Source organism: Hemiscyllium ocellatum, chromosome 28 (assembly GCF_020745735.1).
Source record: "Hemiscyllium ocellatum isolate sHemOce1 chromosome 28, sHemOce1.pat.X.cur, whole genome shotgun sequence".
NCBI lineage: Eukaryota > Metazoa > Chordata > Chondrichthyes > Orectolobiformes > Hemiscylliidae > Hemiscyllium > Hemiscyllium ocellatum.
The window spans coordinates 21,956,596-22,100,774 of record NC_083428.1 but is presented as its reverse complement, the minus strand read 5'-3'; the positions used below and the strand labels follow the sequence as shown (position 1 = coordinate 22,100,774).

The 144,179-nt window shown below is 39.9% G+C and overlaps 1 protein-coding gene across 1 annotated transcript; it reads left to right on the top strand.

Moving 5' to 3' along the window:
• Positions 1–43,956: 43,956 nt before the first annotated feature.
• On the top strand, positions 43,957–143,902 carry onecut3b (one cut homeobox 3b). Its single transcript, XM_060846278.1, has 3 exons — positions 43,957–43,994; positions 45,032–46,071; positions 143,610–143,902. The coding sequence occupies exons 2-3, from the start codon at positions 45,036–45,038 to the stop codon at positions 143,900–143,902; spliced, it is 1,329 nt and encodes a 442-aa protein (XP_060702261.1). The 5' UTR covers positions 43,957–43,994; positions 45,032–45,035.
• The last annotated feature ends 277 nt before the right edge of the window (positions 143,903–144,179 follow it).

The window sequence follows — 144,179 nt, the reverse complement described above, 5'->3', positions numbered from 1 at the left end:
CTTGGCTTTTGTGCTGCTGAATAAATGTCTCAATATCTGTCTTATTGTATGCCTAATAGCTTCAGTTGATCCTACCTTCAATTATCTACACTTTATATACCCTACTGACCATCAGGGGAAAGCATCAGTCAGTGAGAGAGTGAAATAATATCGTACAGTGCTTAGATTAGATAGCTCTTAAGGTTTCAATCAGCTTATCATGTCCAAGTATTGTGCAGTATGTCATAAGTGATAGTCAGGATGTTGAGAGGAATCCTGAGGAATCCACTTGTTCAAGGTGAGAGGAAAAATGTTTAAGGGGGATACACACGGAAAATACTTTACACAGAGGGTGGTAGGTGCCTGGAATGCATTGCCAGCAGAGGTAGTAGAGGCATTTAAGGTGCATCTGGACAGATGCATGAGTAGGTGGTGAACAGAGGGATACAGATCTTTAGGAATTGGGCGATAGGTTTAAACAGTGGATTTGGATCGGCACAGGCTTGGAAGGCCGAAGGGCTTGTTCCTGGGCTGTAAATTTTCTTTGTTCTTAATCTCCTATTGACTCTTTCATCACTGGTCAGCCTTCAGCATTCCTGATTGCATATAGACTGCTAAGTTGCCTTGAAATGCTTAAGAATCATCTAGGTCAGCATTGAATCTCTGAGAGGCAATATTTTTGCAGCTATTCTCAACAAACCAATGCATGATGAAAAAGAGTGGACATCTGACCTGTCTGCTGTGCACCTCCGAGGCTTGAAAAACTGATGGATCAACTGAAGCTTTCTCTCCAGAGATGTGTGGAATCATCATTGACTCCTCACTCATTCCCAAGGTGGGTGTATTTGTGGAATGATATAATCTGTCAGGACCTAAGCACAATCACTGGGTATTGCATTTAACCTTAGTGTTTTGCGTAATAAGTTGCAGCACCTTGGTTACAGTCCTCAATATTTTGGTTCAAAGCTGCCTGATGTTCACTGCTATCTGCAGTCAAGGAGTTGGTTACTTGAGAGAGATAAAGAACACTGAGCCATTACAACTTCTTAAATCCTTGCGATATCTGAAGAGACTGCTCATGGGCGAAAATTAACCAAGTACGAAAGTGAAAATTACTCTTTAGCAAATATTTTAACAGTGTAAGTGAAAATATGTTTACAAAAGTGAAAGGTTATTTACATTGATATTTCACCCATACCACCTAAATGCCCTTAATACATTTGTTCTTTCCTCTGCCTCCCATTACATCCAAGTGTAGTCCCAGCTTCTGTATTGGATTAGAGTTGTGCTCTGTGATTGGTGCTATTATTCTGGAAAATTGGTCAGTCATCCCCTGGTGCATTTGTGCCCACTAAGGGTCTTCTGCTCAAATGCCCAGCTCACCCTCATTGGCTTGACCATCTGCAGGCTTTGCGGTCAGACAGGGGGAGGTGGAGGAATTAGGTACCGCTGGATTATCCTGAGAAAAACTTCTGGGGCGTCCAGTGGCTCATCCTCCACATGAGTATTTCTGGTACAACCCTGTCTCCCTGAGTGGAAGGAGCATCTGGATTGAGATGAAGGTCCCTTCATCCTCTTTTGCTTTGCATTGATGCATCTATATCCAAAGTAATGGGAGTGCACATCCAGGCAGAGATCTGGCAGATACTGAGAATGCTGAACTTGACTCTCTAGGCAGTCATCAACTTGTCCATGGAGATGGGCATATACCAGACCTTGGTACTGATAACATTGGTGATCTGCTCCATCCTTCAATCCAATTTACCAAGTGCCTCTGAGGAGCATGTCTGTTGGTGCTATGCCTGTCTGTGAATTTTAAAAATTCACCAATGACTAACTCCATGGAATTGTCTTCTGCCTGGGGCTGAACAGGTGCCTGAACTCCAGCAACCCTCTGAGTGCCAGAGAGCTGGGACATTTCTTCCTTAACTATCTGCAAAGATATGTCAGTAATGGTTTTAACCAGATTGTGCTCCTGAATCTAATCTGGACAGAGTACCAACCAAGGTGACTATTTTTGAGCTGGTGGAGGGTGCAGCTATAAGTCTGGCTGATCCCTCTTCTGAGAGTGCAGTGGTTTTCTCCTCAGAGGTAGAATTGGAGCTGAGATTTGCCATCACTAGCCTCTTAGTGGGTGTTAGCTGGGTACTACTGGGTTTTGCTGAAGAGAGAGAATTAGTCATCTAAGAAGGATAAGATTTTGTGCTGATTAAGAATGTGCATCTACTGGTTTAATGGGAGATCAGCAGAATACAGCAAATGAATCTTTATTGAGCTGGTTGGTCACTGGGGTCTCTTTATCCCACGTGGACCATCATAATCTTGTTTAGCAAATTCAAAAATCTTTCCCTTATCCAGAGTGAGGAGCCTGAGGCCCAACAACTGCTGCCAGACCTGATTCTACTCGTTTGGCTGTGCAATATTTGTATCTGCAATGAGGTAAGGAAGGGGTTGAGTCTAATGGAACTGGATGGAAGAGTGATGCATGACCAGGGGAAGTGGGAGGAGCTGCAGTGAGTGAACAGGAAGCACAGAGGGCAGGAAAAGAATAGCAGTATGGGAGGATGAGATGAATGAGAGCCAATGAGTGGCCATGATAATTGAAATACTGCAATTTCAGTCCATGAGCCTTGGTGCGAGGAGGACTGGCAAAGTTAAGGTGAGTGGTGGCCCAGTGATTTCTAGCTGGCAGAGAAAATATGCTGGCACTTACCCTGATTACACCAGAAGATCTCAGAGTTTCTTTCTACACTGGCAGGGCATCCCATTTCACTGAGGACACAGCATTGATCCATTTTGCAATTTGTGTCCAAACTGGCTTAATTTAGTGGCTTAGTTGCCGTGGTTATGGGTATGTTCGCCAAGCTGGAAGTGGATTTGCAGACGTTTTGTCCCCTGTCTAAGTGACATCTTCAGTCCTTTCGAGCCTCCTGTGATGTGCTGCTGTACTGTGTCTTCTGGAATTTATTTGGTTCCATTCCTGCAGCTTCCGGTTGCTTGTTGTAGTGGCCGGTATTTTGGGTCTAGGTCTATGTGTTTGTTGATGGAATCTGTGGATGAGTCCCATGTTTTCTAGAAATTTTCTGGCTGTCCTCTGTTTGGCTTGTCTTATGATCGTTGTGTTGTCTCCGTCGAATTTGTGGTGTTTGTCATTTGTGTACACACAACAGCAACCACCCGAGTACACACAAAAGAAGTTGCAATAGTACTGTTCAAAAGGAATACAACTCACTGCAGCATTCCAGACCTATGAAAAGAAGAAGAACACCTCTACAGAGTCTTCGCCAAGAGTGGATATTCCTACAACTTCTTCTGCAGATGCCTAACAGACAAACAACGCGACAACCTAACTCACTCATCAGCTACCTGTCATAAAAACATCTCGGAACTGACAGCCAGACTTCTCCGACCACTGGGATTCATGCCAGCACATAAACCAACAGCTATGCTCAGTCAACAACTCACCAGGACAAAAAACCCTAAACCCATCATGTGCAAAACTAATAATTTACAAGATTCCATGCAGAGACTGCACAAAACACTATATAGGACAAACAGGTAGATAACTAACAATCCACATCCACGAACATCAACTAGCCACTAAATGCCACGACCAGCTATCCCTAGTAGCCACACACACAAATGACGAGGACCACAAATTTGACTGGGACAACACAATGATCATAGGACAAGCTAAACAGAGGTCAGCCAGAGAATTTATAGAAGCAAGGCACTCATCCAGGGACTCCATCAACAAACACATTGACCTAGACCCAATATACCGGCCACTCCAACAAACAACTGGAACCGGCAACCGGAAGCTGCAGGAATGGAACCAAATAAATTCCAGAAGACATAGTACAGCAGCGCTTCCCAGGAGGCTCCAAAGCGCTGAAGATGTCACCTAGACAGGGGACAAAATGTCTGCAAATCAAACTTTCTCGCTCAGCGAACATATCCACAACTATGGCAACTGGAACCCAAGCTACAGATCTTTATGCAAACCTTGAATGGCTTGGTCTCCTGTGGCAGGCAGCTGGAGAAAGATGGCTCACTGTTCCACCATCCCATTCACCAGCATCTTAGGGTCTGTGTTCTTGAAGCCGAGAGTGAGCTTTCCTTTCTTCTGGGCTATAAAGATCAAGCAGCAGTGTGACAGGCAGCTCATGGCTTGTAGCATCCAAAGTGCTGTGCAGCAGGAACCCAGTTACAGAATGACTGAGGTGAAGAGGGAAGATTGTGTGAGAAAAGTTGCTCTGAGCATGACAGACGAGGCACGATGAACCTCATACGAACAAATACTTTAACTGCAGCTGGGAAAATTCCATTCTTAGATGTAAATAGAAAACTCAATGTGCTGAGCCACAGATTTTGTTTAATGGTGCTGCTTACCTTTTTAAGTGCTCTGCAGTAACAGGACTGTCCAGGTGTGTGGTGTAATTAGCTTATGAGATCCATGCAGAAAACTATCAGTTCAAACAAAATATACTTCGTCCAATGCTACTGGCTCCCAGTGAAAAGTGCCTACATCTAAACAGCATTCTCTGATAATTTTATCCAAAACAAAACAACATAGACAGGCATGAAGCACACAGACCAGTTAAATTTTACTTTCAGCTGATCATACAAAACATACGAAATATTGCTTCCATTTATGAATTCACCAAACAACTCTATTTGCAGGGGTGTTCCGGTCATTGAGAGGGTATATCCTATTTAATTCCTGCAGTCTATTTTTACTCTTCTAAAATATCATTTTCATTATCCGTAGTTATCAATGCCCGTTAAATTAATATGTTTTATGCAGTCACTCAGCTCTCAGTCAGAGCAACAGGTAGGATAAATGCAGGCCTATGCACATGAAAGGGTTAAACTTAAATGGAAGGCAAACGAGTGTATGAAACCATATGGAACCTGTATCCCCCAAGAGTACAGCTAGCATGCAATAGGAGAAAATAGGGCTCTTATTGACAAATAGCCAATGCCTGTAGTGTGCAAGCAATCAGAATTCTCGTTAGGTGGGGCTCTTCACCCAATCACATCTACAATTACGAAATGTATCAATAAATGTGATAGTTCTTTTTAAAACAAGCTTCGCTGCAGTTTAGCAGAGATACACTGGGTTGATGTTTGACTGTTTGGCTATTAGTAAAACCTTGGTCCTGTTTACTTGAAGCTTATTAGGCCTCATTGAATGCCTATAAAAGCACTTGATCAATACCACAGGGAGTAATGGAGATTTGGCTGGTCAGTTTCACCCATGTAGCAGAATTGATCAGAGGTAACTGCAATCTAAAAATCATCTCTGCAGCCTGCTGGTTGCCTGGCAACTGTGGCTCTATGGGCAGTGATAGTTTCTGTATAGAGTTTCCTCTGTGCCTCTGTGGTCAATTGGTCAGTCTCCACATGCGCAGAACCACACACCCCTCCCTCCATCAAAAAAAATCAATACAATAATCCATTGTGTTTTTTTTAAACTTCAGGACTTTGTCACAGTTCGCTGTTTGCATGAGACCAAGTGGAATTGTGATTCTGTAACATAAGTTTTATGAAGATAAAATAAAACTAAAGATTGACAACATTCTAGAGCTGTGGAAGCAATACACAGATTTTTTCTTTAATCATATGTCCCAATTTCCTCCCCTTTCCAGTTTTTGGCCATTTATGTAGCTGTTTTACGTTGAGTGGGGTGGAGAACTTGACAAAATCATTTTCATTTCAATGTTTTTTTTCCTCTGGGCTTGCACACTTACTTTTAAAACAATATCTTGTGTCCTCATTCTTACAGTATTCCTCTTTCTCCATCAAGGTGACAGACGCAAGACATCCTACATAACAGAAAAACTCAGTATCTCTGATTTTTTGTGGGATAGTGGGGGAAGGGGAGAGGTTTGATAGTAATCTGCCACCTTTGTTATTATTAGCCCTCGGACGGTGATCACAATTTCAGAAATTAACACGTGAGCTGATTAGTGTGGAAATCTTGAAGTTCTGCCCTGTCTTCTTTTAATTTCAAAATATACTTTATTCATAAAAAAAATGCACATAATCACAAACACAGCTGGGTTCTATACAGTAGCCCATCAAGGAAAGAACTGAAAATGTGTTGCTGAAAAACCAGCATCTGCAGTCCTCACTTTCTCCTATCAAGGAACGAAACAAACATTGTAGTTTGACTATTTAAATAAGCCAAAGGGGTCTCCTATTTGAACCAGACTATATTTACACTGGGGGTGAGGCAATAGCCTGTTAATCCAGAGACCCTGATAATGTTCTGGGGATCTGAGTTCAAATCCCATCATGTCAAATGGTGGAATTTGCATCCATTAAAAAATCTGGAACTAAGAGTCTACTGATGACCATGAATCTATTGTTGACTGTTGGAAAAACTCTTCTGGTTCACTAATGTCCTTTAGGGAAGGAAATTGCCATCTTTACCTGGTCTGGCCTACATGTGACTCCAGACCCACAGCAATGCGGTTGATGCTTACCTACCCTCTGAACAATTAGGGACGGGTAATAAATGTTGACCCAACCAGTGACACCCTCATTCCATGAATTAATTTTAAAAAAATTGAGGCACCCGATAACTGAATGGACCCCCATTAACTCCAGTAGGAAGACCTCATACAGTGGCCTTTCACCACTGCACCTTGGCAGTATCTGCGTCAAGCATTAGTTCATCCCTCAGCATGTAGTCCTGGACCTTGGAATGTTCCAGTCTGTAACACAAGGACAGGATCAACTCCTTGCTCTGGATACCAATAGGTTTCAGGCAGACCAAAGAGAGTCTTTCACTGAGTTGATGGTCCTCTATGTGCAGTTGATGTTTGCCTTGTGTGTGTCTTGGGAAACTGACTGTAAAAGATGAGAGTCCTGTGTAAGAGAGTTGTTCAGGATGAACCTTGACAAAAACCATTGCATCTCTCTCCAGATTTTCCTTGCAAAGGCACATTCAGTAGGAGACGTGTGACACCCCCACAACCATTTTGAAGGCAGCGTCAAGTGTTGCGTACTGCACCATATCACTCACTGCTCCAACACAATCTATGTGTGCACTTCCTGCCACAATACCAACCCTCCCACCTCAAAACTTCCAGTCACTGTGGTGATCCACTCTCGCATCACAGTTAGAAATCCCCATTTAAAATGTTCGCATTTTTCATTCAGGTATTAGTGAGTTTTTAATGGCAATTTGTATAAAAGCTATTGTGGAACAACAAAATTGGTGCTTATGAAATAATTCTAAATTTGTGTAGAATTGTGAAATGGTTCCATCCATATTAATTGCCAGATTTCCACACCCAACATTTTAAAAGAATGTTTACAAGTTTTTTTTTTCAGAATTTTTCATCTTCTCCATTCGCATTAACATATATGTAGCATTCTTTATTTCTCCTGAAGTATTTTTTTAAGTGATTTGACTTTAGCGATTCCAATAACCTTGTTGGCTATCAATGGGAATTCACTAATTTGATTTACTGATATGACGAGCATGATTGGTGCAGTTCCAAGCTGAGAATTCCAATAAACAGAGTTGCATGTCACCTCAACAACCACTGTCTGGTTTGACATGGGACACAAGATGAGTACCTACTATCAGGATAAAGCGCATTCACCTGGCCGTGCACCAACTGCACAATGCCAAAAAGGTAACATTTGTAGTTCCAGTGACTCTCAGCATTGTGAAATGGCACCCACAAAGCCACATGGACCTAATCAATGACACCCTGAACCATGCTACATTGACAAAGTCACATTCACGCTATGACTGTTTCTCTCTTCAGACAAACTAAGAAGTCTCTGACATCTCTCTGATACAGCAGTAGGTATTAAACTGGGAGCAAGTAGCTATATTAACTATTTCAGTGTGGAAAGAGACTGATGGGTAAAGGTTGAAGGCCCAACTCACATTCACTGCCTCTTGCAGTGCCAATTTGTTCTTGTATGAGGTTGCAAGTCCAGGTTCAAATTGTCAAAGTTCCATGAGCACCATCATAGTGAACCATAATGCAAGCCAACCTTCCATCCATTGGCTCCATCTGTGCTTCTTGATGCCTCAGGAAGACAGCCAACATCAAAGAACTCTCCCACCTTGGTAATAATCTCTTTCAACCTCTCCCATCAGGCAGACAATACAAAAGCTTAAACACACGTACCAACGGGTTCAAGAACAGCTTCTTCTCCTTTGTTATTAGACTTCTGAATGGACCTTTCAACTTTCAAATCTAATGCCATAGATCACAGAATCCCTACAGTGTGGAAACAGGCTCTTCAGCCCAACAAGTCCACACCGACTCTCCGAAGAGTATCCCACCCAAACCCATTTCTCTACATTTGTCCCTGACTAATGTGCCTAACCTACACATCCCTGAACACAATGGGCAATTTAGCATGTCCAATTCACCTGACCTGCATATCTGTGGATTGTGGGAGGAAATCGAAGCACCTGGAAGAAACTCACATAGACACGGGGAGAATGTGCAAACTCCACAGTTGTTCAAGGCTGGAATCGAGCCCAGGTCCCTGGCATTTGAGGCAACAGTGCTAACCACTGAGACAGTGTGTCGATCTTGCTTTTTGAGTACAAAGTTAAAAATCACACAACACCAGATTATAGTCCAACAGGTTTAATTAGAAGCACTAGCTTTCAGAGCACTGCTCCTTCATCAGGTGGCTGTCGACCTTCTTTTCAGACATAACTTTGTAATTCTCGCTCTGTTCAATCACCCTATAATTGTACGGTCTGATCTGCTTGTGCTGCATGCGAAACAAAGTTTTTCACTGTACTTAGGTACATTTGACAATAATAAACCAGTTGAAATCCAAATACACTATTCCTGGTTTAAGAGGAAGTAATAAAAGCCCTCCCACAGAAGCCCTGGGAGGACAAGGCCTCTGACTGAGAGCCCTTTACCTCTTCCTCCCTCTGAATGCAGTTTCTCTTCTTTGCTGTCTTTGTGCCATCTCCTTCTCAGGCTGCTGCCCAAGACAGACTGCCAGCATGCCACCCATCACTGGGTGCAATTGATGTGCCCAGAGGCCTTCCAGTAGCAACCAATGTGCAGAACCATTGCCTCCAGTATTTGCCATCTACAAGCAGCTCCTCCAAACAGAACCAGTAGGAAGTAATGGGCAGGTGAGCTTCAAGTCGATGACAATCCTCGAAATAGGTTTGAAGCTGAGCAGATGTTCAGCTGCATGTGCTGAAGAGAAGGTGTTCATTAGAGCAGCGAGGTGGAAAATAGTTCAGCTTGTGTCAAATCAGCAGTAGATACTGAATGGCATCCCAATCGACCCATTCCATAACACCCACAATAATACCCTCACCAACTTTGTGTTCAGAGTTGCCTGTGCTGGAAGTGGGCAGAAATGGCATGGATACAACCAGCAGCAAAGCTGTCAGTGCTGCAGAGCTGAACTTTGCAGGTAGTCGGTACACATAAGAGGGGCTACTTTGCAAAGCATCCATAGATAAGATGAGGATACAGTGAGGAATTGCTAGCATGGCAACAGAAAGTTTTCAAACCAGATCCTGACACGTTTTGTGAGTTTTCAAAATATTGCATTGCCAAATTTCTGAAAGGGCAAGTTTTTGCCAAATGCAGCATCATTGGCAGAGTTAAAGAAGGAGAAAGTGCAGACTGCAGAGCTGGAGATCAGAGTCAAGAGGTATGGTGCTGGAAAAGTCAGGCAGCATCTAAGGAGCAGGAGAGTCAACATTTCGAGCATTAGCTCTTCTGGGTGATTATTGTTCTGCAAATTTGCTTGATCTCATTGAGTCATCAGTTTATACTATAAGACCATAAGACATAGGAGTGGAAGTAAGGCCATTCGGCCCATCGAGTCCACTCCGCCATTCAATCATGGCTGATGGGCATTTCAACTCCACTTACCCGCATTCTCCCCGTAGCCCTTAATTCCTCGTGACAGCAAGAATTTATCAATATCTGCCTTGAAGACATTTAGCGTCCTGGTCTCCACTGAACTCTGCAGTAATGAATTCCACAGGCCCACCACTCTCTGGCTGAAGAAATGTCTTCGCATTTCTGTTCTGAATTGACCCCCTCTAATTCTAAGGCTATGTCCACAGGTCCTAGTCTCCTCACCAAACGGAAACAATTTCCTAGCGTCCACCCTTTCCAAGCCATGTATTATCTTGTAAGTTTCTATTAGATCTCCCCTCAATCTTCTAAACTCCAATGAATACAATCCCAGGATCCTCAGCCGTTCCTCGTATGTTAGACCAACCATTCCAGGGATCATCCATGTCAATCTCCTCTGGACATGCTCCTTCCTGAGGTGTGGGGACTAGCAACGTTTAGCAGGGATGCTAACAGAGGGAATGTGAGGTTGTTGTACTTGGAAGTCGACAGAAATCTTTGACGTGAAGGATTTATTGCATCAAGGCAGGGATAGGATTTGAAAGTATTATATATTCAATGGACTTTATATGTTTCAGTAGTAGGCAGAGGCAGTAACTTTGTTTGCAGTGTTAACTTTGATGTATTGAAAACACTAAGACACAGTTGTGCTGTCTTTGCTGGAGCCGATTCTTTCACATCCTTCCCTTCCTGTGCAGCCTCTCTGTGTTGTGGTGATGGAGGTGCTTCTCAGTACTGCCTGCTCTATCTTCATTAACCTCACCTTCTGCTTCTAGAAGCAACAAGCCTTCTATCATAGCAATTTTACGTGGCATGCAGCAAGCTATAATGATTTTTGACAGTGTCATGCAGCTGCTCCACCAAATTTATCCAAGCGCTAAAAATGAAACTTCTGAATGTCTTCTCTATAATACTTCTCATATTACTGCAAGTCTCATTACATCTGTTGTCCCCTCTAGCTGCATAAAGCTTGCTAGTGTCGTACACCATGACTGCAAGGGGCAATTCTGATCACCAATCAAGCATCCTGATACATGGTTCCAAGTCATAAGTGGTGATATGATGGATTATTGCACGCTGAAAGCTTCATGATAGCATCCTGAATTTCCTGGGTACATATGCAGGATAGGATAATTGGCATGTCTAACTAGCTGCATATTAAAGAAATAGAAGTCTTTTCTATTCATTAAATTGAACAGGTTGTCATATGAAGCTGTGTTCAATACACATGCTATCAATTATTTCTTGCACCTGTGGGAACAGTGCCAGTCCATACCTCTTCCTTTTTTATAACTGTTTCTCTGATTCCATTACAAAGTAAATGCATTGTGCAGCCTTACTGAATATTTTCTTTATTTTTTCATGGATTTGGGCATCACTAGCAAGGCCAGCATTTATTTCCCACCCTGAAGTGCCCTTGAATAGTACAGTTAGTTGAGCCCTTTCAACAAGCAATTAGGAGCATCAGTCACTTTATTGATGCTAGAGGGAACATACTACTTGACCAATGTGGCATAGGTCACTTACTTGCTTCCTGAAAGACCTAAATGGCAAAAGACAGAGATCACTCTGTCTGATACAGACAGTGCTGTTCTTTTGGAAGTCGGGTCTGGTTTATATGCAGCAGTTGATACACCTCTTCAATGATATCCAGGGTCAACCACCCCCAGAAGTAAATTGTCGGTTGTCACTGGGGTAGGTGAATGCTAAGATGAGCTGGTTAGCATATTCACCGTGGTTCTCTGGGACTTCCTCACAGTCGGTTTCAATGCTGTTAGCCCTTACAAGCTCTTGTACTCCCCCCAACAATCCTCTTGAGGAGATGATCGTCATTGAATTACACAACTGAATGGTCATTTTCTTTTCTAACCTAGATCAGGTGACTTGTCAATCAACCTAATCCAGGAAAGGGCTTATTTTTTAATTCTCGTTGATAGCTTCAGCCTTTTTTTTAAACTCTTAAAGAGTAGAAAATTTAGGAAAACTTCAGATCATGACACCTAAAGAGACTTTATATATCAAGAGCATCCCTGTCTACTTCATCCATTCTTGACTCCTACGCTGCAGGTTTAGACCTTTGAACCACACAAAATGGATTCTATTCAGACTCAACACAGTGTTCTCATTGCAATCGGGTTTCGCTCCTGTAATTCATGCCCTGCCCCCTTCGCTTGGCTGGAAAAAGTTGGATCTGTTGGCAATGGGGACGAGACTTCTGCATCCAAGTTCTACCTGCTAATTTCTAAAGATGCATGCAGTCTTCCCAACTCTGTGAAAATATGGTCCATGCCATCAGTGTAAAACTTCCCTTTCTCTGGAACTGACAGAACAGAGCAATAAATATCCTGATAAACTTTCCACAAACAGTAAAAATCAATATGTAAGTTAAGTAAAATGAACCTTCAGCTGTAGCAAATAAGATTGCATCCTGAATATAGCATCCACCTCGGGAATATTGCTTCTTCGGCATTGAAACGTTGAAATTAGAACATTTGGCCAGATATGAGGAAAGAATCATGGAATCAGGGTTAACCATGCCCATAGGACTCACTTTAAATATGGTGTAATGCTCTCATTATGAGCACTGAAGGGAACTAGCAGCTTTTCAAAACAAAATCCTGATCAGTTTGTTTGTAGCAATGGGTATTAAACGGCAACCATTATAACTCAATTTTATTTAATTTTTTCATCCCAAGGTGATAGTAGATCAAAGAATAGGTATGCCAAAGTTTGAACATATTAAAGATTCCTACGATTATGGTTTTAACTAAGTGTACAAATCCAAAATGCAATGTAGAGTCATCTGCAAACTGAGAAAAAAAACCATTGTCATAGCTGCCCCTCCATTATCGTCTCTGTAATATGCTGCAAAGTCACCATTCAGACCTTTATAATAATATTTTCATCTCTAACTCTGAAGAAGGAATTTTGAAAGAAATGCATGGCACTGTGAATGATGTACCTTTCCATTGGTCAAGAAGGCAGAACAAAACCTCTCTTTCCTCGGGCAGCTCAGGAAATTTGGGATGCCCATAAGGACCCTCATCAACTTTGACAGATGCTCAATTGAAAGCATACTGTCCAGGTGCATAATGGCTTGGTATGGCAACTGTTTTGCCCAGGACCATTAAAAGCTACACAAGGTGGGGTGCACAGCCCAAAGACCACCACGGCAGCCATCCATGGACTCCATTTACACAGCTTGCTGCTTTGGAAAGGTTTCCAATATCATCAAAGACCTATCGTACCCCAGTAATGATTTCCTACAACCTCTTCCGGGAGGCAGAAGATACAGAAGGCCGAACACACATATCAGCAGGTTCAGGAACAGCTTCTTCCTGGGCTGTTATTGGACTAACAGATGGACTCTCTAGCGTCAAATAATGCTGATCTTGCTAACGCTATCTCATCTAGCACATGCCCTCTGCAATGTAACCTGTATGCCTCTGTCTACGTATTTTTACAACCTCTAACCTTGCTTACTATGATCTGCCTGTACTGGTCATAAACAAAGCTTTTCACTGTACTTCAGTACATGTGACAAATCAAATCAAATCATTATCTGCATCCAATCACTCCTGAAGGTCTTCACACTGGGTAGATAAAAACTTCCAACACTGTACTAAAGGTAACTGTCTCAATTGACCACAGTTTTGCACTGGTTCATCATGTGTCAGTTGGAACGTGGTTCCTTCTGTGCCATTGTGACTCCATGAGCTGAATTTTGAAGCAGAATTGAGAATCCAAGAACCAGATGAGTTCCGTGTCCAAAACAGTATATCATACTTCATCACTCTCGTGTTGCAATATTTGAATGGAAATAGCCTAATTGATCACAAAGTGAGCTCAGCACCCGATTAGGAGGGAGATTGTCACCAGAAGACATGAGCTGGCCAATTGATACCAGCAGCAGGGGTGGAGAACAGCCACGTTGGTGTTTCTTCCTGATTCACCAAATAGAGCAGGCAGAAGGTCAGGAGATTAAACATAGCAGAAAGCAGACATGGCTGACAAGATTAGTGCTCCTGACAGAATGAAATAAAACACAAAACAAAAACATTCACAGAGTATACATCTAATATACACGAGAGTCATTGCTGTTCAGTTAGAGAAAAAGTCCAGTGTACAATACACTAATATTTGAGTGAATATTTAAGATAAAAAAATGAATCCGCTCGTCATATGTCTTAATTGTGGTTAAAGTTTATGCAGGAATGATGAGTCAGTGAATTCAGCATTGATACTAAAGTAGACAGTATCTATAATTATTCACAGACTTTGATATTGTTTAGGAAGCATTTTTCTTCTTACTTTAGCACAGAGTGGACAATATGGCATGGTGGAAATGAAATAAACAATGTGGTTTTAATGACACTGAAATAATTATCCCGAACGCCAGATTTCATGCCCTGCAGGCATAGTTTTAAATCCCACCATCAAATTTTAATTAAATAATTTTGCTTAAAAAAAACTGGAATTGAAAGCTAGCTTCAGTAACGGTCACAATGAAAACATAACTGATTTTCCTAAAATCCTGTTTGTTTGTTGATGCCCTTTCAAGCCGGAAACCTGCCATTCTTACTTGGTCTGGCCAACATTTGACTCAAGATACACAGCAATGTCGTTCACTCTTAACTGCCATTCTCACATAGCCTTGTAAGTTACTCCATTCAAAGGAAATTTTTATTTTGACTTTTGTTTTTCTTTCATTCCTCTCCTGCTATTGATTCTTGTTTCTCTTGGCTTGGAATCTTGGAATCAAATTGGTTGGCATGGTGGCTGAGTGGTTAGCACTGCTGCCTCAACACAGCACGAGAGACACAAGTAGAATTCTAGCCTTTGGCAACTGTCTGTTGGGTTTCCTCTGGGTGCTCTGGTTTCTTTCCACAGTCCGCCAGATGCAAGTTAATTGAACATGCTAAATCGTCCAGGGGATGGATTAACCATGGTAATATGTGGGGCTATGAGGGTAAGATATTGGGTTGGAGCTGGGTGGGATACTCTTTGGAGGGTTGGTGTGGACTCAACTGGCTGAATGGACTCTTTCTATGCTGTAGGAAATCTAAGATATGATCATCTATTATCATAATTTGACATTCAAAAAAAGCAAATGGAATATTGGTGTTTATTACCAGGAAGATAGAATTTAGCAATACCACACCTGGTGTACCATATACAGTTTTAGTAATCTTATTTGAAAAGGGTATAATTACATTAGAAGCAGTTCAGAGGAGATGCATTCGTGAGATAATGGGGGCTTATCCTATGAGGATACGTTGAACAGACTGGCTGCAATTAGAACAATGAGAGGTGGTATTATTGAAGTCTGTGGGGTCCTGAGTGGACTTGATAGGATAAATACTGGGAGTATATTTCTTTTCTTGAGGGGGGGACACAGTTTAAGAATAAGGTGCCTCTCTTTTAAGACAAAGATGAGGTGAACGTTTTCTCTCTTCAATGGTTGTTATTCTGTGGAATTCTCTCCCTCAGAAAATAGTGGAGGCTGCACCATTGAATTTACTTAAAACAAGTTATTTTGGATGGACAACGAAGTCAAGGGCTGGTGGGCGGAAAGCAGGAAAGTGGGGTTGAGACCACAACCAGATCAACCCCGATCAGGTAGAACTGAGGAGCAGGCTCAATATGTCAACTGACTTAGTCCTGTTCCTAAATCCAATGTTCCTTTATTCCCTAACACAGTGTGAGAATTCCATTGATTTTCTGGAGAGTCACAGACACTGGATTGAACATAATTTCTCTCCGTAAAAACTGAGCCAATACTCTGGGGACAGAGCTGCAAGCAGGAAGTTCTGAACCCAGAGATACTGAGTCCAAATTTTTAAAGGGATAGCACACACCAGAGGTACAGAAGGACTATCTCTTAAAGTGGTATCACATCTGCGTACTTAAGGGGACGATACTTCCAGGCTTGCTGCAAAGGCAGAGGTAGTAGCACTTGGGATTCATCTACACTCTCATTCCTCATCTTTGAGAACTGGAGGGGATGTGTGATGGTGATGAACACCAACACAGCAAGCAATGGACACTGCGTCAGACCAGCAACAGAAAACTGCACAAAGAGAGGAGGCCAGGCAGCAAAGGAGAGGCAGATTCAGGTTCCAATTCAGTCTGTAGGACCAGGATGACCCCATGCAAATATGAGCGAGGCAGTGCCTGAAGAGACCGCATCTCTCAAGGGAGATAATCACAGCCTTGTATCCATGGGAGTATGATGGTCATCCAGTCAGCTCTGAATTTCTCAGCATCTGGTTCTTCCTAGGGGTTTCAGTGACATTTGTGATATCTGCCACCAGCCTCTCACTGTTACATTAAGGGGCTCATGAATGTACAAGAGAGGTAGAGAGTACATAACATTCAGGATGGAAGAAGACATGTAGACTGAAAGGGCAAATTGGCTTCACAGCATATTCAGGGGTAATGGAATACACAAATGTTTCTGTCAAGACTGCATGTGAGTAACAAGCCACATTTTTCAACTGAAAATTATTCTATTCACTCCATGTGTGGTTCGTCTGTGCCTGCAGGAAGCAAATCATGCAGATATTTGGCAAGTCTATTCAAAAGTCTGTTAACAACAGAAAAGAAGCTGTTCTTGAATCTAATCATATTTGTAAACAAACTTTTATATCTTCTGCCTGCTGGAAGAGAGTGGAACAGAGTATAACTTTGGTGGGAGGGGTCTTTGATTGAGTTGGTTGCTTTCCCAAGACAGTGAGAAGTATAGATGGAGTCAGTGGATGGAAGGCTGGTTTCCATGATGGACTGGGTTGTATTCACAACGCTCTGTAGTTTCTTGAAGTATTGAGAACAGCATTTGCCACACCACAATGTGATCCATCCAGATAGGATGCTTTCTATAACACAACTATTAAAATTGGTAAGAGTCTTTATGGACATGTTGAATTTCCTCAGCCTCCGAAGGACGTAAATGCATTGTTCTGCTTAATCAATCATTGCATTGGTGTGGGTAGACCAGAACAGATTGTTGGTGATCATCACTCCCAGGAACTTGACGCTCTTGACCATCTCCACCTCAGCACCATTGATAAAGACAAGGGCATGCCATCCACTCTACTTCCTGAAGTCAATGACCAGCTCCTTTATTTTGCTTACGTTTATGGAAGGATTGTTGTCTTTACACCACGCTGCTAATCACTCAATTTCTTTCCTGTACTCTGTCTCATTGTTGTCCAAGATCTGACCTCCAAAGGTGGTGTCATCAGCACAATTTGTAAATGGAATTGGAGCAGAATGTGGCCACACAGTCATGACTGTATAAGGAGTACAGTAGGGACTGAGTGTGCGGGGTACTGGTGTGGAGGAGGTGTTATTGCCTATTCTTACTGATTGCAGTTTGTGAGTCCGAAAATCAAGGATCCAGTTACGGAGGGGGGAGCTGAGACCTAGGTTTCGGAGTTTGGAGATGAGCTTATTTGGAATTATTATGTTAAAGGTGGAACTGTAGTCAATACATAGAAGCTTGCCGTGGGTATCCTTGTTAGCCAGATATTCCATGGGTGAATGTAGGGCCAGGAAGATGGTGTCTGCTATGGACTTTCTGCACTGGTAGGCAAATTACAAAGGATCAAGGCGATCTGATAGCCTGCAGTTGATGTGAGCCATGACTAACCACTCAAAGAGCTTCATAATTATGGAGGTCAGAGCCACCAGGTAGTGGTCATTGAGGCATGCTGAACGATTTTTCTTTGGCACCGGGATGATGGTGGTCTTCTTGAAGCAGATGGGGACTTCAGATCATAGTAAGGAGAGATTAAAGATGTTTGCAAATATTACCACCAGCTGGTCTCCGCAGGATCTGAGTGACTCCCTGCAGGCCAGTCACTTTCTGTGAGTTCACTCTCAAGAAGGCTGATCTGACATCTGCGGTGGGGACTGTGGGTACAGGTGCATCTGAGACTGACATCGCTTCACTGACTTATTGAATGCATTGAGCTCATCAGGTAGGAATGTATTGTTGCCCACAATTATGTTCAACTTCACTTAGTAGCCCGTTATGTAGTGTAAGGCTTGCCACAAATGTCAGGTGTCCACGTGGTTAGTCTGGGTCTCCAGCTTGGTTTGAAAGTGCCTTTTAGCATCTCTGATGGCCTTCCGAAAGTCATACTTGGATTTCCTGAATAGGTCAGGATCACCCGACTTGAATGCCTCAGACCTGGACTTGAACAGAGTCTGGATCTCCCGGTTCATCCATGGTTTCCGGTTGGCGATCATTCAGATTAACTTCTTTGGCATGCAGTCTTCTGTACACTTACTGATGACGTATGTAATGGAAGTGGCATACTTGTTTGGGTGAGCTGCTAATACCGACCAGTCCACTGACTCTAAGCAGTCACGGAGAAGACCTTCTATTGCTTCAGACCAACACTACTCTATTCTCTGTACTGGTTTCTCACATTTCAATTTCTGCTTGTACGTCAGGAGGAGGGACACAACGTTGTAATCTGATTTTCAAAAATGTGAATGGGGATGGTGTGGGAGGCATTTTTGATGGTTGTGTAGCAATAGTCAAGGATATTCTGGTAGAATGGAGGTGTGTCAATGGTACTTTAGCAGCACATTCTTGAAGTTGGCCTGGTTGAAGTCACCAGCTATGATGAACAAGACCTGAGTGTGTTCTGTCTTAAGACTGTTTGTAGCGCTATATACTTCATCAAGTGCACTCTTCACTTCCACTTGGGGTAGGATGTAGGCCACTGTCAAGATCCAGATGGTGAACATACATGACAGGTAGTAGGGACAGCATTTCACTGTAAGATGTTCTAGGTCCAGTGAGCAATAACTCACCAGGGGTACCACGTCTGAGCATCAGGAGGAAGCAGACCCCACTGTCCCTTACTTTGTCCGAGGACACTGTGCGGTCTATTCAGATAACTGAGAAATGCACAGTTAGTTGTAGCAGGAGTGAGCCACGTCTCTGTAAAGCAGAGATCACTGCGCTATCTCAATTCCCTTTGGAAGGAGAGAGAGTCGTAAGCACAGTATCTGACTTTTCGGTTCAATTCGCCGATGATGACCAAGTTTTCCAAATTAAACTATCCCCACTTGCCTGCATTTGGTCCACATCCCTCCAAACCTTTCCTGTTCATGTACCTGCATTTTAAATGTTGTAACAGTACCGGCATCTACAACTTCCTTTGGAAGTTCATTCTACATTCAAACCACACCCTGTGTAAAAAGATAGCCGCTCGGGTCCCTTTTAAATCTTTCTTCACTCACCTTAAAAATATGCCTCTAGTTTTGAACTTCCCCATCCTAGGGAAAAGAATATTGGTATTCACCTTATCTATGGCCCTCATGATTTTATAAACTGCAAAAGGTCACCCTCAACCTCCTACGCTCAAGTGAAAAAAGTCCCAGTTTATCCAACCTATCAAACTTTCCAGTCCTGGCAACATCCTGGTAAACATTTTCTGAATTCTCTCCAATTTAATAATATTCTTCCAAAGAACGATGATCAGAGCTGCACACAGTGACATAAAAGTGGCCTTATCAACATCCTGCGTAACCTCAACATGACATCGTAACTCCTTTATTTAATGGTCTGAGCAATGAAGGTAAGCATGCTAAATGTCTTCTTAACCAACCTGCCCAGGTGTGATGCAACTTTCAAAGAACAATGTACCTGGACAACACTACTCAGGGCCCTACCAATAATTGTATAAGTCCTGACCTTGTTTGTTTTATCAAAATGCAATACCTTGCATTTATAAAAATTAAACTCCATAGGCCTCTCCTCAATCCATTGGCCCAATTGATCGTGATCCCTTCTTCATTCTTGACTATACCATCAATTTTGGCATCATCTGCGAACTTACTAATCATACCTCCTAAATTCTCATCCAAATCCTTTATAAAAATGGCAATCAAAAGTGGACCCAGCATTGATCCTGCAGAATACCACTGGTCACAGGCTGCCAAGGTGAAAAGCAATCCTCCATCACCAGCACTCTGTCTCCTACCGTCAAGCCAATTTTGTATACAATTGGCAAGGTGTTTCTGAATCCCATTTAATTAAACCTTATGAATTAATCTACCATGTGGAACCTTGTCAAAGGCTTTACGAAAGTCCATGTAGATGGTATCTATTGTTTTGCCGTTATCAAGCTTTTTGGCTTACTTCCTCAAAAAAATCAATCAAGTTTGTGAGACATGATTTCCCAAGCACAATGCAATGCAGATTATTTGTAATTAGTCCTTGCGTCTCCAAACACATGTAAGTCCTATCTCTCAGAATCCCTTTCAACAACACACCTACTATTGATGTCAAACTTACAGGCCTATAGTTCCCAGGCTTCTCCTTACAGCATTTCCTAAATAAAGACACAATATTAGCTGCCCTCCTGTCCTCCAGCACCTTAGCCAGGGCTGTAGGTCATTCAAATATCTCTGCTAGGGGCCCCATAATATCTTTCCTAACTCCCCAAAACGTCCTCGGAAATGTTTGATCAGGTCCTGGAGATTAATCCACATTTATATTTTTACGTACTCCAGTACTTCCTCTTCTGCAAAGTGGACTAGTTTCAAGACACCAATATTTATTTCCCCAAGTTCTCTAGCCCCGACTTCTTTCTCCACAGTAAAAACTGATGTGAAATATTAATTAAGCATCTCTCTCATCTCATGTGGTTCCACACAAAGATGATCTCATTGATCTTTGAGGGCCCCGATTCTCTCCCTAGTTGCTCTTTTGCTCTTAACGTAGATGTAGAATCTCTTTGGATTACCCTTAACTTTATCTGCCAAGGCTATCTCATATCTCCTTTTTGCCCCCCTGATTTCCTCCTTAAGAATGCCCCTACACCTCTCATACTCTTCAAGGGATTCACTTGATCCCACTTGTCTACACTGAGTATGTGACTCCTTCTTATTCTTGAGAAAAGCCTCAAAATCTTTATTCAACTTTGTTTTCTAATCTTACCAGCCTTACCCTTCACTCTAACAGGAATATAATGCCGCAGAATGCTTATTGTCTCATTGTTGAACGCCTCCTTGTCAGTCATCTCTTTACCTGCAAACAGTCCACTCCAATCAACTTTTGAAAGTTCCTGTCTCATACTATCAAAATTTGCCTTTGTCCAATTAAGAATTTTAATTTTTATACAAGACCTATCCTTTTCGACTATTTAAAATGAATCTTGCATCGGTCTGATCGAGCCTCCTCAATGACAGGTCACTGTGGGGTCAGTTCTTCTTCCCATGCTGGTCGGGCCTCGGTTCTGGGTTTACACGGGAATGTCAGGCTTGCAAGAAGCCAGAAAGCCCCTGACCCCTCTGGGTTTGTCTCCAGCTTCGTTCCAGAATCAGTAATCAGGCCTCATCGGTCAGAGAACCGTCAAACCCGAAAGTCAATTTAAGCGAACATTGGTAGTAATTCTGATAGTCTTGAAATTGAGGTTTAGATGAGCAGAATGATTTTAAGCTATGTAAGAATAAGATCTGCTTAGACAGTTCATAAAAAGCTGCCATGCTATGGCGACATCTTGGTCTTGGTCTTCTACTTGTTGCACCTGCTTGTTAACCTTTTATGTTTCATGCACATGAACACCCAGATCCCTCTGTGTTGCACTTTTTCGTTGTTTCTCTCCATTTAAATAGTCTTTTGATTCTTCCTGTCAAAGTGCTTGACCGCATAATTGCATATATTAAAACCCAGCTCCCACAATCTTGCCCACTTACTCAACCCTTCCACATCTCGTTGCAGATTTCTTATGTTCTGCTCACAAGAGACTCTCCAAGCTAATTTTGTATCATTGGCAAATTTGGATACATTACACTTGGCCTCATCCAATAAGTCATTAATATAGATGGTAAATAATTGAGGCCCTGGGGTAATCCTTAAGCCATTCCACAAGTTACATGTTAATAGTTGATTGCTTTTAGATGACAACATCATGAAAACTCCAAAGGAAACAATCATTAATTTGCATGTTTTCAGATTGTCAATCATAAAAGAGCCACCTGTTGTAATATTTTTCTGTTGATGCAGGTGTTGGGATTTTCCAGGAAGCCTGTACTATTTTATAAGTGCAACTTCTTATACCTTAGGGAATCCTGCCATCGGAATGCCATGTTATGTTGCTGCCAGTTGTCCATTGAGAGGTAATTACATTACTTAAGCAAACAATTCATCGGTGACTTGCTTAATAGATCTGTCTACAACTGATGGGCTGATGTGAGTGATGTCCCCAGTGACTGCTTGGAATTACCTCATGGCATAGAATTTTAGGGCAGTAGGAACCTCTACAATGACTGACATTGTGGTATCTGTGATGGACGTGGGATGTAGATTGGATTAAGAATATGTGGTAGAACCGAATAGTTGTTTTGTTTATAAAGCAGAGTCTCTTTCTGTTCCTCAAAAAAGCTGAATTGTGTCAGTCTGTATAAATTGTGTTTAGGGAATCATTAGGAAGGTGCAGCACTTTTGTCCTGCTGTATAACCATCCTTATGACCCTGTGTTTAGTATCTTCCCTGAAAAGCAAAGGCAAAAGAATCCCTATGAGAAATCCAACTCAAATGGCATTGGAACAGTTAGGTGGTGGATAATAATAACAGAAGATGAAATCACCAAAATTAATGAAGAAATTAAAGGTTTTATAAAACGTTAAACTGTATCAGTGAATATTTTCAATTTCTGTTCTGCTTTTTGTCAACATTGCCTATTCATCCTAATTATCTATTTTATGTGGATGAGAATATGACCAGAGAGGTGTGTAATAACATGGCCAAATAGGTTGATTGTCAACCTGTGAACTCTATGAAGGCAATAAGAGCAGGGCAGTTTCCTGGATAGCCAGAACCACATGGTAGTCTCCCCATATTAAAAAACTCTAGCTGCAGGTTCTTCCCAATAACCAGCAGCATTCTCGTACCAACAATTACCAGAGAGAGAGGGAGATCTGACTAATGTAAGTGAATTGGAAATGGAAGAAAATGAAATATAACATATCGTTACTACTTCACTTATAGAAGATTACTCAAAAACAGTCAGGTGCTTCACCTGGGTGACCAAAATCCTATCAGAAAATGCTCTGATCTCAAAGAGAGTGTGATTCTGGGTCCCTGCTATTTGCTGCTTCCCTGTCTGTTTTGCATCAATATGATGAGAAGGTATTAGCAAATAAAGGCTGCACAAAATAGGAAAATGTTCAGTTTTGAGATCTTCATGTCAATCACCTCAATGACAGCAACTTATGATTTTGTTTTTAAATCTTTGTTACATTGCTATTGTAGATAGAGGGACAAACATGTTTTTGCATTACAGACCTTTGTGAAGAGGGTTTCTTTTTCTTGGTGCATTGTAGATCTGAAGTGCGAAAATTGATTATGTTTAAAAAGAAAACAGTGCAAAGCTTCCCTTATAAGATATACATTAGTTGCAGTGTGAGGCTGAAATTGAGCTTTTCACAGTATCTCTTTTTCATCACAAACAATGATCCTGCAGATTCATTAAGTATATGCGTTAGTACATTTTCCAATTGGCCGGTCACAATTTCCATGGCAACGATCAATAACAGCAGGGCCATGCTGAACTCCATAGTAATGCTGAAATTGTCAATGGCATCAATGAACAGTAACAGAAGCAGAGGAGGATAAAATAACCAGGAGGGACTAGTTGAGGTTTAACCATTCGTACATAAAATTTAATTTGCGCAGTAATGTCTTCCTTGTGCATATACAATATTATTTGCAAATATTTTGTAAATTTAGCTCCTTGATTTTACATGCATTGTGCAAGCAGATACAAGCAAGAAATGATTTCAAAGAAAATTCAGATTTTAAATATTTCTCGTTGTTTTCATATTCAATGTAGTACCGCACAACACAGCTATACTCAGTTGGTGAGTTGATTTTGAGTTTGGTTCTCAAGGAGGAGCCTGCCTTAGTTTCATCCTTTACTTCCACACTCAGCACTGAAGAGCTGAGCTGTTCACAACATCAGGATATGAACTTTTGCTTCTTTGATGATATTGATTAACTCATCTGCTTGACACCAACGCCTCACTGGAGAAAAGTTAAGAAAACATTCCATACAAAAAGATTCCATAGAGGTCAGCAATGCAGCCTTTGGCTAACGTCTTGCAGCCCTTATTTCTTGGTTCGCACGAGAAGCTAGATACCACTTCATTGAGACTTTGTCTTTATCAAATCCTAAAACATCATCAAGATGCTTCCATGGCTCTTTGTATAGCTTTGTAAAATGGTGGAAGCATCTTCCTGGAGGATATTGTAAGATTACAAGATTCTTTCTTAAGATAAACTGCAGCTTCAGCTGAAAAGGAAGGGATTCAATCCATACAAACTGGATGTGGTTTAAAAAACAATTAAGAATATTCAGCAGTGCCAGAGATGATGGACTGAGTTTGAAATCTTTTATCAGATATCATTTATTTGAAAAGCTAGTGAATGCAAAAAATGTATTGCAATATTAGCATATCAAAACATGTTTCAGTATATTTTTATTCATAAAATAATTGGTGAATTCAAACCATGTCCTATATATACATTTCAAGCACATGTTTTCACACACAATGCTTGGATTAGGAGCCAAGGAAGCCTTTACACAGTATTATTGGTCTACACAGGAATTAGTAGAACATGTTCAGAAATAACAAAGATTTGTTTTAATAAGTGACAATAGATTTTCTTTGCCCTTGGGCTGTAATACTCCACATAACCAGATCCCCTATGTGAACAATAAATAACACCACCAATAAATGTAAAAAGGAAAATCAAAATGAGACATGCAACTGATATGAAATATTCCTGGAGATCCTTAAAGACCTTCAATTCTCATAATACTTTTGAAGTAAGCTTTGACAGATACTTTGAAAACAAATGCAAGTGAAAGATAAAAAAGAGACAAAGAAATAACATTTATGTAGCATCATTTATGACCTTGAGCCCTTGCAAAGTGCTTTACAACCATTTAATTACCATCAAAATATAATCACTGCTACAAGGTAGGAAAATATATGTATACTTTTTTCAATTTAGAAATACATTTTTTAAAAAACAGAGAAATACTATGTTATTTTAACACTGAGGAAATTGGGCCTAAAATACAACATAGATATCATTCTGTATTTGTATGAGGCTAAATGTGGCATAAAATATCCATAGTAAAATTCCAACAAATCAAATGGAAATTGAAAGAAGCCTTTGGCTTTAGACACTCATAGCGCCTCCTCTGACGTGTGGAGACCAACCTTGGCAAAGTTGGTTCTCGTTTCAACTCAATAATCTTTTCTTTTTTATATGTGCTAATGATTTAATTTCTATTTCCCTTTCCCACCAACATCAACCTGGGAAATATGTCTAATTGTTTTGCTTTTACCATGTTTGATCTTTGCCTTGTTTTACTGCAGTCTCTTGAGATCTTTCCACCCACATGCCATACCCTATTTGCCAGCCAAGTGAAGGAGGTAACCTACTTCAGGCTTCTGACTAATGTATGCTGTAATTAGGGGAATTCTGAATGAATCACCTTCCCTACAGTTCTCAATCAAGATCGAAAAGTTAGTATAAGTTGATTTACAAGGTGAACTGACATTCTATTAATCCGTTGTACAGCTGTTTGTTCCCATAAACATTAATTTGGAAATATCTTTTAGTAAAAGAATATAATTTATCTGCCACTTTCTCATATTTCAAAGTTTGTTGCTCTGAGGGATCTATTTCACTGCTACTCTAGAGAAAATGAAATCAAAAGAAAGAAGCTGAGTAAAGAAGAAAGCCCTGTGATATTTCACAGCTTAGCTTTTGTGGCACATAATTCAGCAATAATCATTTGAGTCGACCTGGTAATAAAGATAAGTGCTTAAAGGACAGAACTGTAATTAGAATTGTGGGTAAGATAAAAGGTCAATAACTACTTCAGCTCCTGGATTCTGCCTATTTTCAATACAGCAAATCAGTTACATACGATAAAACAGATTTGGGGGATAAGAGCTCAAGATACTTATGCTTCTGAGTTACACTCCAGAAATTATTTACATTATTTCTGTTTTATAAGAAAACAAGGTATTTTAAGTCTGTTTGGTTTTGTTTGATTATATCAAGTTGCATTTTACAATATGGAATATAATAAACATGTTACTGAATGGTTTACCAGAATATGATTTAAATGAACTTCATTAATCAATGTTATCAAAAATTATCATGACCTTAACATCCAAGGTGGTATTTATGTATATTGTAAAACATTGAGTTAGGAATATGAAGTCAGCAGAATTTAAAAGCTCATATATTATGTCTCATGCAATTAAGAAAATACTCTGGTTTGAACTGATGGCAAGTTCTGATGGCAAGAATTCCTGATGAAGAGCTTATGCCTGAAACATTAATTCTCCTGCTCCACGGAGGCTGCCTGATCTGTTGTGTTTTTCCAGCACCACACTCTCAACTCTGATCTCCAGCATCTGCAGCCCTCACTTTCTACAACCTGATGGCAAGTATGTGTGTTATATAGATGAGTGTCTTCTGTACGATTCTATGTGGATAGTTAAAATATTGATGTGTACTTGGGTCAGCGTAAAAAGAGGTTACACATTTCTCAACTGTGTACTTAAGACCATAAGACATAGGAGTGGAAGTAAGGCCATTCAGCCCATCGAGTTTTCTGCCATTCAATCATGGCTGATGGGCATTTCAACTCCACTTACCCACATTCTCCCCATAGTCCTTAATTCCTTGTGACATCAAAAATTTATCAATCTCTGCCTTGAAGACATTTAGCATCCCGGCCTCCGCTGCACTCTGCGGCAATGAATTCCACAGGCCCACCACTCTCTGGCTGAAGAAATGTCTCTGCATTTCTGTTCTGAGTTTACCCCCTCTAATTCTAAGGCTGTGTCCACAGGTCCTAGTCTCCTCGCCTAACGGAAACAATTTCCCAGCGTCCTCCCTTTCCAAGCCATGTATTATCTTGTAAGTTTCTATTAGATCTCCCCTTAATCTTCTAAACGCCAATGAATACAATCCCTGGATCCTCAGCCGTTCCTCGTATGTTAGACCTACCATTCCAGGGATCATCCATGTGAATCTCCGCTGGACATGCTCCAGAGCCAGTATGTCCTTCCTGAGGTGTGGGGACCAAAATTGGACACAGTACTCCAAATGGGGCCTAACCAGAGCTTTATAAACTTCAATTTAACTAGTTTAGCTTTCAAAGTTCTACTGCAGTTTAATTAGTCTCAATAGAAAAGATACATACAGAAATGTTCAACACGATTTTAGATTCATTCAGTTATTCAATACCTTGGTCATAATTAAACAGCAATAAAGTGAGGGCATGAAAGCCAGGAGTCTAACCTTAATAGCACTTTAATATTACTCAACTTCAAAAGTTGATAAATCACATCACAAATGTGTTAAATACTGTTCACTTCCTAATGCCTGTGTGCCTCGTTTAATGTTCTTTACAGTAATATTTAAGAAATACAAATGCTGTTTTTAAATTACAAACTAAAGGAAAAACAGCTGACAATCATTTTTTTGAATTTGTTCAGACAATATTCTGTCTTAATTTAATGTAGTTAAGTACATTTTATGCTGATTTATTAAACACAAGGCAACACCTATCAAAATATTACATTAACTGCAGTTTATTATTCATTTTTAAAAAGAGTGCTAGGAGTCCTTATTTGAAACAGCGACTACAGGAATTTTCAGAGACACGTGATTTTAATTCCAAGATGGAGAAGTTCAATGTTTATATATCCTTTAATGAAATTCCACATTAACTGAGTGTCACTGGTTCAACAAATACAGAACTTACATAGTTCAACCTTGCTACATTTTTATAAAACTCACATTATTCTTGTTCCTTTCCAAAAGAGGAAATTATTTTCTTCTGTACTTAGCAAATTATACAACTTACTGTATGCAAATTATTTTCCCAGAATATTTGCCCAATCTAGAAAATTGACCACATGTATAGTGATGCTAATGTTATGTAACTAAAATAGAAAAAGAACTTAGCAAAAGGAGTAGGCCATTGAACGCCTCAAATCTGTTCCATGATTTCAACAAGATCATGGAAGATATACATTCCAACTCCATTTATTCACCTTTCTTCCATAGCCTTTCACACTGTTACCTGTTGACCTCAGTCTTGAAAATTTAAATTGACTTAGCTTCCACAACTTATTGGACAGAAGGTTCCTGAATTCCACTATCTTTCTGAAAAACTTCTACTTGGCTTTATTCCTGAAAATGTCTCTGTTCTAATTTTATGTGTATATAGCACATCCATCACTATCCAAAAAGAGAAAATATAAGTTAAAATTTCAGACGTTTGAGAAGGGAAGTCATTATGACTACACCACCTGACTTTCAGATATTTTAATGTACAATTTCCACATTAATTATGTATCCCTAACCTGGTGCATTATGAAACAACACAGAACCAATATGTATCAGAAAAGACAGACATTTACAGTCACACTTCTCAAAGGATGTAATAGCTGTGCAGAAAATATTCTTTGACAGCATTGGAAATGAATGACTGCATTATGTGTACATGCAATGAGCTTGTGCAGAATGCCAAAGATATTTTTGTTCAAGATAATTGTTGCACTATCCACTTTAGTTTGATAAATGTACTGATGATAGTTTTTGACTGACAGCTAAATTTAAGATTTCTGGGCAAAAATGTTCATATGGCAACCAGTTTATCAAAGAATCATACAGAAAGGAAATAAGCCATTTGACTTATTTGTGCCGATACTAACTCTTCAGAACTATTAACTAATGACACCTACTCTCCTGCTCTTTGCCCATAGCATTGCATTGTTTATCTTTTTCAGTGCTCTGTTGAAAGTTATCATGAATTTGTATCCGCAAATCTGCCAGCCAAAGCTTTTCAGATCAAAAAAACTCACTGTGCAAAACAAATTCCCTGAAATTCCTCCTCTTACAAATCAAATGTTAAGATGAGGTCCTGTCTGCTCTCTCAAATGGGCATGTAAGATCTAATTGTATGATTTCAAATAAGAGTAGAAGAGTTATTTCTGGTGCATTGATCAATATTTATCTCTTAATCAACATCACAAAAGTCAATTATCTAGTCATCATCATGTTATAGCTTGTGGGAGTTTGCTATGTGCTGATCGGTTGCTGTGTTTCCTGTATCTTCGGCACTACATAAATGCAAGTATTTTTCCCCTATATATATATATACATATGTAAATTTTGCCGTGTATTACAAAGGAAGTTCCATCAATTTTTACAGTATCAAAACCCATCATTAATTATAACATAATCACTGTTTTGTTACCATAAGTGAAGGAGACTAGTCAATGTAGTATCAATCTGAATAATTCTGATTACGGTTAAGAAAGATTTTTTCCTCTGAATGATTTTCATTCTACTATTTTCAATAAGTTTCTAATCAGAAGATCTTATAAACCATTTATATTTTCGATTTCTAATTAATCGAATCTGAAGGCATGAGTACATATCACCAGAATGAGTCGACTTTTACTTATTACTTCATCCCTCCTCTCGGTACTCACCATCACTTGTTAAAACTACTTTGAATTATATTATATCAACAGGAGGATGAAGACAATTGTCGAAATATAGGGTGACTAAAGCCTTCTCATTCTGTCAATTTTTTTAATGACAATTTCACCCATGCTTAACGATATCAGTGATTCCCCAACTGTGGACACAGAATTTGATGTGAAAGTACTCCAGGCTGAAGAACTGAAGTGATAATGAGTACTGACCTACTGGTAGAATTATTAAAATTCACTGTTATGAGCTATTTATTTTCTTCAACTTTCTGCCTTCTCTGCTAATGTTGTAACTTTGTTGGTGCAATGGTCCTTAAGCATCCAACACACTTCGCTTACCAAGATCACTTACAAGGCTAAGCAATCAGTGTTACAAGGAAATGAATTACAGACAGCATCACAGCCAAGCCCTCCTAACACATTGGTGAAATCCACCCCAGATTTTCCTTGGGATGTAGCAGTAATCATTATTCTCACAAATGGGTTGATTTTCCAATTGTGATAATGTACCTGTAATGTTCAGCACACTATAGAATGGCATAATATGGGGAATTAACAAAAGGAACCCCTTACGATTTACTGCATCTTTTTGCACTTCTCCAATCCAAGCAGGTGACTTGAGAAACATTTGATTAAATGAGGAGAATTCTGCACCAATAAGTTTCTTATCCTTGACAGTCAGTGAATGTTTAGAGTAAAGGTTAAGGCAAATCTTTACTTATCTCAAACTCATTGTTATTTTGCATTATTTTTCAAAGAGAGTAAACTCGATGTCTTGTCTCTTTTTGTCTTTTTTTTGAAAGTCAATTTCAGGGGGGCATAGTGGCTCATGGTTAGCAGTGCTGCCTCACAGCACCAGGGAGCCAGGTTCATTTCTAGCTTCTGTGACTGTTTGTGTGAAGTTTTCACATTCTCCCCGTGTTTGCTTGGGTTGACTTTGGGTGCTCTGGTTTCCTCCCACAGTCCAAAGATGCGCAGGTTAGGTGGATTGGCCATGCTGAATTGCCCATAGTGTGCAGGCTATGTGGATTAACCGTGTAAAATGCAGACTTACAGGGATAGAGTAGGAGGATGGGTTCGGGTGAGATGCTCTTTGGAAGATCAATGTGGACCTGATAGGCTGAATGGCCTGTTTCCACACTGAAGGGATTCTATGAATTGCAAACCTTGATCTTCTATTTGGATGCTTGCACCATCCAGCTGCATTCTAGATACAGCTTTTTGATTTGAAACTTTGCTCTCTTCAATTGGATCTCCCTTTTTCTCTGTTAAATTAACCTTGAGAAGCTGAGAATCAATGTTTCTCACAGCTTCCCACACAGACTCACCATTAACAACCAAATTAACTGTCACTCACCAATGAAGATTTTCAGTCGACAGTTGGTGCTATGAAAATGAATCTGTCATACTGCAATAGCATTGTCTTGTGTCAAATGAGGAATTGCTTTATGTTCCTGCAGTCTGAACCTCTTTCTCACTCACCAGCCTTGCCCGTATGATCCTCAGGTACTGAGTAGAATAATCAACCGTGATTGTATTGAATCGCAGAGCAAGCTCAAAGGGCTGAATGGACCACTCCTTTTCCTAATTTCTATGTTTCTCTGCTTCTAGATGGACAAGGGCAGCAGAGGCCTGGAAATACCCTGCTGCCCTACAAACCTCACAGTTCCCTGATGTGAAAATATATCACAGTTCCTAAACTGCTGCAGAAGCAAAATCCGGAACTCCAATTGTTCAAGAACGTGGCTCACCACAACCCCTCACTTAGGGATGGGCAATAAATGCCTGCAATGCCCATAGTCCATGAACACATTTTAAAAATCACTCATTAATGTTTGTCTGTGAAGCCCAGGATGATCAATAATGCAGAAGTATTGCACAAACCCTCTTCTTACCTGCCAGCCTGAAGTGCTTTTCCAGCAGAGGCTGTGGGTAACAGCTAGAGTTCAACATTCAGCCAGTTTCTCCACCCAAGCTCAGAGATGCTCAAATCTATTATTTTGCAACAAGCAAATACGTCAGCTGAGATCGATTATCTCCACACTGATAAAGAATTATGTCTAGAATGGTTCTGATCTGTCAGGTTGAGCTGCTCACTGAAGATTCTCATGCAAGTTAAGTTTGGAGTTTTGTAAGACTTAATATTCCAATTTTCATAGTTAATTTTAGAGGTTGCAATTCCATGACAACATAAAAACTGTATTGTCATAATATATACAATGCCATACACTTGTAGGGGAATAGTCATGGTCATCCTGCATAACTGTTAGCCATATTTTGATATACAAGGCTCACTCCTGAGGAGAAGGCTGTTAGTTCAAGACCACTCCAGTGATAGAAGCAAATAATCCTCAAGGAGGTGCCATCTTTCAAATGAGATCTTAAAATGAAACAGCATTCTCAGGTAGAACTAAGACTCTCTACCACTATTTCAAAGATGAACAGTGAATTCAACAAAGATTTATCCCTCAAACAACACCATTAAAACAACAGATAAATTTGGTCGTTCATCTTGTTTGTGTCAATCTTAATGCGTCTAATGTTAATACTGCACCACAACAATGGCCACACTTCGAATTGGCAGTAAAAGAAAAACTTGCATTTCCATAGCAGCTTGCAGGACTCCAGGATGTCTCAAAACTGTTTTTCGGTCAGGAGATTATTTTCGAGTTGTTGTAAAGAATAGGAAGCTCTGTCGCCCATTTGCATGCAGCAAGCTCCCAGATTCAGCGAGGAAAGGATGACCAGAAACTTTGTTTTAATTTTGTTCTTTGAGCGGTGGATATTGGTTAGGACATTGCAGATAATTGCCCTTCTCTTTGAATTAGAGTCGGGGATCGTGGACATCCACCTGAGAGAACAGACATGCCTTGCATTGCAAACTTCATTGATCCTGTCGTTCTAAACGGAGCTATATAAATGCAACTTCTTTCTTTAATTTGTTTGTATATATCAGATCATGCGGACCGTGCCAGCGAGCACAGCAAAAATACACCTGGACTATCCATGCAGTGGGAAACAGGTTCACACTGCAGGTCCGGACTGGGAAAACTGGATAAATCTGGCCACAGGCAGGCTCAGGTTGTCACTGCTTAATTAGCTATCCAGATCAGAGAAGAGAGACAACCTATTCGCGAAACTATTACATTAAGATCTGATGGAAAACGTGCCTGGCAGTGACAACCAGCCCTTTTTGTAAACTTGGTCCGACAGCAGACTGGATTTGCTTTCACTGTCGTGTGAATCGAAAAGTTACCGAGACTCACGTCTGTCCCCCTCGGAGAAGCCCAGACTCAGTGATTGACAGTGTTCCTTATCAATGTTACAGCAGCCTGAAATTCTGCAGCTATGCACACAGCCAAGGCAAAAATCTTCCATCTGCTGCGATTGGCCTTCTGTGATCCAAAACCTGTAGTTAGACTGCATGAATCCGGTCTTAATAACTCCAATTAGTGCTCGTGTAATAGTGTGCATGAATCTTCTCATTTCATCATGAAAAAAAATCTTTTCTCCCGATAAATCTGACTGAGGTGAACAATTTAATAACTGTCTCGTTTTACGAGAAGAAAAAGAAATGCGAATGTGGAAATTTGAAATAAAGACAAAAACTGCCAAACATATGCTCATCAGGTCAAGCGGCGTCGGTGGAGAGTGAATGGTGCAGGTCAGTTAGATCAGAACTCCAGTTCTAGCATGGAGTTTGAGTTTGGTGGGTACCGCTTGATCACTTTGAAAAATCAGATTACTCATTTTGCAACTGTCCTGAAACTGGGAGAAATCCTGTCCCCACCACCTGCCGATAATCTGTCGTGTCATCAGCACTCCCGTCTTAATCCAATTCCCTTGGCTCCCTGTTCCTCTTGCAAACCAATGGGATCATGCGGAGAAGGACAATTACTCTCATCTGCTGGAAAGAATTCTAACTTCCCTGAATCACATTGGAGCGACAATCCATTTGGCGGGGTTGACCCAATCCCAGTGAGAGCGGCACGGTGGCTCCCTGGTAAGCAGTACTGCCTCGCATTACTAGGGCTTCAAGGTTCGGGACCAACCCCGGGAGTTCCTGAAGTTTACACATTCTCCCCGTCTCTGCGGGGATATCCTCCCACATTGACCATGTTTAAACTCCCCCACAGTGTCCAGGGAAGTGCAGGCTGGGTGGGTTAGCTATGGAAAATGCATGGGGGGGGGGGGGGGATCTGGATGGGATGCTCTTCAAAGGCTCAGTGTGGACCCGATGGGCCGAATCACCTGCTTCCACTAGGAATTCGCTGCCTAGTGTTGGGAAATGAGTGACAAAAGCAGAAATTGCTGGAGGGGAGGGGGGTTGCGGAGAGAGAAACTCAGCAAGTCTAGCAGCATCTGTTCAGTTCTGAAGAAGAGTCACTGGCTCTGCTTTCTCTCAAGAACTGCTGAGTCTGGTTTCTGGTTTTGTTTCTGATCTCTAGCACCCGCACTTCTTTGTTGGCTTTTGGGGGGGGGGGAGGGATGGAGTAAATGAGCGTGTTGCATTGCTGCGTGGTGAGACGCTTTGCATGTCAATAGCCTGCGGCTGCATGTTCTGGAAATATACCCAGTGTGGAAATATACACCGACTGGTCAATGTTGTCCTGAAGATGTTAGCTGCCTTGCTGTGAAATACTCGATTTGTGAAGTTAACCACTTGCACCGAGAGAGCTTCACGGGGAGAATAGAGTCACACATTCGTGCACCACGGTCATCTCAGACATAAGCCCTTGGGTTCATTGAGCGGTTACAGCCCAAAAGGAAGCCATTCGGCCCACCGTGATGGTGCGGTCCCTTGGCAAGAGCAACTCAGCTGGTTTCCCCTCTTCCCCGCCATCCTATAAAATACAACAATGCCCTTGATATGAACATTAGACTAGAGAGGAATCATCATCACCTGCACCATTCCGAAAAAAAATCTTCAAACGGTTTCCTCGGCCTCTTGTTTTTAAATTTCGATAAGTTTTTCAACCATCCTGTTGCAACTGGATAATGTCGAGATGGAATGGGTCTATGAAAGAGACCAGTTACAGATTTCTAGTTTCCGCGTTGCCCAAATCCAAACAGATTCAGACAGGATTCCCAAACAGTGCAGGAAATCACTCATTCTAATGGGCGCAGTTTTGCACAGATGAAATTCACACAACGCAAAGTACAGGGTTCACATCTGCCTCCTTAATCAGAATGGAAATGCTCATTGTTCTCAGCTTTGCGCTGTTTACCAGCACAGGTTTTGCCAGCAGTAGGGTATTTGAACTTTAGGATGTGTTTCATTTGCTTTTCATCCGGTAAATTTGTCATGACTCCTCACATATCTCCAAACACTTCATTTCCAAGTGGCAGTTTGATCCATCTCTCTGTCCATATTTTCTCATTATTCCGTATTTTGACCATAGTTTGCAAATCAGTTCATGGGTGCATTTACTTAACGGTTTGGAGCAAAAATAGCTACAACTGTTAAATGTATAATTGAAACGTGACCTCGAATTCCGTTATATTTGACGCGGTTACTGAAGATGTTAGGGAGGGTGGTAATCTGCGGTTCCAATTGCCCTGGTTACTACCGGAACTGTGAATGGTCTCTGAATGTTTACAAAGTCCCAGTTGATTGTCGTGAACCGCCGGCACGGTGTTCAATTAAGCCGTTTTCATCTTAGAATGTTTGAGGCACAGCCTTAACCTTCAAGAACCGAATTCCTACTTTAGCATATTTTCAATTGACGATGGAACCGGAACTACTGAATGTAACAGGTGGATATTGTAGGCGTAGTTTATGGACGGGATATATGTGAGACAGTGACTGCAAAATTAACTAAATATTTTACGCTTTTCCAATTATTTGCCAATAAGAAGCGTTGCATTTTACTGCCTTGGTATGAATACAATTGATTCAATGTTTTACGAAGGCATAGACAATTCACTATTATATACATTAAATAATATTTTAAATTGTTGTTAATATAAAAGAAAGCAGACTGAGTTGTCTTGAGAATATCTTGGGAATCTTGAGTTATCTTGGAATGTGGCCGGTGAAAGTTGATTAATCGTCAGAGAGTCATTGAAATATATTGACATGAAATTTTGTTCCAAATATCAATAATTCAAAATGAGTTCAAATCAAAAGATTAGCCTTTTCTCCCCCTGAAGGTTCTTCATGTGTGTCAAGAAACTTCATGTTTATCTAAGGAAGTAGAGGGGCTAGGGCCAGCCCATTAAAATTGGGGACTGTTTTTACTTTCCTTATTAACTAATACAACACATTATCCCTTTAAACATCTACTGAAGCGGGATTAAATACTTTTAAATGAAAGAGTTGAACAACTCGTTTTCACAGTTATGTAAGAAGTTCAATAACTTCTCTGAATGTGAGAATCCTACAAAGAGAAAGCTAATTTTCACAAAAAGTTAAAATTGAGGAGAAATAGATTTTTTTGTAAAAGTTAATAGCTCCATTAGCCTTTCTGAGGACTTGCTGATTGCATTATAGAAGCTAAACAATAACTGTATTTTTGTATTAAATCGACTTTCCTTTTAATTATAGTTTTCTGCCTGTAATTCTACTTTTTTATTGCAACGAATATCCTGTTTCGTCTATGTCCTTTCCCTATCGCGGTATTAGAAGTATTGACATTCGTTAAGAATACATGTGCAACGCCATTTGCAGAATATTACAACAATTTGATGTTAGAATATCAGTTAAACACACCCCGTGGGTTTATTTTATTAATAATTTATTAAAAGAATGGCTAACTAGACGAGTTCAGATAAAATTTATCTCTCATTAGTTTAGTACACCTTTGAAGTTATGTTGTGAAGGGTGCAGTATTCTTGTGGGACTGTATCGTTCTCCGTTAAAATCTCCTTAGTTTGGATAGAAAATGTAATAATAATAATGCTGAATTTTTGAACCCATGTTTGCACAGACACTGCGTGAACAGAACTATAATCCGATAGAGATCTATATTATTTGACCAACTTTATGTTACTCATTCAAAGCCAGTGAAATCCAAGGCTGCAGGCAGTGGTGATACTGTTATTTGAGGAGGAGGGGAAATCGTTGACAGCAGTAATGAAGTGTCCTCATGTATATAAAAAGTGGCCTGGATTTGCTTGATCGGTGAATCATTCCCTCCAGTTATTATGTATTTTTATAAAAATTTTACAATTCCCGAGGCAGGAGTTTCTCTGCGTCCTTCAAAATTTTCGCAGATGTTGCTGTAAAAGACTCCAAATGTAAAATGAATAAGTAGACTCGCTGCATATTTGGCTTGCAGTTTTTTTAAAAAAAAAGCTGAACTCAGTACTGGAAGCAGTAAACCTCTCGGGTTGCATTTAATCTGTGTGTTTTCATTTTAGTTCAGGAGCAGAAATTATGTTTTATCCAAACCAAAACTACTCGCTTGACACAGAGGTGTATAGGAAACCTTTCAGCACCGCCAGTAACTGCAGAGCAGAATTGTGGAGGCCAGGTCCACAGCACTATTCTAATGTCCTCCTTGTATTCAAATTTTCATTGCCCAAACTGAAACGAATGATCTATTGGAGTCACCCCACGGGTCTTCTGTAAACATACAAGTAAGGCCGAATGTTACAAATAAATGGGTTGGGAAAGACGGACTTTGATGGCTTCCAAGCAACATAGTAACAATCCTGTCCTGATTTATAGTTAGGATCCATTGTCTCTATCCCTTTATAATTCAATCAACCAAATCTTACAGTCCTCATTACATTTTATCTAACCATTAGGATTTTGCAAATCCGAGAAATGTCCCATATGAAGTTCCGTTTGAAAATCTCCCAGTGGACGTGGAGTTTGTACAACTCACTGTTATATTAAACACCACCATACTTTTTTTTAAAAAAAGAGGTTGTGTATAAAGACTATTACTCGGAGAGTCATAGAGTCAAATGTATTTTGTCAATGAAGGCGTCGAACCCTGAAGTGATAAAACCCTGAATGGAGTAGTTTTCAGGGTGTTTTTGGATGAATTGGGAAGTTTAACAAGCTAATATTTAATAATTCTCAATGTATTGGGCTGGAATACAAATTGACTTCATTGTAAACCAGTTCTGTTGTTTTTAGAGATTTATTCGCATTGTTGGAATTAAATCAATTAGACATTTAGCCAGCTATTTGTTGTTGCAGGGACTTCAAGTCAATGTATTGAGTATTTCTATTTAAATAATTTGAAAAGAGTGTTCCGCTAGTGGTGTGAAAGTTAGGGTACTGAGTTTACCATCCATGTTATTTTTTTAATATCCTTACAGGATTTTTGTGACAACCTGTCTGAAACCGGATTAATGTATGAACAGATTTCTTCTAGCGGTTCTGATGGTCAGAGCGTTCTAAGGAATAACCAATAAACCCTGATTTTCTTCAACAAAAAAGAACAGCATGAAAAAATGCAGCCTAAAGCTTTGTATGTAAAATCAATAAATCCTATTTTAGTCAAATGCAAAGTCGTTAAATACATTGAAAAAGGCGTACAGGCTGCTCTTTGCAATGTAATAATTGGCAATATTCCAGACTACTGTTTAAATGTTAATTTTCAAATTAAACCAGGGATACAGGATACCGATCTATTCTTCATTTTTCACATTCTTGTTTACTTTAAAAGTGCTTAATTTCTAGGATTGATAAGTTTGGAATTGAACCCGGCGCTACAATGTGTGTACCTAATAACTAAACTCGTGCTTCAGAGTTGCTGGTATAACAGTTCCCAGTGCTACCCGCTAAGTTTTGAGAACATTTCACTCGCCGTTAAATCTTTAAGGGGACTAACATAATTGGAATTGATTTGTAAAATACAACTGCCCAATTCTGCCTTTCTGTTTAAATTCAGTAGAATAGAACAACACGCCCTACGACACAATCGGAGTGCAATTTGTGAAATAAACCCCCTTTGTAGTTACTACTTTATTTGTTTTCTTCTTAATGGCTAATGCATGGAGTGAACTGAAAGCTGCTACTACATAAGGCATCTAAGACAAAACTTATACTCACCTGGAAAAAGATCCATGCTGATTTTAAGAGTTTACTTTAACAGTCTGTCGCTCATTCGTCAAGGAAGTTGAGTTTGTGATTTGTATATTGAATATGTTAACACATTGGAGAATCTATTCGTAAGGATATTCCCAGTAACGCTGAATGGCTTAATTAGTATTCTAATATGTATCAACTTTATTACAATGTTTGCTAAACTCCTAATTAATTCTTAAAGGTCCTGTATATAAATAAGTGGGGCTTGCTTGCGCCTTGTTTGCAAATACCACAGCAACCAACCCTCCCCTTGGACGGCCTGATTTGAAACCAGCAACTCAATTTTATTTTCCTTACCAAACCTCAACATCCGAGAGGCACCCACCTTAGGGCACATCAGCTCAATATTTCTCAGAAATTCTGCAGCTGCAAATTTGACTAAATATTAGTCCACCTGAGGACTATTCCTTGCAACATTCATGGAGTCAGAGGGGAGGAATAACAGTTGGCAAGGCAAGTCCACTGCACAGTCAATAGGCGAGCTGTCGATATTAAAGCACGCGGCCCAGTTGCGAGCAGAAATGGCTACTTCATCAAGTCGCAACGCACTTTCGACATGGTGTAGATTTTTTTTTAACAACACGGCATTGGCAGGTGTACTCAAGAAGTACTGTATCTTCATGAAGTTCTTTGTTGCAGTGCAATAACTGTTCAAAAAGGACTGAGTTTGCTAGCCAGGCAAATATAGCATTTCTCAGATCTTGTATGGTCTTTACACTTTAGTCAAAACGTGGAATGTTAATATTACTACAGACACATGATCCCAAGACGCCCCACGCTCTCCGTTCAGCGTTAGTTTCCAATGTTATTTGTTAAGGCTTTTCATTCAACATTGAAACAGAACATTTCCCCTTCGGCGTTAAAATAATCTTTTGACTATTACAGCAACAAAAAAACATACTTAATTATCAGTGAACTTTTATTTGTTTTTTTCAAATATACCTATATTATCATGCGAGCTAGCACATAGGCTCTGTCGTGATTTTATTTTTACTCGCCTGGCTTGTTCTGGCCTGCTGCAAGGAACAAACTGACACTTATCTGATGTTATTAGTCACACACGCATTTCCTGACTACTGTTGCCTCTTGTTTTCTGGAAGAACCATTTAAACGCGAGAAGATCGATACTAGAAGGGACATTCGTTACTTAAATCACCCACTGTTAAGATACTCCATCTTTAAAATGCGAAATTGAAATCTGTGCTCTCAACAAATAGGATGTTCTGGGTGTGATTTAGTAAAAGGAACGAACTCAACACGGTTTCCTGGCTGAAGTGCTGTGATGTAATTGGAACCGCTCTTTAAATGAAGATGAGCCTTGATTAATCCCTGGATTTTCTTGAACAGAGTGACTTTCAAGTGGCCCAAAACGTTTCAAATTAAGTGAGATATTGTTGAAAACTGGGATGTTCCTTCCATGTCGGCCAATACGCAAGCTAGCAAAGAGTGAAGGAGCTGATTAAAAAACTAAATCGCACCTGTATCCAGAAATGCAATCTATCATAACTTATAATTTAAATGTAAATTATAAATTATTTAAATTGTTTGCTATATGCAGAGAAACAATGCCACACCTCTGGCCCATTTCGTCTGCCAAGCAAACACAGACAAACGGTATATAATTTTCTTTCCTGTCAAAACTCTTCCCATACTTAACGCTGCCAGGCAGGTTGGAAGTAGTGAGGGGCGGTGTATCTTCACGACTTTCGACATTTGGAGACGACAAAAAGTACTTTCGCTACTTCTTAGCAGCGTTTACAATTCACAAGCTTAAAATTGTTATAACACCAGGCCGCAAAAATTAATTAAACCCTATTCATGTTCTTATAACAAGTATAATTTGCATTTTTAAAAAGCTCTGTACGATGATTCTAACTTGCAAATATCTGTTTTTGACTCTTTGTTTTTGTTAATACTTAGTGTTAAGAGTACCTAAACAACCCGCCGGGTTAAAATGTCACTCTATGTGTGGGGGTGCTTTACATCAGGTTATTATATGCAAACCACACTTATTTTCCCAGCTATTTATATAAAGCCAGCAACACGGCTGGAACTTGTGAGCAGTATACAATTGACAAACGGTTTCATGGAAATCCACTTACAAACACAAGAATATGCAACAAAACTTTCTCTCTCTAGCCTTCAAGGGAATAACACAAATGCCAATGAGAATTTAATGGCAACTAATTAATCTCTGTAATCACAGTGCTGCGTAAAATGATAGCAGTTGGGAAATGTGATGATAATACTAGAGAAGAGGTAGCTATGGATACATAGTATTTCCATCTGAAATAGCGTTTAAGTTCTGTTTCTTGTTACGGTTTATATTATGCTGTTTTCAATTCCGGCAGTATCTGTTCTTTCAGTGCCCTTGTGTACAGTGAGCGATATAATCACATTCGCAGCTCCTCGTTAAAACGGCAAGAATAGCTCTCCACTTGTTTTGACTGATTATGTAGTGGAAGGATCTCTGAGTCGAAGATGAAACGCTTTTTGGGTGCGGAATTGTCCTGAATCTCCCTGCATTAGACACAGCACAGCGGGCAAGCCAACAAATGGAGCTTCTGCTGACTGTACCGACAGCCGGTGGAAACACCTGTTTACTTACCGGCGGGGTGAGTGGAAAGGAGGAGGGATGGGGTTGGGGGGGGGGGGGGGTGCAAGTTCGGGTGCATTATTTTGGTAAGTAATAATGAAACAGCTTTTATTTTCTTCCCCCACAGATAATTCCGAGGTGAATTTGCTGGGAAAGAAGTGGATAAGAATTAACCCGAGTCAGGGCGAACAGGCAGAAAGAAACGGATCAATACTTGGCCGGGCCAGAGCAGCTGCCAGATGGTTAGTAGATAGAGAAAAAAAATTGCACGCCCCAAATTGTTTCTCTCAGGGCCCTGGTCACTTCAACAGGGAGAAATAAAGAGGAGTCATTACATATAGTTTTGAAGCAACAACTGCAACTATTACCACTTTACAGTTGAGGCGTTTCCAGAAATCATATTTACAATTGGCGTGTGGATTTAATGTCCTAAATAAATCCACTATAGTTTATCAGGGAGATTTTTTTTAAAATGCTAGCTTTACTTTGAAATATTCCAGTTGTTCGGCAGATAGGAGGGAAGTGTTGGCGTCATTAATGATTCCAGCTGAACTAATTAAGTGATGGCGAGTGTTTTTTTTTAACTGAAGGCCGGCCTAGATATCCAATCCTTTGAAAGGAGCCTAACTAGAGTCTTTCACTAGCCTAATCATATTAATGCAACCCACCATGTGAATCAGTGACACGTAATATGAAGTAAATGTTAAAAAGTTACACCATCATTTCGAATTCAGCTTTCCCAACTTGCTGCAATATTGGGAAATGACATTTTAAAAATTAAAAAAACAAAAATCCTTTCCCTTTCAGATTTTCAGCACATTTGGCTGCGCTTTGGTTAATGATATTTTATCGATTTGGACGAAGCAATGAGGTGTTGCAGATCCCTGTTAGAATGACGCGAACATTCGACTTGCTAAATTATTTTTTTGTTATTTACAAAAGGAGTGCCGAGGAAATAAACTGGCTCTTCACTGAATCAAGTGGCAGAAAGGGACGATCCGCTTTACCTGTCATCACAAGTAAACAGCAACAATAATAATATTCTTCCCAGATAATCAGCATTATCCTGAATCGAACAACATTTATTGTGACGACGTAGCAGTCAGTAGTGTTGGAAGTGATCAAGGATTTTGTGAAATAAACCGTCATATGGCCCTGGTAATAATAGTACTATGTTGTTGGTTTAAGAGAAATGAACAAGTTGCAATTGAGTTCATGTATTTTTGAGTCAGTACATCCGGACGCTGAAGCGAGCCAGGTTAGTAGGAGAGGTAAAGGTACAGGTGGACAAGAGCTCCAGTCTGATCCGCCGCATCTCTCTCAGTTGTAAAGTTGTCAGTTCTTTAGATCAGGGAAACAAAGCGTTGACACTGCAGCCTGTAACCGTTAAACCCTCATCTTTCAACCACAAACCCCAGAAGCGTCAAACTTTCTGCAAACTTTGTGTTTTTTTGATGTTATGGGGATTGTGGGTGCCTGTGACATGGGGCTCCGAAGAGAAACTGGTGAATTGTAGGAACTGCAGACAGGCCATTCAGAATATTCTATCCCCGAGTGCAGGCGAGATTATTCTCGGTTATTTTAACCTGCTGTATGTTGTGAAGTGTAGTCCAGGGGAACATTGTTGCTATGAAAATGTGCGGCCTCCGAATTTACTGGCAGCGATTTTTAGTAAATCGCAGCTCGATTTGAGAAGGGTTTTTTTTTCAAAATCTTCGACCTCAGTCTATTCCAGATCAAAGCGCTCTCAGCTGGGTCTTTGTACATCTTTATGGTGCAAATCCTCTGCAAGTCCCTTAATGCAACACTTTCATGTTGTTACCACTGGTTACTGCTTTGAGTCCCCAAAGGCTTTCACCCCCCCCCCCCCCCACCCCTGCCCACTACCCCCTCCCCACCACCCCAACCACAGGTCAGAATCTGTCTTTCTCACGTCAGCCCGGAGAGTTTCATCATTCGGCGTTTACGAATGCCACTTTAAGCTTGAAGACATCATTCGGTCAAAGTGATCAGATTCTCATGGAGAAAGCGACATTTCCGGTTGAATTGACAATAAAGGGAGTGTGCAGGCACACACACAAAAATGCTGCCCCTTACCCCTTCAAACCCGGCTCCAAATTCAGCGCCATGTTGACTTCCTCCCGAGTTCAGACAGAAGTGAATTTATCACAGCGTTTGTATCCGTGTGACTTCTGTCACATGCGTCCTCGGGTGAAACTGAAGAGCCGCCGAGTGTAAATGGCGCAACCTCTTCTCAACAGAACTGCTCCAGTGCAGCTGACAACTTGGGCTTTGGAAGTGTTGCCCAGCGTTGTTAGGGCATATCGAATTCGATGTCAATTTCGAATGTGTGTATGGTGTGTGCATTTCTGTGGCAGCTGTCCATGCTCCATATTGGACCCTATTGTTCAGGGCAGCGGCAGAGTTTCAGACAATAAGTCCCGAGTGTTGACAAACAATCGAGGCGTCTTCAGATAGTGACCTGTGTACACTTAGTCACCGCACTGGTTATCCCTCAGCTGAAGATTTCAGAGAAGTGCAAACGCTGAAGTGATGGTCAACTAACCCCAACACAGGGCAGTTTGTAAACTGTGTTCTGAAGAAATGTCAGTGGACTCCAAACGTTAATTGGATTCCTAATGAAGGGCTCATGCCCGAAAAGTCGATTCTCCTGCTCCTTGGATGCTGCCTAACCTGCTGCGCTTTTCCAGCAACACATTTTCAGCTCCAAACGTTAACCCTGATTTCTCTCCACAAATGCTGCCGGACCTGCTGTGTTTCTCCAGCAATTTTCTTGGGTTTTGTTTTTATTGTTTCAGATTTACAGCATCCACAGTTGTTTTATTGTAAAACGTGTGACCTCGTTCAAGTGAGACAGTCGGGCCTACCGATGTGTCTCCCGCAAATCAAAAAGTGCCGCTCTGAAGTTTACACTGGTGCAACACTTCGAAATACTGTCGTGTATGTAATGGACGGAAATATTGAGGAAAGTGCCAAACCTGTTCCATAATCAAAAAAAAAGTCAACCGTCACAATCTTCAAGGGCTTGACCCTGGAAAATGAGGAAGTGGCTCTCGCAGATCTGATGGGCTGAATGGCCTCCTTCTACCCCCTTCAATGACTCTGCGATCCAGTGATGCTGGATCCCGAGAGGTCTACCCATTATAAAATACGGGATATAATTGCCCAGTCAACGACTATTGAGCGTGACCAATACGCGTGTTACTGCCTAAAACATTGAAGCAAACGATTCAGTGAACAGAATGATCCTTCTGGTTTTGAGGTGGTCCTCTGGGGCCGTGTCTGACCCAGAGGTTTCGAGCTGTGGTTGTTGTAGGTGAGACCTTCCTCATCTGCAGTGAACGAGAGCCCTGCCAGTGAGAGAGCTGCCTGGGGTTGGGGTTTGGATGAGAAGCTGAACCGAACAGCGCTGAAGTCAGAGGTTGCAATTGTATCTTGGCTCATTCAGTGGCTAATTGCACTCACGCACTGTTTGATCTGAAACTTTCCAGCTTTTGGAAAAGGGGAAGGCAGGAGCGACGGGGGGGGGGGGGGGAAGGGGAAGGGAGGGGGGGAAGATACAGACCCCCGCCACCCCTCCGGAAATTCAGTAATGAGATGTGGGAGTGCTGACGTCAAAGACGGATGTGAGAGTGCGCATTGAGGACTCTGGCTCCCTCTGTCTCTGCCCCAGTCTGCAAAAGCGGTTAAACCTGCAGCCCAGGGAGCAGCGCATCAGTCAGGGAGAGAGAGACAGACACACACACACAGACAGACACACACACACGATCCGAGAGACAGCAGCAGCACTGATAGCCCCATCCCCCCATCCCCTCCCACACACCCACCCACACACACACTCACACACACACCCACACACACACAGAAGCAGAGCTCGACCGAGCGGATGGCTAGGCATTGATGCCTCCTTTTCTTCCTCACCTCTCTCTCTCCCCAACCCAGCGCAATGGAGCTTACAATGGAGAACCTCGGGAATATCCACGGAGTCAGCCAAGCCAGCGACCTGATGAACACTTCCCACAATCGCCCGGCGTCTCACCGGAGCCTGGCGCCTCACGGCCGGCCCGCCATGGTCTCCAGCATGGCTTCCATCCTGGAAGGCGGAGAGTACCGGCCGGACCCGAGCCTGGCCGGACCCCTGCACCCGGCGATGAGCATGTCGTGTGAGAGTCCGCCCGGGATGAGCCTGAGCAGCACCTACACCACGCTGACCCCACTGCAGCACCTGCCGCCCATCTCCACCGTGTCGGAGAAATTCCACCACCCTCACCCTCACCACCACCACCACCACCACCATCACCACCCCCCGCACCAAAGACTGCCCGGCAACGTCAGCGGCAGCTTCACCCTCATGAGGGACGAGAGGGGCTTACCATCCATGGGCAATCTCTACAGCCCTTACCACAAGGACATGGCCAGCATGGGGCAGCCGCTGTCCCCTCTCTCCAACGGACTGGGCACTTTGCACAACTCTCAGCAACCCCTCACCCCTTACGGCGGGCACATGGCGAACGAGAAGATCCTGTCGCCCAGCGGCTTCGAGTCGCACGCTGCCATGCTCTCCCGGGGAGAAGAGCACCTCGCCCGGGGACTGGCGGCACCCGGAGCCGGCATGATGGCCCACCTCAACGGCATCCACCATCACGGGCACCACCACGGCCAGGCCAACGGCTCCCTGCTCTCCTCCGAGCGAGACCGCCAGGCGTCGGTGTCCGCCTCGCAGAGCGGCGGCTCCAACCAGGTCGAGGAGATCAACACCAAGGAGGTGGCCCAGAGAATCACCGCCGAGCTGAAACGCTACAGCATTCCGCAGGCCATCTTCGCCCAGCGCATCCTGTGCAGGTCACAGGGGACTCTCTCAGACCTGCTGAGGAACCCCAAACCCTGGAGTAAGCTCAAATCCGGCCGCGAGACCTTCAGGAGGATGTGGAAGTGGCTTCAGGAGCCGGAATTCCAAAGAATGTCAGCCCTAAGGCTTGCAGGTAGGACGGAGAACGCACAGAGATTCCGTGTGTTTTGCTTTTTAACTTGAGGCTTTATCTTATTTATATATAATGTGCAAAGCTATCCACAATGCAAACTTAACCACAACAGATTCTGAAAACTTCGGGCGGGTTGCTGAATCATTTCCCTTCATTTAAACCGAAAACAATTACTCAAAGGATGCTTCACCATCTTTGTACAGTAATATTTCTCATGCTTTTATTTATCGCTTTGTTTTTTTTTGTCTCGGTGTGTGACATTGTGTGTTGTGTGTGTGTGTGTGCATGACATTCACGCACACGGAGATTTCACAGTGTTCTCTATTCCGCTCACACTCCTCGTTTTCTGACAGGATCCCCAGGGTTTTCCCATTAATGTCCTTTTCACTCCCTCAGGTTTATCTTATGTTAATACGGCCTTAGTTATTCTGGGACAGAAACGGATTCACCTAATGTAGGTGAATGCCCCACTACCTGGTCAAAAACATAACTGCTGCCGCACACGCACACACAAAACAATCTATCGTCAATCTCCTGTTGTCTTCCATACACTGGGGAGGGGAGGGGAGGGGGACGTTAGGTTGTTCTGTTGGTTAGATAATTTGTATTGATGGGCAAACAGCAAATTTCTTTCCAGCGAACTAGATTATTCATATTGAAGAGAAGGGATTGTGTCCATTATTCCACGCGTCGTTTCCTTTTGAAAATAGTGGTGACATTGTATTTTGCTCGCTGAATAGCACTACAGATGCGAATTGAATTGAGGGACATCTCATTGATGGGTAGCAACTCTGTACATTTATACGCAAAACCTCATTCCCATTCGATAGTATTTGTACCGTGCACTATTCATTTCTGTAACTGTCTGGCGTGCATGTTTTAATGGGTTTTTTAAATGAGTTGTGGGCCACCTAGCGTGATGCTTTGATAATGTGCGGGTGCACCCACCATCTCTGGGACCCTCGCCGACGCGACTGCTTGGAACGGAGGGGCACAGAGCATCTTCAGGACGTAACCGTCCTCAGGTGTATCATCCACGCGATGCCACGTGTCCCACAACTTACCTGCCCTTTAATTAGGTGCGAATCGGGGCATCTTTTAGTTACAGTCAATGCGCTATTGAAAAGCAGTTAATGTAATGCAGATTGCATTGGTTTTACAAGAGTCTGATAAATAAAGATTTAAACTATCCTGAATTGGCTTTTTAAGTGTCTCTGTTGTTAAACTCAATCGAGCGTTTGTGTTTTATTTCTCTTCCAAAATGTAGTATGGGAGAGTTGGGACAAATTAGCGCAATAGAGACAAGTGCTCTTAGATTTAGTAACACGGAGAGGAATGAGATGGAAACATTTTAAATGAAGTTTTTAGCAATGTATAATCTATTTCGGTTAAATGTTTAATGTTATATTTTATCTAAAATAATATAACATTAAAGATTGTGATTATTGGCTAGGGCATCACTGGTGGAACTTGGCAGGTCCAATACAACATTTGAGACCTCCATTAAATGGCAATAAATCCCAGCACCATAATCCTGCCTGGCCACTCCACTCGCATTTGTGGTGCAGTGCATTTTCAATTCTGGACGGTGTTGTAATGTAACATTTTTTTTCTTTCTGGACATTTTAGCTTCAAGTTTCTTTGTTATCACAATGTCAGCACAAGGATCTAGACAAGTGCAAGGTCTTTGAAATTTACAAATTTTGGGGGGGTTTTGTTGAACTTATTCCTTGTCATAGAATAATTTCTGATGACAAGGGAGGTTTGGAAATGCCGGCGCAATGTCGCATTAGTGCGATTGAGATATAAATATGAAAAGGCGAAACAGCCAGGATTCTTTATTAGGAGTAAGGGAGACAGAATTGTTCGCGTTTGAAACCACAAAATCAATAGCTTCGAATTACAATTCGGAATTCATCACAGTCAAAGAAATCGATTTTTAGGGTTGTTCAAATATTTTGAAACGGCAGTACACTGCCGGATAATGCTGTATAGGGTGAGGTTACAGAAAAGAAAAATCACAAGTGAACGTACTGGGGTGTCTTCAGATGTGACGGATATCACCGTGATTTGCATGTTTGACAGCAACGATTGGGACACCTTGGCGGTGGGATCGATGCGTTTAGCACCGCGATTTCATTCGGGTTGTAAAGGAAAAGAAGATGTTACGTGAGAAACCGTCGCTGGTTCAATTCCAGTATTGTCAGAAAGTGGTTTGAAATCACCGACATGTTCTCCTCATGTGAACTTGAATCTGGTCTTTAACGGTCCACTTGTATTAGAAAGATTGTAATTGCCGTCATTGCTCAGTGCTTTAGTATTTCTCCCATAGTTCAGCTTTCTGGTATTTGAGGTAACATGAATGCAATATGTTACATACTCAGAGAACATAAAACCTCCCCATTGCAGCGAGTGTAGATCAGTTCAGTGATGGACTAGCAGCAGAATCATTTGCTACATAGTTGGCTCAGAGTGCACCATTGAAAATGTTATCTTCATTAACAACATAGAGCCATATATCAAATCTGATGGATAACACAATGCAGAGATTTAAAATGGTGGGTTGTAGAGAGGGGTAACCCTCCAAATGGCGTTCTAATATAGTGTGCGGATACAGCTCTAATGGTATTAAAGATGCATTCAGAAAAGCTTCAATTTTTCATACGTCTTGTATGAGATGGGCCACATTTTCACCTGCCCGATTCCTGACCCTCCCTTCCCTACAGGTTGTACAGGTCTCACTGGCAGGGTATATCACAAAGCAACTGATGTTGCTGTTTAAATGAAGCTGATGTGAATTGTGCTGGTAAATGTACGATCAATGAACATAACTGCTGGCCGTTGAACTGGCGTTTGCATTCGGGTCTAACCCTTTTCAATCCACTTTCTTCTCCTGTGTCTGTGGATTGTGGATTAAGGATCAATTGTTGAAAGGGATTCTAACGCCATATCTGCGCCTGGAACTATTTTGCCTGCACGACTGGCGAGCAGATTATTTAAAAACAAGCTCATCAAGATCTCTGAGGGTTTTGTTTTTGGTAGTATGTGTGGCGTTTGGAGCCTTCCTTTGAGGGTTGTTTTAGGATTTATTTTCTCTCGTCATGTTTGGTGTTGCTGGACTCACGGAATGCCTACAAAAAAAAAGTCACGTCCCGATCGACTCGATCCAGACCTGGCATCCTATATAAAGGTTACACCATGTTCTGTCCTGTGTGTGCAGGAATACATATTGCAGATCATAATTCTCACATTTGCTCTTGCTAAATCTCTCCCAGATAATTTCTCTTAAATGAAATGCACACTTGACAAATGTGCAAGTCTGTAAATCTTTCATAAAAAAGATGCATCTATTATTTATCAGATAGGTACATACTAAATAAATCAGATACACATGCACTCAGTCCATACTGTCTCATCGCGTACCACACCGAAATAATGAGCTATCTTTTTAATTTGAAATTAACGATTAACATTGCATAGTTTAGGACGATTTGGGTGTTAATAATAAAGTGTTTCTTTAGGGGAACATGCGGAACGCCATGTGTTTTATGACAGGATTGCGGCAGTGAGAGAAAGAGGAAGGGGAGGCGGGGGTGGGAAGAGAGTGAGAGAGCAAAGAGAGCTGGTTGTGTGCAATTCGAACCCAGTCAATATCGATCACACAGCAGACCTGCCAATGCTACTGGGAGACACATTCTATTCGCAAATGTGATCAAAAGCCTGTGCTTTGCAATCTCCGCAACTGAGCCTTTCCCTGAGACCGATCAGTAACCAGTGCAGTGAAGTCTTCTCTCCCACACATCCCCATTGTTCCAATTAACGGAATCAAACCTGCTCCTAGCTGCAGCTCCTTAACTTTTATAGCCAGATCGACACATGCTCCCCGCGCGGTCTTCGGAGATTCTGTGTGTATTAGTCTGTGTCTGTGTTAGTGTGTGCGTATGTATGCGTTTGTGTTAGTCTGTGTGGGTTAGTCTGTGTGAGTTATTGTGTGCGTGAGTCTGTGTTAGCCTGTGTGGGTTAGTCTGTGTGAGTTTTTGTGTGTGTTAGTCTGTGTTAGCCTGTGTGGGTTAGTCTGTGTGAGTTTTTGTGTGTGTGTTACTCTGAGTCTCTGATCGCCTGCGTGGATTAGACTATATGTGTGTTAGTCTGTGTGGTGTGTATGTTAGACTGTGTGTCTGTATTCATCTGTGTGTGTTAGTTTGCGTTTTTCTCTGTGTGTTAGTCTTTGTGTGTGTGTTAGTCTGTGTTAGCCTGTGTTGGTTAGCCTGTGTGGGTTAGTCTGTGTGAGTTACTGTGTGTGTTAGTCTGTGTTAGCCTGTGTGGGTTAGTCTGTGTGAGTTATTGTGTGTGTTAGTCTGTGTTAGCCTGTGTGGGTTAGTCTGTGTGAGTTAGTCTGTGTTAGCCTGTGTGGGTTAGTCTGTGTGAGTTATTGTGTGTGTTACTCTGAGTCTCTGATCGCCTGTGTCGATTTGTCTATGTGTGTTTGATTGTGTGGTGTGTGTTAGTCTGTGTGTCAGTGTGTTAGTCTGTGTGTGTTAGTTTGTATTTTTCTGTGTGTGTTTTAGTCTGTGTGTGCGTGGTACAGGGAATGCCAGAATAAGGCGGCCAGCTGAAGTGATGCCGGAAATCACATCCTTAGTTAAACTGAGAATAGGCCACACTACACCTTGCGAAAACGGGTTGTGAAGCCTTTTCACAGACGCTGCCAGATGGATAGTTCCGCCAAAGGGCCAAAGCGTCCCAACTGAGTTTCGGTTGTCTCCACAAAGCTTCCAGTAAAAAAAATCAACAAAAAAAATGAAGATTTTTGTTTGATTCCTCTCTTACAATTGATTAAGTTTCAGCAGTGTTTAAAAAGAGGAAAATCAATGTGTTTTGGGCAACTTGGCTGCCATCTGTAACAGGATAGGGTGATAGAGTGGGCTAAAACACATCTTAAACCCGGGGAGTTCTTTCGGAAAGCATAAAAACCATAAAGCGATGGGCCTGACCTTTTAAACTATATACATAAAGGAATTTGCATGTCTCTAACTAACGCCTATTTTGCATTTGATCTGCCACACATTGTGAATCACTTTCTAGCTTTGAGTTAGCTGAAATGATACTCTTTTATATTTTGGGCCCTGCTTAATGTTTCGCGGGCTGCCTTGTCAATTATTCGGGGTTCTTCCGCTCGATACCGTTCAGAATTGCAATGATACAATTACATTGAGCTGCTTCTGGTAAAACCCAACAAAAACAGAGCGAATTCTGACCAGGCCCGAGGTGGGAGGGTTGCTGGATGTTGCTCGGTTGAAGGGAACCGTATTGAAATTTTGAATGAATGAATGTGAGGTTCGCTCGCCTCTTATCAGGCGGCTGCTGAGGGAGCCTTGGAATTTGTTACAAAGGTCGCTGCTTCCAATTCTTGTTATCTCGCTTTTATTTCGTTGTTGAATTCGGAGGGAGTCTGGTGGAAATCGGGCTGGTCCCGAACGAAAGTTAAAGAGTAACAACAAAAGGAAAGATTTTAAAAAATGACCATTTCAAAAGGGGTTCTGTGCACTACAGGGGGTGAGAGAAAGTAAGAAAGCGAGACAGGCGTGTACACACACACACACACACAGTCTGCCTCTTGCTGTTTTCCACCCAGACTCTGTTGAACATGGTGGCCACCAGGTCTGATCTTTCTTGAACAAACAGCAATTCGTTGTTTATTTTTTGCAAAAAAACTGGAGAAATGAAAGACAGAAGCGAAACCATTTTACTACGAGAGGTCACTTTAATGAAGATTGTTCTTTATTTGTAGCAGCAGCGAGGCTGGGGACATTAGTACGCGATTAGGTTATTGGGGAGGTGGCTAGATTATAATACTGTTGCTAATAACACTCAAATAATTAATCATTTACAGAGCAACCGCATGATTTGACAATTTTACAACTTAACTGGGCTCGTTACCATGTTAGATCATTTAACTGTGACTTTAACGCGCACCGTTCGAGCACGGTTCAAAATATAGAATTGGTATTGAACACGGTTTTCAAAACTAGAAATACATTTGGCGTGGAAAATCGGGCGTTGCATTTAAAACATAGCTTAGAACACAATAGTATCGGGGTAACACAAGGCTAAACTGGAACGCTGATAACACTCGGGAGATTTTATGGCAACAAATCCATGTATGTATGATCTGAAGGTTTTATGTTGTCATTCCAACAATAACAATGGAATATCGCAAAAGATCGCAACGTTATTCATAACCGGCATTATAAATAGGAACGCGAAAGAAACAAGATTTAACTGTTTGTTGTGATTAAAAACAAATGTGTTTCCAGCAAATTCCAACAGCTCGGAAAGCGGGTGTTTTACCTGGACCCGCAATAGGCACCGAGCCCGGTTTTGTACAGCAGAACGGAGAAAGCCGTGTGAAGGTGTTCAAATCCGATCAAAGATCACATCGTTAGCATTGCCCGGGAGGGTCTCCTTTGTTGTAGCAGCCAAGGTAAAGTGAAAATCTCAGATGTATCTAAAGTGGGGCGATGTGAGAGACAGGTGGGTCACATTTATGAGAAAAGGAATGTGGCAAAAATTGGCCAATCATCCCTGTCCACTGACAAACCCTGATGTAAGTGAGTGGGGGGCGATTTCCGCCGTTAAAATGCATCTTAACCGCATTGCTGTTTGGATTTCAGATCCCGTCATATCAGCATTAGGCAGCTTCATTCGGTTTTGAGTGAGAATCCCGCCTATTTATTTGATGTACAATACCCTTCTGGCCCCTGCAGAAGGAAGTGAGGACTGCAGATGCTGGCGATCAGAGTGTGGTGCTGGAAAAAGCACAGCCGGTCAGGCAGTATCCGAGAAGCAGGAATTCCTGATGAATGGGCATATGCCTGAACCGTCGAGTCTCCTGTTCCTCGGATGCTGCCTGACCTGCTGTGCTTTTCCAGCAACCCCACTCCCGACTGCCTGTACAAAGGTAAAGGAAGTTTAAACGCAAAACCATGATCCTAACTTTTGCCCATGTCTGAGTTGAAACACTTGAGGACAGCATTTTTCAAGATCACAATTGTAACCAACACACCACGGCCTCGATCCGCTTTGAAAATATCAACAACATTAATCAGAAAGTGTATGGAGATCAGTTTTGGTCCCCGCTGCTCCTGCAAAACTCACATCCTTTAAAGCTGCCCAAGGTAGAGGCTGCTTTCTGCTCAGTGCACCTGTCCAACCATCCGAAATACAGCGTCAGGCTTTCAGATATGAAGCTTTGTGGTCGAGCACGTAAAGACAATGAGACCTGATCTCCTTTTTTTAAAAAAAAATAAACAATTTTATGGAACGACAGCCAAGGCTAGATTTCGAATTTCCTGAAATAATATTGTGACCCCGCAATCCCACAGAATACACCCCAACCAGCCCACAACACAGTAAATTTTCTGACATTATTCAGAGATGTTCAGGTTAAGCATCATTGATGAATGTCTTGTTGCTGTAGCAGCAAGGATTACCTAATCCATTCAAATCACAGCCGAATCCTTCCATTCCTACACATCAAAATAAGGCGACTGTTTGAAAAATGGCACCTGCAACAAAATGGTGTTCCGCTGAATGAGTAGCTTCCGATGCTGCAGAGTATACTCCGAGCGTGGTTTTCAGCAATCCCTACTCTTGTTCACAACAACATGCCAAAAATTAACATTTTGTTAAAGGAACAAGACATCTGAATTGTTTACGCGGGGAATTTAATAACAGTCTCGATGCTTTTATGCACATTAGACTTCTCAAACACCCCCTTCCAGAGGCAAGAGTTACACCGGTTAACTAGGACACCATTTATCACATCGCCTATGTTAGGAAAGACTTGATTGAAATCCACTGGCAATCAATTAGAGCCTGACTAAATGTCTCATGTAAAGACATTGTCTCCATTAAGCGGCCCGGACTGTGCGTGCTTTGACTATCTTTTCATTTTTAAAAAATTTTCCAAAACCCAGATTGCTGCGAGTGAAAGCATAGCTATGCCTCGATCTCCAAATCTCTGGACTGCACTCAGTTCACATGCGCCGTTCACACAAGGACAGTAGGACGGTAATGATTACATATGTAAAAATTCGCCAGCTCAGAAAACAACCGGCATCTTAGCAGCAACGAAACGGTCTTGCAGGTTACATCGAAATGGTTGGCTGGTTCTCCTGCTGCACCTTCAGATGAGATATTTAATATTCCAACAGACTGTGTTCATCAGCTGGGAGACACAACCTGAAATTCCAGAAAGCAGTGACCAATTACTGTAGTTAGAAAGGGGAACACTACACTGGCAATCGATTTGTAATTAACACCCCCACCACCCCCAACCCCAAACCCAAGGCTTGAAGCCACTTCCGCGTGTTTTGGGTTGTCGACCTGTCTGTGGTTAAACATTCGAAAAATACCCCCACTGTGCAGATATCATAGTTGCATGTTAGTGTTCAGTTCTACTTCAATCAATTTCCTTGTCTCGAAGCCGGACAAATGGGCGGTTGGATGCAGAGAACTGACATTGTTTCCAAAGTCAGACAGACTTCAGGAAAAAAAGATTTTTGACGTGAACGACAGAGAGAAACCTTCATCTCCTCCTTTGGACTCGTTGTTCTCTGAAAATTAATTTATTGGGTAGCTTTTTTAGAGGGATGTATATGATTTTAAGAATTGCAACATAGTGTTGAGTTGAATTTGGCTTTCGAATTTCACAAATTTATGTTTAACAAAACAATAACGTGTTAGTGTGTTTCTAGATAGTGAGAGGGACAAGTGACGGGTGGGGAAGGGGGGGCGGGTTTGGGGTTAGTGGCAAACCGATTTGACCCCAATTTGTTTCGAGATGGGGCGTCATCTCTTTTTGGGAAATCTGTACAAAATTTACCTAAAAACTATAAATGACTAAATATCAAATACAATTCTGGGCGAATCTTTCGCTGTTGCCCGTAATATTTTGAGGTATATTATGTATTTCTATTTCTGCATTCAGTGAATTGACATGTACAGACTGTTCAGATCGAACTGATTCACAGTAACAACTCGGTCACATTTTAAAGCTGGAACAGACGCTCCTAACAGATATCTCACTCTATAATTTCCGTCGTCGCTTCTCGTTAAAATTCACCGATGTCCCAAAACTACGCGTTTGGTTTTAGAAGGTTAATCTCGTTCGATCCTTTCTTTGGACGTTTCAACCAAATAAAAAGGGAAATCGCAGCAAACGTGTTTGAGCTTTCATTAGTCTTTATTTTTTTCCCTGAACCTTTCGGAGTGAGATTGTGAATGTCGTCAGCGAATGTTTTGTGAAATCCTTGCTCAGGAACAGCAAAAATTCGCCAAGATTCGATTTCAATCCTTCGTTCAGAAAGAAGTTGAATTAATCTTTAACATATCAAATAAAAACACTATTTTCTTAGGGCCACGTATGACTTGATTTACTGAAGAAACTCCGAAATAATTTCGATATTTATTGTAGCCATTGGGTTTTTGGTTTCGACTAAATCTGTTTTAGCGATTTTAATGTTATCAGCACAAAATGGCATTATTCGTGTAAGGGTTTACACTGCTACTGTTCCGTTTCATTCCCAATGACATTGTTATGGGAACACCGCCTGAATTCAAAATCAATTTCCCGTATGTTTAACTTAACACACCTTGACATAGTCCACAGCAATTGCTACTCAAATTGGTAAACAAATTGTATAAGTTAGACGTCTCGGTCGTTTTAAAACAATCAGAAAGTCACAGATGTTACATATTTAAAGAGAATTCGATAGTGAAAAGTGAGTAATTAATTATTCATTCTTGAAGAAACATGTTTTTTTAAGGCGAATTGTAAATGACAGTGCCGGGAATGGCATGTTTGCCCCTTGAAGTGGTACCAGGTATTTTCAGATTCATTGTTCAGTAAGTATCCCTCTCCCTGGTCCCGTTCGGTATTGCTGTCTCTGTGTCACAACAGCTCCCCCTGCTGCACCGCACTGACACTCCGCGTCCCTTTGTCTCCCAACTTGGCAGGACTATCAAATTAGCGCAATTCGGGATACATTCCAAGGCGGCCTGATGCTCTCCACTGCAACCTACACAGAATGTACACAGACTCATTTCACTTAGGCCTTCAGCATTCATTACAGAGGACCAGAAAGATGTTTTAAAATCGCTCTCAGTTGGCTGGCTTTAACCCAAGCCAACGTTAAAGCAGCATTCTAACAAATCTCGTCATCCATTTTATTTCACAGTAAACAAGAACACAAATTGTCAAGTTACTGTTTACCAATATACGCCATTTAACCACCTTCTTGCGAACCACCAACATACTGGACTCAATGCTTTTCCAGCGCCTGTTCTAGTGCGCATGAATGAATGTAGGTGAACTCCCTATTTGGTAACAAACTGTATAGTAACTGGTACAAAATATTATCAAATGTAAAATATCAACTGCATTAGAAAATAGCAAATGCACTTTAGAATGCGCTGTTTTGTCAATTGTGCCTTTTTAAAAATTTTGCATTGAACTTTAACTCTGCTTTTGCTCGTTATTACTTGTCGCTGAATTTCTTCACCTACGTCTGTATCTTTGCATAGTCTTTTAGATATAGTTTGGCTTAAGCAGGATGAAAGTAGGTCTCATTTTGATCCTTTTCCCGTTGAAGGATTGGCTATTTCTACCCCCGAGATCTCTCAAAGCCTCCAGTCTAGATATTGTTTCTCACTTGAAGTTATCAAGATTTTCATCGTTAGCTGTTAGCCCGAAAGCCATGGACGACTTGCTTGTTGAACCTGGAAGATTAGGTTTTCCATCTAAGATCTCTTAAACTGAAGCCTCATCACACGAAGGAACAAGTCATTAACATCTTCAGCCACGGGTAGGTTGGGAAATGTCTTTCTCTACTGGAAGTCAGGAATGTGGCCCACCTTTGCCTATGCCTTTCATATACCACTTTATAAGAATGTAAAAGGTTGATGGATACTATTTCAGGTTAGGTTTGTTGTAACAGAGTGGAAGCTTTCCCTTTTGAGGAACGTAATGATGATAGAGACTTGCTTCTTTTAGAAGAGGGCTGAATGGTTTATCCTTTCGAATTATAGAGAAGAGCTCACATTGATCCTATTGATCATATTTTAGATGAAAGAGATTACTTTGGACCAAGGATAATGCACTAATCTCAGGATCCCAATATGGTTTATATAACTAAACAACCCAAGCTAATAATGATCTATAATTATAAAGCAGAAGGCCTGATCTGTTCTTGATTTTTAGTTCGTTAGAAGGGAGCAATGCACACTTTGCAATTGTCTCATTACCCCTTAGTGAGCCAGGGAAACATTACCCAGAGCTCATAAGTTCAGTTCCTCTTCCTGAAATGTGCATGTATAGCTGTCAAATCAACATAGAATCAAGCCTGGGTGTGCCATCCCTGCAGTCAAGTAACCTTTCCATATCTGGGTTCTCAAATCGATTGGCACTGCTGGGGTTAAGGAAGAAGACAAAACACGCAGTTAATTAGGGAGCAAATGTGGCCATATCAATGTTACCGTGTTCTTGAGAACAAATGAAGATGTCACTTTGACTTGCTGTCAGGGAATACCTGAACGCATGTAGTAGTACTGAAGTGAGGAGTTAATCTCTTTGTGTGGTGGTGAGGTGGGGAAGATGCAAAAATTTATAGGAATTGGAAAAACAAGCAATCATATAATGGAAGAGAGGGCATTACAGCTTCTGAAAAAACCACACACCAGTGACATTGTCAAAAGTTTGAGAAATCGGCAGGTTTGTGAGTTACCGGACAGAACTTGTTGACTGTATTCATAAGGAGAGGAACAGCAATCAGAATTAATTAATGCAGCATGTTATCTCCATGGTTATTTCCACCTGTAATGGTTCTATTATCAGGTCACCTCAGGTTATCCAAAGACAGTACCTTTCCCCAATCAAAGCTTCATAACTCTCACCTATCATGCAGGTTCCACACGAAATTTGGGGTTCATTGCTCAATCCTCTACTCTTCAAGGGTCATTGATATAGATTCAGTAAAATTTATAAAATATGGCTCTTTTAGTGTTTTCTATTAATCAAGTAAAGGATCATTTTCAAAGACTGTGAGAATACCAACAATGCACCTTGTTAAAGGTGGATTTGCTTAACAGTAAAGTTCCAGTGTGCTTTGGTGTAACAGGTGCACAGTTTTGTTCTGTACACATTGAGATGTGGATAATATTCAGAACATCAATATTTTCATTCTTTATCCTATTGAATCCATAATTTACAGACAATTCCATTATTTGCAAATAATTGTACTGCTCCATATGTCTGCAGACTAATAGCCAATTGTACATCCCTAAAAACATTCATGTTTTCTCATGCTTAATTTTTGATCATCTTTCATCTTATCTGAATACAAATTTCTTACCAAATAACTCTTGATCACCCTCAGCACCTCTGACTGAGTTCCCCCTTGTTCCATACTGTTTCAGCTTCAACAGTAGAGAGCCATTTTCAGTAACTAAATCTCTGGCCCAGTGAATCACTTTGAAATCTATTTCAACTTGTTCCATTCTCCTTCTTCTCAAAAGTCTCTGAGAAATTAATCCTTTGAACTGTTCCTTCAATCTTGCTCACAAAATTCGACCCTTCCAATTCTTATTTGTAATGTGAACTGAGAGCTTCTTTCACATGAAGAGGGAGTTTTTGTTGTTATTTTGGTGATAGAAGCAGTTCTAATTAATTCTCCACATGCACAAGAATATTTAAAAATGTACTTCCTGGTTTGATTTTTTAAAACTTGGTTTTGTTCCAAAGTCCAAATTCTAAAAACATTGAACTTCTGAAAAAATGGACCAAAAATATAATTGCATTACTTTGTTTCAACAAATAGGTCTCTGATGGAAAAGTGAAAATGAGACATTATGGTCTTTTTTCACACTAAATGAAAGCTCTAGCTCAAATTGTGAGAAATATTATCGCACTGGTAACAAAGGCAGTTCAGGTAGATGGGTGGATTTTACACTTTGTGCAAAATTATGTTAGATAATATATGTTATATCTATTCGTAGTTTAGATCTAGTACATTCACTCAAGTCCAAGGTCAACATAGCCAGTGAATCTCAACTGAATTTCTTTGATCAAAGTAAGATGAATTTTGGAAGAACCATATTCAGGTTTTAATACATCACATTGAGTAAACCTGCAATAAGATATTAGTAATAATAAGAGTGTACAGTGAAAAGAATTCTCACAGCCAATGTTTAACAAGAAAGAAACAAAATTGCCATAAAAAGAATCAATAGTACTGAACTCTGCACAACTAAATCTGTTTTGTAGACAAATACAACAGCCAATTGCACTTTGGAAAGTCTGGTAAATGACAGATAAGTTTATGCATTTGTAGACTTGTTGGAGATAGAGATGCCAGCTAAAACCCCAGAATCCATTTTTCTTCTTCAAATATTGCCTTGAAAATTTTGTCATAGTGACCAGAATGGGCAAATGGAGCCTTTGTTTCAATATCTCAGACTACAAGGCAGCGGTAATGTGACAACCTAATTGGTTTATTCAGTTCTAGCACTGGGTCATAGATTCATGGTTTTCTAATTAGGTGACACAAATACTTAGCACTAAACCAAACTGACACTGATGTCTTCGAATACAACAAAGAAAATTATCAGAAAGAAAACACATCACTGGCTTATGCATAGCTACCTGAAAGGGGCTGCTTTTGGGAGATGTTGCTTAATTGCATCAATCATTAATCCTTTGAAATTTTATTGTCTGTTTTTCTGCTCCTGAACCAGGGAAGAAACATTATGGTAAATAAGTTCCGTATTCATTGCCTTTTGTTCTAAATTTATTAAATAGAATCAATGAGACAGAAGGAAATCAAACTGCCTTCAACCATATTATCTTCTGACAAACTGCAAAATGCCATTCTTTCTATGTGTCTTGTGTTTGATACAAAAAAAATGTTATAGCGTGGTCACAGTACATGAATGTGCATGGAGCTGTATAAGGATTGCATTAAAACCTAGTTAACTCTCTCAGAAACCATTGCAATACTGCTGTTGTATAAAAACAAATTTGTGTAGTCTGCTTTAGTTTCTGAAAATAGAGGTCATAGTCATAGAGTCATAGACATAGAGATGTACAACATGGAAACAGACCCTTTGGTCCAACCCATCCATGCTGACCAGATATTTCAACCCAACCTAGTCTCACCTGCCAGCACCCAGCCTATATCCCTCCAAACCCTTCCTTAACATGGACCTCACAATGAAGAATGAGACAAACTGGCCAAACATGCATCAATAGATAGAGCCAGGTGGGCAGGTGGTATTAAATATGGGGCATCAGTAGCGTTGTGATACCAAAGATGATTTTCTTGAATATGCATTTATAATAAAAGAAATTATATTTATATTTCCCTTGTCCTCCTTTAGACTAATGTAGTCCACAGCATCTCCTTCAATCTTCCAATGAGATAACTGTGTGACTGATATAACAGAACACGTCAATGTAGTGTCAGAATATATTCCCCTATTTTTCTTCCCTGGTATCAGTAAATGGTTGTGCTCCAGTCAGGATGGTGATATGGTCAAAGGTGGAAAGTCACCATGTGCAGACAGATTATGAAGCCAGCTCACAATCACAAAAGCTGTGTATTTAGTAATATGAAATCTCAACTGTGGGCTAACACTTCTGACTGAGGTAGGAGGAGCTTGGAACATTTTTATGAAGTAAACTAAAAAAAAGAGACCTCACTAAAGATTGCTTTTTGTTTCTTGTGAAACGATATTACACAGTCAAACCATCTTTCATTGTCAAATTCATTGAATACCCCCCATGAGCTTTAACCAATTACTTTTGCTCCATTATTTTCCATACGATACATTTTCTACTCATTCTTTCCGAAGGCATTTGTTGCATCAAGGTCAGAAATGCAGCTGTTGCTTACAGTAGCTTACCTCGATAATAAACATTGACTTGTTTACTTTCCTCAGTGGGTTATTCAATCATTTCTGTGGCTCAATCCTGTGCTCAATTAAAATTCACTTATGTATACTTCCAGGATGGGTTGCTGGATAGAAAGTAGGATACTCAACACACCCTTAAAAGGCGCATCAAGTCTAAATATAATGCCATCACTAGATCAACAAAATCACCATAAAGTGACAATCAAATCTGGCATTACCATCTAGCCTCTGGATAGATTGGATAAGCCATTGGGTGAGTTGTGAGAATGGTTTTGTTTTTAAACAATATCAATACGGATGGTGTTTGGAAAGCTGCAAAGGAATCAAATTGGCACATGAATTTGGAGAATAGAAACAAATAGTTGTTGTTTTGTCTATTTGTCAAAAAGCCTTTCAAACAGTGAAATTCAAAGAATTATAAACTAATAAACTTATTTTGCCTCAAGGTGCCTGGAGGTATTATCCTTTCAAATTGTATAGACCCATCTAAATGCTGACGAGTAAAAGTGAGATAAGACAGTGCAGTATAGCTTGGAAATTCCTTCTTTTTTTTTAAAGATATTTTTATTAGAAATTTAATATTTTGACAGATTTACAAAAATAAACAGAACTTTCAAGCACAAACATTAATATAAAAATAGATCTTAAATATATAATCATCAAAATTCAAAGGAATGATACTAAAGAAGAAAGAAAAACAATGAAACTCAGTTAACTACTAATCTAATCCACAATTATCCAGAGTGTATAGTTGAGTCACTTACATCCTTCAAACAAGAGAAAATGTTCTCTAATACACTCATAACAGTATAATAAAAAGGAAACTATTTCCAAACAATAAGAACAAAAAAAAACATGTTTGAATGGAGATCCTCCCCCTTGTTCTCAGGGGGCCTTACTTCCTTTCTAAAGGTCCACCATATCCTCTCCCAAACAGTGTCCCACCCTTGACCCGGGCGCTCCTTAATAGGATTTAGATATAATACCGAGCTAGAGTTAACAGTGAGCGCCCCACCCCCACCCCTCCCCACCCATACCTGAGTATATCTGATAGCATCAATGCCACGTACAAACACACATAACTATAAAATTACAACTCCAACAAATTACAGTTAAGTATAATAACATAAAATAGCAAGGGAAGACAACCCTGCTCCCAGAAGCAAAAGTAAAGTAGAGTAAAGTATCCATTTCTCCCCACGGAGTGTGGAAGAGGCAAGCCAACATAAATTGTCTCTTACGATTTATTTAAACGAGTCTAAAAGTTCCTTAGCCTCTTCTGGTGATCTAAATTATACTCAGATCCTTCGTGGTTAAAGCATAACGTCGCTGGGTAGCGTAAGGTGTATTGAATATTTAAGTTCCTTAGACATTTCTTCACCTCATCAAACGCCTTCCTCCTTCGTGCCAAAGCCGGGGAGAAGTCCTGAAATAACATAATCTTGGATCCTTCATAAATCATAGCTTTAGGATCCTTTCCAAGCTTTCTGGAGGCGTCCAGGAGTATCTGCCTCTCCCTATAACTCTGCAGCCGGAACAGGACCGGGCGTGGGCGCTGGTTTGGGCCAGATCCGCATGCTGCGACCCGGTAGGCCCACTCCACCCTTACCCGGTCAGTTTCAGCCCCCAGGTTTAAAAGCTGGGGCAGCCATCGCTCCAGAAATACTGCTAACTGTCCCTTCTCTTCTTGTTCAGGGAGGCCCAGAAGACGGATATTCTTTCTCCGATTTCTATTATCCAGGTCATCCATGTAGATTTCAAAGGCCCGGACTCTCTGCTCCAGAGCTCGCACCTGTTCTGCAGCTGTTTGTGCTGCAGCCTCGGAGGTCGTGGCCTTTAGCTCCGCCCCCTCCACTCGGCCCTGCAATTCCTCGAGAGCCTGGCTGTGCTTTTGTAGCTTTTCTTCGAATGCATTCCATCTCTGTCTGGATTCTACAATGAAATTGACGAGTGTCGTTTCCAGCCTGGCAATCATCTCTTCAAGGCCTGTTTTTACATCAGCTGCAGCCGGAGGAGGAGAGGAGGGTGGGGGAGGGGTCTTTGTTTTCTGAGAGCTGCGGGATCCCTTTGGTTTACTCATTATCCACTTAATATTAAACTGCTTAAATATAATAGTAGGCAGCTAATTAAGGTTAGAAAATGTTTTTGGGTGGTTTGGTAAGTGTGGTGGGGGTGAGTAACTCACTTTACCCAGGTTTTGGGAAGAGCACTGTAAACTCAGACTTGCTGAGTCGCCGCCATCTTGGATCTCTCGGAAATTCCTTCTTTAAATATTGATGAATTGTAAATAAAAAACGTATTGAAAACAAAGTTCTTAGGGAGCATGTTCTGATTTGTATTGGATCCTCATTGCATATTGTTATAGAAAAGCTGATATAGGTTTGGCAAATGAATCTTCAGATGCTGAGTTCCTGATCTCAGCTCTATTGGCATGAGGAACCACCAAACAGAAGTCTAGGGCTTCCCCAAAGGAATAGAGAGAAAGAGAAAAGACTCATCGCTCTTGGGTTGTTCTTGTCCATGTCCTAATGGTTGATTGTGTTGTCAATGTGGGCAATGATAGTGCAGAAAGAGGAGAGAAGAGTAATAAAAGAAAGGGAGAATGTAACTGTGAAATGAAAAATATTTTATAGAAATACTGTATAAACCATCTCTGTTAATAATACCTAGTGCAGAATGATACGCCAGTCATTCAAATTGTTTCCGTATCCCCACTGATCTGCATTGCTAAGATGAATTTGATAATGAAAGACCGTTCATGACTGAAAATTAATTGTCACAAGAAACAAGAAGGAACCTTAGTATGCTTACCAGAAAGTTTCAATTTTTTCTTTAATATTTTTCTTCGTGCCTAATCATGAATCATTTTTCAAACAATGAATGATATGCTTTTCAAAGAAAGATGATATGTAATAATAGACAATATATAGGTTTGTATATATTCAGCAGATCAACTAGATTATCAGTACGCCTAAAGTTACCAGAATCATCACTTTCACTTTTAAAAAGGCATTATTCCACACTTAGTCTTTCTGCAAATCTAATCTTTCTTCCTAAAATTTGCAGACACATTTAAGCACTGCTAATAACAATTCCTCAGACATATTACCCCAAGATCACAAGCCACTCATAATGCATTTAATATGCAATTATAAGAATGCCATGCATACTCCAAGGGGTATCTGACCTACTAATGATGGTTTCACATGTACTGCTTCTGTACAGTCTAGAGTCAGTTCACCAACAGCAATCTCAAGTTGTATTGCTAGCATTGCTGTTTCACTGCATATGATGCTGCTTCACATCAATATAAAACAGTACTGATGGTCACCATGATCTGCCACATTGTCTCATCTGAGAAATATTATATTCCAGAAGATATAATGATGTATTTGTTTACAGAATGGCATTGTCCAATCTCATTTCATTTATCAGGGTGGTGGCTGTTAGAACAAAGAAAAAAGAACATTACAGCACAGTAACAGATCCTTTGGACCTCCAAGCCTGTGCTGATCCATACCCTTTATCTAAGGACTAGTATCCCTTTGCTCCCTGCCCATTCATGTATCTGTCTAGATAAATCTTAAATGGCACTATCACTCCTGCCCCTACCACCTCCACTGGCATTCCAAGCACCCACCACCTTCTGCGTGAAGAACTTTCCATGTATATCACCCCTAAACTTTTCCCCTCTCCCTTTGAACTTGTGACCCCAAGTAATTGAGTCCTCCACTCTGAGAAAAAGTTTCTTGCTATCCACCCTGTCTCCACTTCTCATGACGTTGTAGGCCTCAATCAGATTCCCCCTCTCCCCCGCCACCCCTCAATTTCCTTCTTTCTAATTAAAATAATCCTAATCTACTCAACCTTTCCTCATACCTAGCACCCTCCATACCAGACAGCATCCTAGAAAACCTTCTCTGCACCCTCTTGAAAGCAACCACATCCTTTTGGTAATGTGGTGACCAGAACAGTACACAGTATTCCAAATGCTTGATCAATATCTTTGTAATTAATGGAGATAAACAACGGATAGTTTCTGTAGATTGTATGAAGGTAGTCTTGGTTTGAAGAAAGACTATAAAATGGAAGCTAATGAGGAAGAATCCTTCTTTGAATAGATTATTCTGATGACTCAAGGCGAATTGATAATCTAATTATCTATTGTCTGTTATTATATCCTATTATTTGAATTATGTAGTTAAAAAAGTGTTCATGATTATAGAAGAAGCATGTCAACATTATCATATGATATAACATTATATAATTGTTTCCATATGCTGAAACAATCGTCTGAAATTAATTATCTTATCGATATTAGTATATCTTTTAATCTGTTATTCTAAACGTAGAGCAAGAAAGAAGGAAGGAATGGAGGAAATGTAGCTTAAACAAAATGCAAATCAACATTTATTTTTATGCCCCAGAGAGGCTTCTACAACTTCTGATAGTGTTAAGCTTTGTTCAGGTAGATACTAAAATGTGCTAACAAATTAAAATTGAAGATGTCATGGAGCCTTCTGAAATGGCCAAGGTGATGGATGGGTGTAGAAGTTTGTGTGGAGACTATATGTCTGGCTCCAGGTGCCAGGAAAGCAGTGAACAATTAAGTTAACTGTAGGAAAGTAACAAATTAGAAAACTCACTTGTTAGCAGTGGAAAGTTTATTGGATATACTTAATTGCCCACTTATATGAAATTTAAATGCAATTTGATGTGATTTCACCCTGCTTCCCTGATTTAGTGCAGCTCTCATGAGTCCTTGTACCATCAATAAAACACGTATTGAAAGTTTGTAACTTTTGCAGTGCTCACCTTATCAGTTTGCATGAGAGTCCCTGAAGACTTCCAGGAAACTGAATCAGGGCACGGGATTGCTCTTGGAGACATCTTATGTGTATAAAGCTGAGCTGATACACTGAGGGCTGGATCCTCAGGTGAAAATTCAGATTCCAGAAGTACTGAGTCTTAACATTAAACAACTGAGGTATAGAGGAAACTTGTTCATATGTGAATCCCTAAGTTCAGACTATTTGCAAAGAAAGGGAGAGGTAATAGTGGCAACCCAGGAATCACCTTCCCTGACCTTCTTCCTCCTTAAGCGCTGGATTGTGATATCTCAGACCTCAGTTAAACTCAACCGATGACATATTGAAAGATCCTGTGTGATGGTGGAAGAATTCTCTCCCTGGACTGTGGTATTTTTTTATGCTCGAGCAACAGAAATTCAAATGCTAGAGATTTAAATGATAAAACTCTCCTAAAAAGAACTGTGAGATCCGTTCCAGCTATAATGCAGGGCTGCCTGTCCTTTAAATATAGTGCTAGCCTCTTGATGTCAGGTAATTCAGTTTAGCCCATTCTGGATCCCTGATGACTTCCAGCCCATCAGTAAGTTCCACAAGAGTAGGACTCTGTTCTGCTATCCACTTTTAACCTCCTGCATTGTCCACAAGAAATATTTATGTTTTTCTGTAGCATGAGGCTATATCTTTCTCTAATAAAAATAGTTATCCACTATCTTGGTATCAACAAGGAACCAATTAGAAGGTTTTCTGATATGAAAGAAAAAAATATTATTTGCCAATCTCAATAAAAATAATAAAGATGTAATGTCAAGCATACATCCTAGCACAACATTAAAAATATTAGTTTGAGACCACCATTATTTAATCTCAGCAGAAATGAATATTTCAATTATCCCTTTGAGTTCTTGGCATTCTGGTGTTTCTCTTCAATCAGGTCTGGCACCAGACACTTTTTTTTCCTGAGAGGCTGCAAGAGTGCATTTCCTTTTGCCATTCCAGTCACAGATCTATTTCCCAAAAAACAATTTCTGCCAAAAGCATCTACCTGAAATACTGGTGTATTTATGTATTTGAATTCATATGTTCCTTGTTCCCAAGCTTGATAACTACAGGCAATGTCTTTCATCTCCAGAGTATGAAACCTATTATACTGGTGTAAATTAAAATAGGAAATGCAACTTCTTTCACTCATAACTGGGTGGACTAGTTTCAGTATCTCTTGATATAATGTTCATTGCATTTCAGATGATTTTTAAAGATTTCATGTTGGTTTCACAAAGCTGAGCTAATTTTTAAAAAATTAATGTTGGTTTCACAAAGCTGAGCTAATTTAGAACGTAGAACATAGAACATTACAGCACAGTACAGGCCCTTCGGCCCTCGATGCTTCACCAACCTGTGAAACCAATCTGAAGCCCATCTAACCTACACTTTTGCATTTTCATCCATATGTCTATGCACTTAAATTCGGCAAGTCTACTACAGTTGCAGGCAGGCTGTTCCACGCCACTGCTACTCTCTGAGTAAAGAAACTACCTTCAACATTTGTTCTATATCCATCACTCCTCGATTTAAAGCTATGTCCCTTCATGTGAGCCATCACTATCTGAGGAAAAAGACTCTCACTATCCACCTTATCTAACTCTGATTATCTTATATATCCTCTCAACATTTTTCCAATGAAAACAGCCTCAAGTCCCTCAGCCTTTCCTCATAAGACCTTCCCTCTATACCAGGCAACATCCTAGTAAATCTCCTCTGCACCTTTTCCAAAGCTTCCATATCCTTCCTCTAATGCGGTGACCAGAGCTATATGCAATACTCCAAGTGCAGCTGCACCACAGTTTTGTACAACTGCAGCATGACTTCATGGCTCCAAAACTCAATGCCTCTACTAATAAAAGCTAACACACTGCATGCCTTCTTAACAAACCTATCAACCTGGATGGCAACTTGCAGGAATCTATGTACATGGACACCGAGATCTCTGTTCATCTGCACTACCAAGAAAGTTACCAGTATTATTTATTCCTGTTGCTCCTTCCAAAGTGAATCACCTCACACTTTTCCGCAATAATGTCCATTTGCTCAGCCCAACTTTGCAGATTATCTATGTCCCTCTGTAACCCGCAACATCCTTCGGCACTATCCACAACTCTACTGACTTAGTGGAATCCGCAAATTTACTAACCCATCCTTCTACGCCATCATCCAGGTCATTTATAAAAATGACAAACAGCAGTGGCCCCAAAACAGGTCCTTGCGATACACCACTGGTAACTGAACTCCAGGATGAACATTTCCTATCAACCCTCTGTCTTCTTTCAGCTTGCCAATTTCTGATCCAAACTGCAAAATCACCCCCAATCCAATGCCTCCGTGAGCAATAGCTTACTGTGGGGAACCTTATCAAACATCTTACTGAAATCTATGCACACCACATCAACCGCTTTACCCTCACCCACCTGTTTGGTCATCTTCTCAAAGAACTCAATAAGGTTTGTGAAGCACGACCTACCCTTCACAAAACTGTGTTGAGTACCCCTAGTCAACTTATTCCCATCAAGATCTTTATAAATCCTATTTCTTATAACCTTTTCCAACACTTTACCCATAACAAAGTAACACTCACTGGTCTATAATTACCAAGATTGTCTTTACTCCACTTCTTGAACAAGGCGACAACATTTGCTATCCTCCAGTCTTCTGGCACCATTCCTGTAGACAATGACGACATAAAGATCAAAGCCAAAGGCTCTGCAATCTCCTCCCTGGCTTCCCAGAGAATCCTAGGATAAATCCCATCCAGCCCAGGGGACATATCTATTTTCACACTTTCCAGAATTGTTAACACCTCCTCCTTGTGCACCTCAATCCTATCTATTTTTGTAGCCCGTATCTAGTATTTTCCTTGACAACATCAATTGCTGTGGCCATTTTAAGCTAGTGTTCCTCATTTATAAAAAACATTTCATGAGGTCCCAGTTATTAAAATCAGATGCTGAAATTTGAAAAGCAATAATCCTCTTTTAAATCACTACCGTAAAAGCAAACAAGTTTAAGTCACCATCTTCACAGAATTTTATCAGTGGGTTTTTAATTATGGAGAAAGTTATATTTCAGTTCTTTCAACTACTTAGAGGGAATTTTATGATTGATATATTTTAGGTTAGGTTTCTCCAGCTGAAGTTAATGTTTATTCATAACAGGGTTTTTTATCTATTCTTCATAGGAAAGTGTCAATGTATTTGTGTTTCTTGATTTAAGATCTATGTGAAAGAATGCCAGCAGTGCATAGGAAAACACAGATACCTGCTAATAAAAGTGTGATAAAAGCTGGTGTTAGTTTTAACAACATATAAGATTCTGAAGGGGCTTTACAGGGTAAGTGCTGAGAGGATGCTTCCTGTCATGTGTGAGTCTAGGACCAAAGGGCATAGTCTCAGAGTAAAGGGGTGCCAATTTAAGAATGAGATGAGGAAGAATTCCTTCTCTCAGAGGGTTGTGAGTCTTTGGAACTCCTTACCACAGAGAGCTGTGGGGCAGAGTCCTTATGTTTAGTTAAGGCTGAAATAGATAAACTCTTAATCAGTAGGAAAAATCAAGGATTAAGGGGAAGGAGCAGAAAAGTGGACTTGAGGAATGTCGGATCAGCTACAATTCTAGTGAATGGCAGAGCAGGCTCAAAGGGCTGGATGGCCTACTCCTGGTCCTTTTTGTTATAGTTTAACAATACACCTGGAATCATTCCCTTCCTGGGAAAACTCTAGCTATTGACAAGATTAATATTTTTATGTGAACCTTTCTTTCTTATCTCTAATCAGTGTTACAGGTGACTTTGCTTTCACTCCCTGCCACTACACCACCACTTAAACCAACCAAAATCAGACTATAATAGCCAGCCCTCATTAAACATAATGGCTATAGTTAAATTTAGTTGTAATCACATATATAGATGGACCTTGTAAAACAGTGGACGGAAGTCAAGGAACAACATTGAAGATGTGGCAATACTAATAACCATCAACACTTTGAAATTTTTTTTACAATACTAAAAATTGTTCAGTCTACTTAAAGCCTCAGAGATCTGCTACCTTTAATATACCATTTCAGTTTAAAGCATGTACATTTTTGTCATTTAAATTTAGCTTACTTGTTTTTTTTCTTGATTTTATTTGTGTTCATCAAAGCGAAGAATGTCATTGATAGATATTGTAATTCTTCCCATTCCAGCTACCCAATGTCAACATCAAGTTCTTTTGGTCAGGTTTAGTTCAGGCATACACATAGCAAAGCTCCCTGTGCTGGGTCCCAATAATTTGCCTCAAGCTCAGCAATCTCCTATTGTACTGGTGTGAAATTCTTCACTTAAGTCCCATTCTGTGTCATCGCTGTGTGTAATGGCCCAATAATGTTGAATTGAGGACAGTTTGTACTTTATTACATATTTACTAAAAGCTAGAATAAGACTGCTCAAACTCAGTGATATTGCACTTACCTGCCTACTACCAGTCAGAGCAATTTAAACCTACTTTTATTGAGGCAAGCCGCCCTCAGGAACCTGTTTAAGATTAATAAATGACCTTGATTCAAATTCAAAGGTGTGCTGAGGCCCTTGCTTGCTAAAGCTGCAGCAATAATGTGCAGAAGATGAAAATTTTGGCCATGTCACTTATAAAAGCATTGAAATTAGAAAGTAGATACTTCTGCTACTTGAGAAAATGGGGAAGTATTCATTCAGTCATTAGTCTTGTTATAAACGGAAGACTGATCAAATTGAGTCGGTTGAAAAATATGCAGGAAATCTGGAAACCCCATATAAATGGACTGCTGGTGGGAGCTCCGAATAATCAGATAATGGAAAGCCAAGATGAAATGTCAGAAGATATAAGTATCAACTATAATAATTGGAGGGGTATAGAAATGCAGAAATGGGTGGCAATTGCTTTGCCAAGGCCTAGGCATTCATTATTTTAAAAATGCCAAAAATTCTAATGCCTGGGTGAAAGAACTGTTATATATGAAGATGTCTAGAGCTACAAATATAATTCTGTTACGATCTTATCTTTGTCCCACAAGATCAATCTTGTCTCATGGAAGAACCTTGAATAATAAAAAATGTAGAAAATGCAACAAGATGACATTTATAGATTTATACCTATTGAGTGAGATTTATACTATTGAGTGAGATTTATGCCTTTTGAGTTAAATTTTTTGTCTATTGAGTGATTTATGCCTATTGAGTGAGATTTATACCTATTGAGTGATTTGTACCTATTGAGTGAGATTTATACCTATTGAGGTATAAATTATACCTCTTGAGTGAGATTTATACCTATTGAATGGGATTTATACCTACTGAGGCATACATTTGTACCTATTGAGTGAGATTTATACCGATTGAGATTTATACCTATTGAGTAAGATTTATATTGAGTGAGATCTGAAAGCATTTTAAAATGCAGGTTGTCCAACTTCATTTGCTTCGTACTTACTGCAAAAAGGAATAAAATGCAGTGGAGTGGGTCTACACACCAAACCTCTACCAGGCTGTTCCATTGAATCACAGCCAACTGTTCCTGATAAATAAACTCACAAAGTTGGACACATGTAAGTTGGTGATTCGCACCTAATGTGTGTGGTTGTTATCATTGAAAAGTGCCACCGTATAGAAAATTAATAATTAAAGAGAAGTATAATGAGAATAGTAAGCTACCTTGCAAATAGGAGTACGGAGTTCAGGTTGCTTAGTACAAACCAACTTATCTCAATTCTATAACTATTAGCATGTTCTTGCTGTCACAATGAATCATGCTACAGTGATCAAGTTGGCCTTTGCACATCCTCCAATGTTTGTTCATTGATCCCTTTGGGAAGGGTACAATGGAAGCAAAGCATTTCTTTGTTAAATTTGATGTATTTATAAAGTACAAATGATGGTTCTTCATCAAAGTAGTTTTTTTATTTAACATTTTATAGATATGCTAAAGTATGATATGCATTATGTGTGTGTGTGTCTTGGAGGACTTGACAATTTGTTCAGTTGATAAAGTTGATGGTCTTGACATTCAGTAAACTCACTCTCATCATTTATTCAATTCCAATGAATCGTAGAAATTGGTGAATTGCCAACGTCTAATATAACATCTCAAGGTTTAAGAATACAGAAGGATAACATAGCTTTGTGATGACTGAATCACCTCAAAAACCTAATAATACTCGATTCCTTAACAATAACTGAAAAAATGTGTTGTGAGTTAACAGGATGTGTTGATTGATAAATGCTACTTTATCATATATTGGAATGTGAATATAGTATATAGTATGAATGTTGCTTAAAAAAGTCATTTTTAACATGGTTTAAAGCAGAGTAGATTCATGCAGACAAAGAGGTCTGCCATTGTTTAGCAATATGAATGGTGCTTTCAAATGGTTAATGAGAATAAAATGGGTTCAAAGCAGTAACACTAGCACTAAGAGAGTATTTACTGTGCCAGGCCCACACAGAATTAGACAGTAAATATTGAGTTATTAGTTTATTGGTAGCAATTCTCACTAATTAATTTAAATACAATTGGCTGAATGGCAGTTGCCTTGGTGAATAAGCAATACATTACTATGCCAATTAAATTAATGTTTTTGTCAAAATAGCAGTAAATATGGCCTAGTCAGTTTCTGTAAAATCAATCACTAATACATAAATGCAGACACAGAAAGCTTTTGTAAATAAGTTCATTGCACAAGCATTTTCCTAAATACATGAGAGGCCAGACCGCTGCCAAGAGCCCCATTTGCTTCTGTTTGGCTTGCAAATAATGTTACATTATATAATTTTCCATTCATTAATTATAATACATCTGATAATCATCAGAACTGGTAACATTTAAGTACCTACTTTATTGATTTAAAGAAAATACATCAGCAGATTTGGAGGAATTTTTCACACCAAATCAGGTCCCAGTGCATCAAAATGGAGGTCTAATGTTACCATACTGCAGTACATGTTTGAATTGTGTTGATTTCTTATGCTGATAACCGTAGAAAATAGATCTTCCTGTTAAGTTACAGAAGATGAACACCAAAAGGAATTTAACCTTGCTCATAAAAGCCAATTCAATTTGTGTTACATCACAGGACATGCAATAATTCCTCCTAACTTTCTTTTCGTTCTTCAAGTGATAGTTGGTAAATCTTTGGTCCTTGTTACGATTCACCAGCCCGTAGAAGCCATCTTTCATGGTACACCTTCTCAAACTAATCAAAACATTCTAGTCAGTTCCCCATTTATTCTTCTGTTCTAGAGGTGTATATTGAGTTAATTTTGATCTCATCCTTGTCTAGGATTTCCTCACATAACTTTGTGTCAGTATGGCTCTGAAAGCTCCTTCAACCCTGCGTCTCAATACATTCTCAACTCTTTTGACTCTTCTATACATTCCCTTCTCTGTCTGAACCAAGGCCTCCAATTCAATGTCATTTTGTGGAAGTTTTCTGTTTTGTCACATCTCTTCCCACTTTCAGAGGTCTTCTGAAAATCACTTCTGCCATGGGTTATCATCTTTTTTCTCCATGCCAAAGCCATGTCTTTAAAGGGCCTTGGGACTATTTGATGCCATAAACACTTTTCCTGAAATCAAAGCACAGGACACAAATTGTGAAATTGGAAAATCTCAATGACCAAATCTGATGTCATATTTGGCCATTCTTTTTAGGATGGTCCAAGTGGTGTGATAGAACTACTAATTTACCTCTTGGACTAGAAAGGGACAAATCATTTTTTTTTCTGCTACTAATGATCATCATGTGTTTCCTACTGGAAAATGTGTCAGAGAGAATAAACATGGTTCTGTTGACATCTTTGGATAAATAATTTACAACAGGCTGACAGATGAAAAATGACTACTTGAATAAGGTAGTAAACTGCTTTGAGCCCAATGTCAGTATCTTCAACAGAGAAGAACTTAAAGGAGAAAACTGAAAAAGAAGGCAATGGAAAGACATGGTGCACTGCCATAATGGCACCATCTTAAACATTATTGTTGCTTTTGGTAACGGACTGAGATACTGTAAGTTGTTGCTGGAATTGCTGATTTCCTGACCCTAGCCAGTGGGATCAAGAAAGCTTTTTAAGACACATTTTTATTGGTCACCTGGTATTTCTGTAACTGATGGACAATAATGAAATGATGGTTTGTTTGGTATCTCACAGCTGTACTAACATATTCATTGGCAACCCTTTAAAAGGCAAAGATCTTTAAAATGGGTACTATGCGATGATTGTTAATCACCAAGTGGCATAGTTTGATGACTTATAATAAGCTGAATTTTTTCCATTGTGAGGATCAATAATACCTCGAAGGGTTTGTGATTCTGCTTCTTGTTTATATGCAAGACAGTGGACAGTATTGATTGATATGTGATCTCCAATCACATGATAGTTTGCCAGTCAATCAATATAACTAAAAGGAGATACAGTTTAAATTTCTGCTGTTCATTTTTTTTCTCTCAAATTCCCTGTGGGTTTATGTGTGTGGAGAAGGGCATGACTTACAGTGCAAAATTCTCAAACGACTAATTTGGTTGCCATGCGATTTAAAAACATTCCATCGATCGCAATGGACTGCATAGATTCACAGTGCAACAAAGGCCTGGTTAGGTGCCCCTATCAGCAATCAGCTTATTCAGTTGCAGATTAAAATGGCATTGTTCTTTGTAGGCTGAATATCATCATTTTCCAACCTGAGTACCCAGATGAGTATCATTCAAACCATTATAAGCAATTAAGTATTTTTTAATTACAAAAGGATGTAAAGATAAGACAGATTAGAAGGAAAAGCAGCACACCAGATTATAATGACATATAGGTCCTTGTCTTTTCATTCTAGATCATTGGTGTCATGGTAGCTCAGTGGTTAATACTGCTGCCTCATAGTGCCAGGGACCCAGAATTGCACATTCTCCCTGTGTCTGTGTGGATTTCCTCTCACAGTCCAAAGATGGAACACTTCAACCCCAGGGCATCAATGTGGACTTCAACAGCTTCCTCATTTCCCCTTCCCCCACCTCATCCTAGATTCAAACTTCCAGCTCAGCACTGTCACCATGACTTGTCCAGACTTGTCCAACCTGCCTATCTTCTTTTCCACCTATTCACTCCACCCTCTCCTCCCTGACCTATCACCTTCATCTCCCCCCCCACTCACCCATTGTACTCTATGCTACTCTCTCCCCACCCCACCCTCTTCTAGCTTATCTCTCCATGCTTCCAGCTCACTGCCTTTATTCTTGATGAAGGACTTTTGCCCGAAACGTCGATTTCGCTGCTTGTTGGATGCTGCCTGAACTGCTGTGCTCTTCCAGCACCACTGATCCAGAATCTGGTTTCCAGCATCTGCAGTCATTGTTTTTACCTAGTTTAGGTGGATGGGCCATGCAAATTTACCCACATTGTTCAGGGATCTGCAAGTTAGGCGGATTAGTCTCGGTAAACGGAGATTACAGGAATGGGGTAGGTCGGGGAGGGATGCTCTTCAGACGGTTGTTGTGACTTCAATGGACTGAATGGCCAGCTTCCATAATGCAGGGATACTGTGATCCTAAGAGGACAATCTATTGTGGTCTGCTGTTTCTCTTTCTAACTTTCCACGAATACTAAAGTAAAAGGTATGTCCACCAATTATGGCTAAAGAACCTGGGAATTAAGACATGGCAAATCAAGATGAAAGGAAAGGGACCTCTCAGTGTAGCTGCACATGCCACAGTGGTTTATGTGAAAAAATGAAACAAAGAGAAAGCCTTGTTTTTATCTAGCATCCTTCATAACTAATGAACATCTCAATTTAGAACTAATAAAGTATATTTTGAGATCAGATTTCCAGCCTCCAATGTATTTTGCTTTGGATAAGTACTTTTTTGAAGTGAGAGATGTGATAGCTATCTTGGACATAGAAAGTTCCCATAAACAGCAATAGCAACATAACCAGACAACCTGGTTCAGTGATGTTGATTAAGGAATAAATATTGGCTGGGATGCCAGCGATACCTCTCTTATTTTCCTTCAAAATAACGGGATTTTTGCATTCTGCTCATAGTGCAAGGAGAGATTAATTTAATGCTGGATCCAAACTTTGGCATCTCCTTCTGAGTAGCCCTCCCTCAATTCTGCACTCAGTGGGCAGCCTAGATTTTCTTATACTCATATTGTGCAGTAGAACTTGAACCTACTACTGCCTGACTCAGAGGCAAATGGGTAATCAACAGAGCCATGGTTGACTGTCTCCAGATGTCTGATAATGCTTCCCAGCAACCACCTTCCTCTCTATGGTAAAATACTTGGGAGAGAAATAGTTCCCTGTGTCACTACATCAATCATTAAATCAGTACTGCAGCATTCCTAACACTTGATATTGTTTGGGCCAGGCTGCAGTTGACTGTCCCCACACATTGGTGGAAGTGGGTACTGCAGATGCTGGAGATTAGAGTCGAGCTTAGAGTGGTGCTGGAAAAGCACAACAGGTCAGGCAGCATCCAAGGAGCAGGAAAATCAATGTTTTGGGCAAAAGCCCTTCATCAGGAAACCACACATCATGACCCCACACATTCTCAATTTCTCTGCTGCTGAAAGACAATGTCCATTCAGCAGTTGGCACAATTCCACCTGCTGACCCAAATACCAAGGAGGCAGTGCTTCCTGGTTTTTCCACAAATACTTTCCTGTAGAGTTAATGCACTTGGCAGATATTTTGGCAGATATGGCCAAATAGGTGATGCTGACTCCTGATTGCTGAAAGATCTTTGTTTTTAAATGAAATATCATAGTCTGTACAGCACTTTGGGTTACCATGCCTCAGAAGAGCCAATGAGTGTGATCATTAGTGAAGTGATGTCTGCTGGTATAATCAGCTTTGGGAAGAGGAACCGCACTTTATATGACATCTGCAGAAACAAGCTATGTTACCTCCCTGCAGACACAAAAGAGCAAGAAGACTTGCATCTCTCTTTCGTAGCCAAATATCTCTGCAGATCCTGCTTTTTATCTAAGCATGTCAGTAAAGAAGTTAAACTCTCTGCCAATCCTGAACACCACCCCCCCCCCCCCCCCCACCCCCCTCCTTAGCACTATTCTGGTGCCTGCTCCATCTTATTGCTCCTCAGGGTGTACAACCCCAGCAGTGGCCATTAAACTACTCCTTGTCTTTCCATTTTGGAGCATTGGAGGCAATACGATGACCATCCATTCTGGTCCATAGTTTCTCGTTCTTCTTTCTAACTCTCTGTAAGCACTAAAACAAAAGGCATATCAACCAGCCAAGGCTAAAGAACCTGAGAGTCAACCTGAAAGGAAAGGGATGGGAGCCTCAATGTCAGGCAGTTATTTGCCAAGTAGGCACAAATGCCTGTCGGGTCTCCTGAAAATGGTCACAGGTTGTCCCTAGCCAGCCAATTCATCGCTGCATCCACAGTTGCTAGAATTAGTTTCGGCTCAACGAGTGAGAGATTCACTAAAATGCATACCTTGCATACAAGCTAAGACTTAATGGAAATTAGCCCTGCCATTCCTACTTAATAAAACAGACATTAAATGATAGTTATCTGGACATTCTTAAAGGTATGCAAACAATTCTTGTCAGTTTGTGATTTGTTTTTTTTTTCTGAAGAATTATCACCTTGAAAATATTTCTCAATTCTGTTGATTTGATTCTACATGAAGTGTTTTAAAATTAGAATCAGTTGAATGATTCTCTTCAAAATCATCAGATATCTAGCAAACCACAAAGGACTTACAAAGGTTCAGCAGAGTAAGGAATCTTTAAAGAAAAGGCGATATGTTAAGTGGGGGCAGAGGAATTAACTTTCAATCCAAGTCATGAAAAAATGACTTCCTTTACAATTTTTACATTTTTTTACAACTGTAAACAGCTCCATACTATCCACAATCCAACTGATAAATCAATATTAAATTTTAGCTTGATATATAATGTGACAAGGTTGTGGCTTTCAAGAGGTTATTATGTCCTAGCTTTTTTGAAGAGAGTTGGTAGACAGAGATAGTGAACTGCCTACTGAAGACCACTTGAGTAAATAGCTTGGGATATTTTTTTAAAAGTTGGAATAATGGAAGCAGTCTGGGTGTGGCCAGCATTCCCAGACTGGGCTTTCTAGTTTTTCTTTGGCTTTTAGGCTTAGCTTTCAGCAGAAGCTGTTGGGGTCTCAAAAGAGATAGAAACTTCAGTGAACGTCTCTTGGCTGTTAGTCTCTCTGAATTTTCCCTTGGTGTTTTTTCCTCCTGGATTGGAAAACTGCTTGTGAGAATCCATGTTTGATTTTTTTTCTTTTTTGCCAAAGGATATGTTTATGGGATGTTGCTATATTAGAACAGTTAATTAATAAAGGGTATTGTTTCCATAATTCTGTTAAGTTTTTCAATAAAGTTAAATTATTCTAAATTCTTCTTTCTTTGCTTGCAATTTAACTTAGTGTTTAAGAAAATTGTGTTTTGGTTAGCATCAAGTAATTTGACCAGTTGGATTGCAACAGGAACAGACCCTTTATATTTGCCTTTAAAATAAGAAAAAGTTAGGATCTAGGCTACCTTCTTAAAATACTTTAGGGAGTCTGATCTGGTCCATAACAATAACAATGTAATAACAATAACAGTGTGCCAGTGAGGTTAACTGGCACTATAGCTATTCAGAATGCATACATTGCATAATAGCCATTATACCGCTTGCTATCATTAGTCAAGCTACTGTTACCAGATGGGAAAGGATGCCCATATGCTATCTTAGGCAGAAGAAAGGCTCTGACTTAATTAAACAATGTATGAGGCAATGATACAATCAAAAGCATCTTTCTCTGGAGGCTTTCCTGATATCAGAGGCATTTGCATAACAATTGTCATCTACTATAAGCAGACAAAATGTGGACAACACTGTCAGTTATGGCTAATAACACCTAGCTCATTTATCTGGATTTTTCATTAACTTCCAACCTGAATAAATATTGTAATATTGTTTACCAGCACTACTGGTGTTCTGTAAATGTTACCTTCTGTCAGAACCATCTGGCATATCTTCAGAAGTGACAGTATTGACACCATAATACCAGCTTGTTGCATTAACCAAGGTACTGTTACCAGGTGGGAAAGGATACCCATATGCAATCTTAGGCAGAAGAAAGACTCTGACTTAATTAAGCAATAAAGGTTTATTATATATTACTTAGTAGCTAGTTACTTCGCATCTAAGATACGTAATTGTCTATTGGGAGACACCAAGATCAGTCCGATTAAGTACACATTACTACTTTAGCTACGTGCTGTTAATATTAAGAACAATCAGTTCTCTGCATCTCTCATTACACGTGGGAAGGTTGTAGGTCACACTTTTTAGCACTCCTCCATTTTTATATCCAATGGGTGGAGCTTAAGTTGCAATTTTAATTATTCATCTGAGGAACGAACTTCTTTATGCAACAATGAAGGTATTATCCTGAAGTATTATCAGATTTTCTTCCAATAGTTGTAGCAAGCACTTTTCAGCGGGGGCTGTTTTTTCATAATTTTTCCACTGAACAGTAACAGAGAATTACAATGATAATTTTACTCCATTTCTGTTCTCTTTTTTACTAAGTACTGAAGAGTTATTAATGTCACACCAAAGGCCATCAAGTTCTCTAGGATAAAGCCCTTGGAGCTTGAGACTTCCTGTTGCTAGACAGCCATGGATAGAAATCTTGATGGAGACCTCCAGGAATGTATCTTTATGTCTACAGTAAAATGCCTCCCTTGCCTTATAGTGTAATACCTGTCCAGGAGGTGGATCTGGGACTGGCTCGGTCATTATAGGAAATACTAACACTCTTGTATTTTGGTAAGTACAGTGCAATTAAAAGTTGCTGTGCTTGGGGAAAGGGATGCAAAAATGTTGGCCATACAATGTATCACACAGAAATTAATTATGTAGCCGTTCAAGTCTCTGCTGGTTTTTGATTGCACATAAATCACTTGTTTTCTTCCCAATGTCATCACTGTTCCACTTTTTCAAGCAGCTATATAATTACACCTTAAAAGACTTAAGATGAGTTTTATTTTATTATAGAATAGTCAAAAACTCCAGAACTGATTATTTTGTGTACTACCTAAGATTATTATACGAAAGACTAAGCAGACCAATATAGTAAAAATAGAAAGTGTTTGATAATAATTCATGATCATTTTAAAATGTTTTCATGAATGAGTGTTCCCATAATGCAGTTTTTTTAGCCTGGCTTTTGTAGGTAGCAAGAGCAAAGTATCATGTCATGATTGTAATGAAGTCAGCTAGATTGACCTCATTAAATATGAGTTCTCTGATTGGGGCTGTTAATCAGGGAGTCCAGGCTGAGAGATATAACAGGAGTGTCAGAGGTTCTGTTCACTCTGACAGCTGGCTCTGAGGAAGCCAGACCAATGTCAAGTACATCTTTTCTCCCTCAACACTCCAACCCTGCCCACCACCATCCCTCCCAAGTATTGCATAAATGCTATCGCCTCCACACTTCACTCCAGGTCTGATGAAGTGTCAGTTTGCTTTCTCTCCATGGATGCTGCCTGAGTTGTTGCAATCTCCAGGATTTTTTTTTGTTTTCAGTGCTATGTTTTATGCATGTGTAAATAAAGGGTGACTTTATTTAATGGCATACCAGCCGCTATGGAGTTATTTCAATGGCGACAAGAGAAAAAATGTGCTCCTGAAGAAATTGTCGAGCAATGACCATTTTTAAGTTGGGGTAGGCATTTCTGGCATCATGCTATTATTTGGGAAGCTTGACTCATTCGATTTTGCCATCAAACTCTGGGCCCAGTATGTGTTATTTGTTCCAGGCAAATGACATTGAGGCAGATAGCAAGCAATGAGCAATTCACCTGACAGCTTGTGGTCATTAGAAGCCTAATGTTTCCTGAGGCACCAGTTACCTTAACCTTTCAAGAGCTGACAGATTTGGTTAAGGAACACTACAACTCCAAGCCTCCTCTAATTCTCAGATGTTATCGGGTTTTACTTGGCAGTTTGAGAACCAGGAGAAAGTGTGTCGTTAAGATAACTGGCAGAGGCATGTGACATTGGTTTAGCTCTTAATGAGATGCTGAGAGACCATTTAGTCTTTGGGATTAATGGTTCAACCATGCAGAAGTGCCTTCTAGTTGAAGCCCAAATGGACAGTACAATTTGCTTTGTCCTTGGAAAAATGCAGCAAGTGGACCATATGAGTTGTAGGGTATTCTGATGGAAGTGGACACCCTTGCCAGACCAACTGAAGGACACCACTTGAGTGAAGGCAATTGCACAGCCTCACTCAGGTCACATGCTGAACAGGGGGACTCCAGGTCAGCCCACAGCAAAACCCCAAAACAAAGCCAAGCTTCTGCTAAATGGTTAATATTTTCTTCAGAATCTGGGCTGCCGGTATGCAGACTCGAGAAACAAAAGAGTCACTAGACATAAACTAAGCAAGAGAGCTCATAGGCCGGTATCCAGGAGAGTGCATACCCTGGAAAGCTCACCTACATCTGGGTTAGAACCATTAAATTGCAACATCCAAAGCAGAACCAATCAAAATAAACATCTGGTTAAATGGTCACCCAGTTCTAATAGAGGTTGGTACCAGTGCAGATGAATCAGTGCCTGCAGAACCAGCCTTTAACAAAGTTCTCTCTGGACTCCAGACTTTAAATTTGCATAAAACCTTGACTAGACTACCAGGGAACCTTTACAGATTAAGGGTATAACTTCGGTTCCAGACTTGTATGAGAAGCACCTGGTTCAGTTACCACTGATTGTAGTAAAAGGTTCAGGCCCAAACTTGATAGGGTGAAATTGGTTGAGAAAAGTTCTCTTTGATTGGCTCAACATTTTTCGATTAGAAAATTATTGCCTGAGTGAAGTCCGAAATAAATACCCAGAAGTTTTTCAGGAAGGTCTCGGCACTACCAAAGGAATCAAGTCCACCTTGCAAGTTGACTAGGAAGCAATTCCATGATTCTGCAAGGCCCTCCCAGTGTCATTTGCCATCTGTGTAAAAGTAGAGGCAGAAATCAGAAGGCTGGAAATTGAAGGAAACATCAAACCAGACTAGTTTGTGGAATGGGCGACACTGGTCAGACCAATTGTGAAGTCTGACAGATCGGTTCACCTTTGTGGGGATTTAAACAAACAGTTGCAGCTGGATAAATACACAATCATAGAGGACTTATACGGAAAGCTAGCTGGGGGTGGGGGCCAGAGATGCTATCCTTCAGGAGGCTGGACATGAACCATGCATACCTACAACTGTGGTTAGATGGGGATTCCCAGATCTATGCTACAATTAATACCCACAAGAGTTTATGTCATATATGCGACTGGCATTTAGTGTGTCATCAGCCTGTGCCATTTTCCAGAGGCTGATGTAGAACAATTTATAAGGTCTATCCAAGGTCACCATTTATCTGGGTGACAAGCTAATAAGAGGGAAGACCAATAAAAAGCAATCGGAGAACTTCGGTAAAGTCCTTAGTGGGCGGCACGGTGGCACAGTGGTTAGCACTGCTGCCTCACAGCGCCAGAGACCCGGGTTCAATTCCCGACTCAGGCGACTGACTGTGTGGAGTTTACACCTTCTCCCCGTGTCTGCGTGGGTTTCCTCCGGGTGCTCCGGTTTCTTCCCACAGTCCAAAGATGTGCGGGTCAGGTGAATTGGCCATTCTAAAATTGCCCGTAGTGTTAGGTAAGGGGTATATGTAGGGGTGGATTGCGCTTCGGCGTGGACTTGTTGGGCCGAAGGGCCTGTTTCCACACTGTAAGTAATCTATTTTAATGTTTCTCCAAAGTGCGTGTATGCCTTATAAGGAAATATGTCTGTTCCAGCCATCCCAAGACACCAATTTGGGCCACAGAGTAAAAAAGACCAGGTTATACCCATCGGAAGATAAAGTAAGGGTGACTAAAGGTGCCCCAGCTTAGGTCTTCCTTGAATAAGCGAATTATTACAGAAAGTTCATATGGAACCTTGCCTCCATCCTGGCACCCTTATGTCTGCAATTGAAAAAAGGTCAACTTGCTAATGGTCTCATAGCCAAATCCAAGCAAAATCTGGTGCTAATGTGCAATGCCTCCCTGTAAAGTATAAGGGTTCATAGATGACCCAATGGAAAGGAATGCTCAACACTTTGCTTGATGCAGAACACAAATATGCCCAGATTGAGAAGGAAGGTTTGGCAGTCAGTTTTGCTGTGAGAAAATTCTACCAATACCTTTTACGGATATAGATTTGTAGTAGTAACAAATCACAAACCCCTGGTGGGGCAGTGGCTAGAATCCCAACAAGGACAAGCATTATCGCAAGAAGTTTCCCCTTATTCATGGGAATGGTCAGTTAGGAGCAGGAGAATCGACGTTTTGGGCACGAGCCCTTCTTCAGGAATGAGTTTTTTTTAGAGGATTTGCAGTAGGTTAAAATCTTCTAGGAGAAAGTGAGGACTGCAGATGCTGGAGATCAGAGCTGAAAATAGGAGAAAGTGAAGACTGCAGATGCTGGATAGGAGAAAGTGAGGAGAAAGTGAGGTCATTCCTGAAGAAGGGCTCATGCCCAAAACGTCGATTCTCCTGCTCCTTGGATGCTGCCTGACTTGCTGCGCTTTTCCACCAACACATTTTCAGCTACATGGGTAAGAGGCATGGTCAACTCAAGGTTGGGTCCCATGACATACAAAGGTCGGGTAGATGAACACTGCAAAGCCTATCTACCCACACCTTTCCTTCACAAGGCAGAGAAGATCTGAGGGCTTGTTACTGCCACAACTGACTCATTCAGCTTTCAGTTCTTCCTTTCAATATGTCCTCCATCACTGTACTGACCTATCCATGAGATTTGCTCTATTGAAAAATTCTGAAACTTCAGGAAAATTGACCTTTTTATGTAAACATCATGTAGAAATTGTTTGATTGCAAAGAACAGAAAGTACTTTAGGTAGACTTTCCTTTGATTCAATCTGACATTATATGATATAATCGGAACCTTAAGATTAGATTATTCCTTGTAATCTTTCCCAGGAAGCCATTATTTTCTATTTTATCACTCATCAGCCACATTAAATGAAATGAATTGCTACTTCATCATTTTAATACTTTTTTGTGATTAATTGTTAATTGAATCCAGTTAGGAGACCAAGTTGTTACACTATTTTGTTTCCAATTTGCTGCCTTTCCCTGTTTTCATTCCTACGTTTTCTTTCTCCTCTCACAGCTTCTCGGCTGCTCTATGACAAGCTATCACATCAATCTTTTCCTTGCATCACATCAGAGCCTTAAGCTGCCTTTCTTATGTTGGTGTCTGCACCACTGTGAGATTGGGAAGCATAGAGGCAAACACAGCAGTAAAAGCATAGTGAAGTGATTAATTTATTAAGCATAAATGAAAGAACAAGTGAGGAAGTTTTCAAAAAATGATAGAGATGCACTACACCAAGAGGACACGAAACAACAAATAAAACCAAGGCAAGGGAGTATTTGAAAAAAAAATCAGGGAAGGAAAGTAAATAAATATTTGTAGCTTCAGGCAGTTTGTTCTACATGTGGCAACACCTGGAACCCAAACTGATTTTTTTTTCTCTAGCATTTTCTCCATCAATTCTTAATCCTTTCTAGGTCATTTTACTTCCCTTTTCTTTCTTCTCCTTACAATGAAATTTCTTCTGGGTCCCAAAACGTATCTATTGAGATCCCTGAATCAAATTCCTGGGCCTGGATTTTGACCATAGAGGGGCGGCTCTCCATCATAAAATATGAAAGAACTGAGGCTGCTGTAAATCAGAAGCAAAAATAAAAAATGCTGCCAACGCTCAACGAGTCTGGCAGCATTTGTGGGCAGAATTCAGAGTTAACAGTTCAGACCGAGTGACTCTTCCTCAGAATTTCCTCAGCAATTTCTTTTTTAGGTTCTCCATCACGGTGGATCAGCTCAGAAATCAAAAATACTACCTTTAGGCCTTACACCCATCCCGTCTCTGGATATAGCACATTCCAGTCTGCTTCAAGAATACACCCTATTCCCAGGGAACACGGCTACAATGGAACAGAAATCTAAAGTCCGGGCAGACGCTTTTAAAAGTCAAGTTTGTGGAAATGGGAATTCCCCTGCCTCTGTGAACCCAATTTGCAGATGAAGATTTCACTTTTTATCAGAAGATGGAGTTCTGAAGAAGTGTCACTGGACCCAAAACGTTAATTCTGCTTTCTCTGTGCAGAAGCTGCCAGGCCTGATGTGTTTTTTCCAGTAATTTCTGTTTTAGTTTCTGATTTTCAACATTCACAGTTTTTTTTTATTTAACTCTTTAACTTTTCTTTCAGCTGTGGTCTAGTTGTTTCCCTGTCACCTTGGAATTGGAAGGGTGTGAGTTCAGATCTCTCTTCAAACTTTGGCACAAAAATCAGGCCTAATGCTCCTGTGCAGCACTGAGGGAGTGCTATACTATTGGTGGTGCTCTCTTTCTCATGACGTATTGATGACCTATCTACTCTCTCACTGACTGTGAGAGATCCAATGGCACTATTTCAGGAAAAGAAGAGAATTTATCTCGAGTGTTCTAGTCAATATTTATCACTCAAGCAACACCACTAAAACTGCCATTAACGCATTGTGTTTGTGAGAGTTTATTGTTTGCAAATTAGCTATTATTTCCTAAATTACAGGGGTAACTGCACCTCAGAATATTTCATTTTGTGCAAAGCATTGTAGAGTTGTGTAAGATGGTGTTTAGAATTGTTTCCTTGCATGACAACATGAAATTCAAATCAAATAACATCAGACATAAGTTGGAAGTGCTAATACTGCAAATGTTATGTCAATTGAGTATGTATGCATGCTCTGCTTGTGATTAAGAATGGTGAATATTACTTGGGGAAGTATTAGGGCCCATGTACAAGAACCTAATTCCACTTAAGTGAGCTACTTGTGGAAGAGAAAAGTTAATATGCATTTATAATCCACAGAGAACTGCGAATGAAGATATGCCCACTTCTATTAGTTCCTTTGCTAGGTACATGTTTACCCATTAACAGTAAACACCATTCCTCTTTCATGTGGCCAATAGAAATAAAAACATGAAATCACAATTTCTCTTTTTGCCTACATTGAAGTGACTCTTCAAGCAGTTTGTAATGATGCTGTCACTTTAAGAGGTTATTTTGTCCTGTTTTCTTTAAGCGAGTTTAAAACATAGAACATACAGCACAGTACAGGCCCTTCAGCCCATGATGTGGTGCCAAGGATTAATCCTAATCTAAAATAGAATAAGATAACCTACACTCCCTTCAATTCATTGCTGTCTATGTGCATGTCCAGCAGTTGCTTAAGTGTCCCTTATGACTCTGCTTCCACCACCACCACTGACAATGCACTCCATGCAATCTCAACTCTTTGCGTAAATATCGTAGAGTTTGTAGGAGAGAGATGCAGAGCGGTGACTAAGAAAGGAAACAATTTGTGAGGCCTTTGAGTTTTATTTAAAGTTGGAACAATGGAAGCAGCCTGGGTGTGACTAACTCTCCCAAACCAGGCTTTCTAGTTTTTTTTGGTTTTTAACTTTAGTGTTTATCAGAAGCAGTTGGGGGTCTCAAAACAGTTGGAAGCTTCAGTGAATGTTTCCTAGTTGCTACTTTCTCTGAATTTTCTTTTGATATTTTTTCCCTCCTGGATTAGAGAACTGCATGTGAGAATCTGTGTCTAAAGTTGCCTTTATGCCAAGAGGTGTGTTTATGGGATGTTACTATACTGGGACAGTTAACTATTAAGAGGTATCATATCTATTATTCGGTTAAGTTTCCCAATAGTTAAGCTATTCTAAATTCCTTTCTTTTGTTTATATTTTAACTATAGTGTTTAAATAAATTGTGTTTTGTTTAATTTTGAGTAATTTGACCAGTCAATTTGCATCTGAAATATGACACGTCACATCTACCTTTAAAATCAAAGCAAGTTAAGGTCCAGGGCACATTCTTAAAATCCATTCAGGGAGTCTGGTCCATAGCAAGTTACAAGGAGTACTTGAAACACATTTGATGTGAAACTCTCACATCAAGTAACAGTCATTTTAAATTGGAGTTAGTGTAAAGGATTTTCCGTGTCACAGTGTCACAATTCCACCTGAAGTGATTTCTGGAAACAGAAATCTTACACCACTTTGAACATAGATGGACACTTCATTGCGCCCAGGAGAAAGTGAAGACTGTCCATGCTGGAGAGTCAAAAGGTGTGGTGCTGGAAAAGCACAGCAAGTCAGGTGGCATCCAAACAGCAGGAGAGTCAATGGTTTGGGCTTATGCCCAAAATGGCGACTCCCCTGTTCCTTGGATGCTGCCTGACGTGTTGTGTGTTTCCAGCTTTTCGACTTCCACATCTTTCGACTTCACTGCAACACCAACCTGGATTATAAAAGCCCTCCGATCTTCCTTACATCTCTCGGATGCGTTTTTAACTCCTCGCTCGAGTTACCTTAAATATTTTGAGAATGTAGACATTACCTCCAACAAGTGCTTCTACCAAGAGAATAGAAAATTCAGCCAGGCAGTTTAAACAAAGTAGTACCCAACCAGAATCCAAGCTACAGCCATCATTAAAAGAAGACAACTTCTAAAGACAAATTACCAAACATACGAAAGGAAAGCAAATTGATGAAGTAAAGAAAAGGCTGAATTAGCAGTTAATTTAATAGCTGATCTTGTACTGCCTGATGATATCAACAGATATTTTGAGGCAACGATATAAGCTGAGCTGAGGGTACTTGTGGCATAGTGGTACTTCAAAGCCAGAAGGACTGGGTTCAAGATCAAGTTGCTCTAGAGGTTTGTTTGAATCTGTCTGAACAGGTTGATTAAAAATATAAGTGGAACCATTTGGATGAAAGGACCAATTTGAGTGGGAGGAACTACAACGAGGTATAACATGAGCTGGAGTCTTCTTTACAGTATCACTATCTTTACCTCTTTAAGTACTTTCATTAATACTCATTGACTTGGTCACTGTAGATTTATAAACTGCCTACAAAAGCTACATGATGCCTGATGAAAATACAAATAAATTTACACTGATGAATCAATAAGGAGAACTCAGAGAATGTTTTGTCAAAAGACACAAATCAACTGAACTATTTAATGTACTTCTTTAAAAATTAAGAACAGGCTGCAAAATTTAGTCACTGGAGCACTGGCCATTCTGATTAAACAGCAATGTTGAGTTTAACCAGCACAGGAATTCAATTAAGTGCTGCCTTCTAGTTTCAGGCAAGGGATCAGCAGAAGGTCCTGCTGGACTGGTTATGAGTTGTTTCAGAATCTTCCCAAAGGTAGAAGTTCTGAGACCTTGATTAGCCAATCTGACACCTCCACAGCAAGTGGACTTGAACCAAGACTTTCTGGTCTGAAGACAGAGACACTACTCCTTTGGCACCAGAGCCCCTAGTGATGCAGTCCCATAACAACTGCTTTCCAGTTCAAATTGAGAAAAGTTAAAAGCCAGACAGTCCAATGAATTTTTATATTCTCACAAGTCTTATAAATCAAGTCTTAAAGCCATGCTGATCTTCCACTATGAGGAAGAAATAAAAATTCACAAAAAAATCACAAAACGAAGGGCTCTGTCAAGATTAATACTATGGATATTAGGGAGATGTAACAATAAACTGGTTTAGTAACATAATGGGAGAGATTGTAAAAACATAAGAAATCGAAGTAGGAGTAGGCCATTCAGCCCCTGGAGACTGTTCCATCATTCAGTAAATCCTGGTTGGTCTTATACCTCAACTTCAATCTCCCCACCCATTGCTTGATGCCCTTATTATTTTATAAATGCTCTTTTAATGTTCTAGTGGATTAAGTGAACACTTAATGCAAATAGATGGTAGACATTCCACAAGATCTCCAGTTGATTTTATACTATGATTGCTAAGATTGCTGACTGCTGCTGTGGGTTAGGAAGGTAAAAACAATGAAAGCTTCCTGTTTGAACACAATGCAGCGACTGCTGTTAAGTTTGAATGTGTGGACATTGCATGTGGACAGGACTGGGGGTCCAGATGTGATTCCCACTTTAATCAAAGAATTTATCAACATGTATGGGGCTGGATTTTATGCACCTTACACCCCTGGGTATGCTTTCAGGTCATGGGAGGACAGAAACTGTCACCGGTGTATATGTAACACACCGAGGTAAAAACAATGACTACAGATGCTGGAAATCAGATTCTGGATTAGTGGTGCTGGAAGGGCACAGCAGTTCAGGCAGCATCCAAGGAGCAGCGAAATCGACATTTCGGCCAAAAGCCTTCCTGATGAAGAGCTTTTGCCCGAAACGTTGATTTCACTGCTCCTTGGATGCTGCCTGAACTGCTGTGCTCTTCCAGCACCACTAATCCAGAATATATGTAACACACCACCTTCCTTGGTACTTGGACCTGATCACAATGGCCTAGAGTTTGAACTATGAGAACTGCCAGTCACTGCGGGAAAGTCTTTTCCTTAATGTCATTTAGTTTGCAAACAGAGTGGGAGGGAGCAACACAAAGGATGTTCTAATGATCCCGTATGAACAAAAAAGTTCAGCTTTGCCCAAGGTTAAAGGCAAATACCTATAACGTTTCAAGAAATGGCAGTAATTCTGAGGATTAGCAGATTTATAGAATACAACAAAGGAGGTCCAAGAAACCTGTAAGGAAGCAGAGAACAAAATATGAATGCAGGCAAGCCAGAACCATGGAATGACCTGCCAGTGGACGGGTTTGAGGCAGGTACATTAACAACATTTAAAAAGCATTTGGACAAATACATGGATAGGAAAGGTTCAGAAAGATTTGGGCCAAGTGCGGAGAAATGGGGATTAGGTCTGCATGGACCAGTTTGGGCTGAATGGTCTGAGTCCGTGCTGTAGGACTCTATGATTCCAAGCAAAAAAGGAAAATGAAAACAGACTGTAAAAGCTTCCATACGTACACAAAAAGGTAATTTTGGCCAAAACAAATGTGGGTCTAATAAAGGCTGAGTCATGCGAATTTACAATTGGAGAACAGGGAATGGTAGATACGCTGAATGATCACTTTATATCATTTTTCACTGAGGAATATACAAGTTTGAAAGTTGATAAATTGCCATGACCTGATGATCTTCACCACAGGACAGTGAAGGAAGTAATTACTGAGATGGTCGGTGGATTGGTGATTATCTCCAAATATTCTGTAGACTCTGGAATGATTCCTGTGGATTGGAACTTAGCACATATCAACCCATTATTTCAGAAGAAGTTTACAGAGATTTACAAAATTATGAGGGGCATGGACAGGATAAATAGACAAAGTCTTTTCCCTGGGGTGGGGGAGTCCAGAACTAGAGGGCATAGGTTTAGGGTGAGAGGGGAAAGATATAAAAGAGACCTAAGGGGCAACTTTTTCACACAGAGGGTGGTACGTGTATGGAATAAGCTGCCAGAGGAAGTGGTGGAGACTGGTACAATTGCAACATTTAAAAGGCATTTGGTTAGGTGTATGATTAGGAAGGGTTTGGAGGGATATGGGCCAGGTGCTGACAGGTGGGACTAGATTGTGTTGGGATATCTGGTCAGTGTGGACAGATTGGGCAAAAGCGTCTGTTTCCATGCTGTACATCTCTATGACTCTATGATTCTGTAAGAGCTATGAGGAAACTATAAACTGTTAGCCTTACATCAGTAGTAGAGAAAATGCTAGAAACCATTCTAAAGTATTGGATAAATAGACACCTGGTTGATAATGATCTTATTGGATATAGCCAATATGGAATTGCAAATGGGAAATACTATTTGATGAACTTTAAATTAGATTCCCTACAGTGTGAAAACAGGCCATTTGGCTCAACAAGTCCACACCGATCCTCCAAAGATTAGCCCACCCTGATCCATTTCCCTCTGACAAATGCACCTAACACTATGGACAATGTGGCATAACCAATTCACCTGAGCTTGACCTTGGTGATGGGCAAGTTGTTGGAGGGAATCCTGAGGGACAGGATGTACATGTATTTGCAAAGGCAAGGACTGATTAGGGATAGTCAACATGGTTTGTGCATGGGAAATAATGTCTCACAAACTTGATTGAGTTTTTTGAAGAAGTAACAAAGAGGATTGATGAGGGAAGAGCAGTAGATGTGATCTATATGGACTTCAGTAAGGTGTTCAACAAGGTTCCCCATGGGAGTCTGATTAGCAAGGTTAGATCTCATGGAATGCAGGGACAACTAGCCATTTGGATATGGAACAGGCTCAAAGGGAGAAGACAGAGGATGGTGGTGGAGGGTTGTTTTTCAGACTGGGGGCTTGTGACCAGTGGAGTGCCACAAGGATCGGTGCTGCGCCCTCTACTTTTTGTCATTTACATGAATGATTTGGATGCGAGCATAAGAGGTACAGTTGGTAAGTTTGCAGATGAGACCAAAATTGGAGGTGTAGTGGACAGCGAAAAGGGTTACCTCCGATTACAACAGGATCTGGACCAGATGGGCCAATGGGCTGAGAAGTGGAAGATGGAGTTTAATTCAGATAAATGCAAGGTGCTGCATTTTGGGAAAGCAAATCTTAGCAGGACTTATACACTTAATGGTAAGGTCCTAGGGAGTGTTGCTGAACAAAAAGACCTTGGAGTGCAGGTTCATACCTCCTTGAAAGTGGAGTCACAGGTAGATAGGATAGTGAAGAAGGTATTTGGTATGCTTTCCTTTATTGGTCAGAATATTGAGTACAGAAGTTGGGAGGTCATGTTGTAGCTGTACAGGACTTGGTTAGGCCACTGTTGGAATATTGCTTGCAATTCTGGTCTCCTTCCTATCAGAAAGATGTTGTGAAACTTGGAAAGGTTCAGAAAACATTTACAAGGATGTTACCAGGGTTGGAGGATTTGAGCTATAGGGAGAGGCTGAACAGGCTGGGGCTGTTTTCCCTGGAGAGCCGGAAGCTGAGGAGTGACCTTATTGAGGTTTACAAAATTATGAGGGGCATGGATAGGATAAATAGGCAAAGTCATTTCCCTGGGGTGGGCAAGTCCAGAACTAGAGGGCATAGGTTTAGGGTTAGAGGGGAAATATATAAAAGAAACCTAAGGGGCAACTTTTTCACAAAGTGGGTGGTGCATGTATGGAATGAGCTCCCAGAGGAAGTGATGGAGGCTGGTACAATTGCAACATTTAAGAGGCATTTGGATGAGTATATGAATAGGAAGGGCTTGGAGGGATATGGACTGGGTGCTGGCAGGTGGGACTAGATTGGGTTGGGATATCTGGTCAGCATGGACGGGTTGGACCGAAGGGTCTGTTTCCATGCTGTACATCTCTATGACTCTATGAAACCCACATAGACACAGTGAGGATGTGCAAACATCACACAGTCACCTGAGGCAGGAATCAAACCCAGGACCCGCGAGGCAGCAGTGCTAACCACTGAGCCACCATGCAATTTGTTGGAGGCTTTTGAAGATGTTACTAACAAAACTGATAAAGGAGAGCCAATGACAGTAGCATAGCTAGATTTCCAGAAGGCGTTTAATAAAGTCCCCCATAGAAGGCTGGTTGTAGGAATTAAAACACATGGCATTGGAGGCAATATATTGGCATGGCTTAAAGATTGACGAACAGATAGAAAACAGAGAGTTGGAATAAATGGGTCTTTCTCACATTGCCCGTCCAGTGACTAGTGGGGCATCACAAGGTTTAATATTTGGGATCCAGCTCTTCCCAGTAGATATAAAATGTAATATTTGTGGATGATATAACACTAGTTGGGAATCTATGTTATGAGGAAATTGTAAAATGGCTTCAGCAGGTCTCACATAGGCTTAATGAATGGGCAAGAATATAGTAGATGGAACTTATTGTGGAAAAATGTGGTTATCTAGATGAAACAGATGGCAGAGTATTTCTTAAGTGGTAAGAGGTTGGAAAATGTAGATATACAAAAGGACATGGATGCCCTTGTTGGTATGTTGCTGAAGCAGGTGCAGCAAGCTATTAGGAAGGCGAATGGAATCTTAGCCTTTAATTCAAGAGAATTTGATGAGAGTAGTGAAATCTATTTTCAAGTCTATAAGACATTAGTTAGACTTACACCTAGAGGACAGTGTGCAGTTTTGGTCTTCTTACCTCAAGAAAGATATTACCGTGGAGGGAGAGCAATGGCGGATTACTACACTTGTTCCTGGGATGGTGGGATTGTCCTATGAAGCCAGATTGGACAAATTGGGCCTGTATACTCCAGAGTGTCAAAGAATGAGAGGCAATCTCATATTTATAGGGATTGATAGGGTAGATGCAGGTAAGATCTAAGAGGCACAGTTTAAAAATATGACCGATGCCACTTAAGCCCAAGATGTGGAGAAACAATTTAACTCATAGAGTTATGAAGCTTTGGAATTCTCTACCAAAGAGAGTTGTGGAAGGTTCAATCTTTGAGTAGGATTGAGGTAGAAATTGATTGATTTCTGATTGCCTGTGGCATACAGGGCTATGGGGATAGGATGAGTAAAAGACTTTAAAGTGTTTGCTTCAGTCATACCAATGTTGAATGGTGAGGCAAATTTAATGGGTTGAATGGCCTGCTCCTGTTCTGATATTCCTCCCCTGTAAAATTAAACCCATTGCTTACACCCAGGAATAAACCGTCTGAACTTTGGCCAACGTATGACAAGGATACCAATATATGTGGAACTGATCCATGGGTGGGTCAATCGCACAACACTGGAAGTCAGTGTTGGTGTAACGTGCATATAGTGCCATTGGAAATGGACAAAGTGAAATTCTTGCAAGACATCAGAACATTAAGTAGTGAATTTCAAGCATTTTGACATGAAAGCTTTGTTTTGTCGTTAAAAGTCCAATTAGATCTTGTCTTTCAATGTTAGGGGATTGGAAGACGCTCGTGGTTGGAATTGGTGGAACTAGGGTAGGGATGGGTAAAGAGTGGTTTGGGAATGGGTGGAAGGTGTGTAAAGGGGCTTGATTAGGAATGAGTGAGAGGGTGGGTGGATCACCAAATTTTGTGGAGAGTGAGTGAATGTGGAAGGGGAGGAATGGTGGAGAGTGACGACTGGATGGGAATGTGTGTAGAATGAGCAGTTGTACAATGAGCAATGCGTAAATCATGTGATGGCTCAGTTGTAGTGGTCAGGTAGAACTTTTGTAACTTGGATTGCTTTAATACTTTATCCTCAGGATATCTGAGAGATAGAGAATTGACTGGATATGAATGGAACATGACAACAAATCAGTTGCAACCTGGTAAGCCCTGAGTGCTTGATCAATTTATATATGATATGCTATATCCTATATTTATTGAAGGTACTGTAATTTTACTACCATATTCCCTAGACAAGTTTCCAAACCTTCTTAATCAGAAGTATTTTTATAAATCATATCAGTACTGCCCCTGAGTTACATTGAAACAAATTTTGGTCATTCTTCCAATTTTTGTTGGTATTTTCTACTACTCCAATTAAATGGAACTGAAAGATGAGAAGCAGATGGCAGGCAACCTCTACATTTAGCCTCTTTATGGAATTCACATGACCCACTATCATTGAGAAATTATTTTGCAAGGTTACTTGAAAACTAAGTGAGTTATCGGTAATGCATTTTTAAAAGAATTAGGGTCTGGAGTATATCAAAAAATGCTTTAATGAGGATACATTATGGTGATTTTTATAATTATTGAACAACAATCCTTAACTAGCACTTATTATTAAAAAGTGGTGCATTTTCTGAATCTCTGTGTTGCCAATATGGTTTGATCTGCAGATCAGAAAAACATAAGTATTTTCCCATTTTCCATTCAGAACTTATAGAAGAAAGGAATAAAAGCTTAATTTGGATTAATACCTATAATTTCTGTGAACACAGAAGCAGATTTACTTCATAAACTGAGGCAGTGAAGGTGAAATTGCTGAGCGAATCTCTTGGTAAACAGTGGTTGGGTTGCTTGATTGAAAAATAAAATTTAATTTTGCATGTTCTTTTTTATGATTAATAATCTATTAATACTAAACTGTAATGTACGTAAAGTAAAATGAACATCTTTATTTTATGTGCTCTGCCTGAAGGCAGGCCCTTGGCTTATTGCCTGTTGGTTCTTCATCCTGAGCTCTTTTCTTGCTTCCACTCTCAGGGGAAGAGTGCAAAGGCTGGTTTCAAGTATACCTCAGCTGGAAGGGGAAATTGAACCCTCACTGTTGTGTGTCTTGAATCACTCTAGCCAACTGTGCTAACTGCTCCCTGCATGAACGCATCAGGAAAAGTACAAATGTAAGAGCACACTCTCTAGAAATGCACAGCACATTTGATGACCTTGGACTTTTCCTTCATGCTTGCATTAATCTATATTTTGTTATCTTTCTTATGTAAGAGAATGAATATGATTTATAACCAAACTTATGCTATAAAATAGTGTGTTAGTATATTATAGTGGCCCTCAAGTGAGACCACTTGTCGATGCAATTGTTGTATTTTGACTGGAAGGTCACTAACTTCAAGGAAAGACTGCTTGCTGTTTGCAAAACATGTTTAGACTCGAGATGATTGTGGCTGTTGTCTAATTAAACAGAATATCTAATTATTCTATCTATGATTACCAGGAAGTAATACTTTTGCCTTTATTTAGTCAATGAAATTGTAATCACAAAGGAAATAATTGAATGAATTTGTGTACCTAGCCTTACTTGTATATGTTCTTTGGAAGCATTATTACCTATTTTTTAAATCTGTAATCTTTACTAAAGTGCAGATTTTGGATGATAATGATCCTAGAGAGTTAATTCCATCCTGAAATCTCACAGGCCATGATGCTGCATGCACATTTTGTAATTAATGCACAAATCCACCAAGCAGTTAAATTTCTTTGAGATCAAACAACTGATTATTTTACCTGAGATATTCAAACATTCATTGTGGATGCAAGGTTTCCAGGATGGTATAGGAAGCATCACTGACCATTCTCTCATGGCAATTGATTCATAACTACCAAGGATATAGAATTCCTTGCAAGTGTTAAAATAATAACACTTAATAAAATAATAATCCTTAATGCTCAAGACAAAAAAATTGATTTCTGTAGTCAATGTATTTGGATAGTGTGTTTGAAAATCTAGCCAAAAGGAAATTTGGTATTAACAATATGTGCTATTCACATGCACATTAGTTCATGGAAGAAGGGAGGTACTTTCAGTATCTATGTTTTGATTAAGAGTCTGATGTGTTTGAATATTTACATTGCATTGATTTATATTTATTTTCAGCATTATTTCATATAATTGTCTTTCCAAAAAGCAAACATCTGGGTTTTATTGCGAAGATCTCTTATTTCAGAATGATTTATCTGTAATTATTGTATGTGTCAGAGCTGTTCTTGAATTGCCAATTTAAGCCAATATCAGTTCTATGTAATTTAAAAGCTGTTCATCAATGCTTGCTAGCTTTCTCGGTTGAAATCTAATGGTGTTTTTCCTACTAGATACCTGGATGTATTTCACTATTATTGAAGTTGTCAGCATGTGCAGGACTTGGTTGCAAATGTGCTTCTTTGATCACTCCAGTTACCCTGCCTCAACCCCAATGCTCCCCATCTTGTGTCCCCTCCTAAGTTTTCTTCACTTTGAGCTTGACAACCATTGATATTTATACCATATGAAGTAGCTCATTTGAAATGCAAAGCATTAAGATTGCCGTCGTGTCACATTTGGCTCAATTAGCTGCTAGCATGTTTGCTGCTCTAAATGAAAATGCAGTCAGTAACTACACATTTCAAAGTTCAACATTCCTGCATTTATGATGTTTCAAGTTAATGTCCCTGAGAAAGTTCTCATTGCAGAACTTTACGTTGAGGAAATCTACTTTAGCAAAAAGGTGATTGTGTATTTTAACCAATTATTTGTAATTTAGAGAGCCTGATAAAAAGAACAGAACCAACACCACTGAAATCATCTTTGAACTTTCCCAGTCAGAACTTAAATTAACATTGTTGAAATTCTGGAATCCTCAGTACTTGTTCATGTAAAATGGAAATTACGAGCACAAAATTATTATTTAGCAGTTTGTTTGCTAATAACAGTCATATCCGTACTTTACAGTGTGCTGTCTTGACATAAAATCATTTAATACTTTTTATGCTAGTCTTCAAAGCAGCAAGTAAGACATGAGAGAAAGGTTTTTTCTTTGTTTGCTAATTTGAGAGAAATTGCAAATAAAGTGTGCTATCATCATTTTACTGCATTGGCGTTGAGGTCAATAGTACACCTCTTGCATGTATTGATTTTTAAACTAGTATTATGCCTGCCCTTCACCAACAGCAAAAATAAGCTGGTCTATTAGTTTTTAGTGGAAGCAGTGTTTCTTTTGGAAAAACAGCAGTTATCAATACTATAATGATTTTTATAAGGGGCAAAACATTCCAAAGTGCCTTACAAGAAGGAAAGGCATGGTTACAGAGTAAAAGAGAGTGCTGGTGACTGAAGAATTTAAAGATGTTTGAGATTTGTTAATGCAGAGGAATGGTGAAGAAAACTGAGTGTGAAACGTGATGGTTGCTCCTAGATAACATTCATTGGCCAGAAATATGTATTTTTATCATTAGTCATTGCCCTGTATCCATAGTTTTGCTGTGCAGACTTGAGTGAACTTGCTTACTTTAGTCAGCAGAGTGGTGACTGCAAATGGTGGTGTGAATAATCTCTTCTGTGCAGGAAAAATGCCCTCATGGAATACTGCACCATCATTGAAAAGCAATTTACAAATGACAATGTCACCATCCGCTGGTAGGAAACTGCTACCAAGTAAATAAAAATCTTAAATCTAACTTTAGAATCATTCAAATTTTCCTGATTTAGGGTGAAAATAAACTAGGTGTGGGCAGGATTAAGAATAAGAAACTGATGGACATGAAACAGTAACTGGCAACAAAAATATTTGCCAGTGATTGAATAAATCTGCTACAGAGCACAGAACATTTTTGCTTTCAACATGCCATTCATTGTTGACCTCATGTAAATTGACAAACCAGACTGCTTCTTTCAATTGACTTGAGTTAGACTTTGGTCGGGTATAAAGTAAAGTCGTGAAAACTGAAAGCCAAAGTGAGTTGTTGGTTTGACATAAGCATTTAAAGCCTTCACTTTACTGAATCAGAGTCGTCCCACTGGTAAATATGTATCAACTTTTTTTTATCAAGAAGGAATCTACAACAAACCCTGAAAGAAATAGTAAGTGTAATCAAATGTGTATTTTTTTAACCATCAGTGCCCCAACAACAGATTTTTCACTCATTCATAGTCATTGGTTCACTATAATTCTTGGCATCAGCTTCTACCAAAACAATTTTTGGTGTGTTGCAAATCACAGTAAATGCATGATTTCTATTTCAACAGTGCTTGAGTAATATATTTTTGTTTAATTTATTTGGAAATACATTTACCCGCAGTGTTATAAAATACAACGGGGCAGCAATAATCAACTGTTAGGGCATTTACTTTGGCTCCACCTATATTTCTTCTGTCACCTGAAATTTGTCCTCCCTATACAGTGTCTACACGGTCTCGCAATGCAAAGAAGTCTTCAGGAGTTGCCACTGGTGTTGTAAAGCACATCCTCAGGTACTGATGAGTCTGAATTTCCCAGACATTGTGTAAAACAAAATCCTTAATTAGCAACTGACACTATAGAAATGCTCGTCCATATATATTATATATCTATAAGACATTAAAAATAATGTCCAGCACACTTTTCTTACATGTATTGCTGATTTTTTTCAGAAACAAATTATACACTTATCTGGAGTACAAAGAGTGTAGAAATTGTCTTGTTAAATAGTATTAAAGCATGAACAAAGTGCTGCTAGTGGTCAATTTTTCCAATATTCTATACTGTAATTACAAAGGAGTTACTGAGCCTAACAATATGAGGGCATGAATACAATTACTTAGAAGTAAATTTCACCATTAACCCTAATGTCTATGCCACTCAATAATTACTGGGCAATAATGTAGGGAGTAACTTGCATTGCATATTTTCCTCATTGCAAATCATTTGCTGTTCAGGGTAAGTGGGTACAGTGTGGAGTACAACAGTGAAGGTGTATTAGGTTAATTAATCTTTGAATTTCTGACACTGTTCTTAAGTGGAAGGAGCACCTTATTCCAGTGCTTTTGCAATTCACTTGCAAGTCCTAAATGTTGCTGCAAAGGCTGCTGACTGCTAACTAGAGCTGCTGTTTACATCATCTGAAGCCAATAGTTTACTTCCAAGAAGGAAACTGAATTCAGAGTTCCACAATCACTGAATTTATAAACGAGGATTAACAAAAGCAAGAAAAAGTCACTTATGATGTCAGTTGATAACACAGGCATCTCAAAAATCTAATATATTTACAGCATAGGGGAGGGCTAACAAAAATATGCCATTCAATTTGTATGGATCCAGTTCATTTCTGTCAACTATTGATGCTGTATGTGGTATTAGCTAATTCATCCTTCTTAGATGCATCACGGAGATGATAGTAGTATACCTCTGGTTATTTAAGTATGTACTAGCAGCAGATGAGTTACTTGTCCTCTATGGATCTTTTCATGTCTGAAGAGATGAAAGTGAGATCAGCAGAGACATCCACAGAACTGGCACTTCATGTTGATGTTGTTATTGATGTTTGGGGGATTTTCTACAACTGCCCCACCTCTGGCTTTTGCTGGACACATTGTAGATGTGCCTGGAGGTGTGTTGGACCAAACTTCAATATTTGTCACCACAGGCCAGGCAGCAGCAGTGTTGCCCAACAAGTTTGGGAGATTCTTTTGAAGGTGTCCTCATATTGCTTGTATTATTGTGTCATTTGCCCTGAGACAATTAACCATAAAAGATCTGCTCAGATGTTCTGTTGTGCTCCAGGTTGGAACATGCCTAAAAAGTCTGCCTGAAAAAACTTGAATTGTTTTGGAGGAGATCATGGATACAACTCAACAATATGAACAGTTGGTTAATTTCACTAGTAATTAACTGCAGCAACCCGAGAACACTATTCAAAGTTTTCTGATCCAAGCTTCATTGTCTAAAACCAGCTAAGAGTAAAAGTTTTGGTGAGATTCATCACGGTCTTCCCTCCTGAAACATAAAGAGTTTTACCACATTATCTTTGCAAGCTCATCTCATTACCAATGTACCTTACTGCTATTTATTGTATTCCCTCATTCTCTGTAGGCAGGTGCACATTCGCACATCTATTGCTGTTTAAAAGTCAAACCACACAGCCTATCCATCCATAGCCTCATCTTATCTGAGAACACTGTCAGAGGTACTGTTACCTTTTCCATAATGTCCAGTACAGCCTAAAATTGTCTCATTTTTTAATGTGGGAAATGATCGTGACATGAAATCCTTCAAATGATTCACAATATTCACTTCTAATAGCAAGAGCCAAAATGAAAAATAAACAAACACACAGAAATTGCATTTATTTCTGGGAACAAACAGGGTCTACTTGCCTTTCGAACACCAATAACTTTACAATCAATGAGTGATCTCTGCAACCAGCTCACATTGATTGAAATCAGGTGTCAATGAAGTCCAGTCAAATTTGTTGATGCTTCAATGTTCCGTCATGTACAAGGTAACGTTCCGAATGCTTAATATCTTCATCTTCCTCCTCAGAAAACTGCTGCCACTGACCCAGCTCTTCAACATCCATCACATACCCTCCTTCCTTTCTGCAGTTGCACTCATTTTCAGGATGTCATCTCCTTCACTATGGTCCTGGTCAAAGAATGGGCTGCATTGTACCTATGTTCAACCTCTGTCACGGGTTTTCATAATAAAGTCATTGGTCATGATGTCAAAGGGCAGCCCTTTTCTCCCAGTCACTATCCTTGTAAGGCATCCAGCCCTTAAGATGGACAGGAACATGAGAGTTCTCAAGGACACAGACCTTGTGGTAGCTCCCTTGGTTCCTGGTACAAACTTCTAAGGTGTGGTACTGATGACCACAAATGATTTGTACTTGTTAGAATGGAATCTTTTACTATTGTTGATTTTAGCTGTATTACGGTATGGCTCCCTCCATGCTGTATGCGTACAGAGTCTGTCACACCTGCACCTGGGGGAGGCCAATGTGGGTAAAGTCTACTGCCCAAGTTACATCAGTGACCTTGTCACAGAGGTACTGGATGGTTGGGTGTGATCTGGCATTATGTGCATCAGTATCAGCTTTTATACATTTGTGGATTGTGTGTTATGAGTTCTCACAGAGGTATCCAGTGGATCCTTGGTAGCAGCCAGATGCATAGAAGTTTAGCACAGCTGACACATTGATGACTGATGGGATAGGATATAGGATGAAATGTAGTGCTGGAAAAAGCACAGCAGGTCAAGAAGCATCAGAAGAGCAGGAGAGTCGATATTTCGGGCAAGACCCTTCATCAGTCCTGAAACGTCAACTCTTCTGCTCCTCTGATGCTGCTTGACCTGCTGTGCTTTTTACAGAACCACATTTTATCACCTCTGACCTTCCAGCATCTGCAGTCCTCACTATTTCCAAGTCTAGGATGTAAGATGGCCACCGACTCTTTCAGAGTGCAGGTCCCATTCCAGCAACTGGATGAGTTCTGTGACAGTGTTCCTAGACATGCTCAGAAGGCAGAGAACTGCCCTTCACCCACCTTGAGGAATTGGCATTTATGACAATAGGCTCTGGATCCATCAGTTACCCTTCCAATGACCCTGTGTGAGAGTAAAAGAAACAGAACAGATCCTGTCAGCATTTACATCAGGTACAAATGACAGTTTAACATATTGCTGTAAATAGTAGGACATGGAACATGCTAGCCAGGAGATCCATGGAATGCCTGTACATGAAACCTTGACGTAGGACCTGATTTCAATGAAGGTAGCCCAAGTCAGTCACACAGACTGCAGGAGAATATCATGCTATATGATTACTGAGACCTTGTTCTCCCAACTACACATCACCCAAGAAAGGTAACATTTCATATAAGACCATGTTGGTGAATACTTGCATTTCAGAGTAAATCAGTTCAATGCCCCTGTGCAGCCTGTGAGATTTTACACAATCTTTGTTGTGGTCTACAGGTTCCACTGTTAAGGTCACTGTGATTACTCCTGCTTCACAATGATGACCATTTTCAATCAGTAATGACCAATGACACTGTCAGGATTGTTTGGAAGCAGTATTTGCACCGACTTAGCAGAACTCCCTAGTCTGCTTGCACTGGGCCTACAGGTGTACCATGGTCCATGATTTGCACCCCTGACTCTAACCAGACCAAGTGACCAATTGATGGTGTCCAAACCCTTGGTCTGAAATTGAATGATATGCTGCTGGGACCCACTGACTGATGACATTTCCCCTTGACTTTCCCTTGAAAGTTAAGACATGGCCATTTGGTTGAAGCACATGCAGTGCGTTTGTCATGTAAAATGTTGGAACATGTTGCAGCTGTGAGACTGACATAGCACAGTGCCATCTAGCAAGATGTCCACCCCTTTGACTGATCACTTTTGACAACCATGAAGCTGCCTGGCTTTGTGTCTGGGTGAAACAGCAAGGCAGGAGAGGGATACTGTGAGCTTTAAATGTCTAATTGAAGACCCAAAGAATAGAAATTAGAGACAAGACAGGGATATTGTGAACATTGAAGTAGACATAAAGCGAGTAAGCACTATCAGAGCAAGCAAGCAGCCCTGGGATATATCCTGATCCAATCCATACGGCCTAGTGGCAGTAATGTATTGACAGGTTCCAGGACACTCTAAAATGTTGCATTAAAATGCAAAATTAAGGAGTAGAAGATGTGCCATGATGATACATTGAGGCTGGCATGTGTTGGATGCCAATAGTCACAGATAATGGGAGTCCATGCTTGCTCCCCATAGTGGGTACTCTGAGATATTTGTACCAAGTGTCCAAGATAGAGGTCTAGAGGAGCAAGTGGCAAGTTATGTTTGCCAGGTAACCCCTTTGATTTTCATGGCTGGAATTGTCACCTTCTAGTTTCTGTTCAGCAGATGACAGAAGAGGAAATGACATATAAATAAGGCAAGATTAGTAATAATGAGGTGTAAAAGCATGCAATTGGCTTCTCACTGCTCATTGGTGAGACTCTCAACTCATCATTTGACACTTGGTTAGAAAATGTGACTTATTGCTCTCAATATCAAGAAGCTCTAAGTTGGCCATCTCATACAATTTTCCCAACTTCCTTGCCAATATATACATCAATCAGTGCCTTGGAAGATTCTGCCAATTGTTACAGTTCAGGTCTCTGTGCAAAATGTCACATTCTACAAGGATGAAAGGGTGGTACAATTGCAACATTTAAGAGGCATTTGGATGGGTATATGAATAGGAAGGGTTTTGGAGGGATATGGGCCAGGTGCTGGCAGGTGGGACTAAATTGGGTTGAGATATCTGGTCGGCATAGACAGTTTGGACCGAAGGGTCTGTTTCCATACTGTACACCTCTAGGACTCTATGACTAGGAAAGAATTTAGTTCTCACTATTTCCATTGGTATGTGACTTCTAGTGTAGAAATATACTAAATGAAAAGCCGCTTGCATTGTAGCTCTCATTTATTATTAGCTTTAAGGTATCATTTTTGAAATGCTCATTTGAAACAAAATGAATGATTCCTACTATGATGATGGTTTTTGCCATCCTTGTTTCAATTATACTGTAATGAAGAATGAACAATGAAATACATGACACAACCAAGACATCTATCAAATATGCCATTGGAATCATAGTGAAATTGCTCTGATATCTCTGACTTGGAAGACATCTTCACAGAACAACCATTGCTCTCTGGTATCATGAATAATTGTCAGTAAAGTTTTGATCTTTCCAGCATAAAAGCCTTCTCAATGTTGCAGAACCAAAGGTTGAAAAATCTTTTTTATAGTTGTTTACTAGACTAGCATTCAGCAATAAGCTTGTGCATTAAGAACTAATACAACACACTAACATACGGACTGGGCTACCTGGCACTTTGACATTCCGTCAGATCATATTTCATCCGCAACTCTACATTCCTGTATATCTTTAATAATGTTTAATCCTCTTGGTAATCAAGAATCTATCTGCCTCTGCCTTAAAGGTATTTAAAGATTTTGTGGCATCTGTCTTTTGATGGTCGGAATTCCGAAGCCTCACAAACCTCAGAGAGAAATATTGTTTCATTATCTCTGTTTTAAATGGGTGACCCCCTATTTATAAACTATGGCCCTTGGTTCTAGACTGTCCCACAAGAAGATTAAGTCCCGATTAAGTCTCCTCAGGATCTTTGCAAAAAGAAGTGCTGCTGCTACACAACCACCTCAAGCTGCAATCCATCTCCACAGAGTGACCAGATCCAAATCACAATCCGCTTTCTCAATCTGTCTACATGTGTCTTTCTGTTTGTACTTGGCAGGATTGGAAATGTAATCAAGAATGCCAAAAATGGCTGATTTCTTTGAAGATACTGGCTCTGGTAGTTCTCTATTCTTCCAAGGCAAGTGGGGAAAACAAAGTAGCTAAATGCTTTGTACACTACTTTTCATTAACAGGATATTGAGCTCTTGCTTTTGAACTTGAAATTTGGCAGAATATAACACAAATACTGAATAGTGAAAGCTCCTGTTACCTTTTCTCATGGATTGTAATTCCTTATCCAAAATTCTTCTTTGAGGTTCACTTTTTAATGCCCCCTCTGCCTCTTCAGCTGCTGCACCATACGCCGCATTGCATCAGAACTGTTTGATTTTTCTCTGTTGTAGCCAGAAATTCCCACTTGGCTGTAAGATCAGGCCCTGCTTTGAAACTGACCTCCAAGGCAAGAAAATGAAATATGTGGGATGAGAAAGTGTAGCAAAAAATCCCACTCTGATTTTTTTCTCGGTAAAGGAGAGAAATTCTCTGTGTGAGTGCAGCAATATGAACCTTTGTGATTAATGTTCAGTGAATAGTTTAATATGACATTTAAAATTAAAATATCAGTACGGATATAGGATGAAGCTGTGGGTTCGCCAGTCCTCCTTTCCCCCATGGGTTCAAGAATATAGGAATAGGAGTTGCGCACTTAGCCTTTTGACCCTGTTCTTCTGTTCAGTGAGATTCCATGTCTCATATCCCTTAATATCTTTGATTAACAAAAATCAATCAATCTCAGTTTTAAGTTGAACAATTGACCTTGCACCCATTGCCATTTGCAGAAGAGAGTTGCTAACATTTCCCAGTCTTTGCATATAGAAGTGATACTAAGCTTACTCAAGAAAGGCCAACTGCTTTGATTACAGTCCCAACCAGTAGTTCGTCTCTTTGTTACTCAGCCTGTTTCCACAAATATCTTGAAAACATCAATAAAATCACCCATTAAGCATTTAATTTCCAGAGAACACAACCCACTCTCTGCAGCCTTTCAAGTCCTGGTAACATTTAAGTAAATCTATGCTGCACTCATCCTGTGGTGAACATATCCTTCCTTAAATGTGATGACCATATCAACTCTCACTACTCCAAACATGCTCCAGGAAGATTTCAAGGCTGTCCTCTTCACATTATCTTAATTTGCCATGGAAGGTCATCAGCAAAAATTAAAGCACATCCTGCTCATCGATAAAAAAAAATGCAAAATGGGTTTCAAGCACACTCAACAGTGACTTGGCCATGCAGCTCTAGGGGTACTTCCATCTGATGATATGATGAAGTGTATTTTTAATATCACAAATCCAAGTTGTGGATTAGAGATTAAACCCTATCTGCCCCCTTAAGTAGATGTAATATTTACCACAGATACTGTTTTGAAGGGCAAGAGAGTTCTTAGTGAATTGGCCAATACTTCTTCCCCCATCAACATCGTTAAATTGTTACCACACTGCTGTTTCTGTGTAAACTGTCGACCATCAAAAGGCAACACAGTGGCTGCCTCACAGCAGAAAAGGACCTGGGTTTAATTCAACCCTCAGTGTGCACATTCTCCCTGGGTTTCCTTTGGGTGCTCTGGTTTCCTCCCACAGTCCACAGAAGAGCAGAACAGGTGGATTAGCCATTGGAAATAAAGAGTTACTGGGATGTTCTTCAGAGGTTCAGTGTGGGCTGCAAGGCCTACTTCTACACTGTGGGGATTCTATGTCTTCTATAGTTTAGCAGTAACATTTTAAAAATTATTTCATTAGTTGGAGATCACTTTGAGATATCTTGAGTTCATGAAAGGCACTGTATAAATGCAAGCTTTATTGCTTTCATAAATGTCTAAGAATTTTTGCCACACTCACCATATACAATGAAACAAAATATTTCTGGGACTGCTTTTATTATAGCAGAGAATCCATTTTCACACCATTACTTTGACATTAATTGGTTATCAATAGCGTGGAGATTTATTGTATCTCATGCAGGTATTGGTTGTGTGAAATCACTGATTTGAATGGATTTCAAAAGGTTTGACATCCTTTCTTCTGATGTTCAGCTCCTGTTGTTCTTGGCCAACAGAAGCTGAACAACAGAATTTTTCTGTGTGGATGGGGAATGAGAAAGTTGGTTAGTTTTGGATCCTTTCGCCTCATAGGCACCTTCCAGCAGGTGATTGATCAGGAAACCTGGATTTTCTTATTTTGAAGTGTTTCATTTGTTCAGTCATCCTGTTTTATTAAGCAATTGCTTTCAGAAAACAATTTTAGCTGCTGCTCTAACCACGGAAAACTCCAGGCTACAGTTGAAGATCCAAGCAGGTTGAAGATTTAGTCAAGCTGAATTTAGATGCCTCACTGACTTGGGCTCAGTAACTCCTTAAAATAAGGTTTCAAATAATGTTATTAGAAATCACAGATCACAAGGGTTTAAATTTCGTACATTTAAAGGAAATTGGCAATTAAATTTTCTCCTTAGAGATCTTCGAAGTGGGCAATGAGTTTACAATAGATTATGGGATCCAATTTAAGATTATATGTAAAATTTTGGCTCAGTTTAAGCCATTTACAGTTAAACCAGTTTTGTGCAGGATATATACACTGTAGAGCAATCCTCTCCATTTTAAAAATTCACCTGGAAAATTTATGGCGAATTGCTGTTAACAATGAAATAAAAGCAGGTCCCACAGCTCTATTCCTTTATGCTATTGTTGTGGTAATAGCCACTTTATTTTATTAGTAACAAGAGCCATTGAGAAACTATTCTATCTTCCAGAATTCACAGCAATCATAATATTGTATGTTTGTTAGGAACAAATAAAAGCCAATAAGTTTACAAGAGAATCTTGTCACTATTTCAGAATACTGCACAAACCTTATTCAAATTTGTTTTAGTTTTTCCAGTGGTGTCAAGAAACTGCTAATCTATTTGAGCTTTCCCAAATTTTTGTTTTGTGTTACATTCCATTTGGTACATCAGGTTCTATGCTGCTGCTGTTTGGGATGGGTTGTCCATCCTATGCATCTCCTTGTCAGTGTGGAGGATGGATATCCAGCCAGTAATGCCATTTTGGTTGTGAGCTTTGAAATGGGGTATTTGACAGTGTGGTAGTCTCCTGATGGTATTGCTAGTGGCTGACCATCCAAAGTTTCAGTCTCCCTGGTATTATTATTATTTAACATAATTGTCCATCAGATGTATTTATCTCTATCGTGATGTGTGGACAATTGGCAATCCAATATTTTAGCCCCTTCAGCCCAGTTTTGTTGATGGTGGCTGGATAAACAGTTCTCCTCCGTGTAATTAAGGGTACTACACCATCCAGTGTACCAATTTCACATGACCTTTGAGCAGCTGTCCATCATGTTATTTATTTCTCTCACAATGGTTACTGGAAGTTCTGCTGAAACACACTGTTATATTTTGAATTTGAAATGTCTCAAAACTTGGATCCAAAGCTAAATCTGATTCCAAACTCAGAAAGTAAGATTTCCTCATCTATTCTTCGAACTGTGACATTTCAACTGACTACCCTGACTATTAATGGACAATAAGTTGTTAAGTTGAGGTGTTGCAATAGGAAGAGCTGCACTGTGAAACTGCAATATTTATTTGTAATGTTACTAAAATTCGTACAAAAATAGTTTCTCACACCCCACTAACAGATACAATCATAGAAAATGTCCCGACATACATTAACCTACATTTATAATGCACATTTTCATGTGAGACATAAATTTAATTGTTACATTGTTAAGTAGGGCATCCTGTATGCAGGTTATTTTGACTGTAGTGAAATGTGTTAAATTGCAAACATTTTATCAAAACTATAAATATAATTTAAAATTGTAGCTGAACTGAAAGATCACAATCTGGAAACAGAAAGTTATTCAATAAATTTAGGGAATTACAATATCACATTTTCTTCCTCTATGGGTTTTATTGTTAGCTTGATAGAGAGTACAAATTTCATGTATATTTATTTTGTTTTTAGAGTTTAATTAGCATAATTTCACTTCCTGAAATTTCCTCCCTCTCCCAAAGTTCTCCTTTAGTCTTTGACCATTTTGCCAGGCCCAAATGGAGCAATGAGCTTCATGGATACCACTCCTCACTTGAGCCAATTCAGCATTAGAGAATGCAACACAGTTTATGGGAGAAAGTTTTTTTTATCATTCCAGTCTGACATTTGATCTTAGGTGTGCTTGTTGACAGGAGTACAGCAGTGCACTGTAATTTGTCCAGCCATGCAGCATTGGAATGTAGGAGTAGGAGTGCATTCAAGCCTATTCTGCCTTTCAACTAGATTATGATTAATCAGCTACTTCAATTTCATTTTCCTTTGCTATCCCTACATCCCATTATGTCATTTGCATCTATAACTCTATCAACCTCTATCCTGAACATACTCCGTAAGAGCATTTTGAGTGTCCAGTTTGTAGAGAATTTCAAAGACTCACTACTCTTTGAATGAAGAAATTGCTCCTCAGCTTAGTCCTAAAGGCTTGCCCCTTATTCTATTGCTTTTCCAATACTAATACATCTTTACTTTGAAAAGTGAATCATTGACCTTTAAATCTAATTTTTCCTAAGGTAGTTTGCTGGAAAAATTACTCTTGACAGCATAATCTGCCTTCTTCACAATCCAATTTATTTTGTTCAGCATACTTGCCTACAAAATGCTGTTCTGCAACTTATTTAGGATGTGGATGATATGCTATAACCAAGTGTTTTAGATAATGTATTCTCTAAGGATTTTGTCAATGAGGTGTCAATGTAGTGTTACAACCAGGATTAGAGGAGTGCACTGCCTCTTTCTAATTTGAGTCCCATGACTCCACTCATCACCACATAAATGTAAAAATTTTAAGTAATTACGAATATGGACAATTGCACGCTTACCCTATGTTAGACTTAGTTTTAAAGACCCTCAACCAGAATTCACAAGTAAACAAGAAAATCATTGATTATTGTAAAAACAGGACTTATTTGGCAAAAACGTAAAGCTGATTAACATCCAATTTGAAATTCACAGTTATAAATATTTATACTTCTAAATAAACCAACACCTGCAAACAGCTTAAAAGAAAACAAAACAAAGAACTTTCTCAGCATAGAGGAGTTGTGGAAAAAAAACCACTTCGGCCAACAATCACTAGTCTTGTAGGAGGAAATGAGAAGATTATGAAATGCTCAAGGTGGGTTTTAGTCGGAATCCTTGCACATATCAAAACGTTGACTAAACACAGAGAGGTATCCCTGCGACCTTTGAATGAATACCTCATTCATGCAGCTATTATCAATAATTCAAGAGAATAACTTATTCAGTATTTCAGTTATCATTTTAGATCCTACAAAAGATTTATTTCAGAAAGGCAGAGGATGAAATCTCTAGCCCCCTCCCCCCTCTCTGTCTCTCTATCTCTCTCGTTCTGTCTCTCTCTCTCTCTCTCTCTCTCTGTCTCTCTCAGTAGCATGTACCTCAATTGAACTCCAAACATTGTTGAAACGAAACCTTACTGTTCACATTCATAAAACCAGGCAAATGATTTCCAGTAAGCAAGGTCAAGCAATCAGATAAGCCTTTTGTTTTGCAAGACATGTCCTTAAAAGTAAATATCCCAATGTCATTTTAGTTACCTCTTTTAAAAACAATCTTGACAGCTCTTCAATTTTTTTTCCAAATGAACCACTGTTCACAATCAGTTAAATACCAATCCTCAAAAAATGTAATAATGAAACATCTTGATAAGAATAGTAATATTCAACAGCAGTATGAAAAGAAAAATCACATTGTTTTCTATTATCAATTAAACTTCTGCAAGACAAATAATTGGTTGTCATGAATTATGGACAGCAACTTTCCTTTCAAACAATATTGATGTCTTAAAGAAAGTGACAAATGTATCAAGCATGATATTAGTGCTCAGATTCAGTACAAGGATAGATTGATGAAATTGGACTTGTTCTTAATGTGCTAGAGAGTTGAAATGAGGATATTAATTTTCGATTTAAAATGTTGGAAGATGTAGACAATAATGTGCTTGCAAGTTCATTGGTTTGCATGAATTCAATTAGAGAATTAAAATTTTGAGCGATAAATCAGTTTAGAATAATTAATTTTGTTAAGTAGTAGAAATAAAAATGTAATGATATATGTTAAATAACCATTAAATAACATGATTCTATCTAATTTTGAGATTATAGAATGGTAGAAACCTTCCACAAAACAGCAGATTTTAAAACACTTTGTCACTAGAAGAATAAAATGCCATGTCATTAACTTGTTTAGAAAGAAGTTAGATAGATACCTAATTGTGAAAATGATTGAAGGCTGCAGGAATAGATATACTACGTACAGCACTGCTTTTTGAATGTTGTTTGGGCCAAGGTAGTATCAATCTGATAGAAAACAAATTGTAATTTATTTGTGCCTGTAATAACACTGCAGATTTTTACTGAACTGCTTTGGTTGGGGGAACAATCCCTTGGGTATTATGTTTTGCTCACCTCCTTCATAAGATAAGAGAGGTTAGGAAGAGTGCATGACAGTGTTATATTATTGGACCAAGCCAGGTCAGCACGTCAAGTGAATAGTTTTCTCACCTGTGCAGATTCCTTTATCTATTATATTTTCCCCCTAATGAAGTGCAACCATTTTTTTCTCTGCATTATGTGCATCTATGTTATAAATTTAAACTGTTATCAATTTTTTCGAGTTTCACTGCGCAAAATGCAGACATTAGATTTCCACCATCAGCACCCTTCACCAACATACCTCACCAACATTCCTCACTGCCATTTCCAAGATATGATCCAAGTTTCGTGCTTAAGTGACTATGGAGAATAGTATACTTATTCTTCAGATTTCCCCTTTTTCCTGCCTTAGCAAAGGATCAAATCATAATGGGAATTTTCAAATATACTCGTTCTTTCCAGAATGAAAACACTGCTTGTCAACTTCTGTACAAGCCAAAGACATTTTTCTTCAAAGTTCAGTCCATAACAATGTGATCTTTCAGCTCACCTATCGTTTTAGATTGGACTGTACCATTAAATATCTGAAATCGAATGAGACTATGATTTCTTTCTCTACATACACAATATCATCTTGCACATAGGCAACCAACAGAATAGTAGAAGTCCTTTAATCCCAAAGGATTTTGATCTTAGCTGTCCTTAATTGAAAATTTGTTTTTAATTTCTTTAAATCGAGGTTCCTTTGGCTTTGTTGCGTAAATGGGTTGGGGTTACCAGTGGAAAGAGAGATGAGATGAATTATCAAAGGTAGCAAATATTTACCAACTATTGTAAAAAGAGTTGAAATTCATCCCCTAGATAAGAGAAATATAACGATTCTTAAATCAAAAGCATGAGCAATATTAGTTATTTAGATTTAAAGATAAACTTAGTTTAAGCTACAATTTCAAAGTCTAGCATTAATTTCAAATAAACTTTAATTATCTTAAGTTTGGAAGCATTTTAAAAGATTAGTTGTTAAGAATTTGAACTATTAAACTTGCTAGAATGTTCCTGCACAACTTCTGTTGAAATTAATACATTGTATCCGATAGAATATGGCACTTGACCCTTCCTTGCTCTTTCAATTAAGACAGCTATATTTAAGTGAAGTGTGACTAACAGATCACATTCAAAATTATCTGAAATGCTGCTAATCAGCAGTTTGCTGATAACATTTTCATTATATAAATTGAATGGCTTGGCATTCTTGAGGAAAGTAAAAGGGTTAAATGGTCGTTTCCTGTAGTGTGTTCTTTGTGTGCGAATACAACCTTTATTTTGTGTACAAGCTAAACTTTTCTGTCACTAATTTTTTTTCCCTCTTCTCATCCTTCCTCCTGTACACGACTACTCACACTGTATGCTGATCCTCCAGCCGGAAGAGTGGGCCGACAGGATTTAAAATCCTCCACGGTAGAGATGAAAGGTATGACAGATGTTCACGTTGGTCTGGTTCCCTTAAATAACCAGTCCTGTCGGTCCAATCAATTATATTGTTGCCCAGACCAGACTGAGATTATAATGATATGATGAGAAATTATTCATTTTTTTTGTATTTTCCCCAAACTAACAAATTTATATAGCCCTGAGGATTCTTATAGGTTTCTGCAATACATTCCATAGGGTTTCAGTCAAGTTTTGAAATATTCTTTAAAGCAAAGCTTGATAGGGTCCATGCCAATTTACAATAGTGGGACTTTGCAGAGTTGGTCCTTTTCGATCTGGGAACGATACTAATGCATTATCTGCAAGCATGATTAATGGATACCACACATTTGGTTTTTTGATTTATATGTTTACCATTTATGGTCATTTCCAATAATCTGTCTTAGATTAACACATTTGTTCATCAGTCTTATCAAAACTACACCATGCTTTCCTGTCTGCTTCCAGTCTTTTCTGGACCTAGATGAGACTCAAGCTGAGGTCTGATATATTCTATAAGTAAGTGTAAACTTCTAAGACCAATCTGTTTGTATAGTCTTTTTTCCCCTCATTCTCTCCAATGGCATGATTAACACATGATTCATCCTTAACATTTAATGGTAAAGTCCTTTCCACTGTCAGGATGAACCTGCCACCAACTCTCTCAAAAGTCCAAATTACCGCTCAATGACAAAGGAAAATGGAAAGACTATACTTAGATAAATGTAATTGTGTCATTTTGTGTTGCTAATAAAAAAGGAACTTTTATATTCCTGCTCATCCATTCCATTTCACTAGTGATCTGCACGTCCTTGGATGCTTCATCCAGAGTTGTTTTCCTCGACTGTTTTGTTTAAAGATGAACACTCTACACCTTCCACTCTCAGGGACAGGTTAAGGAGGCAGCTCCCAAACAAAGACAGGTGCTGCTGGAGAAACCCAACAGGTCTGGCAGCACCTGCAGAGAGAGAAACAGAGTTAATATTTTGAGTTCTGAACTCAGTTCTGAAGAGTCGAAACGTTAACTCAGCTCATCTATCTGCAGATGCTGCCAGACCTGATGAGTTTCTCCAGCATTGTCTACGTTTGTTTCAAATGTCCAGCATCGGCAGTATTTTGTTTTTATTTAAGGTAGCTCCCAGGTGTACCTCAACTGGAACAGGAATGAATCCACACCGCTGATACTGCTCTGACCCACAAACCAGTCATCTAGCTCAAGGAATGAACCAGTCACCTAACTGTAGAATAACAGACATCTACATGAAGAATGTGATTTTGCACCCATACACTACTGAGGTATAAATGGAGATTATCAGATGTCCTTTATGGCAACGTATTATAGAATGCTTATTCTGCGGTTATTCACATATAATTCAAAAGACATTAGGGTAGCACATTTTCTTGAAAATAGAAATCGTCACAGCGATGTGAAAACAAAATTCACAATCCAGAAGTGGTACTTCAGCATATAAAAGCTGAATGCACTGTCTGCCACTGAAGCTGTTGTTTGTATAATTATTGAAACCACCACAGTGCACCAGGAAAATCAATACACATCAGAATGTCATTGACACACATCCAAGTCGTCAAATTAGTTGCTGCTGAATGTCTGCAACCTGTCCTCCCCCTTACAGTTTGCTCCACCAGTAGATGGACTGAAATTATATGCAAATAAGAACAACAGGTCACACACCAAGGGGGCTCCTGAGTTGGAGAGGTAATGCATACTGTTAGTAGAATACTCACAATATGAATGCTGTAATGTTAGTTAATATACCCGGTCATGACAAGACACAGAGGGAGAGATGGGGAATGTATGTCTCTCTCTGTGATGCCCTACCCCAGATGAAAGCAGACCCTCAAAAGAGGCCTGATGAAAACACAGACCCAGGTATGTTTTGGTAGGGAGAGATTACCCACTCTATGGTGAGAGGCTGAAGAGTGTGGGTGGATATGTTTGGAAGTGTAGGAAGGCTGGCAGGAATGGAGGGGCACCATACTTTTTGAGGGTATTCCCAATGGGCATAGGGCGCAAACCAGAGGGACTGCCCCCCTTCCTATCCAGAGTTCTGAAAACTTTTAAAATTAAAAGGGCTGCCCACTCCCACACAGCGTCCACATTCTGGCCTGGGAGGGTTAGCATCGGGGTTAAGGGAGCCTTTAAAAATCTCAATTGAGCACTCATTATTTATTTAAATACACTGGATGGACAGCCAGTTTCAGTACCCACTTAATCTCCCTCTGCGTTAGTTTGATATTTTTCGGTATAGATTTAGGTTGCGTTGTCACGTGTACTCAAGTATTCAATGCACAGTGAAAAGTGTACAATGTCACCACACGTGGGACCATTTCAGGTACAAAGTACCTTAGAAAAGTAGAAAAATGAAGAAATAAATTATGTGGGTGAGCTCAGGGATTGATAGGCTGGCCACCCAACCATTAATATGCCACCCCATCTCTCCAACAAAAAAGCGCACTGCAGGGGTATGCTATATCCATCTGAAGGCTTTTTTCAACCAAGTGGTGCATGTATGGAATGAGCTGTCAGAGGAAGTGGTGGAGGCTGGTACAATTACAACATTTAAAAAGAATGTGTTTGGGTATTTGAATAGGAAGGGTTTAGAGGGATATGGGCCAAATGCTGTCAAATGGGACTAGGTCATATTGGGATGTCATATGACTCTCTGACTTTATAATAAGTGTGTTCAGTTGTTAACCTGAAAGACAGGAAACTACTCTAATTTATTGTATTCTTTTGATTGGTGGGGAGGAGGAGTGTGGGTGGGTGTAGATAAGTGATAAAGAGAAACTTTACTTTCTTTTCCCAACTCTATCTTTTATATAAGTGAGCAGAAAAAAGAGGCAGGCAGTTGTGACAAATTCAATGTTTCAGTCCACTGTTTTATCAATGGTAAGAGACCAGTGTAAGACATCTAATAAAAAGAGGAAGAGTAAGCGATTCTCTTTTTCTTATATAACCATGGGAAATGAAAAACAAACACTTTCCTCCTGAGTATTGCTTAATTGCAAAAAATCCTCCCGAGTAGTTATTAGATTAGATGCTTTCGGTTGCAAATATGAATTATTTACTAGCAGGCAGGTCTGATCATTGAAGTACAAGGAAATCTGGAACATAGAAGACATTGTACATATCCCAGAGGAGCATTTTTCTCTGTGGGAAGCAAAACATTTGCCTCTGCTAACAGGAGTACAAAGGCTGTCTATTCAAATGCTGATGTGCAAGTACTTTTTGTCAAAAAATAGTCTTTAATATTGATTTTTTCTAATTATAGCAAGCACCACAACATGTTGAAGAGGTCGAGAATATTATATTTTATTTGTTGAAATCTATAGTTCTGTCAGATGAAATTAAAAAATTAGGGTTGAAAATATCATATTTAAAATAGAGCTCAGTTAATAAATAACCCTGTTTAGATATTGCTTATTGAGGAACTGAAGCATTATCTGAATAAATTGAGAAAAAGTAACAAAATGTACTGAAAGTAGCAAAGTAATCCTCTATTGCCTTTTTATTTAGCATAAAATCCAGCATAATGTATATATAGGCAACAGTCCTGTACAGTACACAACAGATAACCATTGGCAGGTCATTTGTCACTACCGCAGTACTGTGCAGTTCATACATGACTCAGTCCTGCTGCTTGCATACTGGCCATAGCAGAAACGCCAATAGTTGTGTTAATGATAAAAGAGCTTGGGCCATTTAAGTATTGTGTTTACTTGGCAAAGGGCAAAAAGGCGTACTTCTAATTGCCAAGTATGAACTATCACCTACAGTCTCCCACAATATGAAGTACATGAATGGGATACAATCTCCATTTGACATGCTAGTAGATGATCTGTTGAATGAAAATAGGTATTCCAGAATAATGGAAATGCAAAACACTTTAACCAATGAAAAGAAAACCAATGGATGCCGCAGATGCATAATATTGTATCAGTCATTTAGCTTTTGTGTTCAGATACCACACAAAAGGGATTAGTGGTGTTTTCTAATCTCAGCTACAGTTTTTTTTTATATATAAAAGTATCATTTAGCAGAGGGGTTTGATTTTATTCCTCAACTATATATTCCATCTTCAGATGTCAGGAAAAAATGAGCAACAAAGTAATTATTTGAAGCAGTCACTTTAATGCTCTATTCATTGAATAGAATTGTTTTTACCTGAAGCAGTTCTGTCATTTTCTTTCAGTTCCTAGAACTCTTGAAACTTGTTCACAGTGGGCTTGTAACTCTGCTGATAACACTAAAAATGCACAGTATAAATCCTCACATCCAGAGTTGTTGAAAGTTTCAACTTTCTGAACGTCACAGGAGGTTCTGTAGAAAGCAGTTGTGTAAAATTGTGTCACAGGTTGAATATTATAACAACAGTTATCCTTTGGCAAATCAAATGGAATCCCAGTTCTGGTGATTATGGATTGCCAAGACTTACAAAGTATTTGTATGTTGTCAATAGATAAGGGCGTATTTGTTTTCATGAGTCGCATGGTAGAGAATTTGTCAGACTTTAATGCTTAGGTGTGCACACTGTCAGCGCCTGAAGACAAATCTATTGTTTAAGGCATCAGATTCAGAATGATAAGTTAAGATGGAAGACTACAACTATTTCATGTCTTCTACTTTGTTGAGGAAATATTCATACATTTACAGCGACCTATTTTTATGCCATTGAGCACATGCTTATTATACATCTGATTTCACAATTCAACTATCAGAGCAGACTTGACAAATCTTAAAAGAAGGAAAAACAAGCATTTCCTGCTTGGTATTTTTGAATTTGATGTCATGGCTTTATCCTCTCCATTTCTTCTCCCCCTGCTTCACCATCACCTCCCAAGCTGAGGCATTGGAGATTGAAGAGCAGATGCCAAACTGCAACGTGACCACTTCCGTTAGAGCTGGATTTTTGTGTTACACCAAATTGAAAAACTGAGCACATCGTATCGTGGTCTCCTGGTGATGTGAATATACAAGGTTTGAGTTCTCTAAGGCCCAGCTGTCCAATATCGTTCTTAGGCTTCCTAGCATTGTGTCCCCTCAGATCCCAATGATCCCTCTGTGTCCCTCATATCAGCATGCCCTTCATTCATCTTATATCCACAAGGCCCTCTTTGTATTCTGCAGACCACTTGCTCAATATCCACTATGGTAGCCTTCAGGAGACTTTGAATCAGACATCTAAAAATAATTCTAACAATCTAATAGATATCGTCATCAAAATGGCAGTGGAGCAGGGCCCCTGAGCCGGGGCTCAGCTGCTCCAAGCGCTTTTATAGAGTCATAGAGTCATAGAGATGTACAGCATGGAAACAGACCCTTTGGTCCAACTTGTCCATGCCAACCAGATATTACAACTCATTCTAGTCCCACCTGCCAGCACCTGGCCCATATCTCCCCAAACTCTTCCTATTCATATACCCATCCAGATGTCTCTTAAATGTTGCAATTGTACCAGCCTCCACCACTTCATCTGGTAGATCATTCCATACTTGTACCATCCTCTGCGTGAAAATGTTGTCCCTTTGGTCTCTTTTATATCTTTCCCCTCTCATAATAAACCCTTGCCCTCTAGTTCTGCACTCCCCAATCCCAGGGAAAAGACTTTGTCTATTTATCCTCTCCATGCCCCTCATAATTTTATAAACCTCTATAAGGTCACCCCTCAGCCTCCAACGCTCCAGGGAAAACAGCCCCAGCCTGTTCAACCTCTCCCTATAGCTCAAATCCTCCAATCCTGGCAACATCCTTGTAAATCTTGTCTGAACCCTTTCAAGTTTCACAACATCTTTCTGATAGAAAGGAGACCAGAATTGCACACAATATTCCAACAGTGGCCTAACCAATGTCCTGTACAGCCACAACATGACCTCCTAACTCCTGTACTCAATACTCTGACCAATAAAGGAAAGCATACCGAACGCCTTCTTCACTATCCTATCTACCTGCAACTCTACTTTCAAGGAGCTATGAACCTGCACTCCAAGGTCTCTTTGTTCAGCAACACTCCTTAGGACCTTACCATTAAGTGTATAAGTCCTGCTAAGATTTGCTTTCCTAAAATGCAGCACCACACATTTATCTAAATTAAACTCCATCTGCCACTTATCAGCCCATTGGCCCATTTGATCAAGATCCTGTTGTACTCTGAGGTAACTTCCTTCGCTATCCAGTACACCTCCAATTTTGGTGTCATCTGCAAACTTACTAACTATAGCTCTTATGTTCACATCCAAATCATTTATATAAATGATGAAAAGTAGTGGACCCAGCTCCAATCCTTGTGGCACTCCACTGGCCACAGGCCTCCAGTCTGAAAAACAACCCTCCACCACCACCCTCTGTCTTCTACCTTTGAGCCAGTTCTGTATCCAAATGGCTAGTTCTCCCTGTATTCCATGAGATCTAACCTTGCTAATCAGTCTCCCATGGAGAACCTTGTCGAATGCCTTACTGAAGTCCATATAGATCACATCTACTGCTCTGCCCTCATCAATCCTCTTTGTTACTTCTTAAAAAAACTCAATCAAGTTTGTGAGACATGATTTCCCACACACAAAGCTATGTTGACTAGCCCTAATCAGTCCTTGCCTTTGCAAATACATGTACATCCTGTCCCTCAGGATTCCCTCTAACAACGTGCCCACCACCGTGGTCAGTCTCACTGGTCTATAGTTCCCTGGCTTGTCCTTACCATCCTTCTTAAACAGTGGTACCACATTAGTCAGCCTCCAGTCTTCCGGCACCTCACCTGTGACTATCAATGATACAAATATCTCTGCAAGACGCCCAGCAATCACTTCTCAACTTCCCACAGAGTTCTTGGATACACCTGATCAGGTCCTGGGGATTTATCCACTTTTATGCATTTCAAGACATCCAGCACTTCCTCCTCTGTAATATGGACGTTTTTCAAGATGTCACCATCTATTCTCCTACATTCTACCTTCCATGTCTTTCTTTTCTTTTTTCCTCTTTCTATTTGCTTCCTCTTGTTCTAAGCTTGGACCATTGGCAGGTCATTTGTCTTTACCACAGTACTGTGCAGTTCATACATGACACTGCCCTATTGTTTGCATTCTGATCATAGCTGAAACACCTATAGTTGGCAGTGAGGAACTCCAGCACAGATTTTGGTGGGCCAAAGTTGAGTAACGGTGCCAAGGAGCCCAGTGTGGACTGGAATGGGCCCAGCACAGACTCGTGTGGTGGTGCCAAGGGAGCCCAGTGTGGACTGGAGTGTGGGCCCCTACACACTTTTGCGAGGCAAACACAAGAAATGGCATCAGAATTGGCAGCTGCCATATCGGCAGAGGCAACATTGGCGAGATTAGCCCAACGATGGAATAATCTAATCTAATGCTGCCTGAGAATCAGCGACTTTGTCATTGGTTGGATACAAAACTGGTGGTGGCAAAAGTGGTGCTACAAGGGCATCACAGTGATATTAATGAGGTGGTGCCATCAGTAAGAAATACGACTCTGACGTTGATATGTCTGGTGCAAGTCGCAGCGAGGTGAGAAGAATCGGCCGAGCAGCAAAAGATGGTGCCTGAAGAATGGTGGCTTCAGCTTTGGTTGGTTCAGTGTAGACAGCAGTGAGGTGATAGAGGAGGGATGGCGGCAAAGGCATCAGTGATGATGAGCTGGCTCAGGACTAATGGACTCTCTCTAAGCTACATCTTTCTTTCTCTTATTTTTAAAACCATTCAAAATGGCACTGGACTTTGCGAGAATAGAAAATCCTTTAACTGTACTTTCCTGCTTTTCTCAATATAAAATACACATGTCAATGAAATCGTTCATTCAAAATGTGAACACATCTTCCCTCCTAAAATAAGGTGTTCTGGTTCGTTTTTAAATGTAACCATGCATTCATAATAGCCCCCAGTACTAAAATGGGAAATATCAACAAGGCAGTCCACTGAAACTAAAACATCAAATGGCTTTTTATGCTAAGGTTCATAAAAGATGTCATGGGATGATACTGTGGTTCAGTGATTAGCGCTGCTGCCTCACAGCACCAGGGACCCAGATTCGATTCACAGGCGATGTCTGGATAGAGCTTGCACGTTCTCCCCCTGTCTGTGTGAGTTTCGTCTGGGTGCTCCTTTCCTTCCACAGTCCAGTGTTGTGCTGGCTAGGTGGATTAACCCTGGGAAATTCAGGGTTACAGTGAAAGGGGAGTGGGTCATGGTGGGATGTTCTTCAGAGGAGCAGTGTGGACTTATTGGATCAAATGGTCTGCTTTCACAATGTAAGGATTCTATGATTTTGCAGAAATAGTTCATTTACATTGTACAGCAGATAGTCTGTCAATTACTGAAATGTGAAAGATGCTTTTATTTTTAAACTTCACCAGCAGGACTATTTATTTCATAGCTAAAGATTGGTGGACATTTAAATCTCAACCCAAAATATGACAGATGAATTTCTCAGCACAGTTTGCTATCGTTTTGAATACATTATGTCATTCTCCGTTGGGTAAAGGACTAAATTAAATGCCAGCACTTCTACAATGGTAGTCAATGTGGTAATCAACCTATTTTTTGTGGGACAGAGTCCTGTGATCAATCACTGCATTAAAACACATTTACATTACAATTCAACATCTGATAGTGACTTTGAAACATATGGAAACATTTAACAATTATCTGCAAGCACGTTCCAGATTCCTCAACCGGCCACAAGCTGTCAAACCTACCCTTTTTGTTGGAATTCCAAAATATGGAAAAAATAGCATGGTAGAGAAAAGCCAAATTTTCCATTTTTACACATGGCAGAGACCTTGACCTCGGAATAGGTGAGAGCGCGGTTCACACTCAATGCATTTCTGACCCATAGAAAGGCCACATAAAAATAGTGTGACGAAGGGAAGGTATTACAAATTTAAACTTGCCGTAAAAAATCCTACTCTTATCTTTTTTGACCCCATGTCCATCTCTATTAGGAGATGAACATCTATCTTTTGGTAACTAATTGACTTCAGGATGTGACTATTTAGACAACTTTCCGAAAGAAAATGCCTTGATAGTAGCCTTAAAGGCTTTTATTATTCATAGCGTTTTATAAAGAAGTTGAGACAGCTTCTTCAACTATAATCCAGTGATTTTGATCAAAATGATATGGAGAACAATTTTTGATTTCCATTTTTTAAATATGCCACAGATATAATGACTTGGAATCTCCTGTAAGCATACCCCAGTGGTAAGAGAAAGAGAAAAAGATTTTAAAAATAAGCAAACTTCATGTACAGTTAGAAGTGCATGGAGAAGATTATTTGCTTTGTGCATTGTACAAATGATGTATATTTTTATGCTCATTGAAAGTTGTTATTGGAAATATATTAAACAGTGGGACTGCTAAATTTACCTGATGCTGTTATCAGTGGAAGTGACTACAGAATCAGTTCTTTGTGCTGAAGGCTGTTCTAGAGTCCATGCACACTAATCATTAGTGCTGCCTGATCTTGAATTTGGTAATATGGACAACAACATTAGGATTATGCACTCTCAGCCTCGTAAGTCAGAATATGGTAAGAGCCTACTACCAGATCTATTGATCTGCCATCCATCATTCATACCGTGCCAGGGAAATTACTTGGATTGAATATGGAGTAGGCTACAGATAAAGAGATGGTTTCTGTAACTCAGATGGTAATATGTAACATCAGCCAACATGACACAATTCTGTAGTTTCTACTAATCTAACTAGTTTCTGTCTAGCATAAGGTGTGAGGGAAACAAAACCCTATAGTTACCAACAGATGCACTAAATATCTGACAAATTGTTTGAAGGTTGGTAATGATATTACATTTACTATTGGCCCACAGCAACAACATGAGAGTGCAGTCCACTTCTGATGTAATGCTGGTTTCTCATGAATGTACAAAAAAGATTGATCAGATTCATGTAAATTAAAGAGTAAGAATGAACTTGTATTTTCATTGCATTTTTCATATCTTCAGAGCATTGGCAAATGATTTAAAGCAAACAAATCATACTTTTGCAATGCCACCACCATTGTTTTTCAGGCAAATGTGACAATTTGCTCACAGTACGGTGCCAGGATCAGCAATGAGTTAAAGGACTAATCAATGTGTTTTACTGCTGGTGGTTAGGTGGTGAATCTTATGCCATTAGGAGATCTCCATATTGTTTTCCACACCTGACTGAGGTGTATATGATTATATGGGGCATGTTGAGGGTGGATAGGAAACAGCTGTTCCTCTTACTTGAAGAGTCAATAATGAGGTGGTATGATTTTTAAGTAAAGCACAGGAGGTATAGAGGAGATTTGAGGAAAGGTTTTATACCCAAAGGGTGGTGAGAAACTGGAATGCACCACCTGGGAAGACAATAGAGGCAGAAAACCTCACAACCTTTAAAAAAATATGTGGATGAGCACCAGAAATGTCAGTAATATCCAAAGTTATGGGCCAAGTGCTGGAAAGTGGGACTAATGTAGATAGGTTAGCACAGACTGGATGGGCCAAAGGGCCTCTTCTGTTCTATATGACTCTATATGCCGTCAGAGTTTCCCTTTGATCAAAAGGGCATAATCTTAGAATAAGGGGTGGCACATTTAAGAGTCACATGAGGAGAAGTTTCTTCTTTCAATGGATTGTGAATCTGTGAAATTCATAATCACAGAGGTCTGTGGAGGCTGTGTCATGAAATATATCCGATAGACAATTTTTTTTATCAGTAATGGAATCAATGATTATATGGAAAAGACAGGTAAGTAGAGTTGAGGATTATCAAATCAGCCATGATCTCATTGAACAATGTGGGAGACCTGATAGGCTAAAAGGCCTACTTCTGGTCCTGTGTATTTGTTTTCTCTGGTCACCTGAATATGCAATCAGGTACAAAAGAGGGGTGTTGTTTACCTTAGCTGGTTTGTGATGCAGAGTGATGTTATCAGCATGGTTTCAATTCCCCTACCATGAGAGGTTAACACAAAGAATTCTTCTTCTCAACCTCTCTCTTTTCCTAATGTGTGATGACCCTCAGGTTAAACCACTTTTAGTTTTCTAATCACAGAGCAGCCCTATGGTTTAGTAGACTATGGTGACTTTATCTTTATATCCAAAAGATTGGATATGTCAGTAAAACCAACTTCTACTCTTCACCTCTTGGGGTATGAGTTTAAAGAAAATATTATCTGTTATAATAAACTGAAAAGGCTTGATGAACCGAGAATGAGATACCTCATCTGCATCTGTAAGTTTGAAATAGTCTATAACCTTGCATGTCCCAGGTCTAACCCACACCTTCGATCTCTCCAGCTGCAGTTTTTTTAAATCAGTGTGACTCAACTTTCTTTTGAAGCACAAGTCTTGAACAAACTCATTCACAAATCCTTTTTTTTAAAATACAAAAGCCCTAAACATGATATGCTCGTGCTTTGTGTCAGATTTTCAGAAGCGTGACACCTATCTCATCCACTCACTTGATTTCCTTGAAGTGGAAATAAATGTCTTGGTGGGCTGCAGGTTAATATTGGCAGTCTGGTGATCTCATGCTTTCGTGGACTGCAGGCTGCCAAACATTGGGTCAAAATAATGATGAGGCTAACAGCACTCACCATTATTTAAGCATGAACAGGTACAGCTATTTCAGAGGAGGAGCAGCTGTGTGGTTCAATGCAACTGTCCAGGAGTTGTGCAACTCCATTGTGAGTTTCACAAGAAAGGCATCTTGCTGCATGGTTCACCAGTGATACATTTCATGTTGTGAAGTTGGAACTAGATACTAATTATAAATATTGAGCACACTTGAATCGCATAAATGACAGCTCGTCAACCTCCTTCTGATAATTTGCTCTTTTAAGTCATCTCCTCCCATATTCCATGCAACATTCATGTTTAAATGGGAAGTTGGGGCATTCATTAATTTAAGTGAATTATATACCTGTTTCTTGGTAGCTATTGGCCAATCAGACCAGCTTTTTTTATGATGTCCAAATGTGCAGCAATATTCAGTTAGTTTTGCTTTCCCTGAAATTTATTTCATATGCTTAACTCCTGGTTTCTGATTCCATCTCAAAGTTGATTGAGGATATTGAGCACTGCTTCTTCCTCACTGATTTGTGAACTCTGTGGAGAGAAGACCCAGTATTGTGCTCACAGATCACAAACTGCAACATTGTGAGACAATCAGCAGGAGTGAACTTTACAAGATGTTTCAGTAAGCTATAATTTGCTCATGGAGAGAGGGGACAACAATATGCAGACTAACAACTTAGCAATCTCTCAAATTGACAAGTTGTTCACATTCTTATAATGCAATTACAAGGGAGGAACAACAACAGGAGACTGTCGACAGACAGAATTGCAAATTGCATTGTAATTACTGAAGATCAGAAGATAAATATAACTGAAGAATGCATTTGAGCTCTTCTTAGTTAATCTTTCCAGGAAAAAATGGCTACATACTCCTTCATCTAATCATGGCATCTAATAGGATTTAAAATGAATTTAAGATTGTTGTCTTTTTGGTTGCCAAGATTACCAAGCAAACAATAAAGACATCTGTTCGAAATTGACCCTTCAATATTTTCACATAATGCTCCCTTGTTCTACTGATTTGAAGTAGTGCGTCAGATATATATACAAAATTTAATATTTTATATCCAGAAGGAAAACGTTGCATATGGATTTGATGTGACAGTCATCATAGGCCCAGAGAACATTAGGCTGCTCTCTGAATAAAGTAAAATGACGAGTGGTCAGTTTAATGGGAAAGTCACCGTGCCACAAATGAGAGGCAAGTTTGAGAATGCAGGACCGTCATGGTGAATTCAACACAGTTGATTTGCATTGCAAAGTTATGACAATAGTGCGGGTTTAATTCCCACCCTGACTGAACTACTACGTTGTTGATGCAATAGAATGTTCAGCACTAATTCTCAGATATTCACTGTATATTTCCTCTTCAGTCCAGATTTACTCCCCTCACATATGTCCATATATTACAGCATCTCAATCTACATTCTAACTCTATAATCAATGTGACATTAGTGGTGCTTAATAATTTATATTGTGGTATAATAAGCTGATCTGAGGACCATATTGCTATGCTCAACACTTTTACAGTGAATGAATTAAGGAAAACATGGAAAATTGTCCAGTTATGTCTGTCCAGAAAATCTCCATCCAAGGTAATATATTATCTTTAACATTCTGAGTCATTATCGTATATATTGACCTGTTATCAGGCACCTTTATCAGATACTTTTGGAAATTCAAGTATCCCAAAGCTAATAGTTCCCCTGTATCTATCCTATTAGTTGCTTGCTTAAAAAAAAGTAATAAATTTGTCAAATGTGATTTCTCTTCCATTAAACTATATCAACTCTAACCAGGCATGTTATGAATTCCTGAGTGCATTGTTGAGACATCCTTAATAACAGGTTCCAGCATTTTCCTGGCAACTGCTGTTAGGCATGAGGCAAACTAACCTGTAGAATCATAGAATCCCAGTAGTGTGGAAGCAGGTGATTTGGTCCATTAAGTCCACTATGAGTCTCCCATCTAGAACTGTGCTCTACCCCATTCCTGTAACCCATTCCCAGGGCTAATCTATGTAGCCTACACATCCCCTAAATGGGCAATGTGGCATGTCCAATTCACCTAACCGGCACATCTTTGGATTGTGGGAGGAAACCCATGCAGACACAGGAAGAATGTGCAAACTCCACACAGTCCCCCAAGTCTGGAATCAAACCCAGGTTCCTAGAGCTGTAAGGCAGCTGTGCTAATCACTGAACCATTCTCTGTTTTCACATTCCCTCCATTCTCGAATAGCACTGTTATATTCAAAATCTTTCAATCTCCGGGACCATTCTAGAATCTACAAACTTTTGGAAAATCATAACCAGTACATCTAACATTTATACAGCTATTTATTTTCATACCTGAGGAGCCATGTGTTATTTACGCAGTTTTCTGCTGTTTCCATATAGATTTACTTGGAATGATCTTAGATACATAGATTTTGTAAACTCCCCTCCTTTAAAATAAATAAAACCAATTATTGAGTGAGGCAAAGCTTCACAGGAAGGGTAAGTTGTGATATTGATCTGGTATTGATGCATTGAGAATCTGTCCTCCAAATTTGATTCCCAACTAACAAAGTTCTACTTCAAAAACCTCACTGTGTAACATCAATCTGATCAGGCTATATTTCTTCATGGACTGCACTTAATAGGATTGAAAGGCATATTGAAAAAGAATTTTTGCTCTGTTGATTCTTTGTTGCATGCTGAAGCTCAAACTTGTAATGAATTCATAGTGGAAACAGAAAAATGCAACATTTACGTGGACACACATTAGACCAACAAACCATGTTAATCCATCTAGGAAACTTTGCCGTCAACTTATTTCTGATCAAGGCTCACTGAAACAATTTATATTTTGTTGTCGGTTTTATGTCGCCGTGGAATTTATGGAATCAAGAATCTTTTCATGTTGTTTCAGCTGCTTCAAATGTAAATATATCTTGAGTCTGCTACCAGACTAAGGTTAATAAGAATGACATTGATCTGTGGTTAGCAGCAGCTCATCTATCCTGGTTGCTTCGAATCCTCTCTTAGAACAACAACAGTGCTCTATTTAAGAGTGGTATCATGTACATAGTACTCTTGCCTCTTGACAAGTACATTTATTTCTTGAGAGCGCAAGTGGAAACATCAGCCTGTGAGAACATGAAAATAATCAGCTTAAATTTATGAAGTTCATAAACTGCTTTGGCTCTTTGCACAAGCAGCTCAATGTTCTGTTTGACTTATTTTTGATGTTTGGTCAAAGGTGAACAGGGTTAAGACACCGTGACTGAGGGATGTGATAACAAATTGAGAGTCAAAGCACAGTTATACTATCACTTTTGTGTCACTGCAAAGTAGCAGCTACTTCATAGTAACTGAAGTGTTGGAGTCGAGCTGTAATTATAGCAATTCGATATCAGTTTAGTTGCTAATCAAGGAAAATATAAAGTGGGTTTAATGCCCACCTACATTCCTTTAGAAATATGGCTCTTAAGCAAAATAAAGAGAACTGAATGGTAATCTAGCAAAAAAAGATAATTCCACAAGCCCTAAAATCACAGCCTGGAATACCTGCATATAAACCTTTAACCCTTGGGCTAACTCTTGTGTTAAATAACTACTGGGGAATTTCAGACAAATATGTTGAACATTTTAATGTCTGTACCCCATGGTGTAATTTCATAGTCATAAAAGACAACTGCCAATGATGGAAAGACAGTAACGTTTAAAAGACATGAGGTCATATCCTGGACTACAACAAGGAAATAGAATGGTTTAGGATAATCATCTGGACACCATACTTTGAATGGCTTGACATCACTCCAGAGCTGTAGGAGATCCATAACATTTCACTAAAATGAAACATTATTGAATGAATATACTAAAACATGATCACAACATACTGGAAAGTGAAGTCTTATACACAGATGAATGGTAGTCTCATCTTAATTTCTGGTGTACACATTTATGCATTTGAGTCATTTATCTCAGAGATAAATGGTTGTCAGTTGAAGTCATGTTGCAGGGATTGAAGAGCTAAAGAAGACAAACATTTCAGTTCAGCATCAAGAGCATACTGCTTCTGTTAGTTCAGATCAAAGTGGCAGATCTTAAAGTGCTTTTTAAGGAGCAGTGAACTTTCTTTTATATGCTTGCCTGCATTCATCCTTCAATGTACCATTTTAAAAAAAAGATAACTGCTCCTTAATGTAATTTGCTATTAATGCAAATTTGCTACATGCAAAAGGTTGGTTCATTCGCCCCCATAACTCCTGTCACTGCTCCTCAAACAGGTTGGGTATCCTGAAATGGGACAAAGTGCCAAGTGAATGCACGTCTCATTGTCTTACGAGCATTGCTGGGTAAGAATTCTAATTACCTCTTTGTGTAATAAAGCATCCAAATAATGTTACAATGGAAAATCTTGGAAGGTTAACTTTGGCAGTAGTGCAGCAAGTATATTGTCAAAAATTATGTTTTGCATGGGTTTATTTGGCACATTTAAAAAAGGTATTTTGAATGCAACCATATGTCCTAAGCTGTATTATTCACACTTCATCCTCTTTGCTCACAAAATGCTTCCTGACATGTTAGGGCCTTTTATGGAATAGTTATTTTTCTCATTCTCAACCATCAATGATGTTCATATACAGGCAGTCCCTAGGTTGTGAATGTGTTACGTTCTTGAGTGCGTTCACAATTCGGTTTGTACCAAAGTCAGAAAACAATACGGAGCATTATAAAATAGCCTTCCATAAGTACAAGGAAACTGTTACATTGCATCTTTAAAATTAGTATTAACATAGTCCTGCATGGGATCTCATTCATAAGCACAAGCGTTTGTAAATCGGACCGTGGTAAATCGGCGGCCGTCTGAACGCCTTCATTCCACTACTATCCTGACTAAGGTGCTTCCTGATTTGAGCATTGGACCCAGTTATCACAGACTATGTCTCAAGTTACAGAGATCTCAAAGACTGCAGTAAATATTCTTAACTTGTTTACCACTTTCTCCTTACATCCCACCTCCCTATTCTGCACAAAATACCACATAAATATAGAATTGCAAACAAAAACCAAGCAACATTTTGAGTTAAGTACATATATGTGCTGGAGAATTAGAAGATTTTGATAAATACATGAGTTATGTTAAACTCTCATGGCCCTTGACTCCTTATTTGAGGACATTTGGGAGTGGAGGAAGATATTGTTAGCTAGATAAAAGTCTTTGAGATTTTAAAAGTTAACAAAAATGTAGATCCAGGAAAGATATTTCCTTAGGTAGAGCATATTTAAGGACAACTTAAAATAAAATGGGAGATTCAGTCAAATATTTTTTAGTTTTAGAATTCTGAAACATATTACCACTGGGATAGTGTAACTGAAAATCATGACATATTATTTTACAAGTATATGGGATAGATGCATTCGGAAAGGAGACATGGGGCAATTATTTCCAGGATCATTGTAAAGAAAGCTGTTTCGAAAGGTATACTGAACAACCTGCTGGTCTTCTCCTCACCAAAGAATTGCAGTAAACATTTTTTTAAAAAACAGTGTTTTAATGGAAATCAGGACTACTTTGTGACTGGGTGTTGTTGAAATTTTACAGTTTTCTCTAGGGTTTGCTATCACCTAAGCAGGAATTGGTGGAATCCCTGGAGTATGAAGTGTGAAGTTTCAGTGACTTTGTTTCAGAATCAGTTCAGCTTTTCAATCTGATTTATCTGACACAGGTTTAGCATCACCATAAAGCACAAACTGTCATGCGCTGATGTTAAATGTTTAATGTAAATTCATTCTAAAATGCTGGGGCATCTTATTATGAATGACCAATAACAACACTGAAAGAGTAATATGTAAATACTGTATGAATCAGCAACACATTATACAGTCTGTTTAGCAAGAGTGAAATCATCCTCTCATAAAATATATTGCTAAAAATGACTTTAAGTGACTGACTTTTACTTCTGAAAGAAATGTTGGCTCTGCATCCAACACATGTATAAAGTTGCATTTTTTGGGAGGGGGGGAAATGCAGAGGGAAATCATTCACCCATCCCATGGAAGATAGACAGCTCAAAGCCAACTCACTCTGTGCAAACTCGTCCTACAGCCCTAATAAACAATGAGTCATTTAAGTTGGCTAATAATTAAACTTTCGCCCCTTCATCTGGAAGGAAGTCACAACCAATCTGATTGACTGGCAGCTTCATTACATCCAACAGCACCAGAGCAAGTAGCCGGTGCATCCAAGATGTACAATGTAAAGGGGAGCATGGTTGCCCAGTGAAGGTGTTTTACGCTAAGGAGAGATCCTGGGAGAGGGGTGAGCTGATGGGCGGCTGGGCACTGGAGGGCAAGCAGTGCTGAATGGGGGAGATTGATGCCCCCTCTGCATGGAGGCTGAGGCCTCCAAATGATGTTCCCCTCCTTCCATCCCACCTTTACACACGCAGGCCTTTAAAATTGGCTGCCCACAGTTGCCACACTATCCGTGCCTGCCGTAGTTACCCACAGGCAACACGTTTTCCAGGTCAACACACTTGTCGACATTCTAAATTTACCTGTAACTACATGGCAGGCCAGCAGTCAAGTTGGCACCCCCCCACCCAGCGTTATGTGGGTGAGCGTGAGAGTAGAGGGGAAGGTTATACATTAGCCACCCGACTCATTTTACATGCTTCCCTACCACCACTCCCTCAATGACAACATGCCGAGCAATACCATATTAAATCCAGCCAATGGTATAATGTATAAGTGTAACAGACAATGAGTGAAATTACAATTTTGTTATAGATGTTTTCTAAACTGGTTGACATCAGGTCCTTCCAGCTGACAATAACGGCTCTCTGAAAAGGGAATGCAAAGCAACAGAGTATTGTCAATAACCCTAATTAAAATTCAAATGGAATGAAAATGGACTTGGGATATATAGAATGCATACAGATAGGAATTTCTTTTATGGAGCACCGCAGAGACGTGAAGTTGCATCGTTGAGAAATCCTGTTGCACAGGATCTCATACATTTATAGATTTATAACTGGATTCAACAATGAAACTCAACCCTAAATTGCCAGATTGTTTGTCCAACATCCAGTGCTGGATGACCAGAAATTTTCTCCAAGTAAATATTCATAAGACTGAAGACATTGTGCTCAGTCCTCACCACAAACTCTGCTCCCATGGCACAACCTCCAACCCATTTCCTATAAATTGCAAGAAGCTGAACCAAACAAAGAGCTGCAGAAACAGGAGGTCCGAAACAGACAAAAATAGAAATCGCTGGAGAAACTCAGCAGGTTTGGCAGCATCTGTGGAAAGAAAACAGAATAAACATTTTATATTATCACATTAAAATTGTATTGTAGATAAGTTTGAATAACGGAACAAAGATGTTCAATGTAGTTGTTACAATCCCCATGGAGACTGATAACTTCTGAAAGCAGATGACACTGAAGTTAATTGGGGTCTAAGTGAGGTGGACTATGGCAAGATGTGATGCAATTGGGTGACGTGTGCCGTGAGACCCATCTTGACCTTGAGATTACATTGCTCCATCTTTTACATTTTTCAAAAACAGTATGGTAAAATTCTCGCTAGGCAGTGGTGTGATGCCAGTGGACTATTGCTTGTTAAAGTACTTGTTAACACCACAACTCACCTCATAAATTCTCAGTTTCCCATCATAATAAACTTGCCAAATAAGCTCAACATTAGGAAAACTTGACAAGGAAACCAGAGTGAGCACCTTGTAGATTAAGCAGGCAAAAGTGCGGACTGCAGATGCTGGAGATTAGAGTCGAGAATGTGGTGCTGGAAAAGCACAGTGGGTCAGGCAGCATCTGAGGAGCAAGAAAATCTCCACCCCTGTGGCTCCCAGCCTCATTGCTGATGAAGGGCTTTTGCCTGAAATATTGATTTTCCTGTTCCTCAGATGCTGTTTGACTTACTGTGCTTTTCCAGCACCACACTCTTGACCTTGTAGATTAAACTCACTCTGGGCAACAAACTCTTAGGACACACATTTAATGGGCACTGGCTATACATACCCAATGTTCAAAGACATTGGCATCTGGCATGTGCTAGCCTCAAAGGATCCTCAAGGCACATCCCCATCACTTACTGCTTGCTTCTACACTTCAATGCTGGGTCATGAGCTGCACTGGCAACACTCATTATAATTGTGCAGCAAGGAGAATGTGTGTTCAGGGACATGCAACCAGCTCATGGACTGGACTGGACTGCATCCCCGAGCACTTTGCTTGTTGTGATAGCACTCACTCACTCTGAGCACACTTGGATGTTCAATACATCATGTCTTGTATTTCCTTTGCTGCCTTTTTGCACTTTGCTGTCTCAGCCGGAGAGAGCAGTCTTATGTTATCGCTATCTTGATTTGTCTTTAACCCAGACACAAAGCAAGTAAGCTTCTCCTTGGTGCCAACAGATCTCAGTGCAGTCAGGGGGGATAGTGTTCAGTCAGAGAGGCAGGCACAGCAAGTCCAGGGCAGTCTCTGATACCAGTCCAGCCCTAGGTGGCTAATGTCATGATCCTTTCCTCATCGGGGGGAAGAGCAGAATGATGAGTAGCTCATCACCCGGCTTGACTTGCTGCTCTCCTATGGGCTGCTTTCCTTGCAGAATGAGAAAGGGGCAGTTATTTCAGGAAATAAAAGTGGGTGAAACACTTATTATTTTTGGTCCAGGTGGGAAGTGTCCTAAACGAGTGAGTAGGCAGTTCAGCGGGCATACAGTGTCAGGATTTGGGGTGGATGAGGGTGTTTGGCTAAGATGTTGCATGTGTAGTGAGAGTGAGCCTTTGTTGAAGGTAAGGCAGAATGAGTGTGAGGTTTCAGGGAGAAAATGATCAACCTTACCTTGGCAATTGGAGAAGGACATTTACCATCTTCCTACAGAGTGGACATTCTTCCAAATGGCTGAAATTGCTCTAACCCAGACTAGATTAGCATGGTCTGGTGTTGTGACCTCTACTGATGCTCCTGAGGAAAGAGGATGCTTCGCCTGTACACCACGCCATGTGGCAGGTCTCCCGGGACCCTGCCCACAAAATGGGGTACCATTTTCCACTGTCTGGCATGACTGTGACAAATGTCATGAAATCTTCGAGGAGAAAGTGAGGTCTGCGGATGCTGGAGATCAGAGCTGAAAATGTGTTGCTGGAAAAACGCAGCAGGTCAGGCAGCATCCAAGGAACAGGAGATTCGACGTTTGGGGCATAAGCCCTTCTTCAGGATTCCTGAAGAAGGGCTTATGCCCAAAATGTCAATCTCCAGTTCCTTGGATGCTGCCTGACCTGCTGCGCTTTTCCAGCAACACATTTTCAGCAAATGTCATGAAATGTCCAGAACAGTTCCTGACTGACTGGGTTCACAATGGGCTTTCAAAAATGGCATGTGTGCAAGGGGTATCGGTAGAATTTCGGGTATCCACTGAGTGGCATGTTGTTGTGACAATGCACTTGATAAGATAGGTTGGAAATTAGGCATGGGTGATGCAATAGAGTTGGCTACATATAAGCACTATAGTAGCAGATATGGTGAGAGAACCTGTGATGTCTCGTGGTGCCGCACCCTTTGATAAACTTCATGTAACTCAGATTTAGTCAATAAAGCATTAGATTCAGCCCTTGAAGGTCCCAAATGTCTAACAGAAACAATTGAAGGATTTCCTATTTGAAGAGTTTAACAGTAATAAACTAAAACAACATAAAACCAAACATTACTTAACAGGCAAGGTTGTCATTAAAGCAAAATAGCTGTATATTTGCAGAATCTAGCCAATCAAATCTGTCTGACAACTCCTTTTGCTGGGCTTGGCTGAAAGCTTAGATCTCTATTACTGTATTAAAACTCCTGTGTCCCTGTTCAATTGACAACTCTGGCTCTCTAATTTCGACTGTCAATTGCACAATGTTTACTTTCACAAGGTTACTAGGCTTTAGGTGCTTATAATGTTTGCTATCAATACTTTAAAGTGTCTGCATATTTGATACATTATTGGCTTGTAGTGAAAAGGAGTTTTTGTAAGACTACAAACTAATGAATGAATTTTCCAAGTTCTTTTTTTACACATCCTTTTGTCACTGTAAGGTTTGTTGCTGTGGGCAGCAGATGAATAGAAATGATGAATGTAAGGGACTGAGGTAATGGGTAGGGGGGTGGCCTGACATAAGGCCATGGGTGTTGGGTGGGGGATACAGCTATGAGATAATTATCAGAAAAAAGGGAACCTTACTGAGAAACACTGCATCAAAAGAATTTTATTTTAAATCTACACTTGAGTTCTCATTTAATAGCACACCTTTTCAATTGAGTTGTATCTCTGGCTATTTATAAATGTGGACATCTGACTTCCCTGATGAAAATGGAATGTTTTGAGTGTACTGGACATTCTGTTACTGATTTGCTCTGGGTAATGCATGCTGTGAATGAGATGGCCTGGGAACAGCTTACACACTAGTGGTAAATAGCTCTCTGTCTCATTCAAATTGATTTTTCTCAGAGCAGTAATTAGAGTGAGCCGGGAAGATTTGTGTTCAGCTTTATCAGCAAAGTGCTCAGTATATTCTCAAAAGCCAGGCTTAGTGTTTTCTTGTTATAAATAAATGAATAGTTTCTGACCTAATGTGTAAAAAAAGACAGATTTGAACTTTAAATTGTTCTTATTTAAGATTACTTGTATTTGCTATCTCTGCCTTCTTCAGAGTTTCACATTATTACTTTTCAGTACAGTCTATTCACACAGAAAATGCAAAGAGTTGGAGAGTCATACATAAAACGTACGGGATAGGCAAGAAATTGGAACAACATTGACTAGTATTGTAGAGCTAATGTATATTGAAATGCATTTATTGTTAAATGATTATAAAAACAATCAATTTTGTATCATAAATGCAGCATTTAAAATGCACTGGATAATATTGCTACATTTTAAAATTTTTATTACTCAAACATCAAACCCAGATCCATTTTAAATCAGTCATTATGCACTTCCAAAAACCATACTTGCTGTTACTCTTAAGTAGTAAATTATGAAAAGGTCATTCTCTGGTAACAGGGTCAGTCAAAAATAAACAAAAACATAAAGTTTCTTAGAACCATACACATAAAGAGTAGAGGAACGTTGGAGGTGATGCTGAAGGAGCCTTATTCCTTAAGCTTGTCTAACAGGTTTGAGATTCTTGCTCCCTATGCTGATGAGAGAGGGGGCTGTAGGAAGGATGAACAAACTCACAAGAGAGGGGAGCAAAGAGAAATGCAGTTGCAATCAGGGATAGTACATTCAGGGAAATAGACATTGTTCTGTATGGCTAAGATCAAGATTTCAGAAGGCTGTTAATGGGCACAGTGCCAACAAGATTAACAAGGTAAACATATGGTGTAGGAAAAGTGGGTTTTAATCCATGAGACATTGGCACCAGTAATGGGGAAGGAGGGAGCTGTTCTGATGGGAGAGGCATCACCTGAATCATGCTGGAAACCGAGTCCTAGCGAATCATATAAAAAGGGCTTTGGTAGAGCTTCAAACTAAATAGTGGAGAGTGGACAGTGGTGGGTGGTATCAGTCGCAAGGAGAGTTAAAAACATCAAAGATAAAGGAGAAGGTAGGATTGCAGGTTAGTGATGGAGTTGATTGTTACCAGAAAGTTGTTACTAGAAAAGGAAGGGTCAGAATGTATGAATATCAAATTGCACCAAGGAAACAATATTGTATCTTAATGAACATAGCATTTGCAATAATGTTGCAAAATGGGGTAAATGAATATGATCTCATAGCAATTATGGAAACATGGTTATAAGGAGATGAAAACTGGGAATGTAACATTCAGGGATATTAGACTTTTCACAAAGAGAAGAGGGATGGAAAAGGTGGTGGAGTAGCACTATTAATAAAAGATGAAATGAGAACAGTTGTGAGTGACAATCTAGGTTCAGATGATGCAGAGTCCACTCGTGCATAGGTACTAAACAGCAAGGGAAAGAAAACATTGGAGGAGTAGTGTACACATACCAAATAGCAGCCGCACAATAGGAAAAGTTACTATGTAAAAAAAAAGAGCAATAACTATGAGTGATTTTCATCTTTATGTTGATTAGGATAATCAAATTGGAATGGGTAGCTATGACAACAAATTCATAAAGTGAATTAAGGATCGGTTTCTGAGAGCGAGATCTCATGGATCCAACCTCAAGGAGCAGGCTATTTTGGATCTGGTAATGAATAATGAGACAGGTCTACTAAATGACCTCAGAGTTGTGTATGTGTAAGGCTGAGATAGATACATTCTTGATCAGTAGGGGAACAAGGGTTATGGGAAAAGGGCAGGAATGGGTATGTGAGGGGTTTTAGATCAGCCATGAGCCTATTAAAAGGCAGAGTAGGCTTGGAAGTCTGAGTGGCCTACTCCTGTTCCTATTTCTTATGGTCTTAAGAGTACGGTCCAGGAGAGAATTTGAGACAGGCAATACATAACACAATGTGTACTGAGCAGTGTTTGTAGATGATAATGGACTTGTTAATGAGTGTGGTTGTTAAACAGGCCTCCAGCCACATTTTAGGGAACTTAGCTAGAGGTTACCATGACACAATCATTGTCATGCCAAACTTTATTGGTCTGCTTAATAAAAGGACACTAAATAGTTCTGCTACAATAGGAATTTGATCTGACTGTGTTCAATGGTCAAACAACAGCATCACTCACCATAATTCCAGCTACATTGTCTCAGTACAATTAGTCGTGCCTCAGTGTTAATGACTGTGATATGTTGGGAACTTCTAACCGAACTGAGAATTTCATAATCAATTGTAGTGATACAGAAGTTGAAATCAATTATCCAAAATTTCAGTCAGGTGATATTCTATAATTCTATGATAATTGTGTTCATGAACTCATTTGAATTCATCTTTTGAATAAAGTATACCTCAGTTCCAAGTTTGTGTCCTGAAGATCATTTGAACAACGAATTGCCCAGTATTTACAAGGAAGCGAAGAGGAAACAAAGAACATAGAACAGTCCAGCACAGTACAGGCCCTTCAGCCTTCGATGTTGTGCCGGTCTTTTATCCTACTCTAAGATCAGACTAGCCTGCATACTCTTCATTGTACTATTATCCATGTGTCAATCCAAAAATTGCTTAAAATGTCCCTAATGTACCTGACTCTACTACCACTGCTGGCAGTGCATTCCATGTACCCACCACTCTCTGTGTAAAGAACATCTCCTCTAAACTTTCTTCCAATTACCTTTAAATTATGTCCTCTTGTGATAGCCATTTTCACTCTGGGAAAAAGTCTCTGACTATCCACTCTATCTATGCCTGCCAACATCTTGTACACCTGTATCAAATCGCCACTCACCCTTCTCTGCTCCAACGAGAAAAGCTCTAACTCCCTCAACCTTTCTTCATAAGACATGCCCTCCAGTCCAGGCAGCATCCTGGTTAAAAAATCTCCTCTGCACTGTCTCTAAAGCTTCCACATCCACCCTATAATGAGGCGATCAGAACTGAAAGACAGTATTCCATCTGTGGTCAACCAGGGCTCTGGAGAGCTGCAGCCTAACCTCAGGGCACTTAAACTCAAACCCCCGCTAATGAAAGCCAACACACCATATGCCTTCTTAACAACCCTATCAACTTGGGTGGCTCAAGGTTGCTCAAAAGAGCATTTCTAGTGTACCAATGGGATATCTTGCAACCCCCCCCCCCCCACACACACACACACACACACACATCAGGTGGCTGATGTAGTCATTTCTGAATTACACAGTAAAGCAAATTTGCTATTTGCTGACTCTTTTGGTGGATACAAGGTTAGAGGATAGTGCTAACTGGACATTCCACCACCTTCCCACCTCCCTTCATCAAGGAATGCCACTTCGTTGAATGAGGGGTTCCTCAAAACCCCACACCACTTCATTTACTTGATTTACATAGAACATAGAACATAGAAGGATACAGCGCAGTACAGGCCCTTCGGCCCTCGATGTTGCGCCGACCGAGTCCTACCTAACCTATACTAGCCCAATAACTTCCAAATGCCTATCCAATGCCCGCTTAAATGAACATAAAGAAGGAGAGTTCACCACTGATATGGGCAGGGCATTCCATGAACTCACAACCCGCTGTGTGAAGAATCTACCCCTAACATCTGTCCTATACCTACCACCCCTTAATTTAAAGCTATGTCCCCTAGTAACACCTGACTCCATTAGCGGTAAAAGGTTCTTAGTATCTACCCTATCTAAACCCCTAATCATCTTATACACTTCTATCAGATCTCCCCTAAACCTTCTCTTCTCCAATGAGAACAGCCCCAAGTGCCTCAGCCTTTCCTCATAAGATTTTCCTACCATTCCAGGCAACATCCTGGTAAACCTCCTCTGCACTCGTTCTAACGCTTCCACATCCTTCCTATAGTATGGCGACCAAAACTGCACACAATACTCCAGATGAGGCCTCACCAGAGTCTTATACAACTGCAACATGACCTCAGGACTCCGGAACTCAATTCCTCTGCCAATAAAGCCCAGTACACCATATGCCTTCCTCACAGCACTATTTACCTGGGTGGCAACTTTCAAATTTAGTAGGATCAATCTCTCAATCCTCTCTATAGTACTCAATGCAACACCACCAGTGCCAGTACTGCAAAGCTATTAGCCGTTGGTTCAACATTCTCGGTGTGGGGAGGGGGAAGATATCCATCCCACAATAGGAAGTGCAGCAACTAAATGTCCCTGGTGAAGCCAGGAGTCCCAGGAAATAGGATTCCCTCCACCAATTAGGAATTTTATTCTGTTAGTGATCAGGTTGGCATGGGTGCCATGGGAATTAATTACAGATGCCAGGCTCCCTGGTACCCACACAAAATTCCATCCTTTATCTTTTATCTGCGTTCTTTGCTATCCTTGTTCATAGCTTTATTTTAGTACATTGTGTGAGAGCTATTAATCTCCTTATTCCTCACCCATCATTTCCCTTACTGCTAACATTAGTTCTAGTGCACTTTTAACTAATCGAACATCTTTATTCTGATGACCTTTAAAATATGAATACCAAAATTGAAATTCTAATGGAATCCAGATAGTTGTGGCGATGCAGAATTGTAGCTGTTATAAATTGAAGTGGTCTGAGGAGGTCTTTTATTTGCAGCTTTCTCACATATAAATTTACTGGTTCTCTGCTGGTAAAAGGTTGTTAATGAAGTCAGATTGTGAAACAGCATCAGGAGATATAATTGCTAATACTAAAGCATTCCCAGACTGCACCTGTATGCGACAGCAGGATTTATAACTTGTTAATTGGCTATTTTTAAGTGTAAATATTTATTAACAAAACAGAAATGTATTACTAATTATATGAAGTGTTTGTCCAAATCCATTCTTTGTAACTTTGATCTAATTGACTGTATTGGATGTGCAAATTAAGAATGGGTACTATTCAGTTTGAAGAAACAGTCCTTTTTCTCAATCTCTTCATGGAATCTAGTCCTTTGACAAAAATAAAGTTGAAATTGCTGCAGATATACTTACAAGTAATGTATACTGTAATATCTACAAATCAATAGCATGTTGTTTTAACATATTTGTTATTCAATTTACAATTCTCCTCAGTTTTCTTGCACTTCTAGACTTTATTTTGCTTTAGTTTGCAGTCATAATTTTACGTCTACACATATAAAGTTACTTTTGAAATTATTGACAGAAAAACAAGTATACAACTTGAGAATAGTTAACACCAACAAAGCTGGGCAGAGTGAGATCCTTTACAGAAATCCATCTCCCGGAGTGTAGGTTTCACATGGATTTCGTGAACACTTTATAAACTGAGTATTGTTTGTTTTTAAGAGCAAGAGAAAGTTATTGCTGCTTCCCTCCTCGACAAACATTACGAAATAATTATCAAGGATGTGAATCCCAGGGTTAGCAATTTATCTTAGATAATGGTGCATAAAAGGTGGCCTTGTCATCTGAAGAGATGGACATTTAAATCCATCAATAGCAGTGGAATTCTGATATCAGGTACTCTGTATACTTGAAGAACAATGCTATACAGCTGATTTTGTGCTGCCACTCACGGTGCATTTCCAACCCTCTTATACGTAGGTAAGCACCTACACACAGGCTTTCTCCAGCTGGGCAAAATGTAAATCACAATGTACAGTAAAACTTCCGGCTAGTTTCACTGCACAGTCATTCAATATATGACTAAGAATGGGCGGCACGGTGGCACAGTGGTTAGCACTGTTGCCTCACAGCGCCAGAGACCCGGGTTCATTTCCCGCCTCAGGCGACTGACTGTGTGGAGTTTGCATGTTCTCCCCGTGTCTGCGTGGGTTTCCTCCGGGTGCTCCGGTTTCCTCCCACAGTCCAAAGATGTGCGGGTCAGGTGAATTGGCCATGCTAAATTGCCCGTAGTGTTAGGTAAGGGGTAAATGTAGGGGTATGGGTGGGTTGCGCTTCGGCGGGTCGGTGTGGACTTGTTGGGCCGAAGGGCCTGTTTCCACACTGTAAGTAATCTAATCTAATCTAAACATAACCCCATGAACAGTTCAAATATGAGCAAGATGGTGGAAAGTCAGGACCACCACCTGACTTGATAGTGTGAAGGGATTAACACATTAAAGTTAGATCCAGCAACAGTAATGGCATCTGCAGGTGAGTAGTTGTTTTTTTCTGATGTAGGTAGACAATTTTGGGAGGCAGCAGTTCCTGTTCTTCACTAGTTCTTAGGTTTTGACCCTATACATCATCTGAATTTCCTCCTTCAACAGAACATGTACTCTTTCATTTTGCCCTCTCTCAGTCAAAGTTCATTCTGGCTTTTGTTCTTCAGATCTTCTTCAAGTTCTGTACGTTTGGCTGTTCTTAGCCACATTTTCACATAGAATTCAAAGTACAAGATGGTGGTTAGACTCAAATGTTCAGCAAACCCAATGAGTCAATTATGATGAATTCCTTTGACATTCTTTGTCTTGTCTGTTATCTTCTGCAAATTTCACACTTTATTTCTGTTTGCAAATTCCTGCTATCTCAAGTCTTATGAACCTCAGCATGTCTTTGTGTCTCGTTAGAGACAAATTAGTTTCCTTTGCAAAGATCTATAATGTCGTAGTGCTTTTCTTCATGACACTTGATACACATTGTTGAGGAATTGACCATGATCCAAGCTCTGGAACTATTGTGATGGTCTAACAAATAAATATGTTGGCCAACCTGTACCATTACCCTTATCAATCCATTAATATAATCCATCAGATATTGCTGAGTGAACTAATGGTGCAATATTTGGTAGATTTGCACATGCCCATGGAAATTCTATGGTCCTTTGTAAGGTAAGTTCCTGTCAGCCAGAACATGCAAAATACACAGCAGCTTCTTTGGGGGATTTGGGACCAGTATAAAGGGGAATCAACCTCTTTGCTATTAAAATTAAAGAATACTTATAATGCAATTCAAAGTCTGAACCAGCAAGTGTAAGTTGGAATATTGAAGTCAACATCAAATCAGATACACAAAGCAAAATGAAGAGAGAGCAAGACACAGAAAAGAAAGCAAAGTGAAAAAAACTTTTTGTAAACCTTCAACAAATGAAATCCAAAGAACTAAGATGTCACACTTACATAAGTTCATTTTCAATGCTGGAGAGGTTCTTTTGCAGTAGTTAAAACTAACTGCACTATTATAGGAATGTGAGACTAGACAGCCTCAACGTTTTTAGGAGGCATGCAAATATATTTGAATGCCTCTTTTAGCTCAATGTATTTGAATGGACTGTCTCCACCACTGCAAGCTGCCCTCAAAGTTGTTGTGGGTGGCAGAAAAGTGAGGGAGACAGTCACACATCTCCTTCTGGAATGTGCCTGTGCAAAGAAGATCTGGACAGAGAGGTTATGTTGAGGTTCATTCTGAGCAGCTCCATGACCCAGGACTCCATGTTCTACAGTCTGTCCTCTGGGATGCACTCTGAGACAAACATCAACTGTGTCTGGAAGACCATTAAGACACTCTTTGATTTGCCTGGAACTTGTTGATCTTACACTGCAAAGAGTTGTCCTTGACTGAATGTTGAGGGATACACAAAAACTTGCGGCAGCTGTCATCAAGGTGCAGTGGGGAAAGACCACTGTCTAAAGTATTTCTGCCAACATATGAAGGTGCACTCAGTTATCACACCCTCTCTTTGGCCCAATTTATGTAAATAGTGTCTCACATGAGTGACAGATGCCTTTGATATTTTGCAACTGCAGGGAATATCAGATTCCAATGTTTGTTCTTTTTTATATAAAAACTATACAGAACTGCTTTAGTATGTGTGTACATCAAGTGTTTTTGTGAATAAAACATATTTTTGCTTTGAAAAGATTTAGACAGTGAGATGCTTTATTCAGATAACTTTTGTAGAAACTCAGTCTTTTGGAAAGTAACTTCAGGATGAATGTGTTTAATTGCATGTGTGTAGTCACCACAGATTGCTATCCACAGTTACATAATTAATCGGGACTTTCGCCTTTGTTTTAATTGCAAAGGGCTTTCCATTAATAACAATTGGTAAGAAATGATCTGGCTGTGTAGAAAATTCTCTCAATTAGTCAGCTCAGTTGGACTAAGTCACTGCTTAAACTTGATTCATTTCACATTGTTTTGTTTTCAAGTTGTTACTATAATACTGATAATAGTTTTGTTAGCATTGTGAGTTTAAGATTGTTTGCCGGACTTCCTGTTCTGAGGCCTGCCTACTTTCAAGACCATTTCTCCATGCTTCCACCCTCCATTCAGTCCTTCTAACCTTCCTCCTGTATCCACCTTGTTGTCACTTCCGTTTCAAATCCACCCTGAACCCACCCCCATTCCCTGGCATTTCTTTTAAAGTACTAAGGGTCCATTTCTGTCCTGGCTGCCATTCTAAACTTGCACTGAATTTCTGGATTCCACCTAGTATCAGAAATTGGTTGGTACAGATACTGCTGCCTGCACTGACCAACCTCTATCACTAGATAGGGGCTGGTCAATTAAAACTTTAACAAGGAAGTTTAGTTCTAACACTTATCACAATTATATTTAGAACAGGGCTCTTGTGGCACAGTGGTAGGGTTCCAACCTCTGAGCAAGGAAACCTCAAGTCACACCCACTCCAGCAGTGTGCAATAACATTTCTAAATTTGTTGGTTTAAAATACATCATAATCACATTTTTATTTCTTGTATATTTTAATTTATTTTAAAAGGTTCTTTTTATTAATGTAGGTATTAAGGAAAGCAGTACACCATTTCAGCTTAATGAGATTTTAAATTTATTTTCTGCTGGAAAAGATCTAGAAATACCTAACTGCAGTGTTCTTTACATTAGATTACTTACAGTGTGGAAATAGGCCCTTCAGCCCAACAAGTTCACACCGACTGGCCACCCACCGAGACCTATTCCCTTTACTGTATTTAGTGATAATTTTATTTTGCAACTTAGAAATAGATAATACTGCCCAAGTATTGAACTCCTACTGTTTCTCCTTGCGAACAAAATGGTCTACGGGAGCCTAAGTCTTGGTTTAACATTGATTACGAATGGAGACCATGCTTCACTTAAAGCTGTTGCACTTCTAGCCACAATTTTCAGGAACGGAGCCACAGCTTTAAATAAGGAATTGCTCTGTCCCACAGGACTAATTTCCATTGCCTCAACACATGGCTATATTATCGTTACTTTATTTTAATTTCTTTTTGCTTTTCTCTTTCTTTTTCTCTCTCCTCTCCTTTAGCTTGCAAGCGTAAAGAGCAAGAACAAAGCCGAGACCGAGCCACCACTCCCAAAAAGCAGCGGCTTGTCTTCACTGATCTTCAGCGCCGCACATTGATCGCCATATTCAAGGAAAACAAACGGCCATCCAAAGAAATGCAGGTCACCATTTCGCAGCAGCTGGGGCTGGAGCTCAACACAGTCAGCAACTTCTTCATGAACGCCCGCAGACGAAGCATGGACAGATGGGTGGATGAGCCATCTACCACCACTGGGCCACCAGCGTCAGCTGCAAGCACTTTTACCAAAGCGTGACAGAGGGGGATTGTGGGCAAGCAAGCGTGCCTGCTACTACACTCTGGAATTAAGACAAAAACCAAAACATAAAAAAAAGGCTTTAAACCAAATAAAAACACGATTTTTAGAAATAAATAAATTCCAAAGAAAATCAAATCGGAGACACGTGTACACCTTGCTCCACGGCAGGGTTATAAAGGAGCTGGTCGGGAGATAAGTTGCACTGTGTCGCTGGCTGTTGATGCGGGTCTGGAAGCACATAAAAAGTACATATTCGGGTAATTTTCATGACAAA

Excerpts from the sequence above, each read along its gene's own strand:
- onecut3b (XM_060846278.1), top strand. The coding sequence starts at position 45,036 with ATGGAGCTTACAATGGAGAACCTCGGGAATATCCACGGAGTCAGCCAA. Across the intron at positions 46,072-143,609 it reads GTCAGCCCTAAGGCTTGCAG|CTTGCAAGCGTAAAGAGCAA; the intron begins GTAGGACGGAGA and ends CCTCTCCTTTAG.